This window comes from Eurosta solidaginis, chromosome 1, assembly GCF_040869045.1.
Source record: "Eurosta solidaginis isolate ZX-2024a chromosome 1, ASM4086904v1, whole genome shotgun sequence".
Classification (NCBI taxonomy): Eukaryota; Metazoa; Arthropoda; class Insecta; order Diptera; family Tephritidae; genus Eurosta; species Eurosta solidaginis.
Window position 1 is genome coordinate 358769789 of NC_090319.1, and position 144179 is coordinate 358913967.

General features: G+C 36.3%; 3 protein-coding genes across 11 annotated transcripts; all 3 read right to left on the reverse strand.

The window, feature by feature from the left end:
- Window positions 1-4190: 4190 nt before the first annotated feature.
- On the reverse strand, window positions 4191-46305 carry LOC137238127 (WD repeat-containing protein 20). The gene is made up of 4 exons (XM_067762765.1): window positions 44973-46305; window positions 18846-19034; window positions 16826-18775; window positions 4191-8668 (listed from the first exon to the last, which is right to left on the reverse strand). The coding sequence occupies exons 1-4, from the start codon at window positions 45519-45521 to the stop codon at window positions 8606-8608; spliced, it is 2751 nt and encodes a 916-aa protein (XP_067618866.1). The 5' UTR covers window positions 45522-46305; the 3' UTR covers window positions 4191-8605.
- A 15250-nt stretch (window positions 46306-61555) lies between these two features.
- LOC137238128 (T-complex protein 1 subunit eta-like) lies at window positions 61556-84492 on the reverse strand. 9 transcript variants are annotated; one of them, XM_067762769.1, is made up of 11 exons: window positions 84475-84492; window positions 67585-67650; window positions 67048-67523; window positions 66757-66983; window positions 66467-66696; window positions 66070-66409; window positions 65728-66016; window positions 65489-65672; window positions 65312-65445; window positions 62741-63065; window positions 61556-62681 (listed from the first exon to the last, which is right to left on the reverse strand). In XM_067762769.1, exons 8-10 carry the CDS (start codon window positions 65652-65654, stop codon window positions 63042-63044), a joined length of 324 nt encoding a protein of 107 aa, XP_067618870.1. In that variant the 5' UTR covers window positions 65655-65672; window positions 65728-66016; window positions 66070-66409; window positions 66467-66696; window positions 66757-66983; window positions 67048-67523; window positions 67585-67650; window positions 84475-84492; the 3' UTR covers window positions 61556-62681; window positions 62741-63041. The 9 variants fall into 9 exon arrangements, with proteins under 9 accessions (XP_067618870.1, XP_067618869.1, XP_067618875.1 ...); XM_067762768.1 differs by lacking the exon at window positions 84475-84492 and adding an exon at window positions 68313-68334; XM_067762774.1 differs by lacking the exon at window positions 84475-84492 and having other exon boundaries at window positions 65312-65429; window positions 65489-65629; window positions 67585-68642.
- Window positions 84493-116265: 31773 nt separating this feature from the next.
- On the reverse strand, window positions 116266-119777 carry LOC137251368 (uncharacterized). Its single transcript, XM_067785857.1, has one exon. It carries the CDS (start codon window positions 118021-118023, stop codon window positions 116266-116268), a length of 1758 nt encoding a protein of 585 aa, XP_067641958.1. The 5' UTR covers window positions 118024-119777.
- Window positions 119778-144179: the final 24402 nt, after the last annotated feature.

The following is a 144179-nucleotide window of genomic DNA, read 5'->3' on the forward strand; positions in this document are numbered from 1 at the left end:
ACTGAATGAATGTCAGTCCCTCCTCTCAAGCAAATCGCATCATAAATGAAATTTTTTGGAAAAGGTTGATCCCTGTTCCTCCTCCCGGAGAGAAAAGTTTCTCAAATATTAATTTTGCCAAGTTAGGGTATCCCTGTACCGTATTTCACTTCATTGAATAGGTCGGTCCTTACGTAAAGAAAAAAAGTTTTTCAAATAATAAGCCAGTCAATGAGGTACGCCTGTGCCGAATTTCAAGCAAATTGCACTATAAATAGGATTTCTAGAACAGGTCGGCCAAGAACGGAGCGTTTCTCAAATACAAATTTTTAGAATAGGTCGACCCCTGGTTCACTTCCTAGAATGAAAAGTTTCTCAAATATTAACTTGGCCAAAGAGAAACCCCTGTACCGTATTTCAAGCAAATCGCACAATGGACTTGACTTAATAAGCCAGTCAAGGAGGTACCCCGTGTGGACTTTCAAGCAAATTATACTATAAATACGATTTTTAGAATAGGTCGGTCCCTGGTCCACTTCCCAGAATGAAAAGTTTCTCAAATATTAACTTGGCTGAAGAGGAATCCCTGTACCGTATTTCAAGCAAATCGCACCATGAGTAAGACTCCTTGAAATAGGTAGGTCCTTGTTCCTCTTACCGGAAGGAAGTTTCTTATATAATAGCAAAATTTCGAGAAAATCGCGCAGTAAATTATTTCTTTTTTTTAGAACAGGTCGGCTTCTGGTTCAATCATCTGAAAGATAACAAGTAAAGGTGTTTAAGTTCGCGTGTAACCGAACATTATATACTCAGCGTGAGCTTCAATTGCACATTTTATTTCAGATAAATTACTTTTCTATATAACACGTGGCACCGCCCGTTTAAAAAAAATTTCTCCCCATTTCCTCTTACAACAAAACTTGATAAGTGAAATATCATTGATTCAAAACTATTTTTTGCTTAGTTATAGCTTACTAGCAGACCCGGCAGACGTTGTTCTGTCCTCAATTTGGTATATCTGCATACATTTTAATAAGCTTTTTCCGTCTAACTCTGCCCTCGCCCCTCTACACTTTTTCCAAATCTTTGTATTCACTCCTCCCTCCGTATTTTTCGCTTCATCTATCTCCATCTTCGTCTCATTCTATCTCTTTCTCAGTCTCCTTCTCTCTTTTCTCTTCTCTCAAGTTTTTCTCATTCTTCTTCATATCTTATTGCCAGTCCCAGAGGGTGGTATGTATTTTGTTCCAGTCTCAGTCCCAGTCCCACTCCGAGTCTCAGTCTCAGTCCCAGTCCTAATCTCAGTCCCAGTCCGTCTCTGGTCTACTTACCGGAAAAAAGCATCATAAATATTAATATAGTTAAATTTATATACCAAATCGAATAAGACGTATGTAAATAGGTATGTGGGTATTATTAATTCATGTCTTTATTTCGGCTTCGCATGCATATTTATCAGTTTTTAAAAGCTCTCAGCAACAGCTTTCACTTGATATCCAAAATACACAAACATTCTAGGGGTATCCGGGTCCATGTTTTGGCCTATATATCGAGACCCTAGTCACCAATAGGTATGAAAATACCCTGTAGTAAAGCACTCATCAACAGTTTTCATTTGATATCCATAATGTATAAACACATTCTAGGGGTATCCGGGTCCACGTTTTGGCCTATATCTCGAGACCCTAGTCACCAATAGGTATGAAAACTACCCTGAACTAAAGCACTCATCAACAGCTTTCATCTGATATCCATATTGTATAAACACATTCTAGGGGTGCCCGGGTCCACGTTTTGGCCTATATCTCGAGACCCTAGTATGAAAACTACCCTGTACTAAAGCACTCATCAGCAGCTTTCATTTGATATCCATATTGTATAAACACATTCTAGGGGTGACCGGGTCCACTTTTTGTCCTATATCTCGAGACCCTAGTCACCAATATGTATCCTGGTCCACTTCCCGGAAGAAAAATTAAAGTAAAGCACTCATCAACAGTTTTCATTTGATATCCATAATGTATAAACACATTCTAGGGGTATCCGGGTCCACGTTTTGACCTATATCTCGAGACCCTAGTCACCAATAGGTATGAAAACTACCCTGAACTAAAGCACTCATCAACAGCTTTCATCTGATATCCATATTGTATAAACACATTCTAGGGGTGCCCGGGTCCACGTTTTGGCCTATATCTCGAGACCCTAGTATGAAAACTACCCTGTACTAAAGCACTCATCAGCAGCTTTCATTTGATATCCATATTGTATAAACACATTCTAGGGGTGACGGGGTCCACTTTTTGTCCTATATCTCGAGACCCTAGTCACCAATATGTATCCTGGTCCACTTCCCGGAAGAAAAATTATCCGACATTTTATTCTAGATATAACGCTACCTACATACCAAATTTCAGGCAAATCGAGCCACATATACGATAGTTTAGAATAAATCTGTCCCTGGTCCCCGAAAAAAAAAACTTTTCACAAACACTCTCCGGGTTCCTACTAAGTTATCCTGAAAATTTGAATAAAATCGGCGTGGTAGTTTCGGAGTCCATAAGCCTCATACAAACATACATACATACATACATCCTATTTTATATATATGTAGATTATTCTAGTCTACGACACTTTTAAAAATCTTTTATATAAAAGTGGGCGTGGTCTTTAACCGATCTTGTTAATTTTTCCAAGAAATATTTCCTGCTATAGGGAAATTTGTGTACCCAATTTTATTACGATCCGTTAATTTTTCTTCGAGTTATGGCTCCCGAAACATAGAAAATTGCTTAATCATAAAAGGGCGGTGCTACGCCCATTTTTTAAAATTTGAAGTTTTTCCTATTTATTATTGTAAATCAACATGGGAAATGAAATACCATTGATATAAAGCTCTTTTTGCAAAGATATAGCTTATTTTATTCGTCCCCGACCCTTTTAAATATCTGCAATATAAAAGTGGGCTTGGTTCTTAACCGATTTCGTTAATTTTTCTTCAAAGCATTCCTTATAGTAAAGGCAATCTCTCTGCCGAATTTTGTTACGATAGGTTTAACGATTTTTGATTTATGATTAATAATATTTGTAAAATTGATTTTATCACCAGTGGGCGGTACCATGCCCATTTTTTAAATATTTTTGCAAATTTGTATCAAGAGTCTCAATATCAGTCCACACATCAAATTTCAACATTCTAGGTGTATTATTTACTAAATAATCAGGTTTTTTGTGTTTTCCAAAATGTTATATATATAAAAAGTGGGCGTGGTTATCATCCGATTTCGATCATTTTCAATACCAATCTGTTCTGGGTCCAGATAAGCTCGTTTACCAAATTTGGTGAAGATATCTCAATATTTACTCAAGTTATCGTGTTAACGGACGGACGGACGGACGGACATGGCTCAATGAAATTTTTTTTCGACACTGATGATTTTGATATATGGAAGTCTATAACTATCTCAATTCCTTTACACCTGTACAACCAACCGTTATCCGATTTTGAATCTAAACAAAATTTCATCAAAATCGGCCCCGTCGTTAAGGAAGAGCTCAGTCACACACGCACGTAGAGAAGAAATGTACATATATATTAAGATGACTGATGCATATAAGAACAATTTTCTGTCATCCCTTGTCAAATTTGGTTTGGGAACAAACCAGGTTCGGCGTTGCGTCATCAGCGTCATTTTTCGTTCTGACTGATGATGACTTTAATACACAGATAGATTATGTACATATGTACATAACGTAACTAATAACACTGTGCAACAGCCGGCTGGGTATTGGACCAAACCCACTTTCTTGTAGAGATTGAGGCTTAAGTAGACAAACTACTATCTCCGTTTTTCGAAGTTAGCTTCCGATATTGGCTTTCGAAGTTCGAAATTCTACATTTCGAATTTTTTTTTTTTGTTAACGCGTTCAGCAAATTAAAAAAGTAGAAATGTGGTCGTGGTCCGCCTTTTTCCTTTATTTGAATGGCTGAATTCTTACTTTTTTAATTTGCTGAACGCGTTAACAAAAAAATAAAATTTCGAAATGTAGAATTTCGAACTTCGAAAGCCGATATCTATTTTTTGGAGGCTAACTTCGAAAAACGGAGATAGTACTTTCTCTACTTATGCCTCAATGTCTACAAAAAAGTGGGTTTGGTTCCCAGAAAATAGTTGATTTTGCCTCATAGTGTAATTTTTAAACCGAAACTGTATGTATTTATATAGCATTTATTTTATATTTTTTTGTTTGTTTTTTTTTTACAAATTAACATATTATCAACATAACATTCCCCACTAAAATTCTAATAATGCACATTTTAGCATTAAATTTACATAAAGAGTCAGATAGCACAATGGCTATAATAAATTAATAACAAAAGGGGGAAACAAGTAAGAGAAAGAAACAAATTGGAAACCTTAATCTCGGAGTTAAAGTGCGGAGTCGGCATTATATTTTTATTTGTGTTTTTTGTTTCGTGATTCGCTTAGCTCGCCCTTTAGGTATAGAGAAAAAGGCAAGAAATAGCCCCATGTGAAATGTAGTAGGTAGTATTAAAAAAAATCTAGAATATACTTATGTATGTATTATGACAAAACGTATAAGAATTTTGATTTTTTGTTGTTGGATTTTTGTAAATAATTTACATTATCCTAAGTTACTAATTAAATTTTCAAAAATGCATCTCTTCTTTTTTTGTAATTTTTCTGTTTGTAAGCAAATATTTTATGTCTATTAGGGTGAAGCGACATAAGGGAAAACAAGTTTTGTTAACATTGGGACGGCGTTTGTAACTTTTAGACAATTTTTGGATTTTTAGGAAAGAAATAAAAAATAACAGATTTAATCAACATCGTTTTGGAAAAAAATTCTAGGTATGTTTGTGCATACAGCTCATTGAAATTGTTTTTAAAATTGACGAAAATAAAAAAAGAAGACAACACTGTACAGTGCTCGGCAGGATATTGGATCAAACCATTTTCTTAAGAGATTAATCCATAAGCAAAAAAGTGATTTTCCCGTTTTTCGAAATTAGAAAAACATTGGAACAAATATTGGCTCTCGATATTAAAAATTTAACACATCCTATATATATTAGTTATGGTGTTAAAAAAAAATAAAAATTAAATATTTAAGGTATACAATAAGGTATACCAATACTTTAAACGCTACATTGTGTATGCTTTTAATTAATTAATCAAGTGGAGACGACCGGGTGTGGAAATTGTTAAGGATGTACTTGTTTCGGTTATACACCAATAAACTCTAAGCGAAAAAGGCTTATGGAAGCGGTGTACGTAAAACTTTTGAGAGTTTTTATAGAATACCAAAATAAGTATAAACGAGTTATAAATTAATATCTCTACAATAAAATTAAAGACTAAAATAACAACATTTTTTTGAAACACACGCTAATAACTTTGTATTTTTATAAGCAATTATTTTTATTAAAAAGCTTTGCAAAATATTATTTCTTATTTCGCTCCACCCTAATCTATACGTATGCTTGGTTATGTGTGTGTGTATGCTGCATCGATAAATGTGAAATCTAGAATGTGTGTATATATGTCTGTATTTACTTATAATAATTAATTATTTTTACTAGATTTTTGTTTGATCTTTTTGTAAGTTTCAAGTTTCAGTTCCATTGCAATTATCATACAAGATAACAAAGTTTTTACACAAAACACTTTCGAATTTAATAAACGCACACAATAGAATATTTATGAACTGGTATGCTTTTATACATGTGTTTGCTAATATTTCCAGTATGGTTTACATAGGCATGCACATTAGATCGCACCAACTTACAGAAAACCAATTTTCGACCAATAAATTAAGTATATAAGTTTTACACATACCTACATATTTATATATTTTTTGGAAAGAGATAATTTCCTATAACAACACTTAACGACAAAATCACTTTTTCTAAGTATTCGACCAAAGCAATTTTGAATAGATTTTCATAAGCAAAAAAGTAGTTTCCCCGTTTTCGAACTTAGGTTGCGAAATATTGACACTCGCTTTCGAAGTTAGTCCTACCTTAATAAATTATTTGTATTTATTGTGGTTAATAAATTTAAATCTCAACTGTAAACAAGTTTTTGCTTCTTTCAGCTTTTATAAAAGTATTTAAAGTGGACAAAAGGCAGGCATTTGAAAAAAGGAAAAACGATAAATTACACAGCTACACAAAAAAGTTTGAGTGATCTGGTTATATGGCACATGTATTCCTATGCACTTTGAATGAGTGATCTGGTTATATGGCACATGTATTCCTATGCACTTTGCCTAGACGGCCCCAGTTCGGCTATATGTAATCTCAAAAACTCATCGCCAATCCTTTTTTGTTTTTTGAGGTTGGGTCTAAACTACGACCCGTTAGACCAAATCTGATAATGGACTCGGTTTCGCATCAAAATGTTAGGGGTACGTGTTGCGCATAACCAGATCAGCCAACTTTTTTTTTTGTTTGTGAAGGTGTGTAATTTAATAATAGAGCTGCATTCGAAAGCCACTATCTATGTTTTGGAGGGCAACTTCGAAAAACGGCGAAATTACCTGTTTGCTTTCGATAGATAAATAATGTAAAAATTGGTTTGGTGAAATACTCAGCCAATTAGTATAAAGTGTTGAGAGACGCTTGGGCAAGAACAAATTTCTTGGTACTTGAAGTCCATGACCGTTAAGACGGAAAACCCAGTTAAGGGGATTTAAATATACATGGCCCCGTATCGTTATACGATCCGTTAACGTAATACATTTTTTAAATTACAGTAGTTCTGAAATGGTGAATTGGATTCAAGACATGTATGTGCAAGTGACTACGAGCATTCATTTCATTTTCACAAACTCATATTCATCATTTCAGTGAATCTTTTTTTGGATACGTGATACTAAATCGTTCCCGAGATGGTAGGGCTAGTATCTTAATTATGCTTGGTACTGGAACGTACCGGATCTGCATCCGACAAAAGACCATGAACATTCGATAACACTCCCCAAGACTTTCGGGGAGTGTCCTTTTCGCTTCCTCATGGAACTTGGGGTCGCCAGGGCCTCGTCTGTTAGTGAAACAGGATTCGTTGCGGATAGGTGAGGTTGCAATTGGGTTTGGAGAAGCTATATATTGCGCTGGCAACCTGAAGGGTTGCGCTACACAGCCCCTTGAATCTGGTATTTTAGTCGCCTCTTAGGACAGGCATAGCTACCGCGGGTATATTCTGATCCCCTAACCCGCTGGGTTAATTGTCTCAATTATGAGTGCAAACATGGCTTGATAATTTATTTCCTTCCCGAGTGCTGCTACAATGTTAAGAGTAAAGAAAACTGGTTTAGTTCGTGTTTATAATTGTGGGCTTACATATCTCCGAGGGCGATACCTTGAAAATAATCGATCCTGCACTCGGCACTTACTAAAAATAATCGAAAACAAAATACTTTAAAATTCTCATAAACACGATGAATTCTACTAGGCCGGTCCCTGAGAACCTCACATAGACTGAATAAGTCCATAGAGTATAAATACTACTAACTCATTACTCTTATCGTTCCGTCGTATGTGTGTATGACCTTTGAAGCGGAAGCGTATTCTCAAGGTAAAAACAGTGTTTGAATCATAGATCAATTATATCAAGCAGAAAAAGTCCTAAACGATTTTTGGAATAAAAGTTATCTCTTCACAAAGGAAAACTACAGCAAAAGTGCGAACATCGGGCAGTAGAGACAGTATAAATAATTTTGAGTCCCTCTAATGCTATATAATTTAAACATGCACCCGAATATAGGAGAAAGTACAACGCAAAAAATCGAAGTAATAGTTTTGGTGGGTATCATACATTTGTTTCTGTAAGCTGCTGCGGTCTAGTTATTTTCAAATGTGGACAATATACCTACATAACCACTCACTTTCGTTGCTCTACAAATAACATGTCCTCGGATTTTAAATTATTTGATTGAATTGGTTAGGTTCATTTTATATTGCTATCATTATTTATACTTATTCCATTGTGGCTCTTTTCCATTGTCCTCTTGTTAGAATTGCATTACGTGTTGTCTATTTCCTATTTATGTATGTATGTATATTTTTAATAAATTTGTTATTTTAATTTTATTTTTGGATTCCTGTTTTGTTAGTTTAACTGCTATTTTTTTTTTGTTTTGCTTTCAACAAGTTGACTTAATCGTTACTAAAAATATTTAATATGCATAATAGTATTGTTTTACATACTTTGCTTGTATATATATATTTATGCTAATTACAGTGGAATATTTGAAAATAGGTTTTATTTATTTTAGTTTAATCTTCCCGTCATTTTTAATGACCTTGTTTTCATTCATCCATTTATTATTGTTTATGTAGTTTATTTCGCTATTTTTGTTTTCTTTTTTTTTATTATATGACTTTAGTTTATGCATTTAGCAATTTTATATAGTTTTTATTGCAATGTAATTTGAATGCATTCATTTTTCACTCAACCAATCCTAATTATCCACGATCACTTGTCTACATTTGCTTTTTATATTTGGCGTAATTACACTAAATTTCCTCCGCCATTTCCAACGATCTGCGGCTACTCTTTATCCGATTGCGTTCATAATTGTTTATATTAATTTTATCGAACTATATTACCGTGCCACCAGGAGGCGCCGCTTGACTTGGTGATAAGTGGTGTTGCATATTTTGCTACAAAACCAAACATTTAGACATTAGTATAAGCATTTTTTTTACTTTAACGAAAATCAAATGTCACGGAACTTTTTGAAACAAAAGAAACCCCTTCCCAACAATCAGTTTCCAAATTAATTTTCATACTTTTTAAACCCCACTCAGCATTTAGGTGATTCAATATTGAATTTCGCTACATATCAGTACAATTTGATTACTCTTTCTGACTAAATAATGAGTTGTCATACAAGTGAACAAAAGAAATAATCAAATATGAATACTTTTGATGATCAAAAACTGAAAATCATTTTTCGATCACTGTTTGGAATCATTTTTGAAATCCTTTAATGATAAGATTTTAATATTTCAGTATGTAAGTAAATATGAATACTTTTGATGATCAAAAACTGAAAGTCATTTTTCGATCACTTTTTGGAATCATTTTTGAAGTCCTTTGATGATTAGATTTTAATATTTCACAAAAATCAACAAAAAGAATAATGAAATATGAATACTTTTGATGATCAAAAAGTGAAAATCATTTTTTAATCACTTTTTGGAATCATCTTTGAAGTCCTTTGATGATTACATTTTAATATTTCATAAAAATCAACGAAAAGAATGATCAAATATGAATACTTTTGATGATCAAAAACTGAATATTGTTTTTCAATCACATTTTGGAATCATATTTGAATCAAATGTGTTTACTTTAGGTGATCAAAAATTTTTTAATAATTTTTCAATCAGCTTTCTGAATCATTTCCGACTATCTTTGTTGACTGAACAATAAATATATAAATCTTATAGATCTTATAAATTTTATACTTGTTACATTTCATTGAAAATCTTATTTTTTCACGTGCACACATTTTTTCAATCATGAAGTTAGAAAAAATATATACATACATATATTTCTTTTTAATTATACAAAAGATATTGTAAATGCTGCTCGTAACCGAAGATGCCCCAATCATTTATGCACCTTCGGCTTCCAAGAAAATACATAATGGTTGGACAATACAAAGTTTGTGAGCTATTTGAAACCCAGGTAAGTGAAACTCTCTTCCCAGCGGACCAAGTTCGATTAATTTGCGAGACTTTCGCAAAATGCTCAGAAGTGAGCTCATATGTGAACAAAAGAAGATCGAAATTTGATTTTTATCGCAAAAAAACTGTAAACAAGCTCGTACGCGATTAAAGAGCGTAATGTTGGCAGGAATACTCACAAGCAAGCAAAGAACGATGCTAATTTGTGTGACGCAAAATACTTTCTTATGAGCTTTGCGACATGTGTTTTGTGACAAAAGCCAAAATGCAGACAAAATAACGGTTCATAATTTCGTATTTAGAGTTATATCTTCTATCGATGCGCAGCGCAAATAAGAAATAAAATAATTGTTTAGTTCTATGATATCCGCGAAAGTGAATAGTTGAGTGCTGTGGTTGAAAAATTATTTAATATTTATTATACGCAAATAAATATAGTGGAAAGTAAGTATAAACGTAATTTGATTAATTTCTATTTTATTTATTAATGCCTCCTAAAAGGAAGGAAGATAATATATTTGCGATGCGATGCGAGGCATGTTAGATGGATTGCAGGGGAAATTATCTTAGATAATAGAAACTTTGAGAGTGAAATCGAATTAAATTCACCTGTCACTGAAGCCTTATCTATAAATAATGATAGTCCAAGTGATTCTAGTGAAATCGATTTCAACAGGCAACATCGAATAAAATTGATCGACAGGGTGCCGAATTGATTTCTTTAAGAAATGAAATTGCAATAATAAAGGCTCGAATTTGTGGAGAGACACATAGGCCAATACTGCCAATATCACCTCTAAGTAGTTATGAAGACTTCACAGCATTCCCAGAAAGTCTTAAAAATGAAAAAAATCTTTAAAGATTTGGTATAGAATTTATAATAAATTTTTCAATTGATATGATAATGTATTTTTCATAAATTTATAAGGGGCTGCTGGCTGAATTAGCAAAAACGTGTTCATGGCGGGGGACCGACACAAAAAAATGTGTAAGAGCATTTCTCACAACATTAGCCATACGCCGTAAGTATTTTTACAACTTCCAATACAGAAAGTGTCAATATTAATTTATTATTAATTATAAATTTAATTATTAGTTTTTATATTATTAATTTCATTGTTATTTATATTCGAAAGAGTTCTAAACATTTAGCCTACTCTCTCTATTTCAATCTATATTTTACATAAACCAAATAGTTTAATTAATTATTTATTTTACTTTATTAAATTATGGCGTTCAAGCAGAAGTTCGCGCTAGAATATACTGATTTTGATAGAGTTACGCAAACATATTTCCAGTACGCTGCAGAACACGCAATTAGAACAGCCAAAACGGAGTCAAAGAAGTTAGCACGCAGTAATTTTATACAGTGAAATAATATTAATATTTTACTTGATTTTCTTTTTAATTGAATTACTTTCATTTAATTCATTATTTTTCTTAAGCAATAAAAAGTTAAATAAAATACATAAATTGTGTTTAATGTACACATATTTATATTATTATATGAACTACGAACTGTTTTTTATAAAAAAGAAAATTAATAAAAAGCTAAAATGAAACACCATGAATATTATGAAGTCTCTATTTTTTGAGTGTGCCTCATTGTATTTAATATAGGGGAACACAACGGGAAACGGAAAAAACAAAAAAAAAAAATCGCACATCCTATTTCTTGTGATCATTTTGCAATATCCATTTGATACTTATTTAATATTGTTTCCGACTAGGGGAACAAATTATTCCAGTATCTATTTTGAGTTGAAAATGTATCAAATGAAATATTTTATCCCACTACGCAGAAGTATCAAAAAAAGCCTATAAAAAATATTGCTTAATATTCGCTAGCTTTATTCGTTGCGACTATCGTAAACAATACTTTCACTGCCACAAACTGAACGACATATGAACCATATTGCTATCGTTTTCAGATGCGTTTGCGAGAGTTTTATCCGGTTAAATATCGTAAAACGCTCAAATGGGTTATCATTTGTGAGCATTTGGTCCGCTGGGTTGACATACCTGAATACGCATTCAAAATCCCGTACCGTATCGTTTTTTAAAATATTGACGATATTGGATGTTGTAGTCGCAGGTGTATATCAGTCAAGTTTATTTGCGAATTATCTTTGGTTCAAATAGCTCACTTACGCATGCTTTCTTCCCCTGATGAAATATGATTATCAGGTAGTATCTTATTTTGTATGAGATATGAAGAAAAAATCGTGATAATCGTATTCAAAAATGATTCAAAAATCTCAACCAAAACGATCGAAATATAATAATAATAATAAACCCAACGGATTAATACCCTCCAAAGCCCGCCCAACCGACACGAGGGGCGCATCCGCATGACGCACGGATTTGTTTTTGTTTTTGCCGAGTTGTTGATAGGCGGAGGTTTGTTAAGCGTCGAGATCTAAAACTGCTCAGCTACAGAATAAAAATCATCAGCTGAGTATTATATACATAACAGTAGAAAATTATACATATAGTAAATTGTTAAATAAGTTAAGGATTTAGCATATAAAGATTTTTATTTTTTATTTTTATTTTTATTTTGTTACGAGTTAAGATAGGATAGGACAGTTTTCCTTATAGTAAAAAGTGAATCCGTTATATCAAATGAATTCGAGTGAGAGTTAAAATCATAACACAAACACCGGAAAGGTTCATTTAATTCGAAGTTAGTTCTACACTGCCTCAAAAGAAGAGGTTTGTAATGTCTTGACGCTCGTGATGGGATATTGAAGTTTACTTCGTTCAAAAGAAAGGGGCTAGAAATTAGTCCATTCAGTAGTTTAGCCATAAATAATACTCCTAGCATTTCTCTACGGCTAGCGAGAGTTGGAAGATTGATAAGCCTTAACCGACTAGTATAAGGTGGAAGATTATATGCAGAGTCCCAATGAAAATTCCTTAAAGAAAAAAGTAAAAATTGCTTCTGTATTGACTCAAGCCTATCTGCATGAACTTGATATCGCGGATTCCAGACTACTGATCCGTATTCTAGTATCGGCCTAACCAATGTGGTAAAAAGGGCTTTGGTTACATAAGGGTCACTAAATTCTTTAGACCATCTCTTCACGAATGATAGAACACCTCTAGCCTTATTGGCAGTAGTCATAATATGAAGGTTGAAACTAAGTTTAGCATCCATCGTAACTCCCAAGTCAACAAAATAATTTACTGATGCAAGACAAAAATTATCAATTACGTAAGAGGCTGCTGGCAAAGATCTCCGAGAGAAGCACATGAACTTACATTTATTGATGTTCAGCGGCATTGAATTCGCGTTGCACCAAGCAACTAAGCAGTTTAAATCCGCTTGAAGCAATGGACGTTCTTCAATAGACTCATAAGACCTAAAAAGTTTTACATCATCAGCATACATTAAAATTTTGGAATATTTTATTATGGTACAAATATCATTAATAAATAGCAAGAACAGAATTGGACCGAGATGACTGCCCTGTGGGACGCCAGAGGGAACATTAATGACCTCTGAAAGAGTATTTTTAAAAATTACTTGTTGCGTTCTACCGCAGAGATAAGAAGATATCCACTGAGTGAGACCTGGTTGGAAACCAAGTCGATCTAGCTTGTGGATAAGCAATGAATGGGAAACTTTGTCAAATGCTTTACTGAAATCAGTGTAAATAACATCGGTGTGAAGATTTTCTCTAAATCCATTAGAAACATGCGTTGTGAATTCAAGTAGGTTGGTAATGGTAGATTTGCCTCTACAGAATCCATGTTGAGAGTTTGCAATCAATGCAGAAATGGAAAATGTTAGCTGATTAGTAACAATGGCTTTAAACACCTTTGGGATGGCAGACAATTTTGCAATTCCTCGATAATTTTCTACACATGACCTACTGCCGTTTTTGTGGAGGGGTATTAGAAAAGATTCCTTCCAAGCAAAAGGAAAAACTCCATGTTTTAGGGACATGTTGAATAAATCAGTTAGGGGCAGATAAATGTGTTCTGCACATCTTTTGAGAAAACATGTGGGAATTAGATCAGGACCGTATTTATAAGATTCCTTCAAAGAAGTTAAATATGTAAGAACCTCTTCTGGAGATATTGATGGAATATTAATTGCGTTAAGTGAGTCAAGTTCATACGGGTATTCACTAGACAAAGAAATTAATTCAGCGGAATAGTTAGATTTGAAAAATTGTGCAAATAAATTAGCAATAACTTGATCGTCGCTAGAGAAATCATCACGGTATTTCATACCAGAAGGAAAGCTTTTAACCCTACGTTTAGAGTTCACGAAATTATAGAAAGCTTTCGGATTGCAAGTTATTTTCTTTTTCATGGCACAGAGATAGGTATTGTAACACTTTTTATTTAATTCAAAATATTTATGACGCAATATAGAGTACTTCAAGTAGTCGGAGTGTGACCCCGTCTTCTTGTACAGCTTGAAGGAACGCGTTTTTTTGTTTTTTAAAGATTTCAGTTCTTTGGTGTACCATATTTGGACTAGCTCAGTGAAAACACGTTTACGCTTAGGTACATTTCTGTCCAGAATAGCGTGAATGACGGCGTTGAAGTCAGAAACGTTTTTGTCAATATCTGCACCGTATTTGGGCCAAACTATTGTAGATAAAATTTGGTTGAGTTTATTAAAATTAGCCTTCGCGAATTCGAATCTAAAACTAGAGTCGGTTTCTGTGGTAGTGCAACTCAGAGAACTTTCTTCCAATTCGTAAACTATTTCCAGCGAAGGATGGTAAGGATCCTCAGGTACAGTAAGAGGTTCACCCCTCCTAAGAATGGATTTTGAAGTATCATCAACAAATACCAGATCAAGTATCCTCCCGTACATGTTTGGAACTATATTTATCTGTCTTAGGCAAAGTTCAGTTATTTCTGCTAAAAAGTCGATGCTGGAGAATTTTGAAGAAACCGGTACAATACCATGGTCGGATGTGGTCCATGATACGTGCGGAAGATTAAAATCACCCAAGACAATTATCGAGTCAATAGGCTTCAACAATGAACTGATATCTTTCAGTAACGAAATATGGTTCATATACACCGAGGGATCTGAAGATGGTGGGATATAGCAAATGGCAATATAGGTAAAACCTATTCCCAGCTGGGTTCTAATGCACTTAAATTCCGTAGCTTCAATAACAGGTAAATTTACCTCAGCGGAAGGTATAGAAGAATGTACCGCGAGCAAAACTCCACCTCCAACTCTGTTCAAGCGGTCATTTCTATATATTTGGTAATCATTGCAAAGAATCTCCGAATTAAAAATATGAGGCTTTAACCAAGTTTCAGTAAAAGCGATGATATTGTAATTACAGTTAAATGATCTCAAGTATAGATCAGTTAGTTTTGTGTTTAGGCCTCTTACATTTTGATAAAATATATTAAGGACAGGTTTAATATTTAGTATTTTGCAGCATTATTGGTTTGAGGAACGGTAGCAAGATTACGAATATTAACGTTGCGTCTATGCTCGAATTCACGTACAAAAGCTCCGGGTGGCCAAAATGAATTATTCAAAATTGTTTCAAAATGTTGCGCTGATACGTCAATCCTAAATGACGAAATGTCTCTAGGATAATTAAAATTAAATTTACGAATAGACACATTTTCAGATTTAAGTTTACTTATGATGTACGACTTCAGGTCCTCTTCTGTAGTGTCTCTCTCGAATCTGGAGACGAAAATCGACTTTTTAATAGGGACAGTAATCAATCTACCAGCCGGCGGTTCAGATTCCGCAGAGGGGTTTTGGGGAACTTGGTTCCTTTTTGTGGAGGGTACAGTAGATACAGCTGAATGAGCATTCGATGTCGATGGTTGAACTGCTAAGGGACTCGGAGAGGACAGATTTATCAATTCAATAGTTGGGGGTGGAAGATCTGGAGGTGAAGGAACTTTGGGATCAGCATCCGTAGTCGGAGCTGGAAGAGAAACATCGATAGACCTACGATTATTATCCGGAATGTTCACATTTGAATGTTTGAAAGACTTAAATAAGCTTTCATAATGCTTAAACTTCTCGGATAAAGCGGAAATCTCTTTGCCTATTTCAGAAAATCCATCTCGGGCCTGTTTGAAGACCTTGAAAAGGTCAATTTGGGTAGGCCTACATTTCAAACAAGCCCAACGTACTCCCTTATCGTTATCGTTAAGTGCGTCAACCACTCGTGCTGATAAACCGGCGCACTTCATATGAGCAAGCCGATAGCAAAGCCAGCATGCCACGAAGGGATGTGATTCACTTTTTACTAAGCAGTTAGGATATAAACACGACATTCTTAATAAATTTAAAGAGGATGAGGAAATAAATATATATATATAAATGCTACGGAAAAACCGAGAATTAATAAAATAGGAAAAGTATGAATATTAATTGAACGATAGCACAACGGGTTATAAGAAAAAATACAACAGTTTGAAAGTAGCTTTTAGAAAGAGATATGCTGTATGAGCAGTTTGAGATGCACTGTAATAACACTGAACAAACCGCGCAAACAGCTGTGACACTGAGGAAAGAATGTGCACGCAAAAAATCAAAAATAAAAACAAAATTACACTATTAAAAACTGAAGCCTATCAACAGCAACAACACAATGCAAAAATACTCGGCAATTCAACTGCAAATAAATATGTATATATGTATGTATATGCAAAATTTATGAAAATTTTAATTTTCAATATTAAAACTTTAAGTAAAAGCAATTGAATTTAAATTTAATTTCTTGATTCAGCATACACAAATTATAGCACTTCACCAACTATGTGAACAATAAAACTATATTTAGTAATATTAAAAACTATATTTATTGAAAACACAAGAGCACAGGTAAAAAAATCATCTACACAGCTTGACGTTTGCTTTAGAAGTGTTCACGAATATGATCAGAAAATGACCGTGAAAAGCAGTCAAATATTACTCTAAAACAATTAAAAGTTCATTTCGACAATGATATCAAATATGAATACAAAGTGTTTCGAAAGATGTATGGTACATTTTTCTTAGTCGGGAAAAATCCCGAGTCGCTCCGGTACTTAGAACCGGCTGCCTTGGGACGACTTTAACGACTTTTTTAACGAAAAATTTAGTAGCCGAAAATACTCTATAAATAAACTTACTGTCGCATAGCCGGGTCGCGCCCACGTATAGATGAAACCATCCTGGCACGCTGTTAGGAAGCAATCTTCACGAAATATCAGCGCTGAAAGACGTTCATGCGCAATTTTCTTGCAAATAAGCGGTTCCAGCAGAGGACATTCATCAAAGCGTGGACACGATGGTGTGCCAATCAATTTCATAGGATCGTAGGACGTCACTACCGCATTTGAAGCTGCACTCAATGAAGAACTGTGTGAATGTGTTGATGATTTACCCAATTTAAGTGAACCGAAACTATGCGCCGTTGTCGTGCTGTTACCTAAAATGCCACCACCACCACCAATAACGCTGCTGCTACTGAAGTCTACAACACCTCCGATACCACCAACATTACCTGATGTACTGCTGCCTGCTCCGCCATATTGCTGGTGATTATGATTGCTATTGCCTTGATTGTTGTCCGATTTCAGCACGCTCATACCTTTGCGATGTGTGCGATGCGTCGCAGCAATTTGCGATGCATCAAAGGAACCGGATATTGAGGTGGTGGTGGTCTTCTTATCAGAGCCGCTGCTCAAAAAACTGAAATTCGACAAACGTTGTGTAAGACTATTGAATGCTGAAACATTTGAATCTGTTGATTTGGCGGAACTGTTCGAATTTTTGCTATTATAACCGGACGTGGATGTGAATGTAGAAACATTATCCTTGATATTGCCCTCAATGGAGTCCGATTTGGTGGCACTAATGCAGTTGGGAAATTTTATTGAACTACCCACTGTGTTCGTCTTAGTTAAATTGTTCGCTTTGCTATTATTAGTAACATTGGCAGCGCCTGCAGAGCAGATATCGTCCGGTGGTGTATTGGCATTCGATGATTGCGATGATATGGTGCAATTCGCTGTAGAAAATTTACTTGAGCTGCTATTGCTATTATTCTCAGGAGCTGCTGTCTCTTTCATTGGGCTGCTCGCATGTTGCGGTGGCGAAAAAGCGCCCGATATATTACCTATGGCTATGGGTCGTATCAGTTTAACGCCATCCGCATCTATACCACCATTCATATAACTAGTATCATTCAAATTAACGCTATTGACTCGTTGACGCAACGATAATGGATGCCGCAACACATCTTCCGTTATGTCCCATAAACAAATTTGCGTATCTTGACTCACCGAGCCAAGACGATAGCTAATGGCCAATTTATCTGGTGCTATTGCGGTGGAGGATGAGGCATCCGAACGAAATGAAGCAGAATGTGGCCGCTGCCGTGGATGATTTGGCGTTGAATTTTTCTCATGCGCACCAACACCACCACAGCTGGGTGAGAAATCAAATCCGTTGCCTGCGGAATCAGCAGAGAAACGCGCTTCTCTTCCCACACTATATTCATTTAATTGATTTTCATCATCTGAAAAATCACCACCATCCCAATTGGTATATGAAGTTGTATAAGGATCAAATGCCACAACTGATACCCAGGACCTATGCCCTTGTCCACGTGCTACTACCCGTCGCTCATGCAACGACCATACCGTCACCAGATCGTCTTCGCCACCCACAACAATATACTTGCCATCTGGTGACCAACAAACGCATAAGAAACCACCAAAATAGGAACGTGCAATACCCAACAGCTCCATGGTATCGTAATGAAATACTCGCAGAAAGCCATCCTGCGATACGATAGCTAAATTTGAACCACAAGGCGAAAAGCAAAACTCATTGATGCAACAATTTTCTGTATTGAATATCCACTTATAGAGGGGATTGCGTGTTGACTTTGATTTGCAGGTGAGTATTGTATAGCCATCACCCATTTTGAAAGGCTGATAATTGGGCGCTGTCGGTGTGCAGGGGAGGTCCTCGTTGTATAAATATAGATTTCCAGATGCGTGTGACGCCAGAAATAAATTCGGTGAATTCGGTAACCATTTCAGACATGTTACTTTGGTTTTATCAATGAGACGCTAAAACAAAAAATAATAAACATAATTAATTTTGAAAAATCGGAAATGAATTTTTATTTTAATAAAATACTTCTTCATTATATAGTTTTCGTAGTTCACGTGGTTCTGGCTGAGGCGAGACCAGTTGAATTTGTCCTGTGGTGAAACCGACGAGCAGTGGTGCGCCAGTAGGTGTGGCAGATGTTGCGTTGAAGTCGTGACAGCTTGGATTCGTACCTTTGTAGAATTTTTTATCGATTGGTTTTGTCATTTCTGCACCCTGTGAATGATAACATGGAAATACTTGTATAATGCCAATCATTCTGGTAACTTAAAAAAATATTGATGTATTTGATAAACAAAAAGGCACTGCCTAACGGGCGGGACTACTTGGATATTGTCATCAAAATCCTCTACTTAAAAGTATTAGCAAACTCAAGATTCACCAACTTGTTTACATTTACCTATGAATTGGAGGGACTTTGGTTTTTGACATAGCAAGCGCATAATTATAATAATAATTTGTAGATTTATACCTCCGGAGAGAGAAATGAGGAGCTATTCCTCCCAAATTTGATGTGCAACTGCTTTCAACCTATGTTTCGGAGTGTTTGCCAAATCACTGCCGAAAGGTTGCCGTTTTAGATGTTGGCGGTCCTTTGCCGGATCCGGTACGTTGCGGTAACAAGCACAATCAAGATACTAGCCCGACCATCTCGGGAACGATTTAATATGACCACATAGAACCTTCTAGTCCATGCCTCCCCCCACCCCTTGGTTCCATGAGGAACTTGGAGTCGCCAGAGCCGCGCCTGCTAAATATGTGTATGATACATTCATATTTGTAACAGGATACTTCTCGGGTAGGCGAGGTTGACAATTGGGTTGCGAAATCTGTAAATCTATAAAGCTTTGTATTGTGCTTATCAAGTCCTTGAATTCCTCATTTCCAGACAAAGACTAAACCCTTAGTGCCACTGTTAAAGCAGATACTTTAGACGACTTGGAATACTTTTGCTAAATAATTTCTATAAGTAAACACACTGATGATGGCACAACGCCGAAACCCGTTTGTCTGGGAAAAAATTTGGCAACGGATGACGGAAAATCGTTCTAATATTTTTTATTTGACAAAAATCCCATCAACTTCTACCATTTTTATACCCAGCTGTACTTGTAAACACGGTTTTAAAACTTTGATTGGATAACGGTTCGTTGTACAGGTATAAAGGAATCGAGATAGATATAGACTTACATATATCAAAATCAACAGTATCGAAAAAAAATTTTATTGAGCCACGTCCGTCCGTCCGCCCGTCCGTCTATCCGTTAACACGATAACTTGAGTAAATATTGAGATATCTTCACCAAATTGTGTACACGAGTTTATCTGTACCCAGAATAGATTGGTATTGCCACGCCCACTTTTTATATATATAACATTTTGGAAAACACAAACACCTGATTATTTAGTAAATAATACACCTAGAATGTTGAAATTTGACGTGTGGACTGATATTGAGAATCTTGATAAAAATTTGAAAAAAAATTTTTTTTTTAAATGGGCCTGGCACCGCCCACTTGTGATAAAATCAATTTTACAAATATTATTAATCATAAAGCAAAAATCGTTAAAACTATCGTAACAAAATTCGGCAGAGAGTTTGCCTTTAGTATAGGGAATGCTTTGAAGAAAAATTAACGAATTCGGTTAAGGACCACGCCCACTTTTATATACAAGATTTTTAGAAGGGTCGTGGACGACTAAAATAAGATATATCTTTGAAAAAAAAAAAGCTTTATATCAATGGTATTTCATTTCCCAAGTGGATTTATAACAATAAATGGGAAAAACTTCAAATTTTAAAAAATGGGCTTGGCACCGCCCCTTTTATGACTAAGCAATTTTCAATGTTTCGGGAGCCATAACTCGAAGAAAAATTTGTTCAGAATAGAACCATATGTATGTATATTGTAACGCATTTACTTGCAAATCCTCTTATTTGCAACCTTCTGCTAAGTTCGAATCACTAAACTGTTGAATAAATAACTCCAATATTTAACAATGCAAAATGGCCTTTATGCTAATGGCCTTTCGAATCACTAAACTGTTGAATAAATAACTCCAATATTTAACAATGCAAAATGGCCTTTATTAAAGTACTTCACAATAAATAACTCTACTATTGCCCGACAGATTGCGTGCTAAATCAAAACTGATTTTAGCGCCTCTACATTTGCTGCCTTTTATACTCTCTGATTTCCTCGTTTGCATCTTCTAGGCTCTTCCATTTCCAGAATCTACTAGTTGGCCATCAGCTATCAAATTTCTCAGCTGTAACTACAATTGCACGATTTTATAGCTTCTCTCATTGCATACTTTCGGGAGTATCTCAGATATATGCATGTGGTTGTGCCTTGCTCTCAGCTGCCTGTACCTACATATGTGTAGACATAATGATTGATTCGTTTATGTAGATACATAATGATTGATTTATGGATGTGCATACTTGTGCTGCTTAGCATCGGCTTAGAGATTGCAGTACCCCTTAGTGTTGCTAATATTCGTAACACTGCCCTCCACCTAAGTCTGATCGTCCCGATTAGACAAATCTCTCGATGTAAACGCTGCTAGCATCTCCAAATGTACCACTCTTCTACTCCGTGGTTTCGCAATGGTTTGTATGCGGTAGATGGTATCACTGATCTTCTTCGCAACTTTGTACGGGCCTTCCCAACTACACCGAATCTTGGATGGAACAGCTTTCCGCCGGTGAGGGTTGTATAGCAGTACCAAATCGCCCTCCAAGAAACCTTCCGAATTAAAGTTCTTATCATGCCAGTATTTGATCTTACTACTCATCACCCTGGGCCGTTACCTCACACTCTGTTGTTTGGCCAATGAACTACTTCGTAGAGCTTGCGCTTGAGGGATTGGCTTCGCATAATCAGTATCGCTCCCACGTTTTACAACAGTAGTGCGCTCCGGCTTGAAACTACCCTCGCATTTTTTCTGGGAAATTCTTTGCCTCGTTTTTGTGCGTCCATTAGGTTTTGTCAATGCCAGTGTTTCTCTCGCAGGTACTTTTGATTTTGCTTTATTTGGTCCATTCGATCTATCAACCTTTGCCTTAGACTTTCGTGGTCTTTGTCGAGTCTTCTGCACCAGTACTCGATTACTACTGAACCCTTTCGGCAAACTGAAGTTAAGTGGTATATCCTGGTTCTTATAACGCATCACCCTTCTCTGCATATCGATCTTGATGTCATGTGTAGAACTGTGACCTTTCCAATCAAGACTTCACATACCACTTCTCCCTGGACTTGGTTATACTCGCCAGTGACCGTAAGCAACCTTGCTCCAGGTAACGTTTTTACTCTCCTGTTGACCAAGTCAAATTGAATTAAGGAATGAGATGCGCCCGTATCTACAGTCAGTACAGGTTCTTTGCCATCCACATTCCCTCTGACGGTAAGGCTGCTAGATTTTCTACCAATTTGCGACACAGATATTACAGGACATTCAATAGCTGGAGCTAGCTCTCGATCTCTACATCTTACTTGCTCTTGCTCATCCCCTCCAGCTTTGTTATTAAGACCACCCATGCTGTTGAAACCACTAGGATCAAGATCGCAATGACGTGCAATGTGAGCGGGCTTCCCGGATTTGAAGCATTTGATAACTTTTTCACTCCACTTTTGCGATCCTTTCAGCGCCTCCAATATTGCGTCTGCCCACTCTGGCATTTCTACTTCCACACGATGATGGTGGTTTACTCAATAGGGAGGCAGTTTCCTCAGTCAATGCATGTGATACCGTTTCAGCAAATGTCAGCTTTGGGTTTGCGTATGTAGTTCACTTCGTTTCCACGTCCCGTATGCCATTTATAAAACTCTGGATTTTTACCCTCTCGGTGTACTCCACGGGTGCGTCCGCATTTGCGAGATGAGCCAATCTGTCAACATCCGAAGCAAACTCTTGCAAAGTCTCATTAGCTTTTTGGTAACGGTTTTGCAACTCTATTTGGTGTATTTGCTTCCTGTGTTCGCTTCCGAATCGCCTCTCTAGAGCACTCATCAATGTTTCGTAGTTGTTCCGCTCCCCCTCGGGAATAGTCTGTGGGATTTCAGCAGCATATCCTTTCAATGCCACGAATAGTGCAGCAACTTTATCTTCTGCACTCCAGTTGTTCACTGCTGCGGTCTTCTCAAACTGAATCTTAAACACAAGGAAAGGAACAGAGCGGTCAAAAGATGGAGTTTTTACCTTCGTATTGCTTGCTGAAACAACTGGGCGATTTTGTTGCAACTCCTGTATACGACCTCTCAAAGCTTCTATCTCGGCATCCATTTTGTCCTCGAGCTGTACAATTTTTGTATTCTGTGCTTCTAACTGCGAAAACATTTGTGCCACCTGCAATGATAAGCGCTCCTCTTGTGCTTCCATCTTGGATGTAATCTGTGTCGACATTTCTGAAATACGCGTTTCTTGTGCTTCAATCTTCGATGTTATTTCTGACGACATTTCTGCAATACATGTCTTCTGTTCTTCCATTTGTGATGTTATATTTGTCTTTTGTTCTTCCAGTTGGGATGATATTTGCGACGACATTGATGTTATTGTCGATGTTTGTGCAGATATTGCAGCCAATATCATGTTCAAGTCTGTGCTCGTAACTGTCAGCGATGTTTCATTTTTCTCTTCAATTTTTGTTGCCTCCTCGCCATCAACAGGAAAGACATACTCTTCCACGTTAATTCCTTCTGCTTCCATTGCCTTTCGTAGTCGTGCTTGAAGTTCGATTTTAATGCCGCTTGTATTCAATCCACGGCTCTCCAACTCCTTCTTCAGCTGCTGGATCTTCAATTCACTCTACTTTGCCATGTCCAAGTTGTATTCGAAGTCTTCGGAATTTATTCAACAATCCCTCTTCTGACACCAATTGTAACGAATTTACTTGCAAATCCTCTTATTTGCAGCCTTCTGCTAAGTTCGAATCACTAAACTGTTGAATAAATAACTCCAATATTTAACAATGCAAAATGGCCTTTATTAAAGTACTTCACAATAAATAACTCTACTATTGCCCGACAGATTGCGTGCTTAATCAAAACTGATTTTAGCGCCTCTACATTTGCTGCCTTTTATACTCTCTGAATTCCTCGTTCGCATCTTCTAGGCGCTTCCATTTCCAGAATCTACTAGTTGCCATCAGCTATCAAATTTCTCAGCTGTAACTACAATTGCACGATTTTATAGCTTCTCTCATTGCATACTTTCGGGAGTATCTTAGATATATGCATGTGATTGTGCGTTGTTCTCAGCTGCGTGTACCTACATATGTGTAGACATAATGACTGATTCGTTTATGTAAATACATAGATCAACAATCTAATCTCGGTCTTGACTTTATCAGAAAGACCACTAGATTTCTACTCTATTGGCCAGATATTTTCTGGTTACAATGCGCAGCTGAGTATAAAAATTTAATTATTTTATAACACTGCCACTCTTCTACAAATTTTACTATAACAATAATAACAAGCAAAGGTGTCTAAGTTCGGGTGTAACCGAACATTATATACTCAGCGTAAGCTTCAATTGTACATTTCATTTCAGATAAATTACTTTTCTACATAACACGTGGCACCACCCGTTAAAAAAAAAATGCCTCCCCATTTTATAGTTTATATTAACACTTACCTAGGGATCGCTAAAAAAACTTCCCCCTACTGCAACCGGTTAAAACTATTACAGTTACCCACGTTACAGAGCCACGGGGAGATGCTTGGCGTCTTATTTATTGTAAAACTAATAAGAGGGTCAATAAATAGTCCATTTTTGCTTGGTGAAGTCAAGTTTAGTGTTCCAATTATGCCATCTAGACATTTTACTTCAATTTTTGTAGCTACATGCAGATCGAATTATGAAATGCACGAACCACTTCGCTGTTTATGCCATGATTTTAATAAACACTGTAAAAAGCTTAACGCCTGTGACTCTTTTTTTAGTATTAAAAAATTTCTTTTAACCACATTAAATTTGTAATTTGAAATGAAGCAAAGACCGCTAAACCGCGAAAATACTGTTCAACCCTCTATTTCAAATATAAAAGACCAGTTATTGAAACTTGATCATTATTTTTATATGTATGTACTCAAATTTATTATGTTTAAATTTTGTCTACTATTAATTTTCTCTATTGTTGTCAATTTTATGAATACTCGCGTGCCCCTTCCGGGAAAGCAGCTCCATCATGAGTGCTCTGAGTGAGGTCTTTTTGAGATGCTTACAAGAGTTCATTTACTAAGTTTTAACTTCTGCTTACTTTCGGGTTTTTAATTTGAAATTGTCAAGCGTTTAATTAAATACTGTTTATTTGGAAATATTGCATATGTTATTTACATATATCGTACATTATTTCTTTAAATTAAGTACCTGTATATTTGGTCTGTATGATTGTTTAATTTGTAGACTGATAAATAAATTAAATTAAATTAAAAAATTATTCTAGTCTACGACCTTCTTAAAAATCTTTTATATAAAACTGGTGGTGGTATTTAACTGATCCCGTCCATTTCTTCCTGCTATGGGGAAAATTTGCGTACAAATTTTATTACGATCAGTTAATTTTTCTTCGAGTTATGGCTTCCAAAACATAGAAAATTCGTAGTCATAAAAGGGGCGGTGCCACTCCCATTGTTATAAATACACTTGGGAAATGAAATACCATTGATATAAAGCTGTTTTTGCAAAGATATAGCTTATTTTATTTATCCACGACCCTTTTAAAAATCTTTTATATAAAAGTGGGCGTGGTCTTTAACCGGTTTCGTTAATTTTTCTTCAAAGCATCCCTTATAGTAAAGTAAAGGCAACCTCTTTGCCGAATTTTGTTACGATAGGTTTAACGATTTTTGATTTATGATTAATAATATTTGTAAAATTGATTTTATCACAAGTGGGCGGTGCCACGCCCATTTTAAAATTTTTTTTCAAATTTTTATCAAGAGTCTCAATATCAGTCCACACGTCAAATGTCAACATTCTAGGTGTATTATTTACTAAATAATCAGGTTTTTGTGTTTTCCAAAATGTTATATATATAAAAAGTGGGCGTGGTTATCATCCGATTTGGCTCATTTTCAATACCAATCTATTCTGGGTCCAGATAAGCTCGTTCGCCAAACTTGGTGAAGATATCTCGATATTTACTCAAGTTATCGTGTTAACGGACAGACGGACGGACGGACATGGCTCAATCAAATTTTCAATACTGATGATTTTGATATATGGAAGTCTATATCTATCTCGATTATACCTGTACAACCAACCGTTATCCAATCAAAGTTAATATACTCTGTGTGCAAAGCGCGCTGAGTATAAAAATAAATAAACGTATTGTTTCAAAAATAACAAAATAAAGTTAGTACATAACTATATAAATATGTGCATAAATGAATTCAAGAAATATTAATGAGTCAGCAGATTTATTAAATTCGATATTCAGAAAAGCGAGAAAAGGAGAAATAGTAATGCAAACCAAAGCGATTAGCCAAATCTAATTATATATATAAACATAGTTAAACACAATGATTTGCAGCTGTCTTTCAAAGAATAATTAGTTTATGGTTATTACAACAGTCGGCGCAAATTACACCATTCGTACAAAAGAACACATCTATTGATATATGCAAGGATTTAATTATGGACTCATTTGAGGTGAATTCGAAAATAGTTTTCAAAACCAAAATTGCGAAGATAGAACGTAGATGTTTATTATTATTAAATGTGTTGAATATTCGTTTGAGAACTGTATATTTCTCAAAATCTGTCAAAGGTCGGAAATAATTTAAGAATGACGTCTTCAGGAAGGTTTCGACGTTGGAGATTCGAGAACTATACATTTTACAAAATTTCTCAAATGTTGGTAGTGATTGGAGAATGAAGTTGGATATCAACTCGAGAATTGCCTGGTTTAAAAATATTTATATAATAATGTTGGATATCACCTCTGGAACTAGATGTATTTCGCTGGAGGAATTTTTTTCCATGTTTGTTGGGTAAACAACCCTGCAAAAATCGCGAGTACTCCATGCATGCATGTATGGAGTACTCGCTATGGACCAAGCGAGTGCTCCAAAATTAAACACAATTCATACAAAAAATATGGTCCAATTAACATTGCGATGTCCTAGGACCGGACCATATACTCCAGCTCCGCATTACATCAGAGTAATCCATGGAGTACCCACAGTCCAATAAACATCGTGTAGTGATTACAATCGTTAAAAACGAGCATTGATCGGCTTACAATATGTTCGTGTAGAAACAAGAGTTGATCCATTGCTGCATTACAGTGGAGTAGAATGGTAAGTACTCCAGTGGACAACATGATCCAACGATTTTTGCAGGGAAAATGCAGCTGTTGCCGTATCTACAAATTATCTACATAATAAAAAACCAATGGTGCCGCACAAAACCACCTACTCCATGGCGGCTTAAAATTGTGACTAAATCGACAGAAGATGTCATAAAGCTGCAGGATGATATAAATATGGTTCACCAATGGTGCCAGGATTCCCGTCTCTCTTTAGATACGCATAAATGCTTCCAAATTATTTATTCAAAATCGATTACAAAATCTATCTAACTATGAACTTCAATGTGTTGATGAGATTAAAGACCTGGGTGTTGTCTTCGACAAAAGGTTTTCTTTCGTTAATCTACATATTAATACGCTAACAAAATTTCCATACAAACAATTGGCAGGCGGTTTCGCATAGTTAGCATACGTAAAATCATATAAAAGCGATATGAATCGATTCGTATGGATCAGCTGCAGTGCATATGCCTATCTTTGTTCACAAATATTACTCTATTTGTTTATAATTAATAGAAAGTTTTTTGTAAACCCAACAATCTCTCCAAATATCGATATTTACTTTCTTGCACAAAAGCGCGCCATCTTTGGACAAATTATGTAAGTGCTCTAAGACACAAACCTACATAAGCGTACGCGCTACACGGTGAAAGATTAAAACATGGTTTCCCATTGTTGCCACTTACCTATAATAGCATCTACCAATATCCTAAAAAATTGTTCCAAAATAATTTGTAGCGTACCAAAAAATCTTAAATAGAATTAATTTTTGACCGGCCCATTTTTTGTGGCAAATTTCACTTACACGTAAATACATGTCTTTATTTAACAGATTCTTTGTTTTTTATTTTAGTTGTTTTCAAAAAAACATGAAATCACAAATAATGAGTTAACTTTTGTTGAAGCTAACTAATTTATTTATAACAATTAATGGCAAATTTGCCCGAATATGTTTTTGCATTTGCAGATTTAATCCTCATTTTGGATAAAGTACGTCTTATACTGAACAAAAAAGAAAAGTTACAAAAATATAGCATTACATTTTTATACTCAGTTGAGCAGAACTCACAGAGTATATTAAGTTTGATTGCATAACGGTTGGTTGTACAGGTATAAAGGAATCGAGATAGATATAGATTTCCATATATCAAAATCATCAGGATCGAAAAAAAATTTGATTTAGCCATGTCCGTCTGTCCGTCCGTCCGTCCGTCCGTTAACACGATAACTTGAGTAAATTTTGAGGTATCTTGATGAAATTTGGTATGTAGGTTCCTGGGCACTCATCTCAGATCGCTATTTAAAATGAACGATATCGGAAATTTCGAAAAACCGAAAAAGTGCAATAATTCATTACCAAAGACAGAGTGCGAGGGAACGATCAAGGATAATGAGTAGTAAGATGAAACGCAGGTACGATGAGAACAATAATTCGTAAGGTTTCTTGGAGGGAGATTTGGTACTTGTTATACAACCCTCACCGGCGGAAAGGTGTGTCATCCAAGATTCGGTGCAGTTGGCAAGGCCCGTACAAAATTGTGAAGAAGATCAGTGATACCATCTACCGCATACAAACCATTGGGAAACCACGGAGTAGAAGAGTGGTACATTTGGAGATGCTAGCAGCGTTTACATCGAGAGATTTGTCTGATCGGGACGATCAGACTTAGGTGGAGGGCAGTGTGACGAGTATGAGTGACACTAAGTGATACTCACATCCCTAGTCTGATGCTAAGTAAATGAAGTCACAACAATAAGCAGACAGTCACTTGTATCTACATAAACGAATCAATCATTATGTCTACACATATGTACGTATACGCAGCTGAGAAGCAACGCACAACCACATGCATATATCTGAGATACTCCCGAAAGTATGCAATGAGAGAAGCTATAAAATCGTGCATCTGTAGTTACAGCTGAGAAATTTGATAGCTGATGGCCAACTAGTAGATTCTGGAAATGGAAGCGCCTAGAAGATGCGAACGAGGAAATCAGAGAGTATAAAAGGCGACACCAGTAGAGGCGCAAAAATTCAGTTTTGATTAAGACGCTATCTGGCGAGCAATAGAAGTACTATTTATTGTGAAGTACTTTAATAAAGGCCATTTTTCCATTATTCAATATTGGAGTTATATATTCAACAGTTTAGTGATTCGAACTTAGTGGAAGATTGCAAATAAGGGGAATTGCAAGTAAATTCGTTACAATATATATGGGTGTTTTCAAAAAAAGTGTCAACCAAAATAAAAAAAAGTTAGTTTTGGTTTTGGATAAACTTATTGATTGCTCCAATTAGTTGGTAGATGAAGAAGATATTATTGTTTAATCAAATATATCTACTTAGTTATTTGAATTTTTTTACTGGCCAAAGTATAAAGAATCTCACATTTTATTGATGTATAAATATACTATAATATAATTAGTAAAAAGCCCCGCATTAAAATGTAGCGATTTTAGACATTATATTGCAAATTAACAAAAACAAGTAAAGGTGTCTAAGTTCGGGTGTAACCGAACATTATATACTCATCGTGAGCTTCAATTGTACATTTCATTTCAGATAAATTACTTTTCTACATAACACGTGGCACCGCCCGTTTAAAAAAAATGTCTCCCCATTTCCTCTTACAATAAAACTTGATAAGTGAAATATCATTGATTCAAAACTATTTTTTGCTAAGTTATAGCTTATTATTATAGTCTTCGACCCTTTTAAACCTTTTAACTTGTTTTATATCTAAGTTGCCGTGGTCTTTAACCGATCCCGTCCATTTTTACTAGAAATATTTTCTACTATAGGGAAAATTTGTGTACCCAATTTTATTACGATCCGTTAATTTTTCGTCCAGTTATGGCTCCCGAAACAGAGAAAATTTCTAGTCATAAAAGGGGCGGTGCCACGCCCATTTTTTAAAATTTGAAATTTTCCCTATTTATTGTTATAAATCCACTTGGGAAATGAAATGTCCTTGATATAAAGCTCTTTTTTGCAAATATATAGCTTATTATATTCGTCCACGACCATTTTAAAAATCTTTTATATAAAAGTGGGCGTGGTCTTTAACCGATTTCGTAAATTTTTCTTCAAAGCATTCCTTATTGTAAAGGCAACCTCTGCCGAATTTTGTTACGATAGGTTTAACGATTTTTGTTTTATGATTAATAATATTTGTAAAAATGTTTTTATCACAAGTGGGTGGTGCCACTCCCATTTTAAATTTTTTTCTCAAATTTTTATCAAGAGTCTCAATATCAGTCCACACGTCAAATTTCCACATTCTAGGTGTATTATTTACTAAATAATCAGGTTTTTTGTGTTTTCCAAAATCTTATATATATAAAAAGTGGGCGCGGTTATCATCCGATTTCGCTCATTTTCAATACCAATCTATTCTGGGTCCACGTAAGTTCGTGTACCAAATTTGGTGAAGATATCTCAATATTTACTCAAGTAATCGTGTTAACGGACAGACGGACGGACGGACATGGCTCAACAAAATCTTTTTCGACACTGATAATTTTAATATATGGAAGTCTATATCTATCTCGATTCATTTATACCTGTACAACCAACCGTTATCCAATCAAAGTTTATATATTCTGTGGGCAAAGCACGCTGAGTATAAATTATGAACTGGTATTTGAAGTTCATGGTTTACTAAGAAAAAATTGGAGCATCTGAACGGGAACGTCGGAACAGGTTTAACACGATCGCTGCAGAGATAAAATTGATGTAATTATAATCGTTGTATACTCCTTTACGAACCACTCATACACAATCTTTATGTAGCTTAAACAAATTCGCTGAGTTCTAAGTAACTACAATGTCACCTAGAACATGGAGTACGTTTTCAGAACGGCCGAACAGCAGCTTTACGTCGCCATAAATTACCTGGGTAGCACCTATGAAAAATATTCGCAATTGTATTGAATATGAGGTTACGAATGTTATTCATAAGAACAGAGAGGCGGGTGCCACGCCCCATTTAACTTCGAAATTAAAATGTGAGGAATTGCCTCTAGGCAGTGATTTGGCAAACACTCCGAGTGTATTTTTGCCATTAAAAAGGAGCACGGCGCAAATTGGAAGATAAGCTTGGTCTTAATAAACACTTTTCGGAGGTTATCATCGAAGGTTTTCATATTACCTTCGATTTTTCAAGTTTTTGTAAGAGCCTGTTAATAGCCTTAGACAGACCATAGTAATAAATTGTCACATCTTTCAAGAGGCATCTGCTTTTGCGGATAGAAATGGTCGGGCTAGTATCTTTAATAGTGCTATTTTCCGAAAAAGAAGATTGTGCATATCAACTAATATGGAGCTACGTGCCCTTGTACATGCGTAACGCATTGACGGGCTTCGATCAGATTTTGATGGGGATGAAATTTTATCGTATATTCTTGGACACTTTTGGGACTACTCCGGGATTGTATCGTGAACATTTCTGGATGACTTCAGGAAAACTTTAGGATTATTTTAATAATTTCGAAACTATTTCGGTGCAATTTTGGGGCAATTTCAGGATCTCTACTGCATTATTTTCGGAATCATTTTCAGAACATTTCAGGTCTAATTTGGAACAATTTCCGGATAACTTCGGGATTATATTATGTATCACTTCGGGACAACTTTAGGATAATTTCGAGATTATTACGAAACCATTTGGGGAAAGTTACGGGATCATTTCATACTGGGATGAGTTCATTGGGCCGATAGGGGACAAGAGATCGACATAGCCTAATCGGGTAGTTATACCTTAACGTTCAAAGGTATAATCCCTACGACCGATGTGGGGCTCAAATATGTTGGTTCGCAACATGTTATGTATAATGAAAGCTAGACCGCCACCATTTCTCTGTTACGATCGTTTCTGTGGATATTGTGTGCAAGTTCAGATACCGTGCTGGCGTGCAGCTTACTGTCTTCTATAGCTGCGATTCGTATATTGTAAATAGGGGAGGGCATCGGGGAAAGAGCTGGTGCTCGGCATCTTTACAGCTCGAACTTGGTATGTAGTAGCTGTGGGAAGCAGCTGGTAGAGCGGTAGACGTCATTGTCGTTAGCAGCGTTTCGTTCGGATTGCTGAACAGCATTCCTACTTGTCTCACAAGAGTCGTCACTATTAAAAGACGTTAAAGACGCTCCTAAGATATCAATTTCTGCTTCTTCTACTTCGTGTAGCAGTGGTTCGCCCCATCCAATAGGTGCGATCACTAACGAATTGTCATCGATATATTCTAACGGACGTTCGAAAAAACTTGCAGTTTCAATACGGTTGGGTATGGTTGTCAAAGGCGTTGGTTCCAAATACCAATCAAAAAGATGGTTGGTGCCATGCGAAGGCACATTACATTCAAGAAGTACATATGTACGTATGTTGTTGTTGTGGCGATAAGGTTACTCCCCGAAGGCTTTGGGGGGTGTTATCGATGTGATGGTACTTTGCCAGATACAGATCCGATACGCTCCTGTAACACAGCACCATTAAGGTGCTAGCCCGAACATCTCGGGAACGATCTATATGGCTACATTAAACCTTCAGGCCATCCCTCCCTCACCACCCCCAAGTTCCATGAGGAGCTTGGGGTCGCCAGAGCCTCGTCTGTTAGTGAAACAGGACTCACCGCGGATAGGTGAGGTTGACAATTGAGTTTTGAGAAGCTATATATTGCGCTGAAAACCTGAAGGGTTGCGCTACACAGCCCCTTGAATCTGGTATTTTAGTCGCCTCTTATGACAGGCATACCTACCGTGGGTATATTCTGACCCTCTAGCCCGCTGGGGCCATTACGTATGTTGGGGTTGATTCTGTATAAGTATAGTTTACCCTATTGCAGTTTCCACCTCGAAGTTTTTCCAGAGTGATGCGCATCGCCCCTAAAAAGTCTGCTTTCCTCTACTGCGATTTTTGAGTATTGTAGTGGGAGGACGGGGTTCGAGGGCATGTTTATACTAATCTGGTCCAAACGACGGTATTCTTGTGTAACGGATCTCGTCGTAGTGCTTGCGGCAGAGCTCATCAATCACTTGTCCTTCAGAATGCCTAGATTTCTGGGTATTTAACAGAACATTTTTGTATTTTCTCTTTTAAGGGGAGTATGCCCGCCATCAATATCCTCTAACGGGAGTCCGAGGAAACTTGCATTTTAGGCGTTGGTTCCACACTGCAATTAAAAAGATGGTTGGTGAAATCGGATGATAACCACGCCCACTTTTTATATATATAACATTTTTGAAAAAATTAAAAACCTGAATATTTAGTAAATAATACACCTAGAATACTGAAATTGGACATGTGGACTGATATTGAGACTCTTGATAAAAATTAAAAAAAAATTTAAAATGGGCGTGGCACCGCCCACTTGTGATAAAATCAATTTTACAAATATTATTAATAATAAATCAAAAATCGTTAAACCTATCGTAACAAAATTCAGCAGAGAGGTTTGCCTTTACTATAAGGAATGCTTTGAAGAAAAATTAACGAAATCGGTTAAGAACCACGCCGACTTTTATATAAAAGATATTTAACAGGGTCGTGGACGAATAAAATAAGCAATATCTTTGCAAAAAAGAGCTTTATAACAATGGTATTTCATTCCCAAGGATTTATAACAATAAATAGGAAAAACTTCAAATTTTAAAAAATGGGCGTGGTACCGCCCCTTTTATGACTAAGCAATTTTCTATGTTTCGGGAGCCATAACTCGAAGAAAAACTAACCGATCTCAATAAAATTGGGTAACTACACAAATTTTCCCTATAGCAAGAAATATTTCTAGAAAAAATGGACGAGATCGGTTAAAGACCATGCCCACTTTTATATAAAAAAATTTTAAAAGGGTCGTAGACGAAAATAATAAGCTATATCTTAGCGAAAAAGAGCTTTGTATCAATAGAATTTTACTTTCTAAATTGAATTATAACATTAAATTGGAAAACACTTAAATTTGAAAAAATGGGAGTGGCACCGATGCTTTTTTGTCTAAGCAATTTTCAATATTTCGGGAGCCATAACTCGAAGAAAAATTTACATATCGTAACAAAATTGGGTACACAAATTTTCCCTATAGCAAGAAATATTTCTAGTAAAAATGGATGGGATCGGTTAAAAACCACGGCAACTTAGATACAAAACAAGTTTAAAAGGTTTAAAAGGGTCGTAGACTAGAATAATAACCTATAACTTAGCAAAAAATAGTTTTGAATCAATGATATTTCACTTATCAAGTTTTATTGTAAGAGGAAATGGGGAGACAGTTTTTTTTTTAACGGGCGGTGACACGTGTTATGTAGAAAAGTAATTTATCTGAAATGAAATGTGCAATTGAAGCTCACGCTGAGTATATAATGTTCGGTTACACCCGAACTTAGACACCTTTAATCATTACCTAAGGCACGCAGCCGTCGATTACAATGTAGTTATATACAATCTTCACTTTGCTCTTATGACATGCGAAGCTGGGGTAAATGTATATCGCAATGTTAAATTTACAACACTTTCATTACTATCCGGATCAATTTTGGAGTACTCATGATCCCCAAAGGAGGACTCTTTACTTGCATGAATGGAATACTAAGAATTTTTTGTCGAGTTGGCTCTTTTGCGACCACTACTAAATTTGTTTGTTTGTCGATTGTGCTGTTATAGTTTAAATTGTTGTTAATGACAACAACAAAGAGCTACAGGCACAGTTTACAACCCCTTCAAACAAGAGTCAATAATTTATACATCAATATGTTTTGTGCTATGTGCTAGTTTTTAAGCAGCGATTAGTTTAATGCTTGGTTTTCACTAGGTCCAATTTGAGCACAGACTTGGTCATATCATGAAATCGGCAGAAAAAGAAAGGCAAAGGGAGGAGTGAATAAAAGGCTAAGGAAAAAGAGGAGAGTAAACATATTGTAAAAGTTATGCAGATAGACGACCAAAGTTAGAGCAGAACAACGTCTGCCGGGTCTGATAGTGAGTAAATATGGTCACTAAGAAACAAAGGTCATTCAAAGGATACACCATTTCAGAGCTATTGTGATCTAAAAAATGGATTTTAATCACGAATCGTATAACATGATACGGGCCCTAATTTCGAATAATTAAGAAATTTTGTTTGTTTCATCAAGTTGTTTCGTTTTGCTTTAAGCTTAAAATGTATTAAGCATACATAACACTGTGCAACTGCCGGCTGGGTATTGGACCAAACCCACTTTTTTGTAGAGATTGAGGCTTATGTAGACAAAGTACTATCTCCGTTTTTCGAAGTTAGTCTCCAAAAAATAGATATCGGCTTTCGCAGTTAAGCCTCAATCTCCTCAAAAAAGTTGGTTTGGTCCAGTACCCAGAAAAAAAGTTGATTTTGTCGCATAGTGTAAATGAAAAGCACCCTTTAAAAAGCTGGATACTATATACTTAGAAACATAAATGGACAGAATAATGAACACGCTCGACAAATAGAGACGCCCTTTACTGGAGGCTAATAATTTCAATTTAGCAATTTTGTGATCATTGAAACTTTGCACATTCGTATGGATATATGTATAGATGAGCTCTACTCATGTGTGATATTGTTTATAGCTAAATACTTATTGCCTTTTCTACTAATAGAAATGCCTCACTATCGAAAGCCGCACAATTCTTCGGCAAATTAAATGATTGTTTGCAAATCATTTGAGAACAAGTCACAATACAATAACATCAGCGAATACATACTGTGACGAGTATGAGTGACACTAAGTGATACTCACATCCCGGGGTGGGCGTGAGCTTAGCACCTGCTAAGCGACCATATATGTATACGATAAGAGAGAACACAACGGCCACTTCGTCAAAATCAACGACAACTCTTTTAGTTTGATTTCGATGGTCCAACAGTAAGGAAGTTTCGCACGCGCGCTTAAAACAGAGTACCAAAGAATGCGTGTTACACGTGTTCACCGTTCAAGCATTGAAATCAAACTAAATAAATAATTGATTTTGCTTTCGTGCTCGCTACTCGTTCGTGTTTACTAACACTTTCTCAATTTGGTAGCTGTGTAAATGTAGTGGTGCCCACCGCTGCTCACATTCCTAGTCTGATGCTAAGTAAATGAAGTCACAACAACAATAAAGCAGACAGTTATTTGTATCTACATAAAGGAATCAATCATTATGTCTACACATATGTACGTATACGCAGCTGAGAAGCAACGCACAACCACATGCATATATCTGAGATACTCCCGAAAGTATGCAATGAGAGAAGCTATAAAATCGTGCATCTGTAGTTACAGCTGAGAAATTTGATAGCTGATGGCCAACTAGTAGATTCTGGAAATGGAAGCGCCTAGAAGATGCCAACGAGGAAATCAGAGAGTATAAAAGGCGACACCAGTAGAGGCGCAAAAATTCAGTTTTGATTAAGACGCTATCTGGCGAGCAATAGCAGTACTATTTATTGTGAAGTACTTTAATAAAGGCCATTTTTCCATTATTCAATATTGGAGTTATATATTCAACAGTTTAGTGATTCGAACTTAGTGGATGATTGCAAATAAGGGGAATTGCAAGTTAATTCGTTACAATATATATGGGTGTTTTCAAAAAAAGTGTCAACCAAAATAAAAAAAGTTAGTTTTGGTTTTGGATAAACTTATTGATTGCTCCAATTAGTTGGTAGATGAAGATGATATTATTGTTTAATCAAATATATCTACTTAGTTATTTGAAATTTTTTACTGGCCAAAGTATAAAGAATCTCACATTTTATTGATGTATAAATATACTATAATATAATTAGTAAAAAGCACCGCATTAAAATGTAGCGATTTTAGACATTATATTGCAAATTAACAAAAACAAGTAAAGGTGTCTAAGTTCGGGTGTAACCGAACATTGTATACTCAGCATGAGCTTCAATTGTACCTTTCATTTCAGATAAATTACTTTTCTACATAACACGTGGCGCCGCCCGTTTAAAAAAAATGTCTCCCCATTTCCTCTTACTATAAAACTTGATAAGTGAAATATCATTGATTCAAAACTATTTTTTGCTAAGTTATAGCTTATAGTCTTCCAACCTTTTTAAACCTTTTAACTTGTTTTATATCTAAGTTGCCGTGGTCTTTAACCGATCCCGTCCATTTTTACTAGAAATATTTTCTACTATAGGGAAAATTTGTGTACCCAATTTTATTACGATCCGTTAATTTTTCTTCCAGTTATGGCTCCCGAAACAGAGAAAATTGCTAGTCATAAAAGGGGCGGTGCCACGTCCATTTTTTAAAATTTGAAATTTTCCCTATTTATTGTTATAAATCCACTTGGGAAATGAAATGTCCTTGATATAAAGCTCTTTTTTGCAAATATATAGCTTATTATATTCGTCCACGACCATTTTAAAAATCTTTTATATAAAAGTGGGCGTGGTCTTTAACCGATTTCGTAAATTTTTTTTCAAAGCATTCCTTATTGTAAAGGAAACCTCTCTGCCGAATTTTGTTACGATAGGTTTAACGATTTTTGTTTTATGATTAATAATATTTGTAAAAATGTTTTTATCACAAGTGGGTGGTGCCACTCCCATTTTAAATTTTTTTCTCAAATTTTTATCAAGAGTCTCAATATCAGTCCACACGTCAAATTTCCACATTCTAGGTGTATTATTTACTAAATAATCAGGTTTTTTGTGTTTTCCAAAACCTTATATATATAAAAAGTGGGCGCGGTTATCATCCGATTTCGCTCATTTTCAATACCAATCTATTCTGGGTCCACGTAAGTTCGTGTACCAAATTTGGTGAAGATATCTCAATATTTACTCAAGTAATCGTGTTAACGGACATACGGACGGGCGGACATGGCTCAACAAAATTTTTTTCGACACTGATAATTTTAATATATGGAAGTCTATATCTATCTCGATTCATTTATACCTGTACAACCAACCGTTATCCAATCAAAGTTAATATATTCTGTGTGCAAAGCACGCTGAGTATAAAAATATGAACTGGTATTTGAAGTTCATGGTTTACTAAGAAAAAATTGGAGCATCTGAACGGGAACGTCGGAACAGGTTTAACACGATCGCTGCAGAGATAAAATTAATGTAATTATAATCGTTGTATACTCCTTTACGAACCACTCATACACAATTTTTATGTAGCTTAAACAAATTCGCTGAGTTCTAAGCAACTACAATGTCACCTAGAACATGGAGTACGTTTTCAGAACGGCCGAACAGCAGCTTTACGTCGCCATAAATTACCTGGGTAGCACCTATGAAAAATATTCGCAATTGTATTGAATATGAGGTTACGAATGTCATTCATAAGAACAGAAGAGGCGGGTGCCACGCCCCATTTAACTTCGAAATTAAAATGTGAGGAACTGCCTCTAGGCAGTGATTTGGCAAGCACTCCGAGTGTATTTTTGCCATTAAAAAGGAGCACGACGCAAATTGGAAGATAAGCTTGGTCTTAATAAACACTTTTCGGAGGTTATCATCGGAGGTTTTCATTTTACCTTAGATTTTTCAAGTTTTTGTAAGAGCCTGTTAATAGCCTTAGACAGACCATAGTAATAAATTGTCACATCTTTCAAGAGGCACCTTCTTTTGCGGATAGAAATGGTAGGGCTAGTATCTTAATAGTGCTATTTTCCGAAAAAGAAGATTGTGCATATCAACTAATATGGAGCTACGTGCCCTTGTACATGCGTAACGCATTGATGGGCTTCGATCAGATTTTGATGGGGATGAAATTTTATCGTATATTCTTGGACACTTTTGGGACTACTCCGGGATTGTATCGTGAACATTTCTGGATGACTTCAGGAAAACTTTAGGATTATTTTAATAATTTCGAAACTATTTCGGTGCAATTTTGGGGTAATTTCAGGATCACTACTGCATTATTTTCGGAATCATTTTCAGAACATTTCAGGTCTAATTTGGAACAATTTCCGGATAACTTCGGGATTATATTATGTATCACTTCGGGACAACTTTAGGATAATTTCAAGATTATTACGAAACCATTTGGGGAAAGTTACGGGATCATTTCATACTGGGATGAGTTCATTGGGCCGATAGGTGACAAGAGATCGACATAGCCTAATCTGGTAGTTATACCTTAACGTTCAAAGGTATAATCCCTACGACCGATGTGGGGCTCAAATATGTTGGTTCGCAACATGTTATGTGTAATGAAAGCTAGATCGCCACCATTTCTCTGTTACGATCGTTTCTGTGGATATTGTGTGCAAGTTCAGAGATCCGTGCTGGCGTGCAGCTTACTGTCTTCTATAGCTGCGATTCGTATATTGTAAATAGGGGAGGGCATCGGGGAAAGAGCTGGTGCTCGGCATCTTTACAGCTCGAACTTGGTATGTAGTAGCTGTGGGAAGCAGCTGGTAGAGCGGTAGACGTCATTGTCGTTAGCAGCGTTTCGTTCGGATTGCTGAACAGCATTCCTACTTGTCTCACAAGAGTCGTCACTATTAAAAGACGTTAAAGACGCTCCTAAGATATCAATTTCTGCTTCTTCTACTTCGTGTAGCAGTGGTTCGCCCCATCCAATAGGTGCGATCACTAACGAATTGTCATCGATATATTCTAACGGACGTTCGAAAAAACTTGCAGTTTCAATACGGTTGGGTATGGTTGTCAAAGGCGTTGGTTCCAAATACCAATCAAAAAGATGGTTGGTGCCATGCGAAGGCACATTACATTCAAGAAGTACATATATACGTATGTTGTTGTTGTGGCGATAAGGTTACTCCCCGAAGGCTTTGGGGGGTGTTATCGATGTGATGGTACTTTGCCGGATACAGATCCGATACGCTCCTGTAACACAGCACCATTAAGGTGCTAGCCCGACCATCTCGGGAACGATCTATATGGCTACATTAAACCTTCAGACCATGCCTCCCTCACCACCCCCAAGTTCCATGAGGAGCTTGGGGTCGCCAGAGCCTCGTCTGTTAGTGAAACAGGACTCGACGCGGATAGGTGAGGTTGACAATTGGGTTTTGAGAAGCTATATATTGCGCTGGAAACCTGAAGGGTTGCGCTACACAGCCCCTTGAATCTGGTATTTTAGTCGCCTCTTATGACAGGCATACCTACCGTGGGTATATTCTGACCCTCTAGCCCGCTGGGCCATTACGTATGTTGGGGTTGATTCTGTATAAGTATAGTTTACCCTATTGCAGTTTCCAGATCGAAGTTTTTCCAGAGTGACGCGCATCCCCCTAAAAAGTCTGCTTTCCTCTACTGCGATTTTTGAGTATTGTAGTCGGAGGACGGGGTTCGAGGGCATGTTTATACTAATCTGGTCCAAACGACGGTATTCTTGTGTAACGGATCTCGTCGTAGTGCTTGCGGCAGAGCTCATCAATCACTTGTCCTTGAGAATGCCTAGATTTCTGAGTATTTAACAGAACATTTTTGTATTTTCTCTTTTAAGGGGATTATGCCCGCCATCAATATCCTCGAACGGGAGTCCGAGGAAACTTGCATTTTAGGCGTTGGTTCCACATTGCAATTAAAAAGATGGTTGGTGGAATGTGCGAGCACACAGGGGTCGATTCTGGATAGGTGAGTGTTTAACTTGTCAGAGTATATAGATCAAACTTGAGCTGGAGTGACGCGAGTCTCCCTGCGTAGGTTGCTTTCCTTCCTGCGAGTTAAGGGCATTTCTTTATTTTTGGCATAGAGGTCCGACGCCTTTTTGTGTATATCACTGAAGACCTCTTTGTGCTTTTCTTCTACACACGACTAAGCCACTAAGTTATCAGGTACCGTATCGCCCGTTGGTGGTGTGGCCTCTTCAATCAGATGTCTGTTGGGATGCCCAGGTTCCTGGGTACTCAACAGAAACTATTTGTTCAGCATTTCATATCTCTCCCTAATGTGGAGTACTCTCGCCTCATTGCGTAAGTGGTGTTATGGGGACATAAGAAGACAGGCCGTAACGGTTCTGAGAGCGGTGTCTTGGCAGGCCTGTATTTTCTTTCAGACCTTTAGTCTTGGTGACCATATCGGGGACGCGTAGCATGCAATCTTCTGACCAATTGCCGGCAAGAGATTTGAAGATTTTATTTCATCTCTGAATTTTAGGTGCAATTGCTGTTGCATGCACGCCATAATATAGGTCCTGATCGAACGTCACACCCAGTATTTTTGGGTGTATGATAAGGGTGCCTCCCAAGGCAGCCGGTTCTATGTAATGGAGTCGGCAGTTTTCCTGACCAAGGGCTGTCATTTCAGTGTAACCCCAACACCGGCCAATTGCTTTGCCCCATTTTATCCCAAATACTGCCGGAAAGAGATTTGTAGATTTTTTTACGGCTTGGATTTTAGGTACAATTGCTCGCCAAAATGTTGATCCCGATCGAACATCATACACAGCATTTTTGGATGTAAGATAGTCTGTAGCGTAATGCCATCGACGCGGATGCCCAATATAGTCGACATTTGTTTTGTCCACGTTGTAATAAGGCCACCGAGCGTTTCTCTGTCTGTACCCCAAGTGCTGTCAAGGAGGGATTTAGTGCCCCCAGCGGGTTAGGGGGTTAGAATATACCCGCGGTAGGTATGCCTGCCGTAAGGGGCGACTAAAATACCAGATTCAAGGGGTTGCGTAGCGCAACCTTTCTTGGCGTAATATGAGTAAAACATGCCCGTCGTCAGAACCATTCGTCTAATCCATAATTTACTTGTGTCCAAATGCTTATGTATATGATAAATCATATAATGGAAAAGCTGAAGTATATTAGAGGACAGTTTCCATCGGATATTAGGCGGGGCTCAGCAGCACACATCAAATCTTCGTGGCAAACATATGGCACCATTGGCCTAGATGAAGCTCCTCATGGAACTTGGGGGTGGGGAGGGAGGGATGGCCTGAAGGTTAAATGTGGCCATATAAATCGTTCCCGAGATGGTCGGGCCAGCACCTTAATGGTGCTGTGTTACCGGAGCGTATCGGATCTGTATCCGACAAAGGACCATCACATCGATAACACTCCCCAAAGCCTTCGGGGAGTAACCTAATCGCTACAGCAACAACAACAACAACATGAAGCTTTAAGCACTATTAAACAAGATATGCTCACTGAATCGATGTTTAGATGTGCTTACCTCTGATAAACTGTGCACAGTTATATAACCGATTTTAATATCAGTTAATAAGATTTGAGACGCCTGAAAGAGGAGAATAGAGGACAGAAAAAACTACATTTCATCATTTCATAGAAAAACAAAATCTTCATTTGTTTTCTGGAAGCATTTTAATAAAAATGTTTTCACGTCCTCGGTGCGTGAGGTCCACACAACAAAATTTTTACAACACAATTCATTGCCCATGTATTTGTTGTATGTTGTAAAGATGTTCGTATGTCTGTAAAGATACATGTTATCAATTTGTCCAGTTCTAATTCATGTGTTTGCTTTTTCGTGTTATGTTAAGAACTACTTGAAACACAGCACTTGCGTAATTCAAAAACAAATTCAAGAAACGCTGTCGAAGATAGCCAGGGAAGAAACGACGACTTACTGCCATTCGTAACAAACTATAGGAATCAATTAATGGGAGTCGGAGTAAAATAAACAACAACAATTAAGGTTTTAATGAACACCGAACGCAGCAGCACTTGAATGTGAAGTGATTGTTGGATCGGTGCAAAATTGGCTATCGCAGCAGCTATGAGGGAACACCGCGGTGCAACCACGTCGTGTCAGACGCGCGTTAGATAAGATAAGAAGCATGTTTGTTATTTATTTAAATTTGTATTTTTCTTTGTTTATTTTCAAATTTCAAGCATAAGCAGATGAGTGAATGCATTGTAGTATTGGTGGTAATGAAGGGAACATTGGATGATTCTATAAAATAAATGGCATATATACATACTCTTTGTTTGATTTGACGAATAGAAGTAGCTAATGTTTTAGCTTCGGCATCATTAAACGAGTTTTATACAATTAGTTGCATTTATTGGAAAAATACTACAAATAATGTCGCCTGTGGGAATGAAATCCTAATAGAAAGTCCCCCAGAGGTCTGTATATGGCCAACCCGTATTGTTCTTTGAATGGTCCAAAAAGGCAACAGCTGCCATCCTAATAAAACAATAGGGAGGGTGTTGTAGCTGTGCTTCGCGCCATCAAATAGGCGCAATCGGTCACAAATTGTCATCAATATCCTCTAACGGGAGTCATTTCAACAGTGGTGTTATAGGCATTGATTCATGTCATGTGAGAACACATTGCAAGCGGGGCATACATTTTGTATGTCGGGGTTCATTCTGAATAGATAAAAGTTTAACCTGTTACAGTTCCTGATAGCAGTTGAGCTAGAGAGACCAGCGTTTCCCTAGGGAGAGTTCGTTCCTCTTCTGCGAGGTATGAGTATTTTTCTTTAAGAACTGGATATTCCTGTCATAGAGATCCGACTACAACACTGTCACAACAATAACAAAAACAACAACAGGTCCGACGCGTGTTTATGGATATCACTGAGGACCTGCTTGTGCGCTTTCGCTTCATACGGCTGTTCTCAGGTGTCGTATTTCCTCATAATGCTTACAGATATTACCTCTTAACCTGGGAGGTGTGGATTCTTCAATCAGATGTCTGTTGGGATGCCCAAGTTTCTGGGTATTTAACAGGAACTGTTTGTTCAGCATTTCATTTCTCTCCCTGATGAGGAGTATTCTCGCCTCATTATGTACATGGTGTTCTGGGGACATAAGAAGACAACCCGTGGCGGTTCTGAGGGCATTATTTTGGCAGGTCTGTAGCTTCTTCCAGTGAGTAGTCTTTGGCAACCATATCGGGCGCGCGTACCATGAAATCGGCTGGCCAATTTGCTTTGTAAGTGGTAATGAGCGTTTGAGGATTTTATTAATGATCTGGAATTTCAGTACAATTGCGGCTGCATGCTCACCAAATATGGAGGTCGTCATTATGTGTATACAAAGCTTTGAATATGGCTATCTTCAACACAGTTCTTGCGTATTCGGAGCACTGGGACCTACAGTAACGGATTTGTTCAACTGCATTACTCGTCAAAAAGCTTCCTCTGCGGCTTTTCCAAAACAAAAAGGCGCATGACGTTAAACAAACCTCTATTTTTGTAAGGGTTCCATATATGTATAGCATTTAGCGAATCTATAAACATGGCCTGAGCTATGGGTATAGTTAAAAAAAATTCGCAAACGAGGTTTTCCAGCCAAACTACTCTCCTCACGACCAACTAACTAGGAACAGGCTTCAGGCAAAGGTGCTTCGAAGTTGCTCAAGCTACATGGCCCATCTACACGGGTTCACGGGCTTATACCCGTGGTAAGACATGTGTGTCGTAAGATGCGACTTAGTGAAAATAAGGAATGCCTGTGGCAGTAATATTTATATCGACTTAATCCGCTTTGGCTTCTGGCCAATCTGAGGCATTTCAGGCCATATTTTATCATCCTTCAAAATACATATATAAGCAAGGCCTAGGACGAAACGTCCCCGGGAACGTTAGTTAGCAATAATAAATTAATAAAGTAAGAAATAGCCAAACTTCAAACAAGCCTGTTTATGAAAAAAATCTCGACTTTCACTGCTCATGGCATAACACCTATATGCGTATAGTTGCCGGATTTAACTATGTCGCCAAGGAAAATAATCAAAGATTGTTTAAGGATCACTTATTTCGACCATTAAAGATTGAGGAACTTTTTGTGCTTTAGTGCTCTATTTTCGCAGGCTCTAGAGTTTGGAAACAATAACTTCTATTACAAGAACAATAACTTGTATGTAATCACAAACATATGAAGTAGGTAAAATCTGTTGCAAACGTTTTTACTTACCTTTCTCACACCCCTAAATGCATAAACGTACAATTCCCTGCCGAAATTAAAGCAAATCCGATCTCCGCCATAAATTTGACTGGCCAATCCATTTGAACCATCCGAACCGCCATTGATAATTGTGTGCATTGATATACCCGCACCGAGCCGCGCGTCCATTGCTGCTGGCACACCGTAAGCTGCCGCTGCCAGCGCCTGTTGTTGCCCATTTATTAGTGTTCCGGTGCCAGAACCATTGCTGCCATTGACCGAACCATCACCGCTACCTTTCGAATTGCTTGTGGCCAAGGATGTACCATTCACATTGCCATTAAGTGGACCAATGGATGCGTTGTTTGTACCACCGCCATTGCCACTGCATGCCAGATTTTGACTATTTGGCAAAGACACTATGGAAACACGTACTTGTGGTGAACTTTGATTGCTGGTATATCCAACGCGATTTGGACGGGAATATTCGGATAGCGTGAGTAGCCGATAGGTACCCTCGCGAGTTACAAATTGAGTCTTTAAATCGTCCTTGACATTCGGATCTAGCTGTGCGGCCATTACACTGTACTGTTTTTGTTCTTTTTTGCTGAATTTGGTTTTGTAATATGTTTAACCAGCGGGCTAAACCACTGATGCTTTAAAGATGCAAGCTGCAGGTGGTGTTACGGGATGCATAAGTTGCTCCTCCCTTTTAGGGCACTCCTCTAATGCTATCCAGCCACACGTTGTTACTATCGCTGTTTTTCGCTAATAAATTTATGTGCCCCCCACTAAATTGTTGTGGAGGTTCAGCCACAACCCCAACCCAGTTGGTAAATATGATGGAATGCTATTACAATCGTCCCTACTTACTATATTTGTTTAATTGCTATTTATCGCAAATGTATATTTTTTTACAATTTCTTAAGTATTGACTAAGTTTTCTGCTCTGTGGTTTTTGAAGCACATGCATATATATTATACTGTATGCGAATATTTTTTAATGAAACGAAAAACTACACTCTTCCCATTACTAGAATATCTACTGCTGTTGGAGCAAGAGGGCTTGGGGGCGCGGCCGTTTGGGCTGCTCTTTGCCACTGCTACATTTGTTTTTGGGAGGAATTTTCTTTAGTTTTCGTTTCCACTTTTTGCATTTTCATAATCATAGTAATATCAATATTTCTTTTACACGATTTAATTGCGCACACGCATACACCAATATCTATACAAATATTCTTTATTAATTTAATTATTTAATTTATTGTAATTGCTGATAGTCCACCGCTATTTCCAAGTAAGAATTTTTTGCACTTTTTCATAATTTTCCGTCGACTTTCTGCGATTTTACTTTCATTCTAATTATTTCTATTTTCACTTTGACATTTCTCGTGTATTTGACAGTAGAAAAATTTCAGGTTCTCTTCTGTCATTAACATTTCAATCAGATGACAATAGATGTAGCTAAACATTCTTGCTATCAACCTACAGGTGCCTCATGTTAGCAAAAATTTTCTATACTGAAATGTAGGTGGCGTCATGTGACATAAATGTGGAATGGTGATGATTCGCAAGACGTACCGAATTAACATCATTTGGACATGGTGAATCCAAGACGTACCGTATTAACATCATTTGGACATGGTGAATCGCAAGACGTACCGTATTAACATCATTTGGACATGGTGAATTGCAATACGTACCGAATTAACATCATTTGGGTATGGTGAATCGCAAGACGTACCGAATTAACATCATTTAGGTATGGTGAATCGCAAGACGTACCGAATTATCATCATTTGGACGTGGTGAACCGAAGACTTACCGCATTAACAGCATTTGGATATGGTGAATTGCAAGACGTACCGAATTAACATAATTTGGACATGGGAATCGCAAGACGTACCGAATTAACATCGTAGAGGCCGCATGTGTTGCAGGTTCCTGCCTCACTTGAACTTGTTTTTTTTTTTTTTTTATTGCAAAATTTCAAATTACGGCAAAAGTCGATACCATTAGGGCTGACTACATTCAACACGGCGTCTACAGACCACAACCACAATAAAGCAAAGCTTGACGACATTCGTAGCCAAGCATTAGCTTCTTGATTACTTTGAAAGCGGCAGTCACCAATATAAATTACAGCAAACAGTGGCGAAAAATTTAGAAAAAAATATTAATTATATTTAAAAAACTACCAAAAGAATGATTTTAGCTTTTATTATCTGTAATTTACTTCTATTTTAGTTGTTATTGAGAAAATGAAAAGGACTCCACCCACTGTCGCTTCCCAAAAATATAATTAGGTTTAATCTGGCTACAACGGCTTTCGTGGCTGATTGTCGTGCCGCTCTGTCGCGCCGAAAATAACGACACCTATTTTGCTCATTGCAAAAAGTTTTCTTCAAAGTGCGGCTCCCTCATGTTACATTCTTGGGGAACGCATACTGGTGGGTCCGAAAAGACGTTACAAGATTCTGCAACGCCTGCAAAAAACAAAGGAAAACAACTTTCAAGAGGAGATGTTGGACGAATTGAAAAAGATCAAGGTGCAGTTTTTCGAATATGTTAGGTCGGACTATGAAGAAACAAAAAAGTTTCAGAGTCGGATGCTAACTATAGAGAAAAGAAAAAACAATTTGTTGGAAAGGTGTTTAGAATCCTTAGAAAATAAAACTGCAGATAACATGTAAATATAATTGCAATACACACTCGTACTTAAAAATGTAGCTATAGCGTTTCTTATTTCTTGACTCTTCGCGATTTGGAAAGATAGTAGTTAGATATAGTAGATAGTAGAAGAACCTGGACCCAAGAGGGTTTAAGATGTTGCATGCCCCCAGGAGCTCGTAAGAGTCTTCTAAAATTTTTACCCTAAATTTTAGTTCGGCTGATTATTTATCAGGACCAAATGCCAAACGAATTAAATTAGCAAGCGACGCGTTACCTATGCGTGTGGAATTGTAGTGTCCGACGAAACTGAGTAGATTCGTCCGAGTGACAACATCTGTGGAAAACCTTAAAAATATTCTCACTGATGAAGAGGCGGTTTTAAAGGAATTCGAACTTTCGGGTGAGCTGGCATTTCCAGATGAGATGCTACAGGACATCGTAATAAGTGAATTTCATTAAGACGGACTGGATTATATTGCAAGCTTCCTTATAAGGAAACTTGGATTAGCAAACCAAGTTACGAAAAAGGCAACTTTCACATACGTATGTAGACGAAGTGTCAATGGGTGCATTAACTAAGCCGTCCAGTGAATTTATGAATACAACTAAAGGGCTTGAGACGATATTCATTTCTTTTAATGGTGACAAAATACATCCATGCGCAAATTATATGCAAACACTCCTCGATTTTTTGGAACACGCATGTAGGTGCAGGAATTGAAATAAAAAAAATTATTTTTCAAAACACGCATACACCAATGCATAAAGAAGTTAAATAAATCGGTAAAAAGTAAGGGCAGTCGCTATTGAAATGAGCACGAATGCAATCGTATACAATTATTTAAAAGGTGTTTTATATCAAATATATTTTAATTAACTATATCAAAGCAAAATTCAAATTAAAAAGTTAATGAAAATATTTATAATAAAATCAATTTTTCCATTGAAACTGTTTGTGAATATTTGGAGGTTTGTTCATATTCTGTCGAATGGATGAAGCGAATTTGCTCCAAGCCGCATTCCTAGCACCTGGGAAATATTATCTTGCTTAGCGGTTCACTTAAGGGACAATGTGAATAGCATACAATAGTGATGGAACGATATTTCCCTATTGGTGATTGCATCGCTGTGAGTGAAAAATTGCTAATAGCGATAGCTATTGCTATCCAAATATGTATATCACTGATTGGCGAGTTTCCTTCAGCATGAAATTCTAATACTGATAGTGATAGTGGCGATGCAATCACCTATAGTGAAATCCATCACTATTAGCTATACAAATATATTTCTTCATGAAGCAATATTTCTTCACTCGGTTGTATTTACTTTTAGCTAGTTTGCTCTTTCAGGCGACGTTATTTTGAACTGGTATTTTCATAAACGACATTTTGATCTGGTTGAACTTCAATTTCATTTTAAACTATTTGTTTTTGCACTTGTTGTTTATTTGTTGTTTAATTTAACGAAAGTTTAAGAACAAAAGCAAAATAATGTCGATCACTTTCGCTGAGTCCTTCTTATTGACATTCTTGTAGGTTTTTTTTAAATTTCGTTAAATGAAACAAAAAATATACAACAAATACAAAAATCAATAGTTTAAAATGAAAGAACAAAGGCAAATAATAAATGAACTAAAAAAAAAATTGAGGGTTGCTTTTGTAAATTGTTGAATTTTTTGTTTTTGCACTTTTCCACTCCTGCGGGATAAGTTTTCGGGTAGTCGAAAGTATCTCGAAAACTAGAGCTGTAACAAAATAAAATAATTTAAAAAAAATGTTTAAGTTAAACGGTTTTATTGAAAACAATACTTACACGAAATAATAATAATACTAAAAGCTAGAAAATAATTAAGTAGGTCTTAGGTACTAGTCATCACACTCCTCATCAATCTAGGGCATTGATCAGGCAATTAAGTAAAAGCGTTGGGCGCGTGAAATTTCTAAAAATGTAAGGCGTAGCATAACCTGAGGCGCTATTCAGTAACTATGAGTTTTGAAATGTACATTTTTCTTTCATTCAAATTATATGAAGAAAAAGTGTACATTTTAAAACTTACAGTTACTGAATAGGGCCCCTGATTATAGTTGAGTTGGTCTTATATATGACTATTAATAGAAATTTGACGCGTCCAGCGCTTTTCTTTAATTGTCTGATCAACGCCCTATATTGATGAGGAGTGTGATGACTAGTACCTAAGACCTACCTAATTATTTTCTAGCTTTTAGTATTATTATTACTTAATGTAAATATTGTTTTCAATAAAACCGTTTAACTTAAATTTTTTTTTTTAATTATTTTATTTTCAAGTTTTTAGTCCTTATTTAATTGCCTATTATTTCTTATTCTATTTAGTTTATTTATTCCCAGTTTTTTGAAAAAGTTTTAAGTTTACGTCGCGATTCAAAGCTGCTGAATTTAGATCCAAAAATCCAAAATTGGGTTTTTTAGAAAGTTTAAAATTTTTTACGACACCGTTTATAACAACGCCAAGTTTAAGCCTAAAATTTTTTAACAATTGTTTTTGTTTTTATCGGCCTATTGATAAATCAATTTTTAAATTGTGATTTAAGCACCTTACGCCGAGATTTATACAATATTCGATTTTTTTATAGACATCCAGATATCATATTTTAGTAAATAACCAATATACGTGAGATATAAAAAGCAATTTTGTTTTAAATTTGGTGGCCAGAATGTATCATTTGCCAGTTTCTAATTGCATCAGTGATGATAGTGACAGAGAGAGTGATGGTGAACGGTACCATCGTTGAAATAGTATCACGCCAATCCTAACATTCTTTCGCCGATTTAACATGAATTGGCTTAACGAAGATGAATTTTTAGCATGATTTCGGTTGACGAAAGGAACAGTCGCACGTATACTTGAAATGATCGAGCCAGGTTTTCCGTTCAACCCAATTTTACAAACAATACATTCCCTTGAGATAATAACGTTCGTGATTAACCCGTAAGTATTAAAATTATTATATGAGGTTCACGGAGCATAACACCTTTGAACTAGTTATTAATCGCGCTACGATTTTTCGCAAACGGAAATTCTCAAATCGCCGTTGGTGACTTTATTGGATGCAGTCGCACGAGTGTCTGCATTATTTTGGCACGCGTATCCACAGGAATACTCCCTTACTACCACAGTTCATACATATGTCTGGGACTTCAGAGGACAAGGATTGGAATTCTACAACATTGCTAGGTTTCCGGGAGTCATTGGTGCAATCGATAGCACGCACGTGTTGATTCAGTCTCTTGGTACTGGTCAAGCCGAGAACTATCGAAATTTGAATTTTTTTGTCGCTTGCACTGCAGACTTCTCCTCGCGTTCTGCGTACCACAACTACATTTGTAGCTCATGGCATTCTGTAGCTCAAATTTTCTCATTTTGGTAAAAAAAGCGCTTTTGCATTTCTCACAGACTTGGCATATTCGACATCAGTGGTCAAGTGACCTTGCTCTACCTTACGCTTTATTTTTGGCTTACGCAAGCGTACATGCATTTGATTTACAGAGACTTCCCGCTCATTTTGTTCAACATGTTTCCCATTGGAATCACCACTCTCCATATCTGGCAGATTCACACTGCTTATATTTTGAATCTCACATAAATTTGAATAGTCTTCGTTTCGCGTCTCGGTATGGTTTCCACTTTGCTCAACGTTCTCGTACAAGATTTCTAATTCGTCGCTCATGGCGAAAATAAGACATTCTGTGCCGTTGCCGTCATTGATGTCGTTGGGTTTCGCGACAGTGGACACAGCCTTGGTTTGCGAACAAATCTTCCTCGTCATCGTCGGCATTTGGATCGAGACCTTCGATTGTTAAAGCAATCGCAGCGTGTAATTCCTGCTTCGAGCAGCTTGGAAATTGATGACGAATTGAACTCCTTTTCAACTTTCAGCCATGCTTCATTTTTCATTTGTTTATTTTGCAAATATGTGCGCTTGTCCAAAATCACCTTTCCGTGCTTCACTACAAGGTCGCTCAAAAGATTCTCTTTGTCTTCAGAATAATTTTGATTTCGGACCTTTGACGGACCGCATTTGTCTCTTTTCGTCGCGCTTTGATGCCATTTCGGTATTGAAAAATTTTTCATTTGAAATTGACAAATAAATAATTTTCAATATGAGGTCGTAAACTGACAATTCAGCATATTGTCAGCGTCTCAAATCCAAGTCGTAAATTTTCTTTTACGAAGGGTCTAAATTCTAATAGTTTTTGTGAACAAACCGAAAAGTTTTAGCTGAGGTGTAAACGGCGTTGTATTATAAAACGGGATTTAACTACATCGAGAATTAGACGGCTTTACGACTCGGTCAACAAATTGGCCATTAGTGACTCATTATTACAAGGACTCTTTCCTGACAATTTGTTACAATCTAAGTCCTCAATACATAATCTTTCCAAAGACTTTACTCAACTCTGCGCCACGTATGCTTTTCCCCTTCCAACTCAAAAAAAAAATTTTGATAACACTTCTACCGGACTGTATGTAATATTTGTTCGAAATATGAGCCAAATCGGACATCATAGGTCGCTTTCTATTCATGTATGTACTATGCGTTCCAAATATGAGCCAAATCGGACCGCAAATACGATTTTTGTACATATCTCGATGCTTGCGCCACTTAGCGGCAATTTTTTTCATAGGTCGCTTTTTATTCTTGTATGTCTTATGTGTTCCAAATATGAGCCAAATCGGACCACAAATACGATTTTTGAGAATATCTCGATCCTTGCGCCACCTAGCGGCGATTTTTTTCATAGGTCGCTTTCTATTCTTGTATGTAATATGTGTTCCAAATATGAGCCAAATCGGACCACAAATACGATTTTTGAGAATATCTCGATCCTTGCGTCACCTAGCGGCGATTTTTTTCATATTTTTTCTTGTATGTATTATGTGTTCCAAAGATGAGCCAAATCGGACCACAAATACGATTTTTGTGAATATCTAGATCCTTGCGCCACCTAGCGGCGATTTTTTCCTATTATTGCATTGTCATCCGGTTCTGAACTATATTCCAAGTTTCAAGCTTGTAGCTTTTCGGGAAGTTACTTAAATTTCAATTACAAAATTCGTTCACAACGGCCGTGCATGCGGCCGTGCGGCCTGCCTGTCAAGTCAAGCTAAATAAAACCGTTTAAAAAGTAAAATGATTTATGAAATCAGCACACAAAATTACATCTAATGTGATAAAAATTTCCTTGGAAAATTTTGAAAAGTGGAAATTTGTTCCGCAGTGTTATGTATTGAGGACTTAGATTGTAACAAATTGTCAGGAAAGAGTCCGTGTCATAAGGGCCTATTACGGTATACAACTCAACTTAGTTGGGTTGTAATTAAAACAACTCAACTTTCAGACAACTCAACTCCTGTTTGGTATTACGAATTACAACTTATTTCAGTTGAAGTAGAATTGGTGCTGCCAAGCTAAGAAAGTGATGATTTGACAGATAAATGAACAGCTGATCAATTTGTGGCAAAAATTTAAGCATTTTCAAATGTGATTTTTTTATTAATATTATATGAAATCTATTTTATATTGGCGAAAATGTTTGTGATTGACATGTCGCGAATACGGAAAACATTCGCGTGATCATTCCAATCCCTTGGAACTACCAAGCACCAAGTAAGAAAATGTTTAAGTGACAAAAGATGAGCTTCATATGAAGTTATTTTGCAGATTTGAAAGGAAGCATTTTACTCAGTACTAAACAAAATTAAGGACCATTTCCGCATACGCGTTCGTATTTTATAAGATTTATTTAGTTTCACTTTTGTTGTCTGCAATGGAATCTTGCAAGTTAAATTTGATACGCTTCCCGGTGTCCGATTGAGCTGAAATTTTGCACACATGTATAACTCCGATGACAATGCAATATTACTTTGTTAGAATTCGATAAATTAATCGATAACACAGTTATCGGTAAAGATTTGTATTTACTAGTGGTGGGATTATTTTCGAATTATATCCGAATAAACGTTATTCGAATAAACGAATAAATTTATTCGTTTCAAATAATCCGAATAATATTTATTCGGATTTTTTATTCGTTTATTCGGATAATACTATCCGGATAGTGCGCACTATCCGGATACTTCGAATAGTAAAATAAAAGACATTGCGTTTATGTTACGCTCATCCATCGCTTGTCCAGATGAGCATGCACATATATTTATACGTACATATATTTATGTGTGTATAGATGCATATATGCAAATATTTTTGTTTGTTTGGGGTTGCTTTGTTAATATTCATTTATTTAGTTACATATATTTACGTAACCAAAGTTGTGCTTGAGGCTGGTGGGTGGTGGTGGGTTCAGCGGACACCCCAGGGTCAAACGTCGCAAGGGTCCTGTCGCTGCCGGGTGTGCCAGAGGGCGCCTGGATCGTTTTTGTACCTCGTTGCTCATCTGAATGGGCACATGAAGTTTTTTCCCTATCGATGCTGGGAATGCCCAAAAAAATATACGTCATCCGCGGCGCTTTCCGCGCATCGAAAGCGGATTCACCGATAATAAGTGCTGAAATATTGTTAAAAAACATTAGCCGTGTTTTTTTTACACGCGTATACGTTTCGTTTGCGCATGAAAAAGCACGCCTATCCTCGCTTAGATAATGTTTAGGAGAGCCATCTAGCGGCTGTGGTTAAACAACCAGCTACAGCAACAGGGTGTACCGAAAAGCGGAGACACAACCCTCTAATGTATTTCTGTGTATAACATATATCTGAATCAGTTGTGATAAACAGTGGACGCGCATAGAATACATAGAATTAGTGCAGAGGGTGAAACATACACCCCTATTATGAATTTTCATACGATAGAAGATAAACGCTTCCTAGCGTATCGTAAAAAATCAGCTTTCATATTGCGATTTCCACACGCCCGATAGATGTACTATTGTGAATGACAGCAGAGTTTTGTTTACAAATTTTTGTGAATCTATACGAAACAGATAGCAAAACAAAACGTAAATACTAACAATTCATTTGTCTTGTACGTAAAAGTGGCAAAAGTTTTTAAAAGCTGTTATAATAAAATGTTTTATGCAACCTCTGTTACCTTTTATATAAACTCAAATGAACAAATTGACGGAACTTGCATAGATTCCACAGAAAGAAGAAAATTGAGAGATCATTCCAATCTTCTTGAAATGAACTCTACACTGTAAGTACTTGACATACTAAAAGTAAAAAAAGTTTAATAAACAAAATTGATGTCAGAGTATGTCTTAACAGAAATAGAAGGCAGTTTGCGCGCCCGTAAAAATAGGCCATCCATCCCAAATATTTTGAAGGTTTGTGCCACCTTAAGGCTTCTTGCCCAGGGTGTTGCAACAGAGTGTTGGGAATGAGGCTGTAGTTGGATTATTTTGGATTATGTAATAATTGTATATTTACTTTTATTTAAATAGTTCCCAACGTATCTTGGAAACATTTATCAGCGATAGCTAGCGTAGGAAATTGAACAGCGTATGAGATAGTTAGCGTATGGCAATACCACGATAAACGATAAACGCTAACGATCGAGTTTCACACGCTAGAATTTATTTCATAATACGGTAGAACAGATTGCAAGCGTTTATCGTGTATCGTACGAGTTCATAATAGGGGTGATAGACACATATTTCAGTTACATCTGAGTATAATGCGTATTGAAATTTAGTAGTACTAATTTTATACGTAGCAATTTCAGAGGTGTATTTAAAGTTTGTCGCTTAGCAGTCCATATCAAGTTTAAGCGTAAACGTATATAAGCCGTGTTTTTTAACACGCGTATATCCGTTTACGCTTAAACTTTATATTGACTGCTAAGGGACAAACTATAAATACACCTCTGAAATTGCTGCGCATAAATTTTGTCCTACTAAATTTCAATACGCATTATACTCAGATGTAACTGAAATATGTGTCTTTGTGTCACCCTCTACACTAATTCTATGTATTCTATGTGTGTCCACAATTCATCGCAACTGATTCAGCTATATGTTATACCCTATGGCCATCAGAGCGTTGCGTCTCCGCTTTTCGGTACACCGTGTTGCTGTAGCTAGTTGTTTAACCACAGCCGCTAGATGGGTCTCCTAAGCATTATCTAAGCGAAGATAGGCGTTTTTTAACACGCGCGTATACGCTTAAACTTTATATTGACGGCTATTGATGACAAAAAAAAAACACAGCTATTGTTTAGGTAAAGAGTATGTTGGAGTGTTATCAAAATATGAAACGCTCGGACATATGACAAAATTAAAAAATAATATCCCATCCGACGATTCGGATAATTACTTCCTGTCCCACCACGCCGTTGTAAAAGCAGAAAGTACAACCACCGCGTAGTATTTAATGCATCCAGCCCTACGGCGAATGGCACTAGCTTAAACGATATTCTTCTCCCAAGCCCAGTTCTACAAGCCGATTTACCCATCCTAATCTTACGATGGAGACTATACCGCTTCGTCTTCAATAGCGACATCGAAAAGATGTATCGACAAATTTGGGCGAACGAAAATCACACCAAATTCCAACGCATTGCATGATTCAATTACAAGAGGTTCCGGATGTAGCTTTTTTTAAAATGTGACACTCCGCACTTATGGTTGTTTTTAAGAAGGAGCGAAAAAAGGGGAAGAACTTAATCCCGTTTTTAAAAAAGTAATAAAATTGTTTAGAAGTTACTAATATTCTTTTAAAATAGCATATAATATCTGACGAAGGTAATAAATTTAATGCCCGGTTTTTAAGTGCGAGCTTAAACTCCAGTTAAAGTTAACTAGAGTTTAAACCTGCCACTTCGGCCGCTTAAGCAGAGATGAGACTCAAAATTTGATGTTATTGAACAAAGTGGCAAGGTTAAACTCTAGTCAACTTTAACTGGAGTTTACACTCGCACTGAAAAACTCGGCATAGGCATGTTATTTGCAAAACTAGCCCGGAGGTAGAGTGTTGAATTTCCTATAAGCGGTTTGCTACGTTCCACTCGCCTTTGTCGTTGCGTCTTCTCTATGCGCTTAATATTAGCAATACCAAGTAAAATAAAACTCAGAGTTTAAGTTAACGTTTCTAGAGAAAAACCACCTTTAATATCTTCTCTTAGTTTTTTGGACATTTAATAACAATTGTTTAAATTTCTAATACGAAAATACATTCGACATTTGAAAAAAAGCTTTTTGACATCTAAATTTATGTTCAGATATTCGGCGCATGATAATAACTTTTGCATATAAGATGACACACGAAATACCGTTGCCGTTAAATTTAATGAACACCGATTCCAGCAGCTTTATTTGTTTTAAAAAACAGTCGTTTGGCTTAAGAAGCCCACCTTTGGACAAGCAATCAACATAACTATTCGAGGACTCATTTTCAACGTACTCCGTAAGGCCTAGTTTTCGGGATATATATATGGCGACATATTCCAATGCATCTTTTTTCAAAATATTGATATTACATTCATGATTTGACGGTAGGGAGAATGTGGAGTCTTGGAAAGTAATCTCCTCTCCAGGAAGGAGAGTGGTTATATCTTCAACCGACAATTCATCCATTGAGATCCACTCGGTTTCATCAAGTTCCACGTTTCCGCGAGCTGCGAGAATTTACGTGTTACGAGCTAAGGAAAGAAATTATAATTAGTTATATAGATATTATGTGTTTGTGTCTATCAACATTCAATTCACCCAATAAATATTTTCGTAGTCTATACTTGAACTGCATTGGGCTTGGTTGGTCATGAAGACCACCTTTGGCACGCATCGCGCCGAAAAAATTTTCAATGATATCCTGATTAAGTCGGTAAGTTAGAATATATTCAAGGTCGTATTCATCCTGAACAAACTGTCTGAGGGAATTGTTGTTTATAAGTATGGCGTTCTGAAAAGGCAATAATGCTTTATGTCTGTAGGCTAGAGTTTGCTGCATGCACACATCCATTCGCTCCAATGTTTGCAATTGCTCATTTAACGCCATTCCGAAAGGCCTTTTATTTGCAATTAATTGAAAGGTGGAGAATTTCGTGTTTTGTGGCATAATACGCAACTTGCTTTAGGCATTTTAACTCCCTAAAACAAGTCATATCCATAAGTTATTGCATATATATTTATGTTTTGTGCAAAAGTTAGGCTCTAGGAAAAAAAGTCGTGAATACCAAGTACTGAAGTTTGGTGTGTTAGTATGTGTACAACTAGAAAAATAATTGGTCCATTGGCTAGTTCTGGCTTGTGTATATTGTGTTTGTAGTAGCAGATAACCTGATAAGCACGTGAATATCCCAAATATTTTTAAGGCGGTGTCGAAATCGACTTCCAATCCCGCCCGCAATCCGAAGAGAAGCCTTATGAAACAATAGAGGTGGGCTGCCAGGGTTTGGCGAAATCAACGAATCGCATAGAAGTCTGAATCAGCTCTAGAGCAGGGGAGAATACACAGTTGCAAAAATAGTATCTCAGCAACATCGATGTCGGAATGCTTCTAAAAAACACACCCGAACGCTGGAGTGAACCACGAATATCCTAAACAATACCGATCATATCTCTGTTCCTAATAGCGGGAAGGAGTCTGTTTGGCGGGTTGTCGATGCAAATATTAAGAGGGAGAGATATTAGAAAGAGCTGCGTCCCTGAACAAAAAAGCCCGGAGCTGGTCAAAAAACGTTTGTCGAATTGCTAAAATGGTCAACTACATCACCTTTGGGGTCCTCATATTCTAGAGTCCTAGCCTTATGCGGAGTATACCGGAAATTCGCATAATTTAGGCACCTAATTATCTCGGGAAAGATATTGTATGACTACGTCATACGTCGAACCTTCCACGTCTCTGGATTTTAGTGGCGTCTTACAACAGGCGTGTATACCGCGAGAGTAACCTAAGCCCCTTTACCTTACCCTTTTGCTTCACCCGTGGTTTACGTGACTGCCGCTATGGATTGAATTCACGGTTTCGGGAAAGAATGCCCTTACGAGCGATCAGCAAACTTTTTCATGAGGTTCTTTTCTCTAGTAGAGAAATCAGGGTAGGGACTATTATTGAGTCTTTGTATGGTGGAAATCTCCCTCTCCGCCTAAGAGCTCGCTTGGTGAACAAGCGGGACTTGTTAACACCTTAGAGCTGTTGCAGTACTGCAAACTGAACCTTCCAGTTTTGAAAGAACACGGATGTCAAGATCCTTCAAAAAGTTGACTTTGTTTCGTTTATTAACGTTAATTATCGTAACGAAATGATATCGGTTCGTTGGTTAAGCATGCCTGATTTAAAGATTGTCGCTTAGAAGTCCATATAAAGTTTAAGCGTAAACGTATATAGACGTGAAAAAAACACAGCTAATATTAACTTAGGACCGTTCCTGAAGCGTTGAATACCTCTGTATCGCAAGCAGGCAGGCGGAAACTATGTTTTTTTTTTCAAGGACAAGCAAATACATATATGTATGTATATATATTCTCATGCCACAAACTCACCATACCAACTCTCAGCTGGCCAATAAACACACGACAGGGTTGCATGTAACATTTAGCATAATGGTTCATGCAGATAGAACCCGACGTGGAGAGCGCCTCGCCAATCTCCAAACTCAATTCAGGTGATGGTAATTAACGCAGCTCTGCTTGGTAAAATTTTATTTAATATCCCGGGTTAAACCATCCACCTCATGTAAGCACATGCGGTTGGCGGAGCTTCGAATTTAACTATGATGTCTTCTATGCGTTGTGAGCTGGCGCCCACTGTTAAAAGCATAATGCCGTTGGTTTTTACGCTCTGCTTAACTCGCTGTCATGTGCACTTGATTTTATCCACCCTAACATACGTTTTTTAATAAAACACCTCCGCTTCACCCAACCAATCTCACGGCCACTCGCCGCGGCACATCCATAAAATACCAGAGTCGTCCTGAGATATGATACGTTAGAGGCTGGAAAGGAGACCTCAGCCTCTTCGTCCAGCCCAGAAAAACCTCAAAAACCTGTGAGTCTAGAACGGAGACCTCTCCCTCTTCGTCCAACCAAAGAACTTCGATACTGGAACGGAGACCTCGGCATCTCCGTCCAACAAAACAAATGATAACAAAAAAAAAAAAAGGTGCCAGTCTGGAACGGAGACCTTGGCCTCTTCGTCCAGCCTTATGGGCCTTCAACCATACCTATATTACTTTATGAATTTCTATATTTAGGAGCTACGTATAAACCAATGCCAAGAAATATTCAGTTATATCTGTTCATAACCGCTAATTTTTCATCCTAGCTCAGGTGGCATGCTGAGAAAGTCGGAAAGGATTCCCGGCCATTTGCGTCGCAGACGAACTCCTTATCTAGATTAAGTTTATTGTGTAAGTGTTATATTCATTTTCTCGTTTCAGCAGAGGTCATTGGCGGAAAAAGATGTTGCGTATCGCAAGGAGGGCCGGCATTTTTAGACAAGATGCCTAACTTTGCCGCATTTGATTGCGATCCCCCCAATGCAACTCTGCAATTCGATACTCGACTTAATTTATAACCACCTACACCATATGCATGTGCGCGCATGTAGGTACGTGTCAGATCTCTACCGTTTTTCTGCAATTCCTTCAGGTAATATTGTAACCTTAATCATTTTTAGCTATACATAATAAAGCATATCCAATTATAACGAGAAATTCTCGTCTTCTCTTATTTTTATTTCAAACGCAAATTTCCCATCGAGATCGACCACGGTGCGCCCAGGATTACACGCACCCTGGCCGCACAAACGGTATTGTTCCCAAATTATGTTTATTTATTAGTTTTAAATAATTCCAATTTAAAATATCGTTCTAGCTATAACATATATATAGTTTATTTACATTTCAAAGCTTACACAAAGCTCCCAACAATTAATTAAATTTTCATCAGTTTTCCAGACTTATTAAAAACTTTCAAAAAATGTCTACGGGTGCAGTTTTGTAGCTCATCTAACTGTAGTGTGATAACGTTCAGGTTTCAAGAGGGTGTTCGCATTTTTTTCCATACACCGCATGAACAAAATTTGATTTTATGATATGGGCAACACCCTGGGGGAAAAAAATTAAAAAAAAATTAACGGTAATTCTCATCTACTTGAAACTAGCACACTATTACACTACAATTGAATGAGCTTCAAGACCGCACATTCAGAGATTTTCTAAAAACTGTTAATAAAAAGTTTCGAAAATTGATAAAAAATTGATTAATTTAATTTAAAAATTTGTATTATACATATGTATGTGGCAGAGCTGTAAAAGTGTGCAATCATTTGAAATTTTAAATCATTGATTTAAGAATGCTGTTTCTTCATTCTTTCATTCCTTGTTAAGGAATGTGGCTTAAAAGTCAACCCATTCTTCAATCAGTAGTGGGAAAAAAAGAATGCACTCTTGAACTCTTCGAAGAAAGAATGAAGTAATTGAATGAAACACAAACATTTTTCAACACAGAATAAGCATTCAAATGAATGCAGCCTTTGCTGAGTGTGCACACACTTTTCTAGTACCCTGCAAAAACGCTCCACGTCATTTTACTAGTCATTTTACGGTCATTGTGACTCTCTGCAGCGGTTATATTCATAGTCACGTTTGCATGGGCGTGATGAACTTTTGTGACCAAATTTTCCGTTTCGTTCCTATTAATGTGATCGTGCATTCCGCTCCCACTTATAGGATGTGAGCATAGCACTGTGCTGCTCACACACGTCACAATGCTCGTCAAATGGCGGTCATTTTTCCGTCATTCCACTCTACATTTTCGAGTCATTTGACAATCAATTTTACTGCGGTTTTACCATTTATATAACCGCCATATAACGTGAATTTTACCTGCAGATTTACTTTACCTGGAGCAGCCATATGAATGAAATATGAACCAAAAAAATTGAATTTTCAATATTTATTATTTTCAATATTATTATATATGTACATGAACTTGGAACTTATATTAATCCAGTTCATATAAAACGGAAGAACTTTAATAATAAATAAACTCGCTTAATTGGTTTTTGTTTTCCAATTGAAATCTCTTCTAAGCGAGCAAAAAATAATTTTAAGCTTCAGAAAAAACTCCAATTATTTGAATAATCTACAACTTAAAGCTTAGTAGAAATTCAGATCAAGAATATTCAAAGGTGTCGTGGATCCGATTGATGTCGTAATTGAAGAACTTAAAAATGTACGACTATTAATTGAGTCAGACTTATTATTGTTCTAAATCTAATCATTCAAGCAATAATTCTGCAACCCAAAGCAGGAGTATTGATTGGTTTCAAATCTAATTCCGACAGCAATCGTATCACATCCCTTATTATATATGTACGTGATATTGCAACTTAAATTAATACAATTGATATAAAGAAAAGTAAGTACTTTAATAATAACATAAACTCTCTTAATTGGTTTTTGTTTTCCAATTGAAATCTTTTCTAAGCGAGCAGAAAATAATTTTAAGCTTCAGAAAAAACTTCAATTATTTGAATAATCTACAACTTAAAGCTTAGTAGAAATTCAGATTACGTTTACTCTTTTTTCAAATCAAGAATATTCAAAGGTGTCGTGGAATCCGATTGCTGTCGTAATTGATGAACTTAAACATGTACGACTTGTAATAAATTCAGACTTATTATTGTTCTAAATCTAATTATTCAAGCAACTATTCTACAACCCTTAGCAGGAGTATTGATTGGTTTCAAATCTAATTCCGACAGCAATCGTATCACATCCCTTATTATATATGTACGTGATATTGCAACTTAAATTAATACTGTTGATATAAAGAAAAGAAAATACTTTAACAATAAATAAACTCTCTTAATTGGTTTTTGTTTTCCAATTGAAATCTTTTCCTGTGCAAGCACATCGCTAACCTATGTTGGCAAAAGATATGATTATACTGTCTTCGATAGATAGTCGGACGAGCCGCTACTCGGCGAAGTAGAGATGACCGTTGTGTCGGTGGCAGCTGTTACAACAGCAGTTTCTAACTTTACACCATCCGTACACTGTTATGAATGCTTCACTGCCTTTTCCAATTGCTTGGCGCCAGCAATTTTGCTGTTTGTAAAGCTTTAGCTGTAATGCAAATATATAGATGGGTTAAAGTGGTTTTCGTATGTTATTCAACAACTCACCCTATACCATCATCACAGCCTCCTCATCGATTTTGAATATGTGTACTGTTTCAGTATTCAGACACAGTTCGTGCAACCGATTCATTCATATACTGTGGGTATTTGAGCCGTAGACGCAATGGAAGATATTTTGATTCTTTTTGAAGTGTAACATTTGTAAACAGTTGGGTTTCTCTGCTGTCACCATCACCACTAGAGAGCTATTGAAGAAACGCTCGACCAAGATAATATGTGAGATTTACACGCATAGATTTCTTCCACCTTTTCACAGTTATTGATGGAGAAAATGCGAAAGCCATATTTACCATCCAATACCGAAATAGAACTGTAGAGGAAGAAACATTTTATAAAATTCAATAAAATCAAAAAATGATAGTTGTGCTAAAATGGGGTAACGTATTGTATGTTAAAGTATAGCGAAGTCTCAGCGGCTTTGTCCTGGTGAAAATTGAGTTTGAATAGGTTTTATTCTTCATTTTTAGAAACATGTACGAAGGTACCTGGTAAGATATTAAAAATCCTCAACGCTTTTTTTGCTATAACTTAAAAAAACTCATATTCAAACTTCTGCTTAACTTCTACATATCAATAGCTACCTTTACCACCAGGAGTTACTATTGCTTCTACGCCTATGCTATTGTTTCCTACATCGATGAACTTTGTAATAAAATAAACAGCTATCTCCCCAATCTCTCCAGTTTTGTCGCCTCGCGAAACCTGATATTTTCATCAACCAAATCATCGGTGACCTTATTTAAAACATGCCAAATGTCGACCGTGCTTGGGAGCAGTGGTGGACCCAACAGAAGAGGAGATCGAGGGCTTGGCATGGGCTCATGAGGCGGTAGAAGTAGGTCGAAGGCAGTTCAAAAGGTTTGCTGCGAGAAACCCTCGGTTCTGCAACCGGTATGAGGAGGAAGAAGCGTCGAATGGCAGAAAGGGCCCAGTCCCAGAGCCGCGACGCAAGGCAGTCCCATAGACAAGACAAGTAGGCCCAAAGCTGTAAGACAGATGGGCCCCAATAGCGAGGTAGCAACTACCTCGAAGGCTGCGAGTCAGAGGGAAGTTCCAACTATGGAAGTAGGAGATAAGCCAAAGGGAGATAACGCTAAGACTCCGACTTTCTCGGAGGTGCTAGAGGGAGCTAAGACTCCGGCTTTCTCGGAGGTGCCAAAGGGAAATAACACTAAGACGCCGGCTTTTCCCGAGAAAATGAGTGATGTGGCAAAGCAGTCACTGACTGTGGCGCTGGTTGATCGTAGCAGTCCTTTCGAACAGATGACTAGTGAAAGGTGGAGATCTGTAGAAAAGGAGCTTAAGATGATGCGGGAATAACCAAGTAAGCTCCTTCCAACCTTTGATTCGGGGGATGGTATAATGGTATGAAGATGATAGCGTGCGACAACATCGCGAGCTTGCGGTGGCTGGAGGAAGTGGTTCCAAACCCCCAAAGGCAGGGCACGAACGCGCGTTTTGAGATGGTGGATAAAGCGCAAATCCCCAAGGTACCAAAATTTATATGCGAGTCGTACAGAGGAACACCCGGCACAACAGGTACAAGAGTCTGAAGGGGGCTTCGAACACTCTAAACCAAAAGGGCTAGGGGAGGACGACGACGTCCCGATGAAGGTGCTGGAGGACAAGCAGCCCATTGGTGCTGCGAGTCCTACAGATAAACCTCCAACACAGTAAAGTGGCGTCGAGCGAACTCCTCCTCCTAACGCGCTGATCCAGGAGCCGTGGCTTCCATCGGGAGGAAAGGTTTCTGGAATTAGCGCGCGCGCATTTGGCGTTTACTATGCGCAAACGGAAGGACGGGTGCGAGCTGTAGTAATGGTAAGGAAACAGCTGCATTCATATATGCTGCCTAATTACACTACTGAGGACCTCGTAGTGGTGGTGAAATCGCCGGGCTCAGATGGTACATGTCCGGCCATGCTACAAGTTTCAAGTAGGGCGGTCGTGGGATGGCTTAAAATAATATTCGATGGGTGCATAAACTGAATCATGTACCGCACTCTTGGAGAACTGCTCGTGTACCTTTCCTACCAAAGGCGGGGAAGATCGGTCACGTGTATCCCAAAGATTATAGACCCAATAGCTTACCATCATTTCTGCTCAAAACCTTTGAGAGGCTGCTAGAATCTGAACCCCTGAAGGGTTGCGCTACACAGCCCCTTGAATCTGGTATTTTAGTCGCCTCTTACGACAGGCATACCTACCGCAGATAAATTCTGACCCCTAACCCGCTGGGGGTATTTGGACACAATCTTTTCATTATATTACTTAACAATTTAAAGGTTCTCAATACAGAATGAGAACGATAGCTCAGACGAACGATTCGCCTCCAAACGATATCGTCTAGCAATGGTATTCTCTATCATTTTCGTTCGGTCTTTACCTTTCTAACTAACAGGAAGGCAAAAGTAATTGTCAAGTGATAAGTTGCCATTGTTTAACATAGTGCAAATACACTAGCGAATCGTCTCTGATCCGCATCGAAAGTTCGTTTCGTAATAGAGAATGAGGCCCTAAGATTAGACATTTTTTTCAATTTGTATTTTGACTTACCAGCAACAACAGAATCATGTTTAATTGTACCCCGCACAAGCAATTTAGCATCATGTAACGAAGCTCAGTTTCTTCCAAAAATTGTTCAACACTGCCACGTAAAATCAATGTACTTGTTCTAGCATTAACGCAAACTTTAAATAATTATAAACTATAAAAATGAAATTAATGTCAAACCTTGGAAAATGTTGAAACGTTCACCACCAACCTGACGTTCTTCAAAGTAATCACATTGACCCAAAACACTTGAATTAATATCATTAGCTGTAGTCATAACAGCACCACCACAAGCTTTCATTCTACGTTTCCAATCTTCTTCTGGTACATGAACAGCACAGAACATATCACGATCTGCAAAATACTGTGTATCAACATCACCAATTGGCAATTTATAAAACAACACATTGGCGCCTTACTTAGCTAGTTTATTCTACAGAATACGCCATTCAGCATCAACAATTTTCTGATACTCTTGGACATTAGAGGACATTGCTGTGGCAGATCATTTTTCCAATAACACTTTGTTGCTCCTTTGATTGGCGCTTCGACATGTACAGCCATGTCATATTTTAGCATGCATAATTGTAATGCTTTACGTATAGCTTTAATGATGATACGTGCATGCACGCCTTCCTCAACATCTGGCTTAACTTGTTTTAAGATTTCACATGCTTAAAATACTACTGAAGTGGTGCCATCGCCGACCTGATAAGAGAAACATTTTTATTCTACACATTCTATTATAACAAAAAACTTACCTCAGCATTTTGGGATTTGGCGATGTCTACTAGGGTTTTACGGCTGGATTCACAATATCCAATGGTTTCATAATGGTTTCCCCATCATTTGAAATTGTGGCCTTACTACTGGAATCAACAATATGCTTGTCAATACTACGTGAACCCAATGTAGTGCGTACAGTGCCACAATTGAATGCGAGGCATTGATGTTGGATATGAGTTGAGGTTTACCATGAGAGCTATCGGTACCCAAGCATTTTTCACACAAATACTCATGTACCCAATACAAGTTCAAGACATTCATATTTATCGACACGCTGTCCGGTATGGCCCAAATGTTGGAAATATGCAGTTGGCTCTGTTGAGAAAAAATATGGATCAATGAAGACAAGTAAAAGTGAAATATTTTTTTTACCATCTCTTGTTACTTTACACAATAGACATTGGAAACGACGACCAGCATCTACAAGTTGCTATTGAGCCTTGCAACGATTGCATCTAATTGCACCCAATTCACCAAAATTTACAATGGGTGGCTCATATTCACCCTCAACCGTGCGTGCCATTGGTGAGACGGTAAGTGTAATGGACAAAGCTGTTGTTTTTGATAAATCAGCTGTTGCAGGTATGCAATACAAAGACGACCTGCAGAGAAGAAAGATCAATGTAATTGCCAAACAAAACATTAATTTCGATTATCGATACCTAACGTAACGTGGCGAGGAGTTACCCTGATCTTCTACCACATATTTTGTGGTCACCAATGGTGGTAATAAGCCCTGTTCATTAGTAATAAAAGCACCACCAGCGCTATTTTTATTTTCAATGATAACGCTTATCGGATTAGGCATCTGATCGGGATCTAAACGGCGTTGGGCTTGATCATACTGTTGCGGCTGTTGATATTTACCAGCAACAGGTGCAGGTGGTTGCTAAAGAAAATAACACAAAAATAATCACCAGCAAATTTGTAAATTATTAGTTGTATTAACATACATTATAATCAGGACGTCCGGACGTGTCCGGGTATTGGAGGTTGACCCGGCTTGGGTGGTTGACTGAGCATTGGCGTCTGTCCAGGTTGCGTTGGTGGCATCATAAAAGCCATCAATAACAAGTGCCAAGAATATATCCGCGGCATACCTGCCGACCAAAATGATTCAGGGGGTTGTGATTGCCAACCTCACTTACCCGTGGCGAATCCTGTACCTAACAATTGTGAACAATTGGTGCCAGTTAACCCTCTGAAATAATCGGCGCAATTGTACGCCATTGTGTTGGCATTAATTTGGCAAAATGCAAAAGCTTTTCATCCTTCTCCCATGACCATTCTGTCTTCTTTATGCTAGGATCAAGCCATTCGTACCAGCGTGCCTTACATTGCTTGGCAGATTTGCGGTGCAGCAGTTATGCAATACGTGACCACTGGTTTTTACCATATTTCATTACAGGATTGCTTTGAGGATTTCATCCTGAAAGTTATCAATTTAGTTAATAAACGGCCAAGAGTAACCAGTCGCGTCAAATGCTTACCTCAGTGTTTCTCCACACACCATCTTTTATCATAATTCGTGGCATGGTGCTACATAATTGTGATGTCTTTTGATGAGCACAAAAATCAAATAAAAAATTGTTGTCGAAATAAACAGCAAAAATCATTGTATATTAAAGACTTTGGGAAAATTTTAGAATAGCACCCCCCGAGTTAGGGGTAAAACTTGGTATCAAATGAAAGAGGGAGTTCTCCCGATCACAAATATATATATTTTAAAGTGTGCAAACTTATAACTTAAAAGTTATTTGTTGTTAAAGTTTGCAAATTTAGCAAATTTCTATAGCACTTTAAATTACAATTTACACATCTTTCAAAACCTTAATCCACATACATATCTATATAAATTGGCAACGATAAACTTAAATTGCATTTTTGTATATTTCACATTTCATTTTTGCATTGTTTTCACTTATTATAAATGTTGTTATTAAATCAATCGCGCTTTTGTAGCAACATGCACATATATATATATATATATATGCATATATTTTATTGATGACATTACAAAGCTGTGCTGCCACATATATATACGTATACACATATAAAATTTTTATAGAAATTTGGAAACTTTAACACCAAATTACTTTTAAATTATAAGTTTGCGCGCTTTAAAATATATATATGTGATCTGGAGAACTCCCTGTTAATTTTAAATATTTCCGGAGATATTCCATTTAAAACTCTCAAAATTGAAAAAATTTTCGACCACCAAATGTTTTGCTGTCTCTGCTGAATTAGAAATGGCGGATTTTTTTGCACGCAAAAATGACGTATTTTGCTATCCCTATAAAAATAATAGGTGCGAGAGAGCACGATACATTGTGGGAAAGCTAAATTTGTCAACATGCTATTTCATTTGGAGAATTTTTCATTCCAAATCGTCACCCCTGTCAAAATTTCGTGTGTCTGTGTGCGTTTTTGGTCACACGATTTTTGCAGGGTACCAATCAATTATGAAAAATGTCGTACAAGCACAAAACCCGCTCAAATATCACATGGTTGCATTTAATTAAAGCCACTTCAAAATATCAACACAAAAATTTAGTTATTGACAGTGATGACCAGTTTTTTCGTTATTTATATGGTAATAAAGCACAAAGAAGTTAATTGAAAAAGCATTTTTATTAAAATTGTTCTAAAAATTTAATAATAAAAAAAGCAAATGACAAATATTTCAACATCCCTGTTCCGAAAATTGTCATGGTTCTAAATAACAGCTCCGACACATAAGCAGTTTTTCATATAGATGAGTTTAACACATGCTTATGCATTATGAAACGATTGCATGTATTTTTATGGATAATGCTAGAATGAGCGACACTAGCGCCATCTGATATTGAAAAGTAGCCAACTCCCCAATTTTGTTTCAAGCAAATCATAAGAAGAAGAATTTGACATTTGCTTCGGCTAAGGGTGTTTGCACACTTTGCAAGTGAAATTATTTTACCACTGGTTGGTATATTTTCTAACATTTTTAACAATTAAAAACTGCAATATTACAATCGAATACGACACAAAACCTGTTAGCAAGTATTTTTGTTGTATAGAGAGAATGTTTACAACAGTGCTTCGCGAAATTTTGTATGTGAATGGGCAAGGCGTAATAAACTTCAATTGCGAAGTCTGAAGTTCCTTCATATTTACAAACGCAACATCTTGGTTGATTGTGGCGATGTTATTGGAATGCATAAGCTTGTGTTAAACGCATCTATATAAAAAATGTCAATGTGCCACCGCCTTAAGTGTTGCCAATGTGGCATATAAAAGGCTTGCAGGAAAAAGTACTAATCTACATTTGAACGCTCTCAATTGTTGATTAAACAATTGAAAGATATATATTATAAAAGCTCTTAAGTTCCTTCATATATTCTTCCTAGCGGTTTTGTGGTCAAATACTGTATAGATAATGGTTTGTGAGTTTCCAAATTGCAACAGCAATATACACAATACTTTGTAATTACAGTCATTTAAAGTAGGCTCTATAGGTAGTTGTAGCTTTGTTGATAGCAAAGAAAATTCAGTTTGAATACAAATCTGCTCAAGTAAGATAGAATTCAACTTACAAATGCCATGCAAATAGGCAGAGAGAATAATGATCCTTCTCAATCACTTGGGTCCTATATTTATATTCTGTCAAACACTGTCAAAACATCAGCTGTAAAAAACTGTAATCCGATGGAGCCAGTCAATCTCTTTGTGGGGAGGGAAATTAATAACCTCTGAAGAGTTTCTCCCAATGAAACATCTTTTTTTCGTGGCACATATGAAGGAAAACTGGGAAGGTGACTCAGGTGAATAGAAAAAGCATAAATCCCTGTAGGACGATGCCATAGAATTAGACATATATTTATCGAAATTCTCGGAATTAGGAAGCTCCAACGAAATCGCTGATAGACCTATGTACTTTGATGTATTTAAATTTAAACGACTTAAACTCAAGTATCTGTTTTTGTTATATTATCAGCAAAAAATATCCAAAATTTCCTCTATTTGGTCAATGTACAATGTGTTCATTTACAATATCCATTTTACTACAACAGCAAAATAAATAGGACATATAGAACCATTTTGACATATAGCAAGAAAGCAATAGATTGTCTTTGCGAAGTTTAAAGAGAAACTAGAGACACTGAAAAGAAAGAAACACTTATTTACTGGCATATTTCGATGATTTAAGGCAACTGCAGTTTCACCGTGTGATTCGCGGTTCGAATATCAGTGAAGCCTTTGATAACATTCGAAATTGACTGATGATGATTATGTGGCGGGTTTCGAAATGTTAAAATCGCAGTATGCCAGTAAATTTTTCTTTCTTTTCAACAGGCATGCTTAACCAACGAACCGATATCATTTGGTTACGATAATTAACGTTAATAAATGAAACAAAGTCATTTCGTTTCGTTTATTAACGTTGATTATCGTAACGAAATGATATCGGTTCGTTGGTTAAGCATGCCTGCTTTTCAAAAATTAAGATTGAATATTCAATTATTATAAGCCGGTGTTAAGCTCATGAATTCTTAAATATTAAACTACTTGGATAATTAGAAGGGGCTATTATTTCTATTGATAAATTTTACGACTTTTTTTGCACCCAACTCCTAAATTAATTTAACATATCTGATGGCAATGAAAGTATACAAAAAAAGAACCCTAGGGAAAAAGTATTTAGTACTGAATGGGAAAACAGTATTGATTCATTTCAAGTTTACATTCATTAAAGATTGGGAATGGTTCCTACATTCCCACTCTATATTGAATTATATTTTACCATTCAATAACACACACACTTTAGATTTGAGTTAAGGTATTTTGAGCCATTCAGGAATGGAGATTTATAATATGCAACCAATAAATCACAATTTTTTACAGGCATGCTTAACCAACGAACCTATATCATTTCGTTACGATAATCAACGTTAATAAACGAAACGAAATGACCTTGTTTCGTTTATTAACGTTAATTATCGTAACGAAATGATATTGGTTCGTTGGTTAAGCATGCCTGATTTTTTTAAAAGAATGCTGAGAGAATGCACACTCAATAGATTCAATCTTTTTACAGCTCTGGTATGTGGTTTGTGTTATAGTTCGAACTCATGGTGGATTCACCAGGTGAAGTAAATAAAAAAAGACAGAAGATGTACGCTATCTGAAACGGTAGTGATGTATTTTCGACGGTCAGAAGAGGGTAAAAATTTAACCCGCTTTGAAGAAATAGTAGTAGAAAAATAAATACCTTGCTACGAAAGCCATTACAGAAATGGCTGTTTTCAGCATATCAGTGCAAATTGCATACAAAGGACCAGTGCGAGTTAATATTACTTTTAGGATCGAATAAAAATAAAAAAATCAATTTGGCCACTTTAAGGCCCGGTTTATCAGTGGTTGGTTAAGCTAAGCTTAAACTAAGTATGCTTAAACTAGTCAAATTTCAAGTCAAGTTAAACTACTGAGCAGTTTTTCAGTCACTGTTTAAGGCCGCGTTTGGGGTATGCTGTTTTGTGCTTCAACATCGGTTTTTTTATTATCTAGATAATTTGTAGATACGTCAACAGCTGGATTTTGTTTACCCAACAAACATGGAAAATTCTCCGGCGAAATATATATATAGTTCCAGAAGTGATATCCAACCTCATTATTTAATTATTCTTAAACCAGATAGTTCTCGAGTTGATATCCAACTTCATTCTCCTGTCACTATCCAACTTTTGAGAAATTTTGTAAAATTAAAAGTTTTGCAGTTGATCTCCAACGTCATTAATATTTTCCAATTATTATCCTAATTTCGAGAGATTTTGAGAAATGTACAGTTCTCAAATGAATATTCAACCCATTTCCCCAGTTGATGTCTTACATTATATATCGAGTTGAGGTGAAGTTGAAAAAAATTTCCAAGGTGGTACCACCAAAACCAACAGCTGTGTATTGTGAGAAATAAACACATGGTTGATAGCAGTAATTAAGTGTAATTAATCAAGAATAAATTATATAGGGGCCGCCGTGATGTGATGGTAGCGTGCTCCGCCTACGACACCGAATATCCAAAATCAACATGATGGAATCTTACATTTGAGTCCAGTTAGAGAACCAAGTTGTTAATTACATTTTACAACTTAAGTAATAGCATATTTTGTTTTATAAAATATTCCCTCTTTTGCTGAGTACGCTATGATTCTCGAGTTGATTTTAGAAGTATGCCTAGTTATCAACATGAGCTCTAATGGTACTCAAGCCCAAATGCTTGTTGGGTATATTCGACGCCATTTCGTACAAACGCAAATAACTGATAGGTTAGCTAGAGTTTAATCCTGGCAGATCGGCCCCTTAAGCTTAGCTTAAACTTCAGTTAAAGTAGACTGAAAAACTGCAGAATAAGTTTAAGCGTAGTTTAACTGACAAACTAAGTTGAACTTGTAGTGAAAAACCGGGCCTAACTGATCTCAATTTCTACTGCAGTTGCAACTTTCATTGAAAAACCGCACATAAAAGAAACATGTGTTATCCATATAAAGTACATACATAATATGTACGTCAGTTATTTAGTTGTACTTTTCTGCCTTTGGCGGAACTGAAATGGGTTTCGGGTTCGATGAAAAGTTTTACAGTCACACTTGGAAGTGATCGCGATAGTCTTAAATTTGTTTCCGTCCCTTAAAATTCATTGACATGTTCATCTGCTTTATTGATCTCTCGTTGACAGTCGGGAATAAAAAATATGCTCTTCTAATATAAGTATAACAACAAACTTAATCAGAAGATCCCCCAAGCAGTTGAATTCATGATGTATTACTAATGTTACCAAGTTATTATTTATCGAAATATATCAGGGGATAGACTATCCCAGTGGCATTCGGCCTAGAAGGATAAGAAGCTGATCGAATGCGAGATAGTTTCATATATTCTAAATTACAATCCTTAAGTGTAACATTCCTGTTGTTGTTGTAGCAGTGCTTCCTCTTATCTTAGTGTTCTGATTTTTAGGGCCAAACAGTAACAGTGAGTTACAATTTAGAATACCACTGTTTAGCCGAAGTTTTTTCAAAATAAGGTATAATACGACAATTTTGGGGTTCTTGTAGGAATGAGAAAAACATTCTTCGAAAGTCTTCACTAGTACTGTACAGGGGAAAATCCTTGGTTGAATATGACGTGAATGCAAATAGTTTGTTTTAACAAAGTCCCTTTTCAATTTTTCTGGGAACAAATTAAACATATGTATGTATATAATCATGCGCGGTTCCAGGGGGGGAAACTTTTTTTTGTATTCACTGTAATTAAGTATATAATACTAATCTACATAGTAGTTTCTTATCACACAACGGATTTTTACGAATTTTTTAATTTTTCTTGATTTTTTACGTTATTATACGCCAATTACACGGCTCAAGTATCCTTGTGCCAATTACCAATTTGCACAAGTATTTGCCCGGTGTGTGCACTGGTTGCGCTATTTGCGCAGAGAACTGCGCTAAAATCAAAACGATTTTGATATTTACGCATGTCTGCAAATATTGCACATGCTTTTTTCTTCGTGTGTGGTGAATGTTACACAGTTTTCCTGTGGTTTCATCAGTAATTGTTGCTTAAAAATGTTAATATCGAAGGCGTAAGGACCATCTCTAGCTTGTAACAGGAATTCACACAAATTCAATAATACATAATAATTTTTTATACAATTAGAACACATGTTTCAATTGTTTCGCTAGTTGAAAAATGAATATTGCGCAGTGCTGCAATGAGTTGAGCTGGTCTTGCAACTAAAATATATATATTATAAATATAATGGAAAATAAACGCTTTTGGTGCGAGTTTTTCGACTTATACTGCGAATTACCAGCACTGTGGAAAAAAATAGTGTTTTTTTATACAATTACTGCCTTTTGTATACAATTAAAACACATGTTTCATTTGTTCCGCTACATTAAAAATGAATATTGCGCAGTGATTTTGAGCCATGTATGTCAAAATTTTCATTTGCACAAATTCCGTCGTTTTATATTAGCGCATGGCTTTTGTGTCATGTATGGGCCGTCTTATTACATATGTATATTTAAAAAAAAGTTTAAAAAGTTATTATACTACAATTTATTGGGCTACAAAACTGCATACTCAAAAATTTTCTAGAAATTCTGAAAAAAAATTTGAAAATTTTGATTGTCATTTTTGAAGTTTTGATAAATTCTCCTTACTTTTGAATAACCTTTGACATTTTTTTGAATGTGGTTTCTGTTAGGGAATTTGCGATATTTTAGATGAAAATTATCAATTAAGCTGTGAGCCACTGCATTTGAGCTTTTTTCAGCATAAAGCAAGTGTGTACTTATTTTTGTGAGTAACCGTATGTATGTACTAATATGACTGAAAATTCTGATTTGTTATGGAGATATTTAATGTTAACACACACTTGTACATATATATATATACATATATATATATATATTTATTTTCACATGTAAAACAACACGTGTCTAATATGCGCCTGAGTTAGTCATAGAAGTAAACAAAGTTCACGCCTAATGCCTATTTGAAATAAAGTATATGTTACACTTGTTGGTGACGAAGCCAATCGAACCCAGTAAGAAAAAATTTAAATAAATTTTAATAATTTCCAATTTTGCGTCATAAAGTCAACTTGATGTATAGAAGTTTTATGATTATATATAAGCTTTTAGTAAGGAACGATAGCAGTTTTTAAAAGGTTTTATTTAGTTTGACTTTGTGTAGCGAGCGAACAAAATTTAAGTAACTTCCCGATAAGCTACAAGCTTGAAACTTGGAATATGATGACAATGCAATAATAAGAAGAAAAAAAAACTCCGATAGGTGGCGCATGGATTGAAATATTTCAAAAAATCGTATTTGTGGTCCGATTGGGCTCATATTTGGAACGCATAATACATACATGAATAGAAAGAGACCTATGAAACAAAATTCGCCGCCAGGTGGAGCAAGGATCGAGATAGTCAAAAAAATCGTGTTAGGGGTCCGATATGGGTCATATTTGGAACACATATTACTTGGAACACATATTACATACATGAATAGAAAGCGATATATGAAGAAATCGTCGCCAGGTGACGCAATGACCAATATATTAAAAAAATCGTATTTGGGGTCCGATCTGGTTTATATTTGGAAAACATATATTATAGTTCAGAAAAACAAACCGATTTAGTAAAAAAAATTGCGCTAGGTGCCGTGCCGCAAGAATTGAGATATTCAAAAAATTCGTACTTGTCTGTCCGATTTGGCTCATTGAACAACTATTCACCCTTATCGCGAGTTTTATTTTCACCCGAAATTATTCACAGTTTTTGTTCACCCTATCGCAGAGGGTGGCAAAACAATTTTTCTTGTTTGAAAAAGATTTCGCCTTATTGGCAACTTCGTGTTCGGGCGAAATGAACATCGGGGAAACCCTAATTTGTTCACTTATATTTTACAGGCGAACGAGAGGAAAACAAAATGTAAGTAATTTTTTTTTTAATTTGATACTCTTATAATTATATGTACTTTTATTATTAGAAATAAATCTATAAATAATGGAGAATCGGAAGCTGAGTGGAAAAAAGTGAAATTCCTGTATTGCTAAGTATGTAAATCTTATTTTTTATGACAACGTATCAGTTGGCCAAGTTATCCGTTGTGGACAAAACAACGGTTCCAAAATGTTCAGCACCTCACTGAAACAAGATTGGCTAAGACCCACTTCATAGTCCTTTCCAACGCCTTTCCCTATGCGAAAAAACGAAGACATGTACTCAACTTTACAATTGGTGGAACTCCAAATTTTTGCTTCAATGGTGGCAAGAAGTTGGTAAGAATATCTAGCAAATATTAGAATGCCGGCTTGTTTGGCCTGTAATATTGGCGAAAGCTAATTGAAAACAAATTAACTTGTTATTCAAAAGTGCTGAAAATAGTAATTTTTAGCTTACAGTGAATCACTTAGCTTCAAATGGTTAGAACTGTCCCTTAATTGCCTACGAATCGCTTTCACATTTATATTCTACTCGTGCAATACCAAACATTATTTTATAAATTTTTTATCTCTATTTTTGTTGTATTTGAAGGAAATATATGCTTGGTTATAAAATTTACACAACTGCATGTTAATTATTTGTTCACTGCTAATTCACAATAGAGCACTAGCTGTTTCGAAGTGAACTTTTGTTCGCCCGGAATTATCGATAGGCGGAAAAAGTTCACCCGAACAAAAGAAGTGAAGGCGAACACTTTTCCGCGTGAACTTCGCGATAAGGGTGATTACATACAGTCCGGTAGAAGTGGCACCAAAATACTTTGGAGCACATAAGCTCAAATTTTGTAAGCGAAATTTAAGTAAATAAAATAATTAAAAAAAATTCTTAGGTTAAATGGTTTTATTGAAAACACTACATACATTAAGTAATAATAACACTAAAAGATAGAAAATAATAGGTAGGCCCTACTTACTAGTCACCACACTCCTCATCAATCTAAGACGTTGATCACACAAATAAATAAAAGCGTGGGTCGCGTCAAATTTCTATTGATAGCACTGGTCGACGGCCAAAATTTACCAGAGACGCCGTTATGAAATTCGTATGTAAAACCACCCCCTAATTTCGAAAGTCGAGTTCATTTTTGATTCTATGGTACCGTTTTTGAGATATTTGTAATTTACCGTTATTAGAAAAAACCAAAAAGATGGCTCCCTTTAATTACGTATATCTCACGAACGGGTCAAGTAATTGCAAAAGAGTTTACAGAATCGGAAAGACGATAAAAGTTGCTACAAATACATTGTTTTTTGCTCAACCAGATAGTTTTCGAGATATTAGCTTATCATTTCAGATTTTTTTTTTTTTATTATGAAAAAATATGAAAAAAATTACTTTCTGCGAGGGCAGCATTCCAAAACCACAACCTTTTTATAAGCTTTTATTTAGTTTCACTTTTGTTGTCTGTAATAGAATCTTGCAAGTTAAATTTGATACACTTCCCGGTGTCCGATTGAGCTGAAATTTTGCACACATATATAACTCCGATGACAATGCAATATTACTTTGTTAGAATTCGATAAATTAATCGATAACACAGTTACCGGTAAAGATTTGTATTTACTTTGCCATAACAGCCTAAGTCCCATACAAACCCGCCGGTACCTATCCGTGGATTGTGATATTTGGACGTCGTGAATCACGCGTGTCACGCGTAGTGAATCTCAACGCTTGCGAAAAGCGGAGACACAACCCTCTGCTGTATTTCTGTGTATAACCAACATAGCTGAATTTTTAAGGCTGTTTGACTCTGTAATCTTTTCTGTAATTTATTTTGCTTTTGGAAAAATTACCTATTTGAAAAAAGCTGGCTGAAAAATATTGGCATAACAGCTTGCTTAAGTTAAATCAAGAATGGAAATCTTGGAAAATTTGAGCAGATGTGGCAATTTCGCGCGTCCGTTGAACGAAATATTGACAATCTGCTGATCATCGCTAGGAAATTAGCGAGATTCCATCAACTAAGCAGCACTTTAGCAATACTACTGTTATTATTTGGCCGCTCAAACACACACACATATTAATTGTGCATTAAATCTAAAATATACAAATACACCATAATAATTTACACGGCCAAAGCCATAATAATTTACCCTACTAAAAATAAAAAAAAAAAATCATATTTAAATTAAATTTAAGAAAAAGGCTTTTCTAAGAACAAGCTTCTATTACTTGTTAATAAAACGAACTAAAAAGTAAAAAATAAAATTAAAGAAAAAAAAACCTTTTTAAAAATAAGCTTTTATTATTTTGGTTAATAAAATTAACTAAAAAGTAAACAATAAATTGACTCTAAAGAAATATAACACTTTATAAGTTCATTGTAAGCTTAAACGATAATTAGACTTTTTCGTCTGCGACAAAAAAATTCTATATTGTACATAATTATATATTTTTAACATTAAAACTTTACACCTAAATTATTAAAGCTTACAGTTTATATCACAGTCCTAACGGCGGCCACCGTGGTGTGATGGTAGCGTGCTCCGCCTACCACACCGTATGCCCTGGGTTCGCACCCAGGGCAAAGCAACATCAAAATTTTAGAAATAAGGTTTTTAAATTAGAAGAAAATTTTTCTAAGCGGGGTCGCCCCTCGGCAGTGTTTGGCAAGCGCTCCGGGTGTATTTCTGCCATGAAAAGCTCTCAGTGAAAACTCATCTGCCTTGCAGATGCCGTTCGGAGTCGGCATAAAACATGTAGGTCCCGTCCGGCCAATTTGTAGGGAAAATCAAGAGGAGCACGACGCAAATTGGAAGAGAAGCTCGGCCTTAGATCGGAGGTTATCGCGCCTTACATTTATTTTTTTTTTTTATCTTGGCTTGAGAAATATCTGGAAAAATTGTTTTCAAATAGTCGAATGCTTCGCCTTCTTTGTCCAAAGCCTTAACAAAGTTTTTAATGAGACCGAGCTTGATGATGAATGAATGAGGAATTATGATTTTCTCTTTCTTGATAAGAGGGGAGTATTTGATGTTATCCACACCAACGGTAAACTCGACTCTTCCCGGTCAATCCTTTCTGACGTAGTGGTCCTTACGAGCTCGGCTATCCCACTTGCTGAGGAAGCAGCAGTGCTTGACAACGACTTTGAGATCAGAACATATTTTCCAATCATGCTCTTCATATTTGATAAATTTGAGTAGTTTTTGCATTTCCTCGTAGGTTTCCTTTGTATTTACTGCATGTGCGATCGGGATAGAAGGCTTTTTATTACCAATATGTAATAATACAGCCTTCAAACTCAGTTTATTGATGTCTATGAACAATCGCCACTCTTTTGAATCATATGTTTGAATAAACCAGGAATGTTGTTGCAGTAGCATATACTGTCTTTCTTGGTATAATGTTTGGAAAATGGTTCGTGACGAGTTCTAAAATATATCACCTTAGCATCGGATGACACAAATTTAAATTGTTGTATACGAGAACGTTTCTCTCGTTTCCAATGCGAAATTCAGTACAACTTGATTCCCCGTACTCAGATATTACTGTTGACAATGGAACTGGATCCGCAACTGCCGTTGAATGTAGTACTGGCAAAGATTTTGGAATATAAAGATATTGCATGCGCGAACTTCGGTGGAAAGCAGCGGAGCGTAACAAAATTCTAGTAGGTCACTTTCACCACACCAAAAACTTTAACACAATTTTTAACATAATTTAAGCACAGAAATACACTGATTGGAGTTTTAGTGAGTAAAAGTTAAAATTCTGAACACATTAGCTGAATAAAAAGTGTACAAATAATTATTAAATAACAAATACAGACAGTAGTAGTTAACAAATTCTGCTGTGGTAAGTGGTGAATGTGACCTACTAGAATTTCGTGAAGCTTGCCTCACACTATTTTTCGTCTATGCAATGTCTCTCTATTATATCGTTTCTGGTACTGGTAATGCCACTGTAGGTACGCTGGCATATGTTACTCCTCTTGATCTTCCAACGCCGAGTACTTTTGTTTGACAAATATAACACTCTATTGAATGGCAAGTAGGTTTTCTCCATATCATTTGTGTATCAAATTTTATTTGTTGTCCTGATTCCGACTGAATCAATTCTACTCGACACGATGCACACAAAGTGTTCGGTGTCCATGGTTTTTCAGCATTTTTAGGCTCAATGCCAAAATACTTGGTTAAAGTTTTGATATGATCTGAGAACATTTGTCGTCGCCTTATGATAGTATATTGGCAACACATGAAACAGAGCATATCTGGATCATTATTACACTCAAATTCACGCGTCCTTTTACTCATTTTTGTTTTTTTATAAATCACGGTTTTGAAATTTACTTATGAACTGAACTATCTCCGGCGAGCCTTGCAGATGTTATGAAGTTTCAAGGCGCATTAATTCATATTTATACTCGGAACAAGAATAAAATTGAAAAAAATCAAATCTTACATAGAGAGAAAGGTTCCTTTTTATACGAAGCAGGGAAAATAAAATACTACCTGTTTTAGATGTATGCTTTAAAAATTTTCTGTGTCTTATAATTTTGAAAATCTACCTGCATACTTACCCATGAGTGACGGAAATACATGTTTATAACTACATGCCTACAGCAGGTTTCGAACCCAACCACTCTTCCTTTCGATGCAACCACTCTACCTACTATAAAATAATTCGAGTATTAAAAGTACTATTTGATTTAGTTTTATCATTGTTATGGTGTTATTCGTTTATCCGGATAATATCCCATTTGCACTTTATACCTTTAATATATGTATGTATACATACATTGAAGTTGCGCAACCTGGGTATTTTTATTTTATCGCTTATAACTTACGTAGCTTTGCATCGATTTTCTTCGATGATAGCTTATCTTTTTTCTAATTAAACAGAGCTTTACGTAAGGAAAAAATATGTGGAAAAAAAGTTGTGGTTTTGGAATGCTGCCCTCGCAAATAGTAATTTTTTTCATATTTTTCATTAAAAAAAAGAAAAAACTGAAATGAGAAGCTAATATCTCGAAAACTATCTGTTTGAGCAAAAAACAATGTATGATGCATTTATAGATTCTGTAAACTTTTGCAATTGCTTAACCCATTCGTGAGATATACGTAATTAAAGGGAGCCATCTTTTTGGTTTTTTCGAATAACGGTAAATTGCAAATATCTCAAAAACGGTACCATAGAATCAAAAATGAACTAAATTTTCGAAATCAGGGGGTGATTTTACATATGAATTTCATAACGGCGTTACTGGTAAAGAGAAAAAGTTGAAATTCGTGGTCCAGTGTAGTCACCTGCTTATATCTTTGCAAATCATATATGTATAAGTAAGACCAACTGAATCTTAATCACGTTTTTAGAAATTTCACACGCCCAACGCTTTTATTTATTTGTCTGATCAACGCCCTAGATTGATGAGGAGTGTGATGGCTACTACCTAGGATCCACCTCATTATTTTCTATCTTTTAGTATTATCATATATATTATTTCTCCTTTTCGCTCTTATTTGGAATCCAAATCTATAAATAAAGTTTTGGTTGTAAAGATGGAGATTCAGGCTATTAGCGAGCTTTGGGCAATTTTGGTCGTAGTGCTTTTATTTAGCTATATTTTATTAAAATAATTTGTTAAAAATAAACAATTGTGAGAACACAAAGAAATCTGTTTGTACTATAGCACTGTTGTGAATATTTGCACTGCATTACTGGCAATTGCTACAATACACCAGATGACAGCGCAGGCTGTAAGTTTTAATTGATTGATGGAACAGCTGATTTCTGTTGATATTTGATAAGAGACTTTTATATTGGTTGCACAAGATGCGCACGGGTCCGGCTCGTTATTACTTGATGTAAGCATTGTTTTCAATAAAACCGTTTAACTTAACAAAATTTTTTAAGTTATTTTATTTCCATATGAGCCAGTGTACCAAATTTCGTAAAGATATCTCTATTTTTGCTCAAGTTATACTGTAATCCAACGGGCGGACAGACAATACTTAATAAAGATCTTTATCAACATAATTTTTATGCAATAAAAAACCACCAATATAAAACTAAAGTTATAAAAGCCTGTGTAAAGTACATGCGGGGTATAAAAACCATTGCTGATTTGCTTGAAGTATGCCGTTTGTACATTAATTAATAGTATATGCATTCTTTTTTGTTAATTCTCCTTTTCTTACTCTTTTGTAAGCTAAACGGCAGATTTGGAGGTGGAGTTTATTCAGACTACCCGACCACTATAGCGTCTTCCAGGCAGAAGTATCAACCATCATGAATGCCGCAGTTAGGATAGAGACACACAATATCGCCAATGAAATCTTTATTTCAGCGACAGGCAAGCTTTTTTGGTTCTTACTCCTTCAAATCTGAGCCAACACTAAACTGCGGCAGATCTCTTCAAGAGATGGTCCAATAGAACCGTGTATACCTCACATGGATACCGAGACGCAGGGACATCGAGGGAACGATCAGGAAGTTTCTTCCTAAGCATGAACGCTTACCACATGCAAGCTAATGATAAAACAGCACATCCACCGTCAAGCAGACGAAATATGGCTAGAAACACCGGAGTGTCGGACATCGAAGAAAATGGGATCCTAAAAGATCCCGTCACGTTTACAACCTAGTAGGGATACAATTTCAACCCTTGTAGGAACACTATCTGGGCACTGCCTTGTAGGCGGGAATGCAGAAAATTAGGAACACGACGTCAAGGACTTGGTAGCCTTTATCAGGTCTTCAAAATGGTTCGAAGAGGAAAGGTAAAGATGACTTTTCGTGGTATCTTACCAGGCCTAATATCACTGGCCTAAGTGTGCCCTCGGGCAGCCAATTCAACTCAACCTATTACAGTCTCGGCAAGGTCAGTCAAAAGCGATTATTTTTTAGCAGGCGGGTTAAAGAATTTAGAAGAATAACGTGGTCATGCCTATCGTTACAAGTGACTAAAATCCAGTGACCCAAAGGTGTGCCCAAAAAAATCCTTTCCGCGGTAGTAGCCGCATTCCCAACACTCCCCTTAGCTTTCGGTGTAGTTTTGAGGTCTCAAGCATTGGCCTAAAGTTTTAGCTTGTGAGCAGCATGCAATGCTATTTATGCCGAACTATGTACAATGTTTACTGGGTAAAGGTTTATATATACGCATGTGTCTTCCGTTCCGCGTGCTAGCACAGATATGAAGGGATTACTTAACGATTACGAAATTTCAAAATTATAATTATGAATTTCTTTTTAACGAATACTTGTTAGGAAAGCTTTTTATCAAAGCTTTCTCGGTTGGCAATAGTTTCTATGAGTACTAATTAGGTGTCTGGTATGAGACATAAGAATTACGAATTGGCATTAGCTATTTGTTTGCACATGTTCACGGCGTAAGGTTCTATTATTATTCTTTCGAAATTAAATACAATTTTTATGATACGTTCGGTTTGGTATTTTACTTACTTCGTTCGCGAGCAAAAGTGTATGTGTCAAACTAAATAATACTAAAATATAAAAATAAATTTAATGTTTGCATGCTGTGGCTGATGGTGTTGTGTGTTTAGCTGTGATTTATTATTTTCAAATATTTTTATACTCAGCTGAGCAGAGCTCACAGAGTATATTAATTTTGTTCTCATAACGATACCCCGTAACGGCATAAACTAATCGAGATAGATGTAGGCTTCTATATATATCAAAATGATCTGGGCGAAAAAAGGATTTCATTTAGCCATGCCCGTCCGTCCGTCTGTCCGTAAACACGACAACTTGAGTAAATTTTGAGGCATATTAATGAAATTTGGTATGTAAGTTCCTGGGCACTTATCTCAGATAGCTTTTTAAAATGAACGAAATCGGACTATAATCACGCCCACCTTTTCGATATCGAAAATTTCGAAAAACCGAAAAATTGCAATAATTCATTACCAAAGACGGATAAAGCGATGAAACCTGGTAGGTGGGTTGACCTTATGACGCAGAATAGAAAACTAGTATAATTTTGGATAATGGGCGTGGCACCGTGGTAATTTAAAAGTTTTGCAAGCCGTTATTTGGCAGCTGAGTATGTAATGTTCCGTTACACCCATGGTTCAATTATATGGTTGGCTCATCTCATCAGCTCATTTTATTTTTATCATTGCATGGTCGATGGGGTTGTCAAAATGAGATGGCAAACTCAAAATGAAATCAACACATTGACAACATTTTCTTACCACACACAAAAACTGCTATGTTTTATGTTTAAATTTCATTCCATTCGCCTAATACCAATACACAGATTTTGACAATTTGAACAGACATACTTTGTTGCTTTACAGATGAGCCAACCATATAGTTGAACCATGGTTACACCCGAACTTAGCCTTCCTTATGGGCCAATTAATGGTGACTTATCCATAACCAGATAAAACAGCTGATCGAACCAACCTTATGGAAATCAATGTAATCGATTAATGGTGCCATACCATAACGCTAACGCCATTTGCCAATCAATTGGTTCTAGGTTTTTCGCCATATCCATAACCTAAAATTATTTGAGTTGGTAATTTTATTAACTTTTTGTATATTTTATTTATTGTTTTGGATACGTTTTGACTAAGAGACTTTTTGTTTGTGGAATACGTTTGTAATTTTTTCCGTTTTCTTAATTTTTATGAAAATGTCAGCTGTTTAAGGTTATGACACCATTAATCGATCACAATGGCGATGGTTATGGATATGCGTATGGTTACGACTATGGCATTAGGGATAAGGAAGTTTAATTGTATGTATGTATTTGTGTATCTTAAAATTTTTTAGGCTATGCCCAGAATGTAGAGTTTTTGAGTTGAAAAATTTAAGATTTTTAACGTAAATTATCATATACATATATCTCACCATCGCAAGGGCCAGTTTATATCAAGGTCTAGTAAAGAGCTATGTTTCTTTGTTCACTAATGATGAAACAATTCCGAATATCCCGTTAAATGGAGTCGATCTGCACCCATGAACTTTGTAAATAAACGAGATGAAGTGTAAAAATGGTGACAGGTATTATCAATGTTTTTTTTTTATTATTTGTTACCAGTATTTATACTATAAAGTTTAGCATCTGCGCTTAGTTATTTGTTATACCTACGTCGCGGAAGCCATCAATTTACTTTGTGTTTCTTTAAATGTTAGATGAATGTTAGACCAAACATCGGTTACTAGCAACCAGCCTGCTCATGCTACACCCCAGTGGATTAAGCATATCGACAATTGACACTGATGATGGCACAATGCCGAAACCGGTTTGTCTCGAAACCAAATTTGACAATAGATGACGGAAAATCGTTCCTATATACATAATTTTTCCACCCTGTCGGAAAATCAACAAAACAAAATAAGTCAGTTATCGCTAAGCTTTAAAAGTTATCGATTAGCTATCGAAGTGTTACCAGTACGTCTTCAGCGTGTGATTGGTTTGTTTTCGACTTGTTATCTAAAAGTTATCGATTTAATATCTAAAAGAGGCTGATTCCTTTTCGGAGTGTCAGTGTAGTAAAATAATATAATAGTAAATAAATAATAGTAAAATAATATCTTGTCGGTATCGCTTGTTACAGATAAATTATTGTTTAAGGTAAAGTTGCCTCTGTAGTGGTAAAAGCGGAGTCATTGGCACCGTTTGTCGTATCGCTGTCGTCGTATCCGTAACGTAACCCTATACGATACATTGCGATCGATTAATGGTGGCTTAACCTAAAAATCGTGAAAATTTCATAAATATGAAGAAAACGAAAAAAATTACAAACATATTCCACAAAAAATAAGTCTCTTAGTCATAACGTATCCAAAACAATGAATAAAATGTACAAAAAGTTATTAAATTCACCACGAATCTCAAAATTTTAAGTTATTAAAGGAGAAGAGATAGACTCACCATTAAGTATGCCGATATTATCAGGATGAAGAGCTGAGTTCATTTAGCTATGTCCGTCTATCCCATCTGTCTATTTGTATGCAAACTAGTCCCTAAATTTTTGAGGTATCTTGATAAAATTTGGTGTTCGATTAGGCATTTGTCGGAACCGACCGCATTGGACCGCTATAGCAAATATCCCCCATACAACCGACTTTTCGGAAAAGAGGATTTTTCCATTGATTCACATGATGTATATTGGAACAATTTTCCGTCATCCCTTGTCAAATTTTGTTTCCAGACAAACCGGTTTCGGTGTTGTACCATCATCATGATTTTTCCTTAATTTATCAGATTGATGCTTCATATTTCACCATAGGCTATCGTATATATCACATATTGTTGTCTGAAAAAAATCTAAGAGATCGGTCGTATATAAAGCATATATCTCCTACAATCGATTGTCATATTTTAAAAGCTAGAAGCTTCAAATTTCACGAAATGATTGCGATTATACTATAAATTGTTGTATGAAAAAATCGTAGAGGAAGGTCGTAAATAGGATATATTCCTATAAGTCGACTGTTCAGAGCTATTCGTAATTTTTTCCCCATTTTAACAGTTAGAAGGTTAAAATTTCATAAAATACTTACGTATATGTACGTTATATATAGATCAGATAAGTGATTCATAGTGATAGCTAACCCATGCAGACAACAAAAATCGTGAAACTTAGTGTGAGGATTAGCGATCTATTTTTTAATTTATATATATCGAAAAGTCACTTATGTTTATCTGTTCTCTATATATTACATATCTTATATAACGAATAGGATTATTGTTCAGCTACATTCATGAAAGGTATGAACTTTCGGCACTTGTTTTTTATTTATTCCGACCCGCGAGCCACCTAGCGGATATTTTTTCTTTCGTTATATTGGCTCTGTATAAAGTTTCAAGTTTCTACTTCAATACGAAGTTGTTTAGAGGTCGAGTGCAAGGTTCCACATAGCCTGTATGAATTTTCAAATATTTTAACGTATTTCGATCCCTGCCCTAACTAGAAGAATTTTTTATCCGAAATATTGCTTTTCAATAGCGTTCTAAGCTATGTTCGAAGTTTTAAGTGTCTAGCTCACAAAGAAGTTACTTAATACTCTTCCCTGAAACTTCCTTATTTTGGATTTTTTAAATGTCATCTACCAAATTTTTTTCCTTCGAGTTGCATTGTTATCATGTTCTGAAATACGTTTCAAGTCTAAAGACTTTAGCTTCAGGGGAAGTTACTGGAACCGATTGCATGAGGTCCCAAATTTGTACTGAAATTAGCGAACAAACATGAAAGCTAACTTATGTAAAGGGCGTAATGAAATGATACCGTTGTAAATAATATATTTTTAATTTTGTGTAAAAAGTTTTAAAAATATATTTGTACTGCTGTCCCTCCTTTATCAAAAGATCTAAGGCACAATCTGAGTAAATCTAGGAGAATCGAGGTTGAGACGATGGGATGGGATTGCATGGATACTTGTTATACAATTCATTGCTCTAGTTATTGTTTGGAATTTGAGTGGGTCCTTATCTTAAAATGTTGCAGCATTTTCAGAACTTTTTTTTGTCCCCAGAATATATAGGATGTTGTACTCATTTATTTGCATGCATTTTTTACGAAATCACATACATAGTTGGGCACAGTGCATTCAATTTTCAAAAAAGTTTTCTCTACTTAAAATTTAGTGCTATGTAAAGTTGTTCAACTACCACCAACAAATTTTCTACTAAAAAAATAGAGACGATATTTGTACTTTAAACATGAAAATAAATGTATACAATGCATATCATTTATGCTTTCTGTCCACAGGGCAAGGTTAGGTTAAGTCAATTATTTTTGAATAAAGAAAATGTACCTTGAGATGCCCCAAATATATACCCATATGCGCATATAGTTCGGTGTAGTCCCAGAGCTACTTTGAGGACTCTTTCGGGGTCCTTCCAGGGTAATTTGGGGATCAGTTTGGAGCCCTCCACTGTTTATTTGGGAGTAATTTTGGTATGATTTTCGGTACTTTGCCGACTCCGAACGACATCTGCAAAGCAGATGAATTTTCAATGAGAAGCTTTTCATGACAGAAATAAGCTCTTAGTATTTACCAAATCCCTGCCGAAGGGCAACCCCAATTAGAAAAAAATTGTTTTCTAACTAAAAATACTCCTTTTTAAATTTTTGATGTTGCCTTCCCGGGACTTGAACCTAGAACCTTCGGTGTGGCAGGTGGAGCACGCTAGTGGACCCTTTAACCGTGTCTAATTTTGATAAAAATTTATGGAATATCCTTGACAGTAGCATTATAGTATTGAGGTCTTGATATTTTAAGGACCTCCCTAATATTCATAAATACATGCATCCCTTAAATTTTAAGGGTATTGAAGTATTCAATGCACTAAAAGTTTAGTGCACTATGCCCGACTATGATCACATGCATACTTTTCACAAGATTTTTTGTTGTTCATATTGCTGTTGGCTACTTCTCCGTATCACTATCAACCCATGACCATCTCCAGTGGTTTAGTGGTTTAAACCATTCATTGTATGACTTAAAGTCATGTATTTTTGAGAATGGAAAATGAATTTCACAGTTGGGTAATCCGTATGGTCGGCTTTTTAGCACCATATGAATGGATAGGATATTAGCACGGTTAGTGCGGTTTGAGTCACAACAACCATCAGCTATCAAAGCACTTTTGAAAATGGATTAAGTAGTATGGAAATATAGTAACTCGCATACATACATATGTACATCAAGTTGAGAGATTTGGCAACATACTCCACCGCATCGATATTATGACTCCTCTTGTTGGTATGAACAAAAACGATGTACGAGGGCATAGGTCTTAGAAGCATTTTAATGCATAACTTCAATTTTTTAAGAATCACTCGTGACATTTATTGAAAAATAAAAGCTATGACACATAATACATCATACTTACATATGTAGAACAGAAATTGATTCATCTATAAATTCGGTTCGCCACCTCAAATCTTCTTACGAATTGCTTAGTTCAATGAGGTATCCTAAAAAAGCTTTTCAGCGAAAATCCGTCTGCCTTGCAAATGTCTTTCACAGTAGGTTTACATCATGTACGTCTGGTCCTGCAAATCCCCTCGGACTCCTACTAAATAAAGTAGCAAAAAATTTTTTTCGAGAATAGTTTGTTACCACTCCAGGTTACCTCCGCATAGCTTCAATAAATTTTCGAGATTATTTCGATATTGTTTTCGAAGTCATTTCGAGGCTTTCTACGAATCATATCGAAGCGATTGATTTAAAATATTTCCAGGATTGGTTTCGGAATATTCTTGAACTATTGCCGGATCGTTTTGAAATTTTTGTTTGAGCGATTTCAAAACCATTTCAGAAATATTTGGGTATCATTTTGTAAAAAATCGTAACAATTTTCGACAGATGGTGCAGAGATCGTCCTGACGTCCGCCAAATATCCAAACATTCACTTTTACCAAAATGTAGTTCAATATGTAGTTCGGGTCTCTCTTTAGATAATCTCAGAATTTTTTTTGAATTGTTTCAGGCCTTTTTTTTGACATTTCATAACCATTGCGGGATGACTTCCGTATCATTTTGGGTTAGTTTCCGGATAATTTCAGATTATTTTCAAATAATTTCTAAACCGTCGTTTCAGCTGAATCTCCAGATTACTTCGCCATTGTTGTATTTTCATATCCGGATAATTTTAGAACTGTTTCAAGATTATTACTTAGACTAGTTCGAATCCCCGCGCAATAAACTAGGACGTAAGGACGTCCAAACATTTGTTTTTGAGATTCAATCACGCCGGAACAGCTGAACGGATTAAGACACAATTTTACACGCAGATAGCCAGTATTCTGGAAGAAAAACTTTATTTAAAAAGGGGAGGGGTACCTGGAAAAAAATGTTTAAATAATTTTTTCATTATTACAACTCTAGTTTATTGACCTTATCGATGATATTGGGTATATGGGGAGAACAAATTGTTTTTATTTCTTTCTCCGATATATTTCGGCTAGTAAACAGTAGCCGTCGTCTTCAGGGAACACAGCCAAAAAATAAATAAATTATTGCAAATTTACCTTTCGATATATTTGTAGAAAACATTTATAAATAACAAAAATGGTATATATTGAAGACAATGGCGAACCGGGTTGCAAAACTGCAATTGAAGTAAATCAACGCTATCGCAACTTTGAAGATCCCACTTCATATTGGCAATGCGGCGTGCAGGGTCAACCCGCAAAATCTGTGCGTTGTGATCCGAATAAACTTTATTCCGAAGCCGACCAAAAATGTATTGACTGGAAGAATTGGAAGTGGGTGGATCCAAAGGAACCACTAAGTCGACCTGATAAAACTAAAAAAGGCGATAAATTTGGCAATATGTAAATTATAAGTGCATGTACATATGTACATCTATAAAAGGTAGCTCAATTGTTAAGCTGAAAAATGAATAACACCTAATTGTAAAAATAATTTTAATTAAATTGAGTTATAAGGTAAATAAACACGAATTCTAGTCTTATTGTTTCGGGACATATCGTTTTCTTTCTAATGTGACACTGCCAATAATTGGAGACTAAGTTGGGCGTGGAAATACTAGTGGGAGAGAGGAATTGGCGGATAAGGTAACCGAGAAACGGAGTGACCCGACAGCGACCTAGCATTTTTTCAGGTAGACAAACGCATCCATCCTAGGTTTTCAAAATGAGTGCGACCTAGCTCCGATAGACTAGCGGAAAAAAATTAAGACACTAACGATCCAAGATAAAATATCAGCGCTTGATCGGATTTCCGTATTCCTATGGGGAATACTGTCAAAGGGAAAATGAAGACGACTTCGCATTTAATACACATCACACTGCAACAGTTTAGGTTATTCATATAACACAACATGCCACGAAAAAAAGATATATCTTTTTATTTGCAAGGTTTTTAAAAAATTTAATATTGAAAAGTAGTAGTATTACAAGAAGAATAACGCAGTTAAAACATGCGGTAAAAAAATCTAACATATTGTGACGAATATTAGCAACACTAGGGCATACTATCATCTCTAAGCAGTCACTTGTATCTACATAAAAAAATCAATTATTTTGTCTACACATATGTACGTACAAGCAGCGGAGAGAAACGCACAAACACATGCATATATCTGAGCTATTCACAAAAGTATGCAATCATCGGTGGGAGTATCACTCACATATACACGCGTATATGGCTATGCGAGAAGCTATAATGATGCATCTGTATTTTATAGCTGCTAAGTTTATAGCTGGTAAACAAGTAGTAAATTCTAGAAGAAGAAACGCCTAGAAGTATGCGAACGAGACATCACAAAATATAAAAGGAGCTAAAGCTGAGTAATCAGTAATCAGTTTGATTTAAGCACGCTATCAGTTGCGAAGTACAAGTGTTATTGTATTTTCAAAGTAGTCTAATAAAGACCATTTTGCATTATTGAATATTGGAGTAATTTTTTCAACAATTTAGCGATATGACCGTTAGTAGAAGGTGTAAAAAAAGCGGAGTTTCCCTAAATTCGTTACAATATAAATTAAAAATACATTTACCTGTCCTTTAAGAAAATGTAACTAGATTTGATTAAGGTTAAACAAGTGAACAAGTTTTTAAGTTAGAAGGCTACATTGCTTTTTAATCAAAAAATACATCGAACTGCACACAATTTTTATACAACTTTAAATGTGCAGATGGGTTTTGGGGTTGTATATTATTCAGTGGACACCTAGGAACTCCAGGGTGTATATTAAAAAAAAATTGGAATATTTTAAAAAAATCGACTTTTGGCGAGCTAGATGGATCAAATACCCCACCGTGCGCCGTTACGTACTACCGTTATCTAATCAAAGTTATAATACCCTTGCATAGCGAATTGATACAAGGTGGCAGCATGGTGACATACCTACAAACATAAATAAAAATTCCATGTACTTTGTTTTTGTAAATTCGATGGACAAATGTCAAAATCGAACTGCGGCGGAAGTTAATGTATCAAAACAAATAAAAAAGTTAATAATCAGCTGTTCCGTGCTGCCACCTTGTATCGTTGCGCCATGTACCCTTGTGAACAAGAAGACGTTAGGTGTAAAAAGAGAGAATGCAGTGCTTTGTTGATTAAATTCGCTTGCATTCCAACAACGTTAACAACATGCATTCTCAGGAGATGCTGACCGGAATCGCGTGCAGTATAATTTTATGGGTCGGGGCTCGAGTTGTTTGGATTCTAATGCATTCCAACAATGCAAGTCATTGTAGTTCTTACATAAAGCCACTCTTACATCAAGTCGACGCAAAAGATCTTATTATTATTTCTTAGTTTAGGATAGGTTGGGTGGTAGCTTCCGTGCAAGGGGAAGCTCACTTGGACAGCATGAAGGTCCGTTGTGATACCATATAAAATTACGTAACGTAAGCGAAAGCTACTTAGGGAGTCATTGTGTAACAACAATATGTCTCGAATGAGAAAGATCGCAACCTTTGCTAAGTCATACGCAGATCCAAGTGAGTCGAGCCCGAAATACTTTCGCCTGGTTCTGGAAAGTCAAGCATAAAGTTACTAGATAATTCCACATCATCACTCTCCATACAGCTGCAGCTCCATGGGGTTTCCAGTATATTGAGACGTACCGCATGATAGATGAGCCTTATTGAACCCGATCATTTTGGCAGAACTCATGCCATCCAATTCCGGCCAGAAGGATCACAGGATAGCATTTTAGCTATCGCATCCTTAGTAGCGGCAACTTCCGCTTGAAAGACGCTGTAGGGAACGCCAACTATTATTCTATGTACCGGAGATACTCGGGATTTCTCCCGACCAAGTGTTGTCATTTCAGTGCAACCTCATTTAATTTGTTGCGTCCCTCCCACAAATTGTCATCCTCCCAGCAGATCCTTGCAGCGGGCTACGCCAAGTTCTCCTGCTCCGACGAAGCACTACCCTAACTTCAGTGGTGCATAAACTCTCAAAGTAATGCAACGATCAAGCAAAGTCCAAATAGCCTCGTTTTCACTTATAAATTTCGTGACGTTACCACAAATTGGGTGATTCAGGCCGTGCAAGATGAACGTGATGATACTAGTCGCCACGACGACTTCGGAATGGAAGCAGTGGATGAACGAATCACTTCTGAAAGGTCCAAATGGAAGCAACGTTTGATGCGAACCATAGGACACCAAGAACATACAACGAAGGAGATTTGATTATGGTTGACTATCTACCTCAATCCACTGGTACCTCGCAAAAGCTTGATCCGTCGTACAAAGGACCGTATTTGGTAACCAAAGTTTTACTCTACAACCGCTACGTAGTAGGAGATCCGCCAGATAATTTAACTCGACGAAAACCCTATGTAGGCGTATTCACAAATGAAGCATGACACCATGGTGTACTCAAAGTTTAGTAGACGACGACTTGGAGATTGAAAAATCCGATAACCACAGCAATAGCAATAACATTGATGGGTACGACAGCGAAGAATCGTCCCGAGATACGATCGATCAGGAAAGGGCGAGCTGTCACAGTCAGATGGCAAGCCTGGAGAATTAAATAAAAGAGAGAGAGAGCGAAAACACGAACAACAGCAAAGAAGTTACACAAAGAGCAGCTGGGGGTTCGGAGATGAACGGCCATCACAAGCAGACGTGCTTAAATTTGTCTTTTTATAAATTAAACTTTGTATCTTATATTCATTTAAATTCTTTATATTAAACTAAAATCCATTTACTATTAAACAAGAGTTTGTATTTAAACGTTTGTTAACACTATGGCCGTATGGTCGGCTCTAAAGTTGCCCCGAAGCACTGAGCCTGGTTGCAGTTGTTAACGCTATGTTCTTTACTATCAGGTTCACAGGTGGAATGTGCAGAATGGCATAGAGCGCAGTCGTCAGGGTTGTTTTCAGGGCTCCCGTAATGCCAAGCATCGATAGTCTGCGTACCCCCTCAAATATTTTGAGGTAGGTTGTTTTTTGTGTGGCTTTCTACCAATTCCTTAATATTAATCTAGCAAAGATACTTCAATATGTGATATATTAAGCCGGTAAGATTAATCATGTACATAAGAAAAATAATAATGCATAAACAAATAATGTTATACATGCATAAAAACAGATTTCTCACGGACCGTCAGTTCGCTTTCAGACCGAATCGTAGTTGCGCTATTTGATGTTATAGAGAGCATCAGGCTGGACATTTATGGTAATAAATAAAAAATAAAAAAAAAAATAAAATGGCCTTTATAACCCTACTCGACCATTCCTAGGAATTTGACTCAGTAGATCATAAGCTTTTATGTTCCAAGCTAAACAATTTTTTTTTTAAATTCTCTAGCCATACCGTTGCTTTGATTAGGTCTTGTCTTTCCGACAGATCTCAGGCTGTGTGTGCTGGTAGCAAAAGGTTTAATTTCGTACTTGCACTCAGGGGTGTTCGGCAAGGTTCACTACTGGGTCGTTTGTTGTTTGTTATGTATATAAATGATTCAATATTCTAAGCCATTGTAATGTCCATATGTATGCTGATGGTGTTCAATTATATGTGTGTTGTCCCCATGATCGTGTTGGTATGCGTATTACTGAACTTAACTCAGGCTTGTCTCATGGAAAAGTTTCTGTACGGACATAGAGTGTTCCAGCGAAACAGGACGGTTGAAAAAAGGCCTAGCAAGGGGAAACATAGTCCAGGGACTAATAAAGAAAGAGAACGGGGAATGGTCACGTAATAGTGAGGAATCCCTTGAGGTGCTTTTTGACACACACTGCCCATCGGGAGACGGTTCAGAAGAGCCAGCAGACATCACTCACACTTCGATCACGGAGCGGGTAGTGCCGGGCTTGGTGACCGATACCAAGATCGAATGGGAAGTGAAGACGTTTTCTAGGTTTAAATCGCTGGGCCCATATGGTATATTCCCGGCCATGCTACAATTTTCAAGTATGGCGGTCGTGGAATGGCTTAAAATAAAATTCGATGGGTGCATAAGGCTGAATCATGTACGGTACTCTTGGAGAACTGCTCGAGTAGCTTTCCTACCAAAGGCGGGGAAGATCGGTCACGTGTATCCCAAAGACTATAGACCCATCAGCTTAACATCATTTGTGCTCAAAACCTTTGAGAGGGTGATAGATGTGTACAAAAAGTCCAACGTGTATGAAAAGCTGCTCCCCACAACACAGCATGCGTTCACCAAAGGCAAGTCGGTAGACACCGCATTGCATAGGGTGGTAATAAGCATAGAGAAATCTCTGGAATATAAGGAATATGCTCTAGGAGTCTTCTTGGACATTGCCGAGGCTTTCAATAATGTTTATAATTGGGCGATTAGGGATGGTCTTAATTACATTACAGTACATCCAGCCTTAACCAGATGGATAGGCTGCATGTTAAATTGGAGGAAGGTTACATCACAATGGGGACTGTACGAGGCCACGAAATCAGTGGAAAGGGGCACGCCGCAGGGAGGGGTGCTATCACCTCTGCTGTGGACGCTGGTCAACAACCAACTGCTCAGACGATTCGATGAGGGACCCGTAAAACTTACGGCTTACGCAGATGACGTTGCAATTTGTCATAAGTGGTAAGTGCCTTTCAAGGATTAGTTCTTTGCTGGATCGGGCGCTTCGGGATATTCAAACCTGGGCAACTAATGTCGTGTTGAAAGTCAATGCGGAGAAGACGGATATGGTCTTGTTTACAAAGAGGTACACCTGAGGCCACAATAGAGGTAGACGATTGGCGCAAGGGTGCGCAAATGGCGGACGAGGCGATACATGTGTACACAGATGGTTCCAAAGTAGTGGAAGGAGTAGGGTCTGCGGTATACTGTGCTGATCCGGAAATAAGAAGATCCCACAGGCTGCCGGATTACTGTAGCGTTTTCCAAGCGGAAATATTAGCCGTAGCCAAAGCAGTAGAAACCCTGGAAGAGAATAGCTTAAGCTGCAACCGTGTTAACTTTCATATTGACAGTCAAGCAGCAATTAAGGCAATAATCTCGCACAGCACAGCATCTAAATGCATGTTAGAGTGTAAGCAGTCTCTAGAGAGAATCGAGACAGGGAGAAGCATACATCTATATTGGGGCCCAGGGCATATGTGAATAGGTGGGGATGAAAACGCGGATGAACTAGCTAAAAAGGGCCCATCCTTTGAAGCTTGCTCCGTAGAGGTCCCAATTAGACTGGGCGAGATTAAGCGAAGGCGAGAGGTGCACATGATCGACCAAGCGGGAAAGGCGTGGGTTCAAGCGCGTGGCTGTAAAGTGTCGAAGATTATGTGTTGTTATGTTAAATTGCTTCTATCATTAAACAGAGAGGACTGTAGACTCATGACGGGTATTCTGACTGGACACTGCCTTCTGCGGTCACATGCCTTTAAATTAGGCTTGGTCAGTGATAGCATATTTAGGAAGTGCGGGTTGCAGGAGGAAACGATCGAACACGTTCTGTGCTCGTGCCCTGCACTTGCCAGGCTAAGACTCCAGCTATTAGGTATCACTCATACAGCTGTCAGATCTAGAAGCAACAAGTGGCTTAAGTCCTAGGAAGCTTCTAGTATTTGCCAAGAGTACGGAGTTATTTTATAACATAGGTCCTGGTTTTTGATAAGGTATTTCAGTTTGGTCGTTAAAACAAACTTCTGGTAACGCTACGGACTCAATCAGTCTATGTGAGGTCCTCATGGACCGGCCAGTTCAACCTAACCTAACCTAACTCAGACTTGACGCGAATAAGTGCATTGGCAGCTGGGAATGATCTATCAATTAATCTTGACAAGTGTAAATGTATTTGTATCGTAGAAATTGCTTCTATACACAAGACTGGGGCAAGAAAATGCTGGATGATGCAGTTATAGAAATAGGGGGATAAAACACTGTCTTGGAATGATCACATCATTAGTGCAGTGGGTAAAGTGTATGGAATGCTCTTATACTGTTGCACGCACAATATTTCACTCCTTTATATACAAAAAGTCATTCATACGAAGGTGCCACACTATTTATATCAAAGCCTTCAGTTTCTGCAATCTTCCAGATCTGCATTGCTTGTTTACACGAAACACAGAACTCTGACATCCGAACGTCAATTTTTTAAATTGTTTCATTTAGCTTGACTCTGTGTAGCGGCCGTTGTTTACGAATTGTGGGTAATTCTATACGACAGCATGACACTGCTAATACGCGGCCAGTAATATCAAAAGAGGTGTCAAAAGACGCGTATTTATCTCGACAACAATAATCCGAAGCCGGAAAATAAAATTTTTATCTCTGTCAGGAGATATTTGCAGTTGAAATTGGCGATTTTCATGTGGTTGTTGTAATGTTGGTTTACCCACAAAAAAAATTGTGAACATAAGTGTTTTGCGCGGATATAGTTTTGGTCTCCAAACCGGTGTTGGGCCCACCCAGGGTAACTTTTTATAAGCGCGGCCAAAGGCCGACAACGTAGAAAGGTGTTCTGCGCAAAAATACCACGGATTCCACTGGGAACTGCAGTTCCCGAAATGGATCTATACAACGAGATTTGGCGGTTGTCTAAATTTTTTTCTTTCTTCTATTCTAATTTAAAATTTTTTGCAATTAAGCAAAATTATATTATAACAATACTAATGATAAAATAATTATTGTTAGGCCTTGAGCTCGATTCAAACTCGCAATTTTCTAAATTGCTGGAATGTATTAATAATAAATCAATAATTTCAATGGTTTAACTTGTGGGTTGTATAAACATATTTCTTAATCTTTGCAGTCGAAAATTTTATATTTCTTGTCGACTTTAAACAAATAACAAGTAAAGGTGTTTAAGTTCGGGTGTAACCGAACATTATATACTCAGCATGAGCTTCAATTGTACATTTCATTTCAGATAAATTACTCTTCTACATAACACGTGGCACCGCCCGTTTAAAAGAAAAATGTCTCCCCAATTCCTCTTACAATAAAACTTGATAAGTGAAATATCATTGATTCAAAACAATTTTTTTTCAAAATTTGAGTGTTTTCCAATTTAGTATTATAATTCAATTTAGAAAGTAAAATTCTCGCTAAGATATAGCTTATTATTTTCGTCTACGACCCTTTTAAAAATCTTTTATATAAAACTGGGCGTGGTCTTTAACCGATCTCGTCGATTTTTTCTAGAAATATTTCCTGCTATAGGGAAAATTTGTGTGCCAAATTTTATTAAGATCCGTTAATTTTTCTTCGAGTTATAGCTCCCGAAACATAGAAAATTGCTTAGTCATAAAAGGGGCGGCAATCTTCGAGTATGCCGCATAACTTTGTTCTACATATCATTATAGTGTTAAACTATATACTTAAATAAATTTATTCTATGTATTATTTATTATTTTCACTTTTTAAAAATTTTAAAAATAACTGTTCTAGTTACATTTTCATTTTGAAATAAGATTAAAAGTATTATAACATAAAAAATAATTTACAAAATTAAAGTATATTTTACAAAGTAGATAACCCTACATACATATACTCCCCCTCCAGTGAAACGAAAAATTTATTTTTTTAATGTTAATTTACAGTGTATATTGATTATTGTAAGAGTTTTCTGTTGTAGTTTGAAAAATGTTTGAATTCTGTGTTGTAGATTATGGAATTTTTTTTTAAATTGTCAGAATTTTGAGAAATGTATTTTTGTGTTAATTGTGTTATAAGTTTATATTGGTATTGATATAAGTACTCAATCTTTTGATGATTCGATGTACTTGATAGTTTATTTTTAGGTGTTGTTATTGTTTACTTATTGTATTAATATTTTATGTATATTAATGTTTGGGTGTGTTATTGCTATGTTGCTGAGGTTAAAAATAATTTAAAAGCTGTTTGTTAAATATTGTGAATTATAATGATATGTTTGAAGAACCTAGAATGGGGTTGAATGATAGTAGATGGCAACTTGTGCGCACCTCAAAAATTTAAAACTTGTATTATGCAGAATATATGTTCAATATAATGTATGTTCAAGTTGTTGATAAGGAATGAAAAGTTGATTTCTTAATTCGTTTGAGGGTGGTATGAAATTGTCAATGATTCGTGTAATGTTAATGAGTTTAATATTGAGTTTTTATATGATTTTAATTTCAATATGAAATAATTGATATATGCAAAATATGCCGATAAAATTATTTTAAGAAATCTTTAGAGATTTTTTAAAATTGTAAAAATTTTTTTGGTTTTATTTTAAAAATCAAAGTTATTGCTTTGTTTTGTAGTGTTTTATATAATTTTCGAATGAAAGTGAGGTTATTATTTATATATGAAACTATTTGTATTGTGGAGTTTGTATGTCGTTGTTGTAAAATGATAATGATTTTGTATACATATTTTTGAAAATAAACTGGAGAAGGAGTGTACATAATTAAAATGTACTTAACGAAACTATAATTTAGAAAAATTAATTACATTTTTGTATATATTTTACAATTTTATCAATAATTTGTATTAAAATATATATTGAATATTTTGTTTATAAATTGGTTCAATGAAAGATTTAACAACGAAATTTATTAAAAAAGAATATTTTGAACAAAATAGCTCACCAAATATTGAGGGCAGGTAGATTTGGAGTTAAAATCATAAATTGATATTGAGATTGAATGTAAAATCGAAATATAACGTGATAATATCGTTGTCCATACATTAGGAGATAAAATTGTAACAGCTAATATAATTAATACGAAGTAAAGGATAAGGTTTTCTTTAGCGATTTAAGTAGTTGTGAGCAATAAATCACAATAAGCACACGTGAAACAAATAAGTATTCCAAAAAAGTTGATTAATTGATTTGAACGCAAGCGAGTCATATACATATATGTGTTACATCATCGAATATTGTATAGGCGGTGTTAGTGGCACAACCAAGCGTCCCGCATCGATTCGACTCTATGGCCACACATTACAATTCAGGTGCACACCATCGCGATCTTCATTTTGTTGAATGAATTCCTCGTATGTTGTCGTCACGGATGGATGAGTTTTAAGGAAAATTCGTTAATAAATAACACGACAAATAGTTCCTTTGGTTCGATTGTAGGATCGCCATAAATATATAGTGTTAAACTATATACTTAAATAAATTTATTCTATGTATTATTTATTATTTTCACTTTTTAAAAATTTTAAAAATAACTAACTAGAACATTTTCATTTTGAAATAAGATTAAAAGTATTATAACATAAAAAATAATTTACAAAATTAAGTATATTTTACAAAGTAGGTAACCCTACAATCATCATTAATCAAACTCTATTTTTTGGTAATATACTCTGTGTGCAAAGCACTCTGAGTATAAAAATAACGGTAGTACGTAATGGCTTAAAGAAATCGAGATACACGGATAGAATTGTGTGCAGAAACTATGCAGTATGGGCACAACTTATGCACAAATTGTCCACGAAAAATGACCAAGAACAGTTGTTCATAATCTATGCACACTTGTTCATAACTTAAGTTCAGCACTATGATCATGTTTTATGAACAACTGGGCATAGATTGTGAACAACATTTTCATAGATTCTGAACAACTGGGAAAGATTATGAACAACTGGGCATAGATTATGAACAACATTTTCATAGGTTGTGAACAACTGGGAAAGACTATGAACAACTGGGCATAGATTATGAACAACATTTTCATAGGTTGTGAACAACTGGGAAAGACTATGAACAACTGGGCATAGATTATGGACAACATTTTCATATCTTCTGAACAACTGGGAAAGACTATGAACAACTGGGCATAGGTTATGAACAACATTTTTATAGATTGTGAACAAATAGGAACACATTTTACACTTCCTGCTAATATTAAAGAAACAAAATTTCATTTTATTTTCAAATGTCTTTATTTCAAAATACAATTGCTTACTAACAAATATTATATATATACATATTAAAATAAAATAAATCATATACTTTAGTATTAACATGTTCATTTTATATAATTTATAGTCATTAATTTTTTTTACATTTCTATAAAATTTTTATCATAAAACATAGTTTAGTGCTTAATATTGGATGAAGCTCAAAGGGTTTAGGAAGTTCAATATCTGTAATGGATTTTAATACATAATTTTCCATTCTTTCCCCAATAATATTAGCATAATAATGCAAATCAAAATTTTCAATTTGGTATTCAATAAGTAATAAATATATGCCGTCTTCTAATAAAATTATATCGACAATACTATAAACACACTGCTTCATAAAAATATAGTACCCAATTTTGGTAATTTGTTCCTCTGTAACTTATAGAATTTGAAACATTTAGTTCTTTTTTTGTTTCGAATGGTAGTAGTAATTGATTTTAATAATCGGGGATTGCCCATATTGCTTTTTTTAAATGTATGAAAACATTTATTTGAAGCAATTTTTTTAATTTTATAATTTATTTAATAATTTGGGAAAAATTTAAACAACGTGACATCAAGACGGACAAGGCGACAGCTGTTTCGATTATACCTTGTAAATCTCTTCAAAGCCTTTTCTCCCGGGAGTGGGAGTCGAACTCGCACTCCTACGATAGTTGAAATGGTTATAAACGCATTCAGCTACGTCATGCCTGTTGTAAAGTTTTTCCCAATTGCCTTCTTTTTGCATATTTTTTAATCTTTTACACATTGCATACTTCGTATGGAATTATGTGTTAAAGCTATGCTTGGTACGGTGGTTTTCAAAGAAACTTTGGTTTTTGTTGGTAGGTAGTAGTAATTGTTTAAATGAATATTCTTGAGTTGTGACTGTTTTCATATTATTAATTTGAATGATATTGAAAGGATCCTTGTTTACAAGCATTTGATTTGAAAATTTTACACAGAACTTTTTTGCTATTGATAGCTCTAAATTAACTCTCGAATATGAAACTTTGGAGTATTCTTTTAAAATTTTGTTTTTACTTTCATGTCTCATACACCATAAGTCCTTCAAAGGGCCAACTGCTCTTATAATAGAGCAATAATGTGTTATGTTATGGTGTTTTGGCTTTAAATTAGTTTTAAAGCAGTCCGTATACATTTTATGGTGCTCAGATATAATGCAAGTCAAACTTATAAGTTCTGCGTTACTAAATAAATCTTTCAATAAAAAATCTATCAACTCTTTCGACTTGATAATATACCGCCATACTTTATTTTTTTGAGGAACGAATTCGCCTACGAAAACAGTAAAATAGCGCAAAAAAGAAAATGTTTCTCTGGCTGAAAAATTAAGTTTATTTTGTTTTAAGTGCTCTAATTTAATATTGCCAGGAGGCTTGCTTCGAAGCTCAATGGAACCGTATTCAAATGTATTAATTTTGTCATTTAAGACATTGATTATATATTGATAATATAAATATAAATAATATAAAATAATATAAAATATTTTAGAGATTCTATTAAACCGAATTTTACACAACCTTCTAAGCAATCATGCATAAAATCAGAATACAAGTTTTGTGTGACATGGAACATTGTTAAAGCATTTAATGGTGAATTGGTTTTTACTCCAGTTTTGCTATAATCATTTGTAAGGAGATCTTTATTTTAATTTTCCAAATTTCTTAAAAGGCTGCTGTTTTCTACTAATGAATTATTCATTTCATGTTTAGACATTTTACATATTCTGCAACTGAAAGTATGGCTAAAAGATCCAGAAAATCCTAAAAGATTATTCAACGCCAAGTTATCGCCAATTACAAGTCCAACTACGAAATGAACATTAAAAAGTCCATCTTTTGTATTTATCTCTATTCCCTTTTCTAAAGTTCTCAATATATCAATGAATGGAGTCAAAGTTTTTGAGAGGGGAAACTTTTTGAAATAAGCTGTTTTCATTAGCATCGCAACAAAGATATTATCTACTGAATTACAATTTTCAGGCAATGACGGAAAATGATAGTAAAATGCAGCAATGGATTGATTTCCAGGACTTCCTAAGGCATTACCCATTTCTATATCATCGTAATACAAAATTATTGGTATAACAATTTGTCCTTGATCGAAGTGTGTTAGTTTATCATTCCATACTGAACCTTACACAAAATGTGTAATTTTATTTTCGTTAACACTTCTTAACGAATTTATGTAGCTAAGAGTCGTTCTTAAAACATTTTTTTGCTCAAAAAATAGTTTAATTTGATACTCTGTAGGGATTAAAATTAATTCGCTTTTTTTCATCGTTAAATTACTTCGATTTTTTTATATATATGTGATACAGAACTATCGATTTCTTGCTTAGTAGGAGGTTTGTATAAACATATTTGAGCTATAGCGTTCAAAAATAAATATACTGTGTTAATGCCCTTAAAAGGATCAGAACAGCAATTAAAAAGTTTTTCCATTTTACATTTTTCTTCCGACGGGACTATTGGAATTATTATGCCTGACAATAATGTAAAAATCTGTTTGGTTATTATATCTGTAAAATATGCTAATATTGATTGAATAGCTTTCGTGTTCATATGATTTCCACTGAAAAGATTGCTAACAAATGCTAATGCGTTGTCTCGCATATTTAAAAAAAAAATTTCAATATCTGCCTCATTTATGATTTCAAGTTTCTGTCTTTTTTCAGGGATCACCATTTCTCTACTATTGCTTTGTTGATCACGAATCATGTTATTATATATTGTTGTAGATTTTGCTTCAATTGGAAAATGTGGTTCACTTGTTACCATTTTAACGTGGCAAACACTTAAAATATGTTTTTTTATAGATAGAAAAGTCATGAGATTTGCAATGACAATTGGCACATACTAATTGGTTATTCTTTTTGAGGGAGTGTATTAGTTTCAAATGGCTTATTAGTATATCGGCCGATGCGAAGCAAGAATTGCAAAGAAAGCAGTTGAAGTTCATGATTATAAATTTTTTTTCTACAATACTTAAATTTCTTTCTGAAATTATTTATGTTTTAACTGTGTGAAAATATCTAGTTCTGGTGAGTTTATTTTAGTGGTTGATATATCATAAAAAAATTTTATTTTAATTTAATTTAATTTATTTGGATTTGGATTAAAGTCGACACAGACACAATGCGGTCGACTACTAAGATATATAAAACATAAAATTAATGTTAGAATTAAAAATATTTAAATTCAACCATACATAGGAAAGAAAGTACAAAATATCAGGCCAGACGTGACAGTATTGAATTATGCAACTCGGAAAACGATCATTCAAAACTGATGCAGTTATACAAGTTGTTGTAGTGCGAACACCAACTTCGCAGTGGATTATTTTTGGCAACATTTTGCCGGCAAAGTGGTAAATAAAAAGGCACAAAGTGCCTGGAAGTTCTACCAGGAACAGCAAAATTTAGTCGACTAACAAGATCAGATGAGTCGATCTCGCCCATAATGAGCTTGTGAATGAACATTACCCCGAGTAAAGTTCTTCGATTTTCTAAAGTTGGCAGATTTATAAGGAGAAGCCAATTTCTATATGGTGGCAAACGCACACTAGAATCCCAGTTAAGACCACGTAGTGCAAATATAATGAATTGCTTCTGTACTGACTCAATACGCTTTATAAATATTTGATACCCTGGGCACCAGACACACGAACAATACTCTAAGATTGGTCGTACCAACGATGTGTAGAGGGTCTTAGTCAGATACGGATCATTAAACTCCTTAGCCCATCGCTTCACAAAACCGAGTATACCCGTTGCTTTGCTTACCATTGATGAGATATGCGTATTAAAAGTCAGTTTAGGATCAAAAAGAACGCCTAGATCACTTACGACAGATATACGCTCCAAAGGCGTGCTGTTTAAAGTATACGATGTCAAACTTGGCTTCACTCGGTGAAATGTCATTAGTTTACACTTCGAGCACTTCAAAACTAGTAAATTTGCAGTACACCAACATTGAAATGAGTCCAAGTCTGCCTGAAGAAACTCCACACGGGAAGACTCCGAAGGCAAGTATGAGTAACAAAGTTTAACATCATCTGCATACATAAGAGTTCGGGAATGTATGAGAGTTTGTGGTAAGTCATTTATAAACAAGGTAAAAAGTAACGGACCCAAATGACTACCCTGAGGCACACCAGACGTTACATCAAACAACCTAGAAAAGCTGTTTTTAAACAAAACTTGTTGAGTCCGATTCGCGAGATAGCTTTCGAGCCATGCAAGCAAATGCTTTGGAAATCCAAGTAAATCAAGTTTGTAAACTAAAAGCTTATGATTGACAGAGTCAAACGCTTTACTGAAGTCGGCATAGATCACATCCGTTTGCCTATTGTTTAAAAATCCATCCATTACAAAAGAAGTAAACTCTAGTAAGTTGGTAGTAGTTGATCAAGTAGGTAGTAGTTGTTTTCAAACGGGTATTCTAGGTTGAAGACGAAAAAACACTTGAAATATATATCAAAAGCATTAAAAGCGTCAGCAAAAAGATAAACTAGACTCTCCACAATTAGAACATATAGATATGAACTGATATCATTTCGATCCTTAAGAATGATCAAAAATGGTTGAAAATTTATGTTCTTGCTCACACAAAATTCTTTGCGCTTGTTTATAGTGCTTTGTATGTCAGCAGCGCTGTTTATTTCAACGACGAAGGAATTCCAAGCGTCGCCTGTGCTAACCTTCCACGTCTGTTTCGCAATTGTTTTTCTTGCCACAGGCTTAAAAATTGCTGCCAGCACCTTCGAGACTTCAATTAATTCTAAATCTGGAAGAAAATTAAAAAATTATAATTAAATTAGTTCTTTATTTCATAAGTTTAAATTGTTATTTTACCTTTGTTTGTTGGAAGATTATTTATAATTTTTTTAGCAGCTGGCAATTTAACAATATTTTTGCATACTGCTATGATATTATCCTTCAGTGAATTCCAGTTGTTAAGAAATAAGTTTGACTTTTCCGGGTACAAATTATGGAAGTCAATATCGATCTAAATATAAAAATATAAATTTTTTATTTATATATTACCTATATAAATTTAAATTTTCTACCAAACGATATCCGTTACTATGCGCATACAGTGGCCAGTCAGAAAGTATAAATTTTAGCGGATGGATATTAATGTCTTGGCGCCGAAGAGCAAAGCTGGAGTTCCATTTCGATTCCACCGTCTCCCAAGGCGAATTTCTTGTTTTCAGCCAAATTTTATCTTCTGAATCGATCCCTGATACCGAAATAGCACTCACTTCTCGACTCTCCAATTCGAGTTTATTATTTGTTCTTACGCGGAGGTATTTTTTAAAAAAACCAGATTTTCTGAAAGCTCTGGACATCGAACGGTATTTGTTGTACAGTTTTCCGTTCCGCTTTTCCTTTTGAAAATAATATTCCTGTAAACAATAAAATATGATCAAACAGTTGTATATGTATTTTTCCTAGTTTTGTACTTTTTTTTCTGATGCAAATCGTTTTACTATGTCTCCTGTTATATTATCGAACATAGCATAATTCATGGGCATGTCTTTCTCTAAATGATCTCTGACTATATTTGATATCAAAGTCTCTCTGTCTGATGCGCCCAATTCATTGTTTGCGTTGTAATTAGCGCAAATTTTTATTCCAACTGCGGAATCCAAGAAATTTTGTAAACTCTGAAATATTAACAATTTGTTATATATCCGATATTTTTTAGAGGAAAAAAGTGTTATACAAATTTGTATGTAGAGCTACCCGACTCTGAAAATGAAGAAATCGAGTCCGACTGATTGATTGAGCCACTAGCTGAAGATTGGTCTGTATGTTGGCAACAACATGTTGAAATTGGGGCCAATTGCTGGGATTAAAAAAATTCAATACATTACACTATAATTCATATAAAATTTGCTTTCTCACATTTGCAAGTCGCCACTCATTGACTAGGCCACGAAACTTTATGCGAGTGCCAATTTCGTCATTAAAAATCTCTTTAATGTCAGCTTCTGTCATGGCCTTGAAGCAGTCGATATTTATTTTGGAATTTGTTAAGGACAAATAATACTCATTTAGTCCATATTTATTTAATAGATTGAAAAATTCAGAGTCTACTTCTCTACAATGTCAGCGCCTGACAAATCTGAATTAAAAGGAAAGAAAAATAAACAGAATGCTACATTTCTGAACTATCGCACAAATAATAGCAAATTAAATTAAAATACAAATTAATACCTTCCAAACTTGTGGAAAACATATATTCACGGCTTTGTTGACATGCGACGTTTTCCATATTTAGCACTTCAATGTATGTACACTATTTCGTTATTAAAAAAAACCATCGTTAAATGTCATAACTTCAGTGATAATATATGTATGATAATAACTCAACACTTACCTCTGGTTTTCTTAATTTGCACAATTATATATTTCTAAACAATATAAATGATATATAAACACACTAGAAACAACCGGCACTCTTGACACAAAGAACACAAGTGAAACTAAGTCTCAATTAATGCATACTCATTATCCATGTGTACGCATTGTTCATAATCTATGCATAAATGGGCACAACTGGGAACAATAACTGTTTATAGTCACATATTATGCACAATGTTCATATATTATGATCATTTGGGTTTGATTTTCAAATGATTAAGCTATGAACAATGTTCACAAATTGTGCACATTTTTTGGGTATAACTTATGCACAATTTTAATAGATTGTGCAGAATTTTTGATTATTAGGCATAATTTATGCGCAAAGTTGCATATTCAAAAATGTACCTAAACATTTTATAGTTATGAACAGCTTGTGCATTAATAATGCACAACAGTTTTCTCCGTGTAGGTATAAACTTCCTTTTGTCAAAACAAGGACGGGACTTTCTTCGGCTGTACCGAAGACTTCATACCTTTCATGAATGGAACTGACTAATAACTTTATCCCATTTTTAATATCCGAATAATCGGCTGCATAAGATATGTAATATGTATCTAAATAAGAGATGTACAAAAGCGAAATTTTCGATATATGTATGTAGGAATTCTCACCTTTAGTTTTCCACAGTTAATTAAACACTCTTCTTTTAGTTTTAATGTATTTAATTGATAGTAATAAGTAGATAATTTTAGGTTTAGGTTAATTTTTGTACATATAGATATGAACTTAGTTTACACCTTTTAGAGCGATCTTATCTTATTCGAAGTCCGAGTCATACTGTCCGTTCGTCTCTCGTTTGAAATTGTCGACGCCTGTTATTCGTTGTGTTTTGTCATTTGTATTCGTTAAGTGTAAAGGTTAGGATACACACGTATTATCCAGTCTGCGTTACTATTATTCTTACGTCAAACCACGTCCAGCACTACATTCGGCCGTCCTGCACTCGTTCGCCCTCGAACGAGTCGGCCCATTTTTTGATGTACTCCGCAACTGTGGAAGTTTTCTGCGGTCCCTCGTGATCCCCAACCTTTTCAACTTCGTATCGACCGTGGTTAAGCTTTTTAACGATTTTATAAGGACCTAGGAATTTCGGTTTCAACTTCAAACCAGACCCAAATTGTGTTCTTTTAATAGCGATTAAATCATTAACTTTATAGTTGCTTTCTTTTTTACGACGGAGGTTATACGATTTGCGATTTTCCTGCTGAATTTCCCCAATACTTTCCTTAGCCCTTTCGCGTATTATGTCTCGATTCGTGTTCAACTCCTCAATAGCTTCACCTTCCAAAATGTCCTTAAGTTCAGGCTCATTTGCTAGACGCATTTCGAGTCCCGTTAATACCTTAAAGGGTGACACTTTCGTGCATCTTGGTGGTGAGTTATTAATGAATTGTTGAACTCGATCTGTATGCTTATACCAGTTCGTTGGTGTTTCAGCACATAGTTAAATAACATGGGTATAATGATCCTATGCATCCTTTCTACCTGGCCATTTCCCCTCGGGACACCTGTAGTTATAGTCAAGTGTTGAATTCGTTCCCCCTCGCAGTACTGTGTAAACATATTCGATGTAAAGGCAGTCCCCCTGTCCGTGATAATGCGCTTGGGGTTACCAAATACTGCAGCTTGCTTTTTTAGCCTTTCCACCACCGCTTCTGCACCCGTGTTTTTTGTGGGATATAGCCACACAAATTTACTGAATGCATCCACTACTACTAAAATATAGTTATATGCCTTACTGGTGGCTTCTAGTGGCCCAACGTGGTCGATGTGGTACGTACTTAACGGCACGTCTTCTTTATCAATGGACTTAAGGAATCCTTCCTTCTTACCTGCTTTTGCTTCAGTAACAATGCATTCTATGCAACTTCGGACTACTTGAGTAACTTTAGAATTGATTTGAGGGATATAAAAAGATTTATCTAGCACATCCTGAGTTTTCTTTACTGAAAAATGACCCTGCCTATGTGCCATCTTTATAATTTCATCCTCCATAACTACTGGTACTACTATCAATTCTTTCTCCGGATCTTTGAAAAGGATACCATATTTTATGAAGAAGTCTTCGTAGCTGTCTTTTTCCAAAATTGTACGTATTGCCTTTGTCCAATCATCGTTAAGCTGTGCTTGTTTAAGTCGATACTTTAACGAGTCCTGGAGCATTAAACAATACACCCTACTCAACGCGTCCACATGGGCCATTTTAGATCCAGCTCGGTGCTCAATTTCATAATTGAATTCCTGCAAGAACAACGCCCATCTCGCAATCTTGGGTGGCACATCCTCTCTCTTAAGTGTCATCGTAAAGGCATTGCAGTCCGTCACAATTTTAAATTTAATGCCTAACAAATATATTCTCCATTTTTTCAAAGCCTCGATTATGGCTAAAACTTCCAGCTCATATGATGGGTAGTTTTCTTCAGCTGGTTTTGTTTTACGGCTCATATATTGAACTGGGTGTAGTTGTTGGTCGTCTGGGTCCTTTTGCAATAACATGGCCCCATAGCCGTACTTGCTGGCATCGGTATGGATCTCTGTAACTGCGTTTTGTGAAAATAGACGCAATACAGGGGCTTTTTGTAATTGCGCCTTCAACTGCATAAAAGCTGCTAACTGTTCCTCACCTAACTTAAAAACGACGTCTTTCCGCAATAAATTCGACAAAGGTCTGGCTATTAATGCAAAATTAGCAATAAAGCGTCTGAAATAGGACGTCAGCCCTAGAAATCTCTGTACGCCTTTCCTATCTGAAGGTAAGGGGAAGTTCTGTACTGCAGAAGTTTTTTCTTCTGATATTTTCATGGTCCCATTCTCAATTATATAGCCTAAGAACTCCACCTTTTTCTTAAGGAATTGACATTTAGACCATTTGATTTTTAGTCCGTATTCAAAACACTTCTTTAAAACTTCTTTTAGCTTCTCTAAGCCCTCGTTCTCATCTTTCGCCGGTATTATCAAATCGTCCATATATGTTATAACTGTGCCGTTTTTAATTAATGTTCGAAAGATAGCATTTACATATCTGCAAAATACTGCAGGCGAGTTCGAGATACCGAATGGTACGAAACAGAACTCATATTGCCCGTTGCTGGTTACAAATGCAGTAAACTTCCTGGACTGCGGGTCCACTGGAACATGGAAGAATCCATTGGAGAGATCTAAGGTAGTGAAAACTTTACCTACTTGAAGTCTATCAAGTACGTCATCCATTAACACCATGGGAAAATTATCCCTAACAATCTTTTGGTTTAATTTTCGGTAATCACAGCATAGCCGTTTTTTACCGTCTTTTTTGGGAACTACTACGACTGGTGAAGCATAGTTGGAATTGCTTGTGTAAGGTCATCCTAAGTATACGAGCAATATAATATAAAGGCAACCTAATCTATGGTCAATATAATACAACGGTTAGGCTGACCCTACCTTAGTAATTAATCCTACGAAATACATCATCTCTGCACATGAACAGAATAATAATCAATTGGCAACCCTTACTCAATGTCAGCGACAAAAGAGCAGTTTAGATTTGAACAACGCGCCGTGAACAACGTCGGTTCGGCAACGGGCAGAGAAATCATTCTAATACTCATTTTACTTTCAATAAATTAAACCATTTAATTAGTTTCATTTAAACACACATATTTTCCTATATTTAACTTTAAACTTTAATAAACATGAATTGTTAGTTATAATGTGCTAATGTGCATAAATCGGCAGCGTTTTTATTTAATCGGAATCCAGAAAATCCTGACAACCCGAAAGATCTTGAATAAAGACTCTTTCAGTTCAGAAGTGAGATGCTCCGCATAGCCTCACAGTGACAGTGTGAATTATATTGAAATATAATAGAACAAAAATATGTGTGTGTGTAAAACAACGAATTCTTGTGAAGATTCGTTCGTTTCAGGAAGATTGCATCAGAATACATGCAACATTCTGACAAGTGTAGACATGTTCAAAGTCTGTACATAAGACTCAAACCGAAAGTTGATGTACATACATATGTTTTGTTGTTGTGTTTGCCTACGAGCGTACGAATGGACGAGCGTCGGTAAAGCATTATCGATAAAGCAGTATCAACGGAAAGTATTTGAATTGCATACGATATTGTCATGTTTTTTCTTCGTGTCATAGAGCGTTGCTATAAATCGTAAGTTGCAAGCAAAGAAACAACTAAAATCCGTTTGTGTTCAAATTGCATTTTGTAATTGTTGTTGTGTTGCCTGTCGCGCGTACGAATGGACGATCGGGCGGTAATACATACAAAGTAAGACAGAGCAAGTGAATTTCGGTGGTTGGTTTCAAATTGCGTGTTGTAGTTGTTGCCCAAAATTTGTTGCCTATCGCGCGTACAAATGGACGAGCGGTTTGCGGGGAAAAAAGGCAAAAGCAAGAAAGCAGAAATTGTGAATTATATGCGTACGAATATAACTGTGGCAAAGTATAGTTATCGGGCGTACGAATGTACGAACGGTTGATGAACATAGAAAATAGAAATCAGAGCTTTGTATTTGAAGTAATAAATACAAGATTTTTTTTATTAACTCTGCGGTCTGCGTGTAGAGCGTGCGAGTGAACGAGTAAAGAATACGACAATGGAAGTTAATGTTATTGTTGTAATAATTTCAAAGTGTCGATCTCGCTTACACGACCATTCGTGTATATGAAAATATAAATAGACAAAAGAGACAACGTGTCATAAAACTCAAACGAAAGGACGAGTGAAGCAAAACAAATAAGTAAACAAATTCTAATTAGAATACTCGTTTTAAAAGAAGTAAACAAAATAGCAAAATGAAAACAAAAGTGTCAACGTTGAAAGTAGACGAGCTGAAAGAGCAGCTGCGTAATAATGATCTTTCAACTACGGGAACAAAAGCTGAATTAGTGTTACGATTGTGTGATTTCTTAGGTAGTGATGAAATCCAAATCGAGAATTCTGAATTAAATTTACAAACGCAAGTAAATGATTTAAGAGCAATGATGGAAATTATGATGACAAAAATACAAAGTTTGGTTCCAAGTCAACAGACAAATGCACAAGAAGTGAATGGTAGTGGCTCTAGTGTAAATGAAGAGCGTGTAGTTGTGTCACCCCAAAGTTCAATAAGAGTGGTGGGCAGAAATGCCAGTGTAAAAGAAATTGCTGAGACAATACCAGAATTTAACCCAACGAACGAAAGCTCTCTAACAGTGACACAATTTGTTAATAGGGTGGACAGTGCAATAAGTGCATACGAATGGGATGAGAAATGTTTACTTTTGGCAGTGTACAGCAAATTAAAAGGTGCTGCACGAATGTGGTTAGATGCTGCACCAACATTTTATTCCAATTGGCCTGATTTGGCAAGTGCGTTAAAAAGTGAATTTAGTTTTGAATTGAATGACGCACAAATTCATTACAAAATGGCAAGTTCAACGCGAATGCAAAACGAAAAATTTAATGAATATTGTTTTCGAATGAGCGGACTAGGCCGACGGTATGGCTTGACTGAAAGTACAATTATAAAATACATTCGCGACGGTTTAAAGCATCGTGAGTTGCAAATAGCAATAGCTCCAATTAAGTTTAATTCTCTTAAAGATATGCGCGAAACAATTGAAGATTATATACAAAATATGTCGGTAACAAAACAGTTTAAAAACGAGTACGTAAACAATCGCAATAAAGAAAGTTCTAAAGATATGAATCGAAGCGCGGTCGAAACGAAAAGCGTAACGTGTTACAATTGCAAAGAAGGTGGACATATCGCGCGAAATTGTCCGAAATCGAAACAGAATCGTAAATGTAAAGACTGTAATAAACTTCATCCAAATAATGAAGCAGAAAATTGCGGAAAAAAAGCAGTTGTTGTCAAGCGTTCTCAGTTACAAGAATCAACAAATTTTTGTCAAAAACCAGTCATTGTAAATGGTAAGTCATTAGTAGCTTTCGTAGACACTGGAAGTGAATGTAGTATGATCCAGCGATCAGCTGTAGAAAAGTTGAACATCCAAATATATCCATGCGCTGCAGAAATAGTAGGTATATGCGGTGGAAAACGTACATTAAAGAATAAGGTCAACGTATGCATGACAGTTGATGAGATAAATTTAAAAGTCAATTTATTTGTGGTCGATGACGATATTTTAACGACGGACGTACTTTTGGGCCAAGATATTTTTAGAAATGACGGCATGGTAGCAGAAATAAAAGCGGACAACTTTACATTTTCTACGCAGGTGAAAAAGGTAGTCGTGGAAAATCCAGTAACGAGTTTTAGTAACATTAATTGTACTATAGACGACGAGAATTCAAATTTGCAAGCGTTATTGGAAAATAATAGGGACGTTTTTGCAGAAAAGCTTTGTGACATTGGCTTAACTAATGCGACGAAAATGAGAATTGAACTGACAACGAATACACCGATTGCTCAAAAACCATACAGGGTTCCTGAGCCGAAAAAGCATCTTGTAACAGAAATGATTAATGAGCTTTTGTCATGCGACATAATTAGCCCATCGAAATCAGAATACGCAAGTCCAATTATTTTGGTTAAGAAGAAAAACGGCGGTGAACGCCTCTGCGTTGACTACAGGCGACTAAACCAGTTTACAACAAAAGAAATTTACCCTACACCAAACATAGAAGAAAGGCTGAGCGAAGCCTTGAGATACAAATATTTTTCAGTCTTAGATTTAAATAGTGGTTACTATCAGGTACCAATCGAAGAAGAGTGTCGAAAATACACTGCGTTCATAACAACAGACGGTTTATTTGAATTTAAGCGAATGCCATTCGGGCTTAGAAATGCGCCGGCGGTATTCCAGCGTTTAATGCAAAACATTAAAGATAGGACTCAACCTGGTGACATGATTCACTATATGGATGATATATTGGTTGGTAGTAACAATATATCCGAGATGTACGAAAAGTTGTCTAGAGTATTTGAAGCTTTACGCCAACTTAATCTTACTTTAAATATCAACAAATGCGAATTTATGAAGCAGACAATAGAATTTTTAGGACATGAACTTCACCCCGGTGGTGTAAGTCCAGGCAATATAAAGACGGCGGCTGTAAATAATTTTTCAGTGCCAAAATCCGTAACCGATATAAGACGTTTTCTAGGTCTTAGTGGATATTTTAGACGCTTCGTGCCAGGGTACTCGATTATAAGCGAACCGTTGCGTGAATTATTACGCAAAGATCAACAGTTTAAATGGACTGATAGGCAAGAGAAAGCATTTTTGATGTTGAAGACAGCGTTAACATCGAAGCCGGTGATGGCAGGTTATCGCGTTGAAGCAGATCATCAAATACATACTGATGCCAGTTCTGTTGGCATTGCAGGTGTGCTCTTACAGCGGGAAGGCAGTGACTGGAAACCAGTTGCGTATAGCAGATCCACAACAGATAGCGAACGTAGTTTTCACAGCTATGAACTCGAAGTTTTAGCAGTGGTTAGTAGTCTAGAGCGTTTTAGATATTACGTACAAGGTAAAGAAATTGTAGTGGTTACTGATTGTAATGCAGTTACTACAGCGATGCAGAAGCGTGAGTTGATACCAAGAATTGCACGTTGGTGGCTACGTATCCAGGACTTTATTGTTAAGTTAGAACATCGACCAGGCAAGAGGATGGAACATGTTGATTTCCTAAGCAGAACACCAAACGAAAAAAGCGTAGATATAGATACAGCATCTTTAAAAATTTCAAAAACAACAATAGAAATGGGAGATTGGATGTACAGTATGCAACAGCAAGACAATAATATTCGTTCTATTATTGAGAAATTAGAAAGCGGTGACAAAATTACAAATGAAGAATATAAGCTCGAAAATGGGCGGGTTTACCGAAAACAGAAAGGTAATAAATTATGGTTAGTACCAAAATCAACGCGTTACAAAATTATAGCTAGCGTACATGAGAAAGTTAAACACCTTAGCACGGAGAAAACTTTAGAAGAAACACAGAAATACTTTTGGTTTCCACGTATGCGAAATTTCATAAAATCTTTTATACAATCATGCGTCGAGTGTGCGTACAATAAGCAGCGGGGTGGTAAAACAGAAGGGGCATACCATTACGATGAAGTCGATCCTGTACCGTTTAAAACGATACATATTGATCATCTTGGACCTTTTCCACGTAGTAAAAAGGGAAACGAGCATATTATAGTTTTAGTGGATTCATTTACAAAATATACGATAGTACGAGCAGTTAAGAGTACTGCAACCCGACATGTATTGACACTAATGAATGAGGTGAGCAGTTATTTTGGAGTGCCTACACGTATCGTAACAGATCGAGGGACAGCATTCACATCAAATGACTTTAAGAATTATTGTAACAATCACGACATCAAGCAGATTTTAAACGCGGTTCGAACTCCACGGGCAAATGGACATGCCGAGCGTACAAATCGAACTATTATGGGTATATTACTTCCATCAACTGAAAACGACAAAAACTGGGATGAACAAATTCAAAGTATACAGTGGGCTATTAACACGATGAAGAATAAAACAACACAGCGAACACCCCAAGAACTTTTATTCAGTTATAAGCCTAGAGATATTTTACAAAACAAATTGATATTAGCATTACATGAAGATAAAACTATCAACAACGACGAGATGAAAGAGATACAAACAGATGCCGTGCATCGAATAAATCAGCAAAGGGAGAAAGCAAAATCTAAATTCGACGAAAGACATCGTAAACCAACACAGTACAACGTCGGCGATCTTGTTCTCGCCGAAAATGAACAGGTGAGCACTGGTGGTTCTCGCAAATTGGAGCCACTGTACAAAGGGCCGTTTTTGATAACAAAGGTTATAGGTAAAGACCGGTATCTCATTGAAGACATACCTGGATCGAAACGTAAGCAACGACATTATACTTCAATTTTTGCATCAGATAAGTTGAAGCCATGGTGTAGTTTACCCAATTTTGATGGTTTTGACAACGACGACGACGGAGCCGAGGGCGACTCCAGTTATCAGGATTGGCCGAATGTAAGGTCATCCTAAGTATACGAGCAATATAATATAAAGGCAACCTAATCTATGGTCAATATAATACAACGGTTAGGCTGACCCTGCCTTAGTAATTAATCCTACGAAATACATCATCTCTGCACATGAACAGAATAATAATCAATTGGCAACCCTTACTCAATGTCAGCGACAAAAGAGCAGTTTAGATTTGAACAACGCGCCGTGAACAACGTCGGTTCGGCAACGGGCAGAGAAATCATTCTAATACTCATTTTACTTTCAATAAATTAAACCATTTAATTAGTTTCATTTAAACACACATATTTTCCTATATTTAACTTTAAACTTTAATAAACATGAATTGTTAGTTATAATGTGCTAATGTGCATAAATCGGCAGCGTTTTTATTTAATCGGAATCCAGAAAATCCTGACAACCCGAAAGATCTTGAATAAAGACTCTTTCACTTGGTTGAATAATTCCTTCGCGCAACCAATCTTCGACTTGCTTCTCAACGAACGTTCTATCTTCGAAAGTCAAGCGACGAGGTCGTTGATACACTGGTATTTCGTCTGAAAGGATAATATCCATTTTAACAGGTGCTATGCGTTTCCCTACTGGGTTATAATCACTAACTAAACTCTCTACTTTTCCTGCCATACTCTTGTTTAAATGTTCCAAATCCAACGTGCGTGTTCTTTTTATTTCTGTCAAATTCATGACATCAAACTCTTTGATCCATTTATTTGATGTGTCATTGATGTCGGATTCTACGTTTCCCTCCCTTCTTTCTCCCTGCTTTTCCTCTGGTACCGGCTTACCGGCCGTATCCTTGTTTTTAAAGACCACTTCATTTTCAGTTAAGACAATGTCTACCCTTTTTAAAATAGCCTTGCCTATCATGCCTGCGAACTGAATATCTTGCTCTCTTACTACGTGAAACGTGACATCAATCACTAAATCGTCTACTTTAATAAATGTATCAAAGCTACCAATTGTCTCGATTACATTAGCACAGGCGGTGTAAAGCCTTCTCTTGTCATTGTTCAACTTTGTTTTGCATCCACTCATTAATAAGGTATCGTAGCGCATCAAATTAAGCGAACACCCAGAATCAATCAATGCTTCAAATTTAAATTCATCCACTTGTATGGTTTTGAAATGCAACTCGTCCCTAACACTACTCACGAAGGGTTGAAAAATCTCGTCACCTAGTGTATTGACTGAACTAGGCTCTTTCTTGATCGGTTTGGATCCCTTACCCTTACACTCAAACGAGCGGTGGCCTGATTCATTGCACTTGAAGCATTTAAACTCCTTTTTTGTACATTGTGCAGCTAAATGAGCTTTATCGCCACATTTGAAGCATCTTTTACCTATCTCTTCTTTGGATTTACCGTCACCCGATTTGTTATCTTTCGCTGCATTATTTGTCAGAGCTCTACCATAATTCGTGTTAGGTTTGCTTATCTTTTCGTAAACCTTAATCTGTTCTTTTAAACTGGCAATGTTACGTGCATGATATAACACACTTTTATTAAATTTCGAATCTGGGATACCTTCGATAAAATAATATATAATACTAGCTTCGTCTAAGTGAATTTGTTTACCAATTTCCATCAGATTATACAGGTATTCACGAAGTGTTTCACTGGTATATTTACGCCGATTTTTAAGCATATTATGGACCTCAGATGACGATAGGGTTTGACCAAATTCACTGATCAAGGCCCTTTTTACATCTTCCCAATTTTTTATATCGGTCTGACTCCTAACAAATAACTTAGCAGCCCCACGCAGAAGTTGCTTGCCATACACAAATTTTTGTAACTCATTCCATTTAACGATATCCGAGTTCATTTCAAACTCATTTATCCAAAATCGAATGTCTACTGACCCCTCTCCGGAGAAGGGAGCTATACAATCGCCTAAGTCTTTTAAAGTGAATTGTTGTTGGTTTACTACGAAGGACCGGGGAAGCATATTGTTGTTTTCAACATCGCCATACACCAACTCGTTGTCACTGGACACGTTGCGCGACAAACCGTAGTGCTGGAGTAATCTATCCTGGAGCTCTTTCTTTTGTCCTGTAGTCTGTAGTCCCAAAGTCCGTAACTTATTTTTTAAGCCGTTAACTGTTAAGGAAACTACTTCGTCAACGTTCATTTTAAAATATTTAATGTGCACTTGTTCACGACAGTATATTACTAAACTTTTAGTTGTTGTCAACTTATTTATAAATTTACTTTTCGTCAGAGATACTGTTTGTTTTTCTGGTTTAAGTTCTATGCATATATACGTATTAAATGTTACCTCTTAGATTCTTATAAATATTTTCTAATTAGATTTCTCTTACAATATAAAATTATTATCATTGGAACTCTTTATTTGTATTGAAATCTAATATTTTTGTATTCATCTTATTTCTTCTTCTGACATTCTGTATTTTCCTCAAATTCTTATAATATTCAAAAACTCTTTATTTCTCTTTAATTCCTGTAATTCTCTCAAATTCTTGCAGTTTTTTCTTTTATTCTTATAATTCTCTCAAATTCTTGAAGCTTTCTCAAATTAATACATAGTTTTTCTCTAATTCTTGTACTTTACAATACCTTTTACTTCTTTTTGCTCACAAACATGCATACATATTTGTTGCACATTTGACATTTTATTTATGTTACCTTCTTGTATTTTTAATTTACTTACTTCATTCCTTTTGGTTTTGAAATTTCACAACCATCAATATATTTTAATTTCATATTTTAACAGACACTTTGATATCTTTTCCTTCTTAATCTCTATTCTATTATTTTTCACTGTACTTCGGCGCTCTGTAATTATTGCTTCTTCTTATTTCACTTTCTTACATCTTTCTTCTTACATACACATAAATTGTGGTTTTGTTTCCATATGTTTTGACATGGCGATCATATTAGATATTTCTTGTAACAACTTATCTTGCCAATGCAAAATCTATAACTTCTTTTATTTTTGATTTACAACATATTTTCCATTTCCTACTAAACCTTTGTTTAAGTAGTACACTTCTTAAAATTTTCTGTGTTAAACAACTTCCTTCTTTATTTCATACTACTTTATTAAACTTCTTTAAATCTTCTTCTTTTTTCTAAACAACTTCACTCTCAATTTCTTTCGACACCTTATTAAACACTTCTTGCCTCTCTTCTTAGCACACGAACTATTTTCCTCGCCCTCTCACTTCTTGTTCTCTTCGGATTCTTTCTTTCTGGTCTCGCCTTTTTTACCGACGCTTGCTTTCGTATATTGCCGATGCGAACCGTCGGTTGGTATTCAAATCAAAAGTTCTCTGCTTCTGCTGCTACAACTCGGTAATGCTCTGTATGACGTTCTGCTTGTTAGCTTGCAATATGCTTTTCGGCTTGGTACTTTGCTTTAAAGCTGTTTCCAAGTTTGAATCGCTGACTTGTTGCTACCTTTTCTCGGATTTCTCTGCTCTAAGGCGTTGACTGCGCTGCTTTTTGGCGTCTATTTCAATTTCGCGAAAACGAAGTACTAACTTCTTTTATGCAATCCAAACTTGGGTGTATTTTAACTAATTGCACCCAATTTTCTTAATTTTTTTTGCCTGCTTTCAAGTCACTCGAATATTCTTTTGCACTTCTGCTGCCTTTTCTTTGTCTTAGACGATATGCAACTTTTTCTTTTCACTGCCAGCGTTGCTTATTCATTTGGCTCAATAAGTAACAATTTTGGTTGAGTCCCCAATTTTGTAGGAATTCTCACCTTTAGTTTTCCACAGTTAATTAAACACTCTTCTTTTAGTTTTAATGTATTTAATTGATAGTAATAAGTAGATAATTTTAGGTTTAGGTTAATTTTTGTACATATAGATATGAACTTAGTTTACACCTTTTAGAGCGATCTTATCTTATTTGAAGTCCGAGTCATACTGTCTGTTCGTCTCTCGTTTGAAATTGTCGACGCCTGTTATTCGTTGTGTTTTGTCATTTGTATTCGTTAAGTGTAAAGGTTAGGATACACACGTATTATCCAGTCTGCGTTACTATTATTCTTACGTCAAACCACGTCCAGCACTACATGTATATCAAATAAATAACAGATCGGTAGTCGTTTAAGTAAGTAGTACCTGGGCGACCGAGCTTTGCTCGGCAATCTTCGAGTATGACGCATAACTTACTTTGTTCTACATATCATCATTAATCAAACTCTATTTTTTGGTAACCCAACTCAAAAATGTCTCTATTGTAATGCGGATAGAAATACCTTTCGTTTGATACCCATATTGACATATCTCATGCAATTTTTTTTTAATTTCGAATAGGTGGAAACCCTAAATGGCAACCCTACGCAAAAATGTCCCTATTGTAATGCGGAGTGAAATACCTTTCGTTTGATATCCATATCGGCATATCTCATGCAATTTTTTTTTAATTCCAGTAGGTGGCAACCCTACTCAAAAATGTCCCTATTGTAATGCGGAGTGAAATAAATTTCGTTTGATACCCATATCGGCATATCTCATGCAATTTTTTTAAATTTCGAATAGGTGGTAACCTTACACAAAAATGTCCCTATTGTAATCCGGAGTGAAATACCTTTCGTTTGAAACCCATATCGGCATATCTAGAGTTGGGATTCTACCGGGTATTTACCATTTTTATGGGTAAATACCAGGAAAATACCCGGAATATTCCTTTTTTGTATCTTTTTTTGGGTATTTAAAAATCATTTGAATCGAGGCTGCTTGGAATTACAATTCAGCAATTAAATTTATACTTCATTTGAAATTAAAAATTTTCGTTTTGATTTTAAACAAACATCCTAGCAAGCAGTCTTATGCAGGTCTCCTTCCAATATCATATATGAGCTTTATTGGCGGCATATACTGCTAGTTTTGAGTCTTTTAATGACACTTTTTTTTTTTTTTATTTTAATGAAACTACTTCAGGCCTTTTAGGAGGAATTTTTGACATATATCCGAAGCGGAAAACATAGGGGAGAAAATTGTTGTGATAAAACTCCCATAAGGATAAGGTAGAAATGAAATAAGTATTAGTTGAATTATTTATTTATTTAGAATAAATTGTCGCAGAAAAATTTCTGAGTTTTTATTCCGGAGCTGCCTAGTTTACTAATTTTAATATTTTTCGTTTGTTCATAATTTTCTCATATTGGAGTCATAAAAGGCTCTAAGGTGATAGCATTTTTGAAGACCCATATTGAACTCCAGAACTCTAAGAGAATATTTATAGGGTACACATATTTACGCAAACAAAGCTACCCCTCAAACATGCTCACGGCGCTCTAATTTAAGAATCCGAAACTACTCCAAAATAAGTGGTAGAAAATGAATTACATTTGTACATTATAGTTACCCTTGCTATTCTTTTTTTGTATAAGCATCCATGTTTTTCCGCTCATGGACGCTTCTTGACATTTTTAATGTGACCGCAAAGCTGCCACGCTATGTTCAGGTGTGTCGAACTATATATGACCCAAATAAGCGCTGACGATGCCTAGTAAATAGGCCATATAGGTCTCAGATAATCAGAGTTTATTAGAGTTAAAAATGACGTCGGAGAGGCCAGTAGAGTATAATATGAGCTGTTTAAACGCCTTTTAAGACTTATGTCGGACTCTTATTTAGACTCAAATGATATACGTTAATAGGCTCATAGGGGACGACCATTGCAAAAAGGGAAATACATTGGTTACGGCATCCCAAATGAGCACATACCGACTGTAAACGTTCCAATTTAGATATTTTTCCGACTCTTGTTTGACTTAAAATGTTTACTGGGTAAACTTAAATTTTTGCAACCGATGTATTATTGGCTAAATATTTTTGAAAACCGCTGGATTACAGATTAAAACTAATTCTACCGACATAGGACAAATTGGGTACATGGATTGAATTTGTGTGTTTGTTTCCCATTCTTTCCAAAAGATTATTTTTCCCTTCTTTTGGGTAAATATTTGGGTATTTATTTGGTAAATATTTGGGTATTTACCCATTTTTACCATATATACCCAATTTACTGGGTATTTACCCATTTCCCATCTCTAGGCATATCTCATGCAATTTTGTTTTTTTTTTTTGTTTTTTTAAATTTCGAGTAGGTGGCAACCCTAATTGGTAACCGTACTCAAAAATATCCCTATTGTAATGCGGAGTGAAATACCTTTCGTTTGATACCCATATCGGCATATCTCATGAATTTTTTTTAATTTCGAATAGGTGGCAACCCTAAATGGCAACCCTACTCAAAAATGCCCCTATTGTAATCCGGAGTGAAATACCTTTCGTTTGATACCCATATCGGCATATCTCATGCAATTTTTGTTTTAATTTCGAATAGGTGGCAACCCTAATTTGTAACCGTATTCAAAAATATCCCTATTGTAATCCGGAGGGAAGGCGGCCACCGTGGTGTGATGGTAGCGTGCTCCGCCTATCACACCGTATGCCCTGGGTTCAACTCCCGGGCAAAGCAACATCAAAATTTTAGAAATAAGATTTTTCAATTAGAAGAAAATTTTTCTAAGCGGGGTCGCTCCTCGGCAGTGTCTGGCAAGCGCTCCGATTGTATTTCTGCCATGAAAAGCTCTCAGTGAAAACTCATCTGCCTTGCAGATGCCGTTCGGAGTCGGCATAAAACATGTAGGTCCCGTCCGGCCAATTTGTAGGGAAAAATCAAGAGGAGCACGACGCAAATTGGAAGAGAAGCTCGGCCTTAGATCTCTTCGGAGGTTATCGCGCCTTACATTTATTTTTATTTTTTTTTAATCCGGAGTGAAATACCTTTCGTTTGATACCCATTTTGGCATATCTCATGCAATTGTTTTTTAATTTCCAATAGGTGGCAACCCTAAATGGCAACCCTACTCAAAAATGTCAATTTAAAACAAGAATTGCTCGTTTAAAGTTATAAGATTTGATGAAATTTATAGTTTTAAGCTGCTAAAGTGGGACAGAAATGGAGAAAAGCTGCTTATATGAAGAACCGGTTTTGCAATACTGAATATTTGGAGTTATTTATTCGATAGTCCAGCGATACGAACGTTAGCAGAAGGTGCATAATAACCAGGATTTCCCCAGAATTGGTTACAATATAAATACAAGGCGTATTATACATCTGAAGAGAATTTAGGCCGAGCTTCACTTCCAATTTGCGTCATGCTCCTTTGCAAATGCGGCGCTATACCCCGTACGGCATTTGTAAGGCAGACGTGTTTTCTCTGAGAAGTTTTTAATGGCAGAAATACACTCAGAGTATTGTCAAATCACTGCAAAAAGACTGATTCCAAATTTCCGATGCTGCTTTGCCCGGGAGTTGAACCCAGGATCATCGGTGTAGTAGGCAGCGCACGCTATCACCACACCCCAACTATTTCTTTAAATTTTTAGGAAACAAGTAAGGAAGGCTAAGTTCGGGTGTAACCGAACATTACATACTCAGTTGAGAGCTATGGAGACAAAATAAGGAAAATCACCATGTAGGAAAATGAACCTAGGGTAACCCTGGAATGTGGTTGTATGACATGTGTATCAAATGGAAGGTATTAAAGAGTATTTTAAAAGAGAGTAGGCCATAGTTCTATGGATGGACGCCATTTAGGGATATCGCCATAAAGGTGGACCAGGGTTGACTCTATAATTTGTTTGTACGATATGGGTATCAAAGGAAAGGTGTTACTGAGCATTTTAAGACGGAGTGGGCCTTAGTTCTATCGGTGGACGCCTTTTCGAGAAATTGCCATAAAGGTGGACCAGGGGTGACTCTAGAATATGTTTGTACGATATGGGTATCAAACGAAAGGTGTTAATGAGTATTTTAAAAGGGAGTGATCCTTAGTTCCATAGGTGGACGCCGTTTCGTGATATCGCCATAAAGGTGGACCAGGGGTGACTCTAGAATGTGTTTGTACGATATGTGAATCAAATGAAAGGTGTTACTGAGCATTTTAAGACGGAGTGGGCCTTAGATCTATCGGTGGACGCCTTTTCGAGAAATCGCCATAAAGGTGGACCAGGGGTGACTCTAGAATATGTTTGTACGATATGGGTATCAAACGAAAGATGTTAATGAGTATTTTAAAAGTGAGTGATCCTTAGTTCCATAGGTGGACGCCTTTTCGAGATATCGCCATTAGGGTGAGCCAAGGGTGACTCTAGAATATTTGTACGATATGGGTATCAAACGAAAGGTGTTACTGAGCATTTTAAGAGGGAGTGGGCATTATGTCTATAGGTGGACGCCTTTTCGAGATATCGCCATTAGGGTGGGCCAGGGGTGACTCTAGAATGTTTGTACGATATGGGTATCAAACGAAAGGTGTTACTGAGCATTTTAAGAAGGAATGGGCATTAGGTCTATAGGTGGACGCCTTTACGAGATATCGCCATTAGGGTGGGCCAGGGGTGACTCTAGAATGTGTTTGTACGATATGGGTATCAAACGAAAGGTGGTAATGAGTATTTTAAAAGGGAGTAATCCTTAGTTCTATAGGTGGACGCCTTTTCTAGATATGGCCATAAAGGTGGACCAAGGGTGACTCTAGAATGTTTGTACGATATGGGTATCAAACGAAAGGTGTTACTAAGCATTTTAAGAGGGAGTGGGCATTAGGTCTATAGGTGGACGCCTTTTCGAGATATCGCCATTAGGGTGGGCCAGGGGTGACTTTAGAATGTTTGTACGATATGGGTATCAAACGAAAGGTGTTACTGAGCATTTTAAGAGGGAGTGGGCATTAGGTCTATAGGTGGACGCCTTTTCGAGATATCGCCATTAGGGTGGGCCAGGGGTGACCCTAGAAAGTTTGTACGATATGGGTATCAAACGAAAGGTGTTACTGAGCATTTTAAGAGGGAGTGGGCATTAGGTCTATAGGTGGACGCCTTTTCTAGATATCGCCATAAAGGTGGACCAAGGGTGACTCTAGAACGTTTGTACGATATGGGTATCAAACGAAAGGTGTTACAGAGCATTTTAAGAGGGAGTGGGCATTAGGTATATAGGTGGACGCCTTTTCGAGATATCGCCATTAGGGTGGGCCAGGGGTGACTCTAGAATGTGTTTGTACGATATGGATATCAAATTAAAGGTATTAATTAGGGTTTTAAAAGCGAGTGGCCCTTAGATGTATATGTGAAGGCGTTTTCGCGATATCGAACAAAATGTGGACCAGGGTGATCCAGAAAATCATCTATCGGGTACTGCTAATTTATTTATATATGCAATACCACGAACAGTATTCCTGCCAAGATTCCAAGGGCTGTTGATTTCGCCTTGTAGAACTTTTTCATTTTCTTCTACTCAATATGGTAGGTGTCACACCCATTTTACAAAGTTTTTTCTAAAGTTATATTTTGCGTCAATAAACCAATCCAATTACCATGTTTCATCCCTTTCTTCGTATTTGGTATAGAATTATGGCATTTTTTTCATTTTTCGTAATTTTCGATATCGATAAAGTGGGCGTGGTTATAGTCGGATTTCGGTCATTTTTTATACCAAGATAAAGTGAGTTCAGGTAAGTACGTGGACTTAGTTAAGTAAAGATATATCGGTTTTTGCTCAAGTTATCGTGTTAACGGCCGAGCGGAAGGACAGACGGTGAACTGTGTATAAAAACTGGGCGTGGCTTCCACCGATTTCGCCCATTTTCACAGAAAACAGTTACCGTCATAGAATCTATGCCCCTACCAAATTTAAAAGGGATTGGTAAATTTTTGTTTTGGGCGGAGCCACGCCCATTTTGAAATTTTCTTTCATTTTTGTATTTTGTTGCATCATATTATTACTGGAGTTGAATTTTGACTTAATTTACTTATATACAGTAAAGATATTAAATTTTTTGTTAAAATTTGACTTTACAAAAAGTTTTTTTTAAAAAGTGAGCGTGTTTTTCGTCCGATTTTGCTAATTTTTATTTAGCACATATATAGTAATAGTATTAATGTTCCTGCCAAATTTCATCATGATATCTTCAACGACTGTCAAATTACAGCTTGCAAAACTTTTAAATTACCTTCTTGTAAAAGTGGGCGGTGCATTTTTTCGATTTTTCGAAATTTTCGATATCGAAAAAGTGGGCGTGGTTATAGTCCGATGTCGTTCATTTTAAATAGCGATCTGAGATGAGTGCCCGGGAATCTACATACCAAATTTCATCAAGATACCTCAAAATTTACTCAAGTTATCGTGTTAACGGACAGACGGACGGACGGAAGGACATGGCTCAATCAATTTTTTTTCGATACTGATGATTTTAATATATGGAAGTCTATATCTATCTCGATTCCTTTATACCTGTACAACCAACCGTTATCCAATCAAAGTTAATATACTATGTGAGCTCTGCTCAACTGAGTATAAACAAGTAAGGAAAGTTAAGTTCGAGTGTAACCGAACATGATATACTCCGTTGAGAGCTATGATGACAACATAAGGGAAAATAACCATGTAGGAAAATGAACCGAGGGAAACCCTGGAATGTGTTTGTATAACATGTGTATCAAATGAAAGGCATTAAAGAGTATTTTATGAGGGAGTGGGCCATAGTTCTATAGGTGGACGCCATTTAGGGATATAGCCATAAAGTTGGATCAGGGTTGACTCTAGAATGCGTTTGTATGATATGGGTATCAAATTAAAGGTGTTAATGAGTATTTTAAAAGGGAGTAATCCTTAGTTCCATAGGTGGACGCCGTTTCGAGATATCGCCACAAAGGTGGAACAGGGGTGACCCTAGAATTTGTTTGTACAATATGGGCATCAAACGAATGGTGTTAATGAGTATTTTAAAAGGGAGTGGGCCTTAGTTCCATAGGTGGACGCCGTTTCGAGATATCGTCATAAAGGTGGGCCAGGGGTGACTCTAGAATTAGTTTGTGTAATATGGGTATCAAACGAAAGGAGTTAATGAGTATTTTAAAAGAGAGTGGGCCTTAGTTCTATAGGTGGACGCCTTTTCGAGATATCGCCATAAAGGTGGACCAGGGGTGACTCTAGAATGAGTTTGTACGATATGGGTATCAAATTAAAGGTATTAATGAGAGTTTTAAAGGGAGTGGTGGTAGTTGTATATGTGAAGGCCCTTTCCAGATATCGACCAAAATGTGGACCAGGGTGACCCAGAACATCATCTGTTGGACACCGCTAATTTATTTATATATGTAATACCTGCCAAGATTTTAAGGGTTTTTTATTTCGCCCTGCAGAACTTTTTCATTTTCTTCTACTTAATATGGTAGGTGTCACAACCATTTTATAAAGTTTTTTCTAAAGTAATATTTCGCTTCAATAAAACAGTCCAATTACCTTACCATGTTTCATCCCTTTTTTCGTATTTGGTATAGAATTATGGCATTTTTTTTCATTTTTCGTAATTTTCGATATCGAAAAAGTGGGCGTGGTCATAGTCGGATTTCGTTCATTTTTCATACCAAGATAAAGTGAGTTCAAGTAAGCACGTGAACTAAGTTCATTAAAGATATGTCGATTTTTACTCAAGTTATCGTGTTAACGGCCATGCGGAAGGACAGACGGACGACTGTGTATAAAAACTAGGCGTGGCATCAACCGATTTTGCCCATTTTCACAGAAAAGAGTTATCGTTATAAAATCTATGGCCCTACCAAATTTCAAAAGAATTGGTTAATTTTTGTTCGACTTATGGCGTTAAAAGTATCCTAGACAAATTAAATGAAAAAGGGCGAAGCCACGCTCATTTTGAAATTTTCTTTTATTTTTGTATTTTGTTGCACTATATCATTACTGGAGTTGAATGTTGACATAATTTACTTATATACTGTAAAGATATTAAATTTTTTGTTAAAATTTTACTTAAAAAAAATTTTTTTTTAAAAAGTCGGCGTGGTCCTTCTCCGATTTTGCTAATTTTTATTAGGCGTACATATAGTAATAGGAGTAACGCTCCTGCCAAATTTCATCATGATATCTTCAACGACTGCCAAATTACAGCTTGCAAAATTTTAAATTACCTTCTTTTAAAAGTGGGCGGTGCTACGCCCATTGTCCACAATTTTACTAATTTTCTATTCTGCGTCATAAGTTCAACTCATCTACCATGTTTCGTCGCTTTATCTCTCTTTTGTAATGAATTATCGCAATTTTTCGGTTTTTCGAAATTTTCTAATCGAAAAAGTGGGCGTGGTTATGGTCCGATATCGTTCATTTTAAATAGCGATCTGAGATGAGTGCTCAGGAACCTACATACCAAATTTCATCAAGATACCTCAAAATTTACTCAAGTTATCGTGTTAACGGACGGACGGACGGACATGTCTCAATAAAATTTTTTTTCGATCCTGATTATTTTGATATATGGAAGTCTATATCTATCTCGATTCCTATATAAATGTACAACCAACCGTTATCCAATCAAACTTAATATACTCTGTGAGCTCTGCTCAACTGAGTATAAAAAGATGCCAATCTAATAAGCCTGTCATCTTGTGGGTGCAGATGACTGGTTCTTCCCGCTTTCTCAGACTTGCCGTTTCGTTGGAGCATTCTATGACAAAATCATCCTTTTGCATGAAGCCTTGTTTGACCTGCTGATTTCACGTTTAAATATCCCCACCAAATCTGTAACCTTTCCAGCAGTCCTCAAATTCCGCAATATTTGCCAGCTTGAAATTGAATTTCTATACTCCTATAGAAGCCGCATAGTAGTCATTACATTTTTCGAATATGTGAAAGATGAAACGACACTTAAATCCATAAGAAATTAACGCCTCACTTATACTTAACACAAGATGTTGATTATGTTAGCCCACTTAACTTCCAGCAGTGTTCCAACTCTGGTTTTATGACAGAGTTCAAATAGAACTTAATTAGTGAGGTCTGTGTACATTTCCGTATTTAATCATTAAATATGCGGTCATGGTATCAATACCATATTTCAACTGTAAAAATACATATATGTGTATTAGGGTGCTTCAAAAATCTAAAGTTTTATTTTAGAGACCTAGCGACTTTCCAATTAGGTTACATATAACAAAAATAATCTATGGAAAATTTCAGAACTGTAGAACATATTGTAACGATTTTTACTTGCTAATCCTCTTATTTGCCCTTTTGCTAAGTTCGTATCACTAAACTGTTGAATAAATAACTCCAATATTGAATAATGGAAAAATGGCCTTTCTTAAAGTACTTCACAATAACACTTATACTTTGCAACTAGCTGGCTTAATAACCAAACTGATAGCTTAAATGAAACTGACTTTCAAAATAATACTGCTATTGCTCGCTAGATAGCGTCTTAATCGAAAACTGCTTGTAGCGCCTCTACCGCTGGTGCTTTTATACTATGTGTTTTTCTCGTGGCATCTTCTAGGCGCTTCCAGAATTTAGTTAGTCACCGCCATATAATTATAACTACAGATGCACGAATATAGCTTCTCATATGCTTATATTTGTGAGCGACACTTCCACAATTACAATTGCATACCTTTGGGATCATCTCAGATATCTGCATGTGTTTGTGCATCTCTTCTCTGCCGCGTGTACGTACATATGAGTAGACATAATGATTTATTCGTTTATGTAGATACAAGTGACTGCCTGCTTTATTGTTGTTGCGACTTCATTTACTTAGCATCAGACTAGGGATGTGAGTATCACTTAGTGTCACTCATATTCGTCACAATATGGAAGGCAGTTCTGTAGAACTTCTTAAGATACGAATCATTCAATTGAAAAACTATAAAGTGTACGTTAACATTGGCTATTTTTAAAGAAAATAAAGCCTATTGACCGAAAAATTGAGAGAAAATGATCGTTTTATCTCAAGACAAACAGTATTTTTAAAAGAAGAAAAGCAAAGATACATGCCGGATCTCTCTGCAAAATCTACTAAATGATAGTTCAAGTGTTAAAAACTGTACAAAAATGGTACTGATGATGAATTATATTAACCTTCTTTCAAAAAAGGATTTGAAAAAGTTGTATTAAGCAAGAACGTAGATGTTTCTTCACCAAAGGTTTAAAACAACCTTTTTGACATGAATGTTGAAAGGGCTTCAGAACGGAATAAAATTTTCGATCGTGAGGCTGTATAGGCCGAGCCACAATGAAGTTTTTTAGATTGATGCGATCAACGCAATTTTATGCAGTCCGGTAACATCGTCATAATCACGAAAGATGTTGCGTTGTGAATATAAAGGAACTTCAGACTTAGCAATTGAAACCTATTTCATTTATGTGAAGAGGAAATTTCTCTCGAAGCACTGTTGTTATCATTCTCACTATGAAACAAAAATACTTGCTAACTTATTTTTTCTCCTATTCATGTGCAAAAATGTAGTTTTTAACGATGAAAAACGTTAGAAAAGTACTAACGTGTAGGAAAAATAATTTCACTTTTCAGTTTGCTATAAACTTATCTATACGAAAAACTGTTTATGTGACGGGGCTTTACGACTTATTCCTATTCCCGCCGCACTTGACCATGATAAGCCGGCATTTCCGCTTTCAAGAAGTAACGAGAAGCAGGAAGGCACATTTTCGACAGAAATGATGTCTTACTTAGAAGATATCAAAGAACCAACTTTCGTTAATTGAGACAGCGAAATCTTGACTGATATTTTAAGTATGTTAGGAAACTGGAGATGCATTACTTAAAACTCTTATAACATGGGATATCGACGATAAAGCAATTGGTACGGGCTTCGATACAAAAGGAGTGGTGAATGCATTTTCATTGAAAAACAGCTAAAGAATGAACTTCTATGGTTGCCATGTTGCTATCACATAACGGCAATAGTTTCGACTAAGGTATATACATTATTTTCAGAATCTTCTAGTTCGCCTGAAACTCCCATACTCAAAAGCTTAAAGAATCTTAGAAAAAAGTTGTTCGATCAGACCACACAATTTTTTCTCCTGGAGATGCTGAGTTTAAGCATTGCGGTAACATTTATGGTACCTATCCAACGAACTGGTCGGATTATCACTTTTTTTCTAAGAAAGCGAACTACGAAAGGTTAGGTTAGGTTAGGTTGGGTGATAGCTTCCCTGATAGGGGCAGCTCACTTGGACAACATGAAGGTCCGTTGTGATACCACATATAATAAACTAAAATAACGGTGACGTAGATATAACTACTTAGAAAGTCGTTGGGTAGCAACGATAAAGTTCCGAATGATCCCGATCTCAACCTTGGATAGCTCCTCGGGAGATCCAAGTGAGTCGCGACCGAAATACTTTCGCCTAGTTCTGGCAAAAGCTGGGCAATCAAGCATAAAGTGATTTGGTGATTCGACCTCATCATCCTCCATACAGATGCAGCAGGATGGAGTTTCCAATATATTGAGACGTACCGCATGGATACCCATGGGACAGTGCCCTGTCAAAACCCCAATGACCATTGATAGGTGAGCCTTAGTGAACCCAATTATTTCAGCAGACCTCCTGCCATCCACTTTCGGCCAGAAAGATCTTGCTACCCTGCAAGACGTAGTGTCCGCCCAACGTTTGCTGAGCTGACTCGAGGACCAGCTATGGAAGAGCAATCCACAGGTGGGTAGCGGAATCCCGAAATCCCTACAGTCATCTTCATACGGTTCAGTTGTACCGATTCGGGATAAGAGATCCGCTTGACAGTTAGCCGGAATATCACTATGGCCCGGGACCCAGATAATCTTAATTGTAAAATAATTCGATGCAATCGCAAGTGAGGTCAGGCACTCCTAGACCACCCTCAATCGCACTGTAGTTGAGCGCAAGGCCTTTATAGCCGCTTGGCTATCAGAGTAGATGTTAAATTCCCTAACCGTAGTAGCGCTGGATAGCATTTCATCCACCGCATCCTTAATCGCAGCAACTTCCGCTTGGAATACACTGCAGTGATCAGCCAACTTAAACTTGCGGCTTACATTTAGCTCTTGACAAAAGACCCCCTCCTCTGTTCTGCGTGACATGCTTTACATTGTCGCAACGCATGCTTAGGGCAAAAAACGCCGGTTGTTTGCGTGCGCTAAAAAACGCAGTGCGGTTTTATTAGGTTGGCTTGTAATTGAGTACTGCATTCTAAATGACTTATGATTTTGCAATTTTCATTTTACTATAATATATTGAAACACCCTAATACATATAAACATATAAGCAATTAAAAGAAATATTTCCTTTCAAACAGAATGACAAATAATTTAGCAAATATTATACTTAATTATCTTGTCTTTGTTATAAGGTAGAACGAAAACTGTTTGTTCACCTCGTTTTGAAGATTTCTGAAACCATAAAAAAGGTATAAATAGTGCCCAGAGAAATTTTCTTGCTTTAAGCACTTTAACAATCGGCAGAAGAAGTCACAAACTGCTATGAATTTACGCAATTATTTTGCGCTCTTGTTTGTCTCTTTGAGCGGTGTCAATTCGCATTCATTACATTATACTTTTAAATATTTTTGCGGTGGTTTATTAGTGTATACGAAAACAGTGATTACAGCTGCGTATTGACTGAAAACGAAAAAAAACGCCGAATGTTAAAGTATTAGCTGGTAATGGACAATGACGCAAGGTGGAGCGTTTGTTTAATAATTCCATCTACTTTCGATGACAAAACGTCACATGTTGATATAGCTGCAATTAAAGTGAGTTCACCCATTATACCGAGTTTTGCAGTAAAACCAATTGCGCTTTGCAGTACTAAATTAAAGAAAGGCATACAAATACGAGGTACTCGAGATAAAGGGTGAACCGAGTTTAATTGCAGCTATATCCACATGTGACGTTTTGTCATCGAAAGTAGATGGAATGATTAAACGCTCCACCTTGCGCCATTGTCCATCACCAGCTAAAACTTTGACATTCGGCGTTTTTTCGTTTTCAGGCAATGAGCTGCTGTAATCACTGTTTCCGTATAGTCTAATGAACTACTGTAAATATATTTCAAAGTATAATGTAATGAATGCGAATTGACACCGCTCAAAACGACAAATAAGAGCGCAAAATAATTGCGTAAATTAATTGCAGTTTGTGACTTCTTCCGTCGATTGTTAATTATAAAGTACTTAAAACAAGAAAACTTCTCTGGGCACTATTTATACCTTTTTTATGGTTTCAGAAATTTTCAAAATCAGTTGAACAAACAGTTTTCCCTCTACCAAGATAACGAGGTTAAGATAATTAAGTATATTCCACCGAAATGAAATTATCGCGAATTTGGCTAAATTATTTGTTAATTTGTTTCAAAAGATATATTTCTTTTTATTGTTTATGTGTATATATGTTTTAGGGTGTTTCAAGATATTATGGCAAAAACTCATGTTATATGTTAAGGCCACGAGAGGGGCCAATATTGCAAACTCATGGGTCATTTAGAAGGGAGTGCTCAGTGCTGTTTTAAGAAATAAAACGTACATTTTTCTACAATTTCTGAAAAAAGACGAGAAATGTTAGTATACAAAAACCTCAATTTATTTGGTTATTTTAAGTACATTTTATAGGAAATAAAAATTATTCATTTGATATTTTGCCTTGGAAGTAGAGGTTTCTGAAGGTTTCAAAAACAATTCTTGCTCGTAAGCTTGATTGTATGACATTTCCATCGACAGTTCTAAGATGGAAAGGAAGGAAGCAAAAATTATATTTTAGTTTACATCTGGCGTATCCCAAGGAAGCCATCTAAATTACCGCACTTTTCCCATTTTCAAAAATTCGAAATTTTATTTTTGTAAATAAAGGCCACTCCCTTTTTCCGAATTTCTACTTTTGTCATCAAGTCAACATTTATATAAAGTTTCATCAGTTAGTTTATCGGTCATTATTAATGAATTATAGCATTTTTTCATTTTCGAAATTTTCTATATCGACTAAGTAGCTGTGGTTATCGTTCGATTACGCCCATTTTCAATAGCAATTTTTTTTGCGCCCAGATAAGACAATGTACAAAATTTCGTAAAGATATCTCAATTTGTTCCAAGTTATCGTGTTAGGGGACGGCATGGCTAAATCGAATTTTTTTTAAGGTTATAATTTTGATATAACGAAGTCTATATCTATCTCCATTCATTTACGACGCATAGTGGGATATTTGATCAATCTAGCTGGCTAAAATTAAACCGCAGTTATTTCTGTTCAAGAAGTGATTGTTTCACTTCATTGTTATGAAAAGAAATATTTGACAGTAAATTCACGGTGTTCCGCGCAGAATTACTATAGATCGGGCCCCCGGTTTCGGATGGACATGGGTATCAATGGGATGGATATGGGCATAAACAAATCAGCAAAGATCCCGCATTCCGGAATTGTTGTATTTGTAATCGAATTTGAAAAAAAGTTTGATGACGTAGCGCTTTTGAAGTTTTTCGATTTATTACATTTCTCTCATATTTCGCTACCAGTGTTCGGAGTATTTAAAAGTGTTACCTGAGTAAGCGACTACGGCGGAGTAAAAATAAAATTTTCGGAGTATATTTTTTTCCTTTTTGAAAGCGGGCGAACAACTAACATCAAATTGATTTGGTGGCTTGGCAATCCCTACGATTGTGTTTTCGTCATTAAAAGTTTCTCAGCAAAAAAGTTATCTGCCTTATCAGATGCACATGGAGTCAGCCTAAAACGTGTAGGATTACCAAATAATGCTCCCATTAGCACACAACATTCTGGAAGAAAAGTGGACTCTATCTCCCCGAATATATATCACGAAAAATATTATTATTATTTTTGACAATTTTTGTTGTTATATCGGCCTACTGATTTGTAAGATCGCTGGTTCGAATCGAGCTCAAGGCCTAACAATAATTTTTTATCATTATTAGTGTTATGATAAATTTTTACATCCCAGAGCACGGGGAAAAAAGTGTCAATAAAATATGACACTATGGCAGCGTTGCCATCAAACAAGTCCAATTTTCACATCCATTCTGCAACAGATGTCGCAGTGTTGTGAATATCAATTGGCACGAATCAGAATAGAAGTAGGATTAATGAAGACAAACAAAAAACCGCTGTGATGGCTGAATGGTTATAGCAGCGGCGCCTAAACGTTGCCGATGAAGGAATTTAGCAGTTCCCGAAATGGATCTATACAACGAGCTTTGGCAGTTGTCTAAATTTTTTCTTTCTTCTATTCTAATTTAAAAATTTTTTCAATTAAGAAAAAATGTATCATAACAATAATAATGATAAAAAATTATTGTTAGGCCTTGTGCTCGATTCGAACCCGCGATTATTATTTTTGGTTTATCATACATTTTTCGTACTCTTTTAATGACAGAAGGATTCAAGACCGGGCAGGTTTCTGTAGGAATGATAATAGCGACTTGGTAACTGACGTACGGAGTGTGGGGGAAGACAAACCCGATACCCCAATTGCCGATGATGAAAAACACGCTCCGGCATCCAACTTTGGCAAGATGAGAATGGCAATATTACGGCTAAGAAATCACAAGGTGCCAAGTTTGACGGGATACCCGCCGGGCTGTTCAAACATGGAGGCGAAGAACTGGTATAAGTTTGTAAACATAGGAAAGAGAAGACCTTCACTAAGTTTAGAAAGACAGTTGGAGGAAGCTTTGACCTCGCTTGGTGCTCGCAATTGGCGACTGTTATCGCAAAACAGGGTTAGCTGACCTCACTGACTCAACGTACTTCATTTTTATATAAAACTTCAAGAAGAGCAGTATGTTGAATTTAGGCAGGATTTACAGATCGCGTCCGGACACATTTTTTGCTTGCATTTTACTCCTTATATTCTGATTCCATACGAAAAATGTGAACAAACATGTCTTAAGACACGAACAATCATTTCGTCCAATCCACAGTGTTTCGTGTAGAACAAGCTAGCTGGACAAAATTATTTTATGAGATTTTCCGTTTCATATGCAGTCATTTATTACAACTACGTCATTTTTTTCAGCCATATGTTCTTTTTTTTTATTTTTTTCCAAAATTTTACTTTATATGCATACATTTGCTTATTTCATATACAGTAACTCATGTGAATAAGTGACATTGATCCAAAAAAATTTAAAGGACTTAAGAATATTACTTTATCGTACTTAAATTGAATGGAATACAAATCTCAATACTCTAAAAAATTCTAAAAATTCGGAAAAAGAAATTAAAATTTTTTATGCAAATTCGTCGAATTTTTTAAATATAATTTAGTTTTTGTTATAGATCGTGACAAATTTTCTTATGGGAAATTAGCTAAAATAAATTTGCGAAAGCGAAAATTGTAAGAATTATCCAAAAAGGGGTGTCTACTTATTTATGTGAGTGACTGTACATATGTACATACATATTTTGTATTTATTTGAGTATTTATCCTGGCACTACAATTTCTACAGAATTATTTTATAGTACCAGTCAGGAATGTAAAAGTGAATTACAATAATAATAATTACAATGTAAATAATTAAATTATGTGAAAATTACTTATTACAAAAACTTAAAAGTAAAGTATCATACAAAGTAGAAAAGACAATAGATTTAAATTGAATAACACCTGATCCAACAAAAAGTTATAGGGTAGGTTATCTTTTATAATTATGTTATTATTCGCTATCATCACTTTCATTGGATGAGTCACTTGTGGAATAGTCATGAACATCAGCAACACTACTGTGAAAGCTTGAAACAACTGGGGTATTTATTGACTCCTCAACATTATCGGGGGACAGTAAATTTAAGACTTCTGAAGTCAGACTTTTAAATTTTTTCTTAGGTATCTCCCTAAAACTGTTAACTAAAGGATCCGATGTTATAAGCAACATATTCATAAGATCTCTATTCGTGGCTTCACGCGACTGCTTTTGTGTGTTATCAGCCCTGAATCGTCTCAAATCTTTGTTACGGGCTTCCTGTGCTTCCTCGGAAAGTTGACCAATAGGTAAAATTGCTGATTTTATAATATCAGTACTATGCACTAAGAATTTATGAACTGTAACAGGCATATTAAACCATGGATAGAGATCTATATATAGTTTTTTAGTCTCGACCGCAAATTTTAAAAATTTTTGGATATTTATATTGTACCCAGATGCTAATGCGCGAAGGAGAGTGTCGAATCTTTTGATGAGCGTTACATCCAATCCCGTAATCTCAGCACTAGCCTCAGAATTTTCGAAAAACCTACGAGCAGTGTTGCCGTCATTGGTATTGTCGAATCCTGGTTTTGGTTTATCTTCATCAATCCATTGTATGTACCTGTTTTTATGCCTTGGTGACTGGTGCGGTAGGTTGTGGCAGGTTGAAGTCAATGATCTTCGCCTTTTTGCTTTTGGTGTGATCTTGTTGACCTTGCGCGTTTATTTTTGTATGTTTTATGGCTACGTGTTTGTTCCCTGTACCAGGAAATTGGTTTTGCCGTTTGTAGATCAGCTTTAAAGGTTCAAATATCTCGTCGGAGCTGGTACGTACATACATCCTATTTGATATGTAGAGATAACTAAATCTACAAAAAAAAAAAAAAAAATTAAAAATAGATGTGCAAAGAATTCGCAATGGTTTTTTCTTTCGACTATTAGAGAATACTTGCGACTATAACATATGTAAAATTTAGCCCGGATTTCCGCGGATGTATGTAACTTTTTTGTTCCTAAAGTTAAAAATATATAGAAAAAATACCTTTTCTTCTTAATAACGGAATGTTAAATATATTGAAAATACTCTTATTGCGGAAGAATTACTATTAAAAAATTTTACTTACCTTCGAGCATAGAATCCGTCAAAAAAATTATGTAAAAGTGTTCACTTAAAAGAAATATGAATCTTAATATTCAACAAGAATTTTGCAAATTAATCAATGCATTTTACGGCCACTTCTGCCTTCTTACTTCAATTACTCAATATATATGAGCAAAAATATCAAAAAAAAGCAAAAATCCCGTTATTTTGTTTGTTTTCTTTCATTTCTCATTACACTTTTCTTGGAATAAGAACTTTGTTTTTGTCCAGCTAGCTTGTTCTACACGAAACACTGTGCAATCGTCACTTGTAAACAAACAGCTTTTCATACGTACATATGCATTGAAAACTTCAACCAAAAGATATTAGGTAGTAATAATATTTAGTTTTCAACTCGACCCAAATAAACCTTTAAGATAAAAAATGTAGTAGGAGGTAAAAGCGGAGCAAAATACTCCAATTGGAATAAAGTCTGAACACTTGGTCAGCAATGAAACATGTTGTCAAAAGCGTGACGTCACGCCGATAAATTTATTTCCCAGCCAACTATGAATTTTTTGCTCTCTCATTTTTTAATGCGGGATCTGTTTATTGGTTCATGGGATATGGGTATCAAACAAAATGTATTTTACTTCCCATTTCCATTGTGATTTTTAAGAAGGGTTGCCACCTCACCTTCTTTTTTAAACGGTTTTATTTAGTTGAGTTGGCCGTTGTGAACGAATATTGTAATTAAAATTTAAGTAACTTCCCGATAAGTTACAAGCTTGAAACTTGGAATGTAGTTCAGAATCCGATGACAATGCAATAATAAGAAAAAAACTTCGATATGTGGCGCAAGGAACCAGATATTCAAAAAAATTTCCAAGCTATAACGATATTTGGCCTCCGACATTTTTTTTACTGGCGAGTATGAATCCTTAACGCTTTTCTCATAGGTGCGACTGTAGAGTGCTCGCCTAACATACCCAAGGTCATGGGCTAAAGTTCCAAAAAGGCAACATCAGAAACGAAATACGTCTGCCTTGCAAATATCTTTTGCAGTAAGCTTACAACAAGTACGTCTGGTCCCGCGAATCCCCACGGACTCCTACTAAATAGAGTAGCAAAAAAATTGATTCGACAATATTTCGTTACCACCCCAGGTTACCTCGGCATAGCTTCATTTAATTTTCGAGATTATTTTTATTTTCGAGATATATTATATTGTTTGCGGAGTCATTTCGAGGCTCTTTAAGAATCATATCGAAACAATTTGGCGATTGATTTAAAATAACTTCAGTATTGGTTTAGGAATATCTTGAACTATTGCCAGATCATTTTGAGATTTTCGTTTGAGTGATTTCAAGAAAATTTCAGAAATATTTGGGTATCATTTTGTAACAAATTTTCCTTTTAACTTCGTCCGGTCAGTTTCATGGTTGTCCACCAATTTCAGAACAAAATTGATGAATATTGCAATCGATTTTGGAGTAACTCCGGTGGTGCTGGAGACTTGAAACTTGGAACATCAGAACGCGATGACAATGCTACATTAGGGAAAAAAATTTCGACAGGTGATGCAGAGATCATTCTGACGTCCGCCAAACATCCAAACATTCACTTTTACCTAAATGTAGTTCAATATGTAGTTAGGGTGTCTCCTTAGATAATTTCAGATTTTTTTTGGAATTGTTTCAGGCCTTTTTTTTGACGTTTCATAACCGTTGCGGGATGACTCCGTATCATTTTGGGTTAGTTCTCCGGATAATATGAGATTATTTTCAAATCATTTCGGAACCGTCGTTTCAGCTCCATCTCCAGATTATTTCGCCATTGTTTGTGTTTTCATATCCGGATAGTTTTGGAACTTTTTCAAGATTATTATATAGAGTAGTTCGATTCCTAGCGCAATAACCTTGGACATCAGGATGTTCAAACATTTCTTTTTGAGATACAATCACGCCGGAACAGGTGAACGGTTTAAGATACTTTATTTAAAAAAAGGGAGGGGTACCTTGTTCCCCTGGAACAAATTTTTTTATACTTTTTTCATCATTACAACTCTAGTTTATTGACCTTATCGATGATATCGGGTATATGAGGGTGATGTTTTGGAAACATTTTCATAATACTTTTTTCTCCGATATATTTTGGCTGGTAAACAGTAGCCGGCTTCAGTGAACTACAGCAAAAAAATAAATACATTATTACAACTTTACCTTTCGATTTATTTGTAGATAACATTTATAAATAACACAAATGGTATATATTGAAAACAATGGCGAACCGGGTTGCAAAACTGCAATTGAAATAAATCAGTGCTATCGCAATTTTGAGGATCCCACTTCATATTGGCAATGCGGCCTGCAGGGTCAACCCGCAAAATCTGTGCGTTGTGAACCGAATAAACTTTATTCCGAAGCCGACCAAAAACGTATTGACTGGAAGAATTGGAAGTGGGTGGATCCAAAAGGAACCACTAAGTCGACCTGATAAAAATAAAAAAGGTGATAAATTCAGCAATAAGTAAATTATAAGTATAATTTAATATAAGTATGTAGCTCTACAAAAGGTAGCTCAATTGTAAAGCTGAAAAATGAATAACACCTAATTGTAAAAATAATTTTAATTAAATTGAGTTAATAATGTAGGAAAATAAACACGAATTCTAGTCTTATTGTTTCGGGAACATATCGTTTTCTTTCTAATGTGACACTGGCAATAATTGGAGACTAAGTTGGGCGTGGAAATACTAGTGGGAGAGAGGAATTAGCGGATAAGGTAACCGAGAAGCGTAGTGACCCGACAGCGACCTAGCCTTTCTCCAGATAACAAACGCATCCATCCTAGGTTTTCAAAATGAGTGCGACTTAGCTCCGATAGACTAGCGGAAAAAAATTAAGACATGAACGATCCAAGATAAAATATCAGCGCTTGATCGGATTGCCGTATTCCTATCGGGAATACTGTAAAGGGAAAATGGAGACGACTTCGCATTCAATACACATCACACTGAAAAGTTTAGGTTATTCATATAGGACAACACCTGAAAATGACAAGCCGTAATATTTCAGCCAGGCGATGGCGAAACCGCTTTCTTGAAATTGTCTACACGTATGAGATCCGCATAATTTTGAAAGACTTCAATGCAAGTCACGACCTAGGTTAGGTGGAGCTGAACAGTTTGTGAGGACCCAAAATAGACTGAATGAGCCCATAGTGTTACTAAAGTGTGCTTAACGACCACACTGAAAACTCTAAGACCTACCCCACTTGCTGTTTCTAGATCTGATAGCTGTGCCACTCCCAATAGCTGGTGTCTTAGCCTTGCATGCTCAGGGCACTAGCACAAAACGTGCTTGATCGTTTCCTCCTCCAACCCACACTTCCTACCTCTGCTATCGCTGACTAGGCGAAATTTGAAAGCATGCCACGCTAGAACGCAATGTCTCGCTGCGTTGTTGACGACAACTACTTAAACTTGAAAAACACTTAGGTTATCTGGCAGCTTGTAGGATCTGTTAACCCACGATATTTTTATGAAAAATCAAATTTTCCAAGGCGATTATATACTGAATATATGTATAACAGAACAACAACAACGATGCAAAGTGAAACAAGAAACCCCCATCAGTTTTGTAGGAAGTTATCACATACCGCACGTATCTCCATTATCAGCCAAGGTTTTATTAACTAAGTTGAATTGTGGGCGCTGCTTATATTGAATCGGATCACCTAACCATATAATCGCCTAGTCGATTTCGTTGCCTCGAAGCTCCAATTTTACGCCATCTTTGTGGGGATATCTGGAATAGCTTTCGAGAATTGTTGATAGCTCTTTCGCTGTCGTCCCCATTACGTAATAAGGAACGCACGTTCGGCAAGATAATCCATTCTTTTTCGGCTCACTTGTTTTTTGTAACATGGAATTATTTCTCTACATTTCTCGGCCCATGCAGCAGGTCTATCAAAAGGACGTATTAACGTGCACCAGCTCATCTGGGGGATCCTCAAATCAGCGACCTCACTGCGGAAGTCAAGAGGCCACAAACGGGCCAAACGGAAAGAGCACGAAATCAATTGCCATTAATTAATTAAACCATAAATTTCATTCCCTGATTTTTGATCAGTACAAAGCCAAGAAGCTTGCTGGTTTTTTCCGATCTGGTGCCTGATAATACTGATACCCATAGATCAAGGCGCGTTGAGGGCGAAGGGACTTTATTTTCAATTGTTTACTTAGCCCAGTTACCAGAAAATGTCCTTTACTTTTTCGAAATTATGGAAACCAACATTAACGTAGTTATGAAGACGAGATTTTGATGATCTTTTCAGTATGTCTCTTTACATAACGTAAGCCTTATCTCAAGTAGCCTAGTATATTGCAAAGGCTGAACCGAAATGTAACAGAACCTATTTAGCCAAATTTTCTTCATACTCAAAATCTTTGAGAGCATCCACCATCTTGCTCATTGTAACAGTAGATATCCCAAAAACGAGCTGCATAAAGCATGTAGGTCCTGCCCATTTGTAGTAAAAATTCTAGCCAAAAGAATTGTGCGCTTTCAGCAAACACAACTTTTATTGATACGTTGGGAACATGCTTCCGTCACCTGAGTGATAGAAATTGAAATGACTTCTTTTAAAATCCGTTAAGTGAATATAGCGCAAACAATGTATGATCAATAATTTGAGGCGAAATCCAAAATCACGAATGAGTTGGAAATATACAACGCAGTGCTCAGAAAATTATGCACTTTGACATCAATAGTTTTGTATTCTGAAAGCTCCTCTGGATTAAATTTTGCGACTTTATGTGCCTCACCGCGAGCCAGTGACAATCGGTGACTATGTAAATGGTCGTTTTAAGTGTCGTTCGCGCCCAATCCATTCTTTGGTGGGTGTAAAGTGGCTTTACTTTGTAAACGTTATTTCACTTTTTTGCGGGTCACTAAATATTATTGGCATTGCTGGTACTCTTGTTGTTGTATATTTGCAATCAATGTTCCATATCGTGAGTATCCTAAGTGTTGTAGCCTTTTGTAAAGCTTTTACGTTTATGCGTTCCAGTTGAACTCTAGCACATTTAAGTGCATCTAACAGCTTTTAGCATCCTTTCCTTCCTTTTATATACACATACATCCATACTTACGTACATATCTACTCTACATGCTTGATGTACAAGCGGCGAATCTAGAATTTATTGTTTCTTTTTCAGTACTAAATGTGGGTAGCTCACCTCACCTTTGTCAATACCCAAGATTTCAGGGGAGAGACATCAATTACCTCACAAACGACGTGAGTTCAATAACAGATCTTTTTATTAATATTTTTGTTTTTAATTTTATAATATTTAATATTGCAGTATTTTCCACAAATTTTCAAAGTTGTTCTCGCTGTTTTATTGTGAGGGTTGAATTGCTAACCTAAACTCGACTAAGTGTTGCTGTGTATCAATGCTTTTAGATACTTCACAGCCGTTTTACTTCGAATTTATGTCGTTTGTCAATGAAAGGTTTCAATGAATACTTTTAACTCAAGTGCATATCCTTCGAGTGTGACTTCTATGAATGTGGGCACAATTAGCAAGCGATACTCTGACAAGTGCCTTGTGCTAAGTCGACAGGAATATATGGTAGCAAAGTGTAGCAAGGGCAGCTCAGTACCCGATACCGCAGCCACGAAGGTCTTGTTTTTCGATTACGGCGATCCAGATAGCACCTAAACGTGCTAGTACCCGAGCAACTAACTCGTCCTTTCTTTTTGACTGGAAAGCACCAAAGACATTTCTCCTTAGCGACAACTGACACCAATTTGGAACGCCATGTGAATAGAAATATCCTTCCTCCATCATTTTCTCCCAACTTCTGTTTTTTGCGTTGGTGTCTCGGGAGGACGAATTAGTCTCACGTAGAGGTTTTCTCTCGAGTGCTTCAGTGGGCATTACATATTCTTTCTACTCCGGCCCTGGATTCCGAACCATAAGAGATAGGTATCATGACAGATTTGTAAGGTTAAACTTTCTATGAGCGGACTTTAATTGCAATTGCCTGCTTAGACTGAAGTAGTACTTGACCACGAGAGAGCTCGCGTTCTTAGATAGAAGTGTGCATTGACACATTTCGAATTCATATTTATCAACGTTGACCTGGCCGCTGTACAAGCTTCCACAAACATAGATCTCGTACACGAATATCTAGATCTATCGTATATGGACATTCAACTTTAGTGAAAGCTACCATGGAAGCCTGATAAAGGGGCCAAGGGTGGAAATACTACCATTTACATTGAAAGCTCTTACCAATATTAATATACGTACTGTATAATTCTTTATAACTGTACATACTCCCCGTCTTTCGGATGGTGTCTGTCGACCAATGCTAAAAAATACCTACCTGGTGCTAGTCTGGCTGAAATAAATCTTGAGAGCCTATATTCGACTAAATCATCTTCCTCAATTTGTATAGGAAACCGGATAGTCTTCTTGCACAGGTCAAAAAACGAGGTCCTAAGACCAAAAAAAAGACCCATTAATCTTTCGTCGTTTATTTTCAAAACATTTCAAAGACTACTCGACATCCATATTCGCAAGAAGTTTGATGCTTCGGAGCTGCCAATAACCCAACGTGCTTGGCTCTAGAGCAGGTCCACAGAGATTGTGCTTTATGTC

What these genes read in the sequence shown, in the direction of transcription:
- LOC137238127 (XM_067762765.1), bottom strand. Translation starts at nt 45,521, where the DNA reads ATGGCCGCACAGCTAGATCCGAATGTCAAGGACGATTTAAAGACTCAA. An exon ending in CATTTAGGGGTGTGAGAAAG is followed by an intron (nt 19,035 to 44,972) that starts GTAAGTAAAAAC and finishes TATCATTCACAG; the next exon opens with GGTGCAGAAATGACAAAACC. An exon ending in CGCGACCCGGCTATGCGACA is followed by an intron (nt 8,669 to 16,825) that starts GTAAGTTTATTT and finishes TTGGTTTTGTAG; the next exon opens with CAAAATATGCAACACCACTT.
- LOC137251368 (XM_067785857.1), bottom strand. Translation starts at nt 118,023, where the DNA reads ATGAACGTTGACGAAGTAGTTTCCTTAACAGTTAACGGCTTAAAAAAT.
- LOC137238128 (XM_067762769.1), bottom strand. Translation starts at nt 65,654, where the DNA reads ATGTTCTGTGCTGTTCATGTACCAGAAGAAGATTGGAAACGTAGAATG. An exon ending in ACGTTTCAACATTTTCCAAG is followed by an intron (nt 65,446 to 65,488) that starts GTTTGACATTAA and finishes AATTATTTAAAG; the next exon opens with TTTGCGTTAATGCTAGAACA. An exon ending in ACATGATTCTGTTGTTGCTG is followed by an intron (nt 63,066 to 65,311) that starts GTAAGTCAAAAT and finishes CTTCCTCTACAG; the next exon opens with TTCTATTTCGGTATTGGATG.